This window comes from Antedon mediterranea, chromosome 10 (assembly GCF_964355755.1).
Source record: "Antedon mediterranea chromosome 10, ecAntMedi1.1, whole genome shotgun sequence".
Classification (NCBI taxonomy): Eukaryota; Metazoa; Echinodermata; class Crinoidea; order Comatulida; family Antedonidae; genus Antedon; species Antedon mediterranea.
In genome coordinates, this window is record NC_092679.1 from 10,381,539 (window position 1) to 10,525,717 (window position 144,179).

General features: G+C 33.1%; 3 protein-coding genes and 1 long non-coding RNA gene across 7 annotated transcripts in view; 2 read left to right on the forward strand and 2 right to left on the reverse strand.

Moving 5' to 3' along the window:
- LOC140060157 (uncharacterized) overlaps positions 1–5,935 on the forward strand; it is a 10,170-nt gene extending 4,235 nt beyond the window's left edge. Inside the window, exons 3-13 of the mRNA XM_072106251.1 lie at positions 277–415; positions 871–972; positions 1,314–1,357; positions 1,691–2,129; positions 2,275–2,410; positions 2,522–2,617; positions 2,891–3,070; positions 3,326–3,969; positions 4,163–4,246; positions 4,708–4,830; positions 5,083–5,935. Of these exons, the coding sequence (XP_071962352.1) occupies positions 939–972; positions 1,314–1,357; positions 1,691–2,129; positions 2,275–2,410; positions 2,522–2,617; positions 2,891–3,070; positions 3,326–3,969; positions 4,163–4,246; positions 4,708–4,830; positions 5,083–5,270 (1,968 nt within the window). The 5' untranslated portion in view covers positions 277–415; positions 871–938 and the 3' untranslated portion in view covers positions 5,271–5,935. The remainder of the gene's footprint in view (positions 1–276; positions 416–870; positions 973–1,313; positions 1,358–1,690; positions 2,130–2,274; positions 2,411–2,521; positions 2,618–2,890; positions 3,071–3,325; positions 3,970–4,162; positions 4,247–4,707; positions 4,831–5,082) is intronic.
- Positions 5,936–13,870: 7,935 nt separating this feature from the next.
- LOC140060357 (uncharacterized) lies at positions 13,871–30,592 on the reverse strand. 2 transcript variants are annotated; one of them, XM_072106529.1, is made up of 23 exons: positions 30,176–30,592; positions 28,988–29,057; positions 27,039–27,131; positions 26,788–26,924; positions 26,083–26,181; positions 25,463–25,536; positions 25,234–25,287; positions 24,909–24,962; positions 24,579–24,632; positions 24,254–24,307; positions 23,777–23,812; positions 23,381–23,520; positions 23,020–23,203; positions 22,456–22,642; positions 21,306–21,497; positions 20,909–21,158; positions 20,671–20,808; positions 20,080–20,238; positions 19,850–19,895; positions 16,038–16,181; positions 15,639–15,710; positions 15,135–15,227; positions 13,871–14,793 (listed from the first exon to the last, which is right to left on the reverse strand). In XM_072106529.1, the coding sequence occupies exons 4-23, from the start codon at positions 26,912–26,914 to the stop codon at positions 14,776–14,778; spliced, it is 2,175 nt and encodes a 724-aa protein (XP_071962630.1). In that variant the 5' UTR covers positions 26,915–26,924; positions 27,039–27,131; positions 28,988–29,057; positions 30,176–30,592; the 3' UTR covers positions 13,871–14,775. The 2 variants fall into 2 exon arrangements, with proteins under 2 accessions (XP_071962630.1, XP_071962631.1); XM_072106530.1 differs by lacking the exons at positions 23,777–23,812; positions 24,254–24,307; positions 24,579–24,632.
- A 14-nt stretch (positions 30,593–30,606) lies between these two features.
- Positions 30,607–85,419, forward strand: LOC140060358 (mitochondrial import inner membrane translocase subunit TIM50-like). The gene is made up of 9 exons (XM_072106531.1): positions 30,607–31,105; positions 50,989–51,020; positions 52,299–52,379; positions 52,700–52,819; positions 52,980–53,087; positions 58,516–58,614; positions 61,101–61,257; positions 70,899–71,002; positions 84,799–85,419. Exons 1-9 carry the CDS (start codon positions 30,622–30,624, stop codon positions 84,895–84,897), a joined length of 1,284 nt encoding a protein of 427 aa, XP_071962632.1. The 5' UTR covers positions 30,607–30,621; the 3' UTR covers positions 84,898–85,419.
- Positions 85,420–117,156: 31,737 nt separating this feature from the next.
- Positions 117,157–120,226, reverse strand: LOC140060868 (uncharacterized). 3 transcript variants are annotated; one of them, XR_011847378.1, is made up of 4 exons: positions 120,140–120,226; positions 119,200–119,301; positions 118,617–118,729; positions 117,157–117,400 (listed from the first exon to the last, which is right to left on the reverse strand). It is a non-coding gene; the product is annotated as an uncharacterized lncRNA (long non-coding RNA). The 3 variants fall into 3 exon arrangements; XR_011847377.1 differs by lacking the exon at positions 117,157–117,400 and adding an exon at positions 118,257–118,277; XR_011847376.1 differs by lacking the exon at positions 117,157–117,400 and having other exon boundaries at positions 118,236–118,729.
- Positions 120,227–144,179: the final 23,953 nt, after the last annotated feature.

Consider the following 144,179-nt stretch of genomic DNA (forward strand, 5'->3'; position numbering starts at 1 on the left):
TGTGTACTGCATGATAAATGTGAACTGAAGGCAGAGGAGGCGTTCCATAGTTATTTACTTGAAAGCCATAGTGGTGTAATGGTTTGGGCATCTTTAATTAAATTATACTTAGTAGAGATTTCAACAATCTTCTTAAGAAATTATATTGTTTTCCTTATCTCTTTTTTTGTACAAGATGTATTTTTTTAAGATAATTATAGCTTTGAAGTGTTTTTATAGTTATTTAATTATTATTACAGGGTATTATATTATTTTATCGTCTTTGTCTTTCTCCAGAATTATAGCCACGTTATTATTACAAGGCGTTCTATACGCTTTATTAATGGATGTAGATGGGTGTATACCTGCTCTTGTAATAAAAGTCATTGTCAATTTGTTGATGCTTTGAATAACAAAGTAGATCAAACATTTTTTGGTATGTATGAATTATATGCATTTCATAAGTAGGAATAATCTTTAGAACAATTATACATGCTTGAATAAGGAAATAATTAATAGACAATAAGCTAATGTTTGCTTATTTTTTATGACATAAACGACTGAGAAGCTTCTGTTCATATTCTCGACAGATATTTGTCCTTTTAAGATCATTGTTTGTCAGACTTGATAGTGACGTTATACAGCATACGTGCTTGCCGATGTAGGGGTATAACTAATTAATTTTTCAGACCACACTGTGGTCGAGAAAATGTTTAACAGGTAATTAACAGACAGACACCCCCTTTGTAACCCAGTTTTGTTCTAATATCCTCATGATGGAATAAATTATACAAGGTGATCAACCATCACAGCACTTTACTTACAATTTGTAATTACTAGTTACAATTCATATTTGAAGATAATATTTTTAAAAATTGTATTTTATTTCAGAATTTAAACAACCTAAAGAATGCATTCACTTGGCAATAGCTAAAGAATATATCACTCAATTAGATGTTATGAATAACGTTTCTCCAGAAGATGATTTTTTTGGTATATTTGTTTTTTTTTAAATTGATCAATTTATTAATCTCATAAATAGATACTTGCTTATTATTGGTCAAATAGACATCATGACAAGCGTTTAGTCAGTATCATAGGTTTTTTTTTTCTAGATAGGAATTTATAAACAAAATATTTTAATAAATATTTACCACAAATTTATCATAAATTCTAGGAACAAATTATATTTTTTTTGTAAATTGATAATACAATAAGTGTGTTATTGTAAATCTAAAATTTAGTAATTTTTTTCACAAATATTTAAATATAGGATATATACGTGCTCCTAACAATTAACTATCTAACTTTAATTGTAATACTATATTTTCAAGATCCTGAAGTCAATGGCGATCATAACTATGCTTCAATATCAGAGGTAACATTGGATATATTATATTATACATTTATAATAATTAGTTCCCATTACAATGTAAACAAGCTTGATACTGTACCATATCAAAATAATGGACATGTAGAAACATCATGGCAACCAACTGAAAATTAACATATCCCTTAAACAGTATAACAGAATGGCAACAATGTCTTACTGCACTGAAACCAAAAGTAATATTGAAATTGAAATATGGCTCAATTTTACACTTATGTTTTGCATACCATTTCTTATTGATCTTGTTATATTGTTGGTTCATGTTTTGTGGAAAAAAGCCATTTTGATGTGTTTTAACTTAAACAAGTTTACTTTTTAAAGGAAGTTGAAATTCAGCAGATTCAAGATAGATGTGTTTGCATTTTCGACAAGACTACAGCAACATATGGAATTATAATGGTTATGAGCAACAGTTTCCGGTGTTCTGTGTGTAATTCAAGTGTGTGTAGTCACATAAGAATGGTAAATAGTTACAAAGAAACCCCATTCCATGACTTGCCAGATGAACTGTGTGACATTTTTACAGATTTCAAAACTACAAGCAATCAGTTTTTAGTACAAAAGTCTACGCTTAAAATACCATTTAGGAGAAGTACAACATTGACACATACATTATTAAGTCTTCATGATAAGATCCAGAAAATAACTGTGCTTCAACCAACTTCACAGTGCAGGAAATGCTCTTCTGACTCGGGAGAATATCAAACCGTTAACGAAAGATGTCCCATTACTGCTTCTCAAAACATCTACTTTGTAATATGTAAGTAGATTTTTTTAATGGTTTAATGTTTAAGGTCTACACCAAATACAATCTGGATTGATAGGTCAATTGAGAGTTTGCAATTCTGTTGTACATAAAATAAGTATTTTCATTGGGCATATTTTTTTTTTCTTATGTACTGTAGTAAACATGTGGATATGTCACCAGTGCCATGAAAAGAATGTGTACGAGGGCCTAGATGATGGACTACTGAATATGGGAAGTTATATTGTGACACATGAACTGTTAAGGAGCTACCTACATGGATTTCTACATGGGAAGTAGGTTCCTTACAAATATTTACCATGATTGTTAACTTACCATATATTTTTTAGTAAATTCATCAGCAATTTTAGCTTTAATAAAAGTTTATTTATTAATTATTTTTTCAGGTGTACATTGTTTGCATTTTACACACACTTAAAAGAAGTGCACCTAGACTTTGGATTGTCCAACTTCTTAACATACAACAAGCTGAAGAATGCATGGTAAATTGCAGTGAAATTATTATCATTTTTCTCTTTGTAGCACACAATTGTCATTGCATTTGCTTCTAATTTAGCTGTTTTATGGGGATGATTCTGATGAATATGAGTTTTGTCCTATTATTCTTTCTAGAAATGTATTTGTATGTTTCATTTCTCTAGATCATTAATTTCTTTCTGAATTTTATATATTAACATATGTGGAATTAATCAAACTCATTTGATCAATTTTTACCAATGCAACTGCACTGATTGATTGAATTTTGTTTGTGATAGGTATTGTTATGTCAGTTTACTAGACGTTGACTATCGACATGGATTCTGTTGCAATATTTGTGGTGAGAACCCAAGAACAATCATCTGTGATGGTACATCCCTGTCTTTCAGAAAGAAAATGTTATTGCAACCTGGTAATATCAAGGCACAGATTGATGATGAAAAGTTGCTTTATGGAAGATAAGTATTTCTCACTATTCCAAATGATTTAAAATTACTGTAATGCTCCTTAATAAAAGTTAAATTAGAAAATAAAATGGATATTTATTTTTATTTAATGCAGTAGGTAGGTAGGTATAATTATAATTATGTAAGTTAAGTTGTAAGAAGTTGTAACTATATATGTAGTTTTTTTTAAATACGTTTTTTATAGAATAGCTGGAATTAGATTAAATAATTACAAAGATAAAGTAATTTTCCTTTTATATTTTTTACTTCTTTCAAGGAAATGGTTTTTGTCGCAAATGCAACAACTCGTAAGATGTTAAAAAGATACTCAAAACTTACTTCTGTTTCTAGCATGTCAAATGAAGAATTTACAAGTATGATTTCTGCTTTAGAAAAGGAAATACCTGAGCTTGCAAACTTCATAAATGATATTGAAGATGGCATTCATTGCCCTCCTACTAAATATAAATCATTAATTGCTTCCCTTTCATCCAGTTCACCTGTTTGTGTTTTAATACCAAATAACAAAGGTCTACATGATGCCTTGCAGAAACTGTGTGATGGCGATGACATTCAATGTAATCCGGACCTCATAAGATCTCTTCAGGAACAGTCGCCTCTTCTTTTTGATATCTATAAAGGTTGCCGTCCAATATCAACATGCATGAAAGAACTACTGAAAATATTAAGCAAGAAGGCAGAACAACCTTTTGTAACCAAGGAAAACCACACTGTGGAAAAGACTTTAGAAAATCCTGAACTGGCATGTTTTCCTTCGCTTCCAATATTACGGGAGAGAGGAATGTATTATTCAGATAAGACAGTCTTCAAGAAAAAAGAGAAGTGTAAAAAAGTTTTTTCAGGGCATCCAACACTACTGCCAGGAATATTTACCATATTTTGCAGTCATGGTAATTTACCATTTATTTATTTTCAAATGTCATTGCTACAGAAAGTACTATGGGAAGGGTAAACATTTGTTTTGTATAATAAACTATGTGAAAAACTTTTGTTTCAAACAAGTTTGAATTTACATCTGTTTGTATGGTTTATTGATTTTCTGTTCGTGTGAGTAGATAATATATATAGTGAAATTTTTTTAAGGAATATGCTATGGATATCAGGTGATGAGGAATCATGAATCTGCTAATATTCCCTTTACAATCTTTCGTACCCGGTTTCCTACAGGTAAATTGTTTTCTTAAATAAAGTTTCTATTTTATAAAATTAATAACTCATTTTTAAAAACATAATGTATATTGCAATATAAATTAAATTCAAAACCATTACTATCATACAAGTGGAAAATCAACTTTTCCATGACCTAACAAAAGTAGAAGATGAATTTATATTGTTTAAAAAATAAGGTTAAATATTTATTTATGAATATTTGTTACAGAGAATCATATGCATAACTTCAGTTGTGGTATAACTGTGAACAAATGAGGTTCAGAAAGCATCAAAAAGTTATCATTACCTATTCATTTTTATTGGTATTAGCAATTGATAATTTTGATTAGTCAAATACTACAGGGGTTAATTTAATTATTTATTATTAAAATTTGGTCAACAACGGAAGAGGTATATGAATATGAACGTACTGCTCTATTGTCTTTTGTCTGATTTTTTTTCTTTTGTACTTGAAACAGCTCCAGATATGGTAATATATGATTTCGCATGCTCACTTCACAGTTACTGTCTAAGAAGAGATCCCCTGTTTTTTAGAGATACTAAGTTTTTTGTTGATCGCTTCCACTGGTATAACCACAAAGGTATCAGCAAATTTAAAATGCTTTTTATTATAATTCTTGATACTTTTTCAAGGTAGTACTAATAAGCATATGTTTCATTTATTGTGATAGTTATGTTGTCCTGAACATTGAATTTGAGAGTTTGAATTTACCTTAAACAATATTTTTTGTTGGTATTAAGATTTAAAACCTTGAACTGTCCTCATTCTCGTTTTTATTTACTGATATTACTTATATCTCCTGGTTCATAATAATTTTTTTTTTCATTTACAGCATGTTCTCGTGGATATAACTTGAATTTATACCTACAGCACAACACCCTGAATTCTCAAGTCAATGAACAAGGAAATGCTGGTCTGAAAAGAATTAAAGATCAATTGTCTTATATGACACAGCAAAATTTCATGACACACTGCCGGTTGTTCCTGTACAATAAAAACATTAACAAAATCAATGGATGAATTTTTGTTGTATTTATTATTAAACTTATTCTTGAAAATTAAATTTTTAATATATTAACTTTACAATACTTAGTATTGTATATTCTGGTACAGCCGCTCCATAATCTCTTTGCTTTTCTTCCTTATATCTATATTTTTTAATTTATACACTACTAACAAATATCTTTTTTATTAATATAATAATAATAATATATCAAAAATTTATTAAATAATATTCATCGCATAATATGCAATCTACGATAATTTAATTAATTGATATAACAAATTTATTAAATACATAACATCATTGGAATAAAAAGAACAAATCACATATCTACACATAATCATAACATCGTATACTCTATCTCTAACAATTTATTCAATCTTCTATCGACTAAAGCCGAAGTATAGTCGTTATCTCGGGACCGTTCTATGGCCACCACCAGGTAGGCTTACTTCATTAAGGCTTCTATGAATGGATGTACTGGTTGGGAGCAGGAACGCCAGTAGACCAAACCCAGTACCGTTTTGATTACGATCAATCGGGAAATTACCTCATGACGTTTATTATAAATCTATGTCATATATTTAAGGTTGTTATATATAATGTATAAAATTCTATGTATTGTGCATGATGAATGATAAATAAATTATACAAACAAGAAACTAGTTTTCTGTGAAAAGAATGAAATTAGACTCAAATGCAATTAATATTTGTCTCTTAGCGACTTACAAATTTGGCCATAATATTAAGGTATCATTTTATCCATATACCCAAAATGATACTCCAGGAACACAATGCTTTAACATATCAAAACGGCCTCATTGCTTATTACAGTGGTTTATTCATCATAATGCTTTAACATAGCAAAACGGCCTCATTGCTTATTACAGTGGTTTATTCATTAATGCATTGTGTTCCATATAGGCCTACCCATAATGATACCCCAGGAACACAATGCTTTAACATAGCAAAACGGGCCTCATTGCTTATTACAGTGGATTATTCATTAATGCATTGTGTTCCATATACCCAAAATGATACCCCAGGAACACAATGCTTTAACATAGCAAAACGGCCTCATTGCTTATTACAGTGGTTTATTCATCATATATAATGCATTGTGTTCCATATACCCAAAATGATACCCCAGGAACACAAAACTTTAACATATCAAAACGGCCTCATTGCTTATTACAGTGGTTTATTGATCATATATAGGCCTAATGCATTGTGTTCCATATACCCAAAATGATACCCCAGGAACACAATGCTTTAACATAGGAAAACGGCCTCATTGCTTATTACAGTGGTTTATTCATCATATATACCGGCCTAATGCATTGTGTTCCATATACCCAAAATGATACCCCAGGAACACAATACTTTAACATACGAAAACGGCCTCATTGCTTATTACAGTGGTTTATTCATCATATAATTATAATGCATTGTGTTCCATATACCCAAAATGATACCCCAGGAACACAATGCTTTAACATAGGAAAACGGCCTCATTGCTTATTACAGTGGTTTATTCATTAATGCATTGTGTTTCATATACCCATAATGATACCCCAGGAACACAATGCTTTAACATAGGAAAGCGGCCTCATTGCTTATTACAGTGGTTTATTCATCATATATAATGCATTGTGTTCCATATACCCAAAATGATACCCCAGGAACACAATGCTTTAACATAGCAAAACGGCCTCATTGCTTATTACAGTGGTTTATTCATCATATATAATGCATTGTGTTCCATATACCCAAAATGATACCCCAGGAACACAATGCTTTAACATAGCAAAACGGCCTCATTGCTTATTACAGTGGTTTATTCATTAATGCATTGTGTTCCATATACCCAAAATGATACCCCAAGAACACAATGCTTTAACATAGGAAAACGGCCTCATTGCTTATTACAGAGGTTTATTCATTAATGCATTGTGTTCCATATACCCAAAATGATAACCCAGGAACACAATGCTTTAACATAGCAAAACGGCCTCATGGCTTATAATTACAGTGGTTTATTCATCATATATAACGCATTGTGTTCCATATACCCAAAATGATACCCCAGGAACACAATACTTTAACATAGGAAAACGGCCTCATTGCTTATTACAGTGGTTTATTCATTAATGCATTGTGTTCCATATACCCCAAAATGATACCCCAGGAACACAATGCTTTAACATAGCAAAACGGCCTCATTGCTTATTACAGTGGTTTATTCATCATATATAGGCCTAATGCATTGTGTTCCATATACCCAAAATGATACCCCAGGAAAACAATACTTTACCATAGGAAAACGGCCTCATTGCTTATTACAGTGGTTTATTCATCATATATAATGCATTGTGTTCCATATACCCAAAATGATACCCCAGGAACACAATGCTTTAACATAGCAAAACGGCCTCATTGCTTATTACAGTGGTTTATTCATCATATATAGGCCTAATGCATTGTGTTCCATATACCCAAAATGATACCCCAGGAACACAATACTTTAACATAGGAAAACGGCCTCATTGCTTATTACAGTGGTTTATTCATCATATATAATGCATTATGTTCCATATACCCAAAATGATACCCCAGGAACACGATACTTTAACATAGGAAAACGGCCTCATTGCTTATTACAGTGGTTTATTCATCATATATAATGCATTGTGTTCCATATACCCAAAATGATACCCCAGGAACACAATGCTTTAACATAGCAAAACGGCCTCATTGCTTATTACAGTGGTTTATTCATCATATATAATGCATTGTGTTCCATATACCCAAAATGATACCCCAGGAACACAATGCTTTAACATAGGAAAACGGCCTCATTGCTTATTACAGTGGCTTATTCATTAATGCATTGTGTTCCATATACCTAAAATGATACCCCAGGAACACAATGCTTTAACATAGCAAAACGGCCTCATTGCTTATTACAGTGGTGTATTCATTAATGCATTGTGTTCCATACCCAAAATGATACCCCAGGAACACAATGCTTTAACATAGGAAAACGGCCTCATTGCTTATTACAGAGGTTTATTCATTAAATGCATTGTGTTCCATATACCCAAAATGATACCCCAGGAACACAATGCTTTAACATAGCAAAACGGCCTCATGGCTTATTACAGTGGTTTATTCATCATAGGCTATATAGGCCTAATGCATTGTGTTCCATATACCCAAAATGATACCCCAGGAACACAATGCTTTAACATAGGAAAACGGCCTCATGGCTTATTACAGTGGTTTATTCATCATAGGCTATATAGGCCTAATGCATTGTGTTCCATATACCCAAAATGATACCCCAGGAACACAATGCTTTAACATAGCAAAACGGCCTCATGGCTTATTACAGTGGTTTATTCATCATATATAGGCCTAATGCATTGTGTTCCATATACCCAAAATGATACCACAGGAACACAATGCTTTAACATAGCAAAACGGCCTCATTGCTTATTACAGTGGTTTATTCATTATATATAATGCATTGTGTTCCATATACCCAAAATGATACCCCAGGAACACAATGCTTTAACATAGGAAAACGGCCTCATGGCTTATTACAGTGGTTTATTCATCATAGGCTATATAGGCCTAATGCATTGTGTTCCATATACCCAAAATGATAACCCAGGAACACAATGCTTTAACATAGGAAAACGGCCTCATGGCTTATTACAGTGGTTTATTCATCATAGGCTATATAGGCCTAATGCATTGTGTTCCATATACCCAAAATGATACCCCAGGAACACAATGCTTTAACATAGCAAAACGGCCTCATGGCTTATTACAGTGGTTTATTCATCATAGGCTATATAGGCCTAATGCATTGTGTTCCATATACCCAAAATGATACCCCAGGAACACATACTTTAACATAGGAAAACGGCCTCATTGCTTACGGTATTACAGTGGTTTATTCATCATATATAATGCATTGTGTTCCATATACCCAAAATGATACCCCAGGAACACGATACTTTAACATAGGAAAACGGCCTCATTGCTTATTACAGTGGTTTATTCATCATATATAGGCCTAATGCATTGTGTTCCATTTACCCAAAATGATACCACAGGAACACAATGCTTTAACATAGCAAAACGGCCTCATTGCTTATTACAGTGGTTTATTCATTATATATAATGCATTGTGTTCCATATACCCAAAATGATACCCCAGGAACACAATGCTTTAACATAGCAAAACGGCCTCTCATTGCTTATTACAGTGGTTTATTCATTATATATAATGCATTGTGTTCCATATACCCAAAATGATACCCCAGGAACACAATGCTTTAACATAGCAAAACGGCCTCATTGCTTATTACAGTGGTTTATTCATCATATATAATGCATTGTGTTCCATATACCCAAAATGATACCCCATGAACACAATGCTTTAACATAGCAAAACGGCCTCATTGCTTATTACAGTGGTTTATTCATCATATATAATGCATTGTGTTCCATATACCCATAATGATACCCCAGGAACACAATGCTTTAACATAGCAAAACGGCCTCATTGCTTATTACAGTGGTTTATTCATCATATATAATGCATTGTGTTCCATATACCCAAAATGATACCCCAGGAACACAATACTTTACCATAGGAAACGGCCTCATTGCTTATAGTGGTTTATTCATCATATATAATGCATTGTGTTCCATATACCCAAAATGATACCCCATGAACACAATGCTTTAACATAGCAAAACGGCCTCATTGCTTATTACAGTGGTTTATTCATCATATAGGCCTAATGCATTGTGTTCCATTTCCATTTACCCAAAATGATACCCCAGGAACACAATGCTTTAACATAGCAAAACGGCCTCATTGCTTATTACAGTGGTTTATTCATCATATATAATGCATTGTGTTCCATATACCCAAAATGATAACCCATGAACACAATGCTTTAACATAGCAAAACGGCCTCATTGCTCATTACAGTGGTTTATTCATCATATATAATGCATTGTGTTCCATATACCCAAAATGATACCCCAGGAACACAATGCTTTAACATAGCAAAACGGCCTCATTGCATATTACAGTGGTTTATTCATCATATATAATGCATTGTGTTCCATATACCCAAAAAGATACCCCAGGAACACAATACTTTAACATAGCAAAACGGCCTCATTGCTTATTACAGTGGTTTATTCATCATATATAATGCATTGTGTTCCATATACCCAAAATGATACCCCAGGAACACAATGCTTTAACATAGCAAAACGGCCTCATTGCTTATAGTGGTTTATTCATCATATATAATGCATTGTGTTCCATATACCCAAAATGATACCCCAGGAACACAATGCTTTAACATAGCAAAACGGCCTCATTGCTCATTACAGTGGTTTATTCATCATATATAATGCATTGTGTTCCATATACCCAAAATGATACCCCAGGAACACAATGCTTTAACATAGCAAAACGGCCTCATTGCATATTACAGTGGTTTATTCATCATATATAATGCATTGTGTTCCATATACCCAAAATGATACCCCAGGAACACAATATACTGTAACATAGGAAAACGCCTTATTGCTAATTTTAGTAGTTCATAATGCATTGTGTTCTAGGCTATGTGGATGATTTTTCATTAAGTCGAACTGCAAACTTGGACTACTTCTTTTATGAATCGAATTTGTAATAAATAAATAATAATAAAACTAATAGCTCGAACTAGAACTTTTTCAAGTCGAACTTCGAACTATGACTAAAGTTTGGTTTAAGAATACGGGCGTAAGTGTTTAAAATCGTGTCCCGATACATTGGTGGGTTACAAAAATAAATATATGGACTTATATTATAATCAACATTATTGTAAAAATAAATAATTACATAAACCAAAGATAATATATGTTTCAGACAACCCTCTAAACATCATGTCCCGATCCTACATTGCCTTTATTCATTCATAAGTGTCAACATTAAACTCAATTTAAAATATATATAAAAATACTTAATTAAAAATTGCGTATGATACATTACTGTGAAAATATGTAAACAAGTATGATTTAGAAGAGATTGCAAAACCTATTAGACAAGACTAAACTTGATAGACTTTTCAAGCTACAGAAACACTTCGATCGAGTACTTTTAATCCATCGCTTCCTTTATTTTCATCTGCATTTACCTTTTTATTTATTTATCGTAAGCCCGTTTAATGTACTTGTATCACTCAGATAAACTACCTTTGACTTTTAATTCATACTTTCGGATAATGAGTGATATGTCCTTATTCCAATTTTCTATATAATTTACTGTTAATGTGTACCTTATTATAATTGAAATTATCGAAAGATAAAAAACATGATGTTTTTGGTGAATTTTTATTGTGTGAACATGTTTTTATTTGCTACCAGTAACATTCACAAAAATATGCACTTTTTACCATAAAATAGCTTTATTTTAGTGTTTGAAAAAAATTCTTCTGATATGATTCAATTCAGTTTATAATCATTACAGACTGACTTTTAAGATGTTTGCAATAAGGTTGTAATTGTTTGTGATAAGTTTTTAATTTCTACTAGTAAAATTCACAAAAATTTGTACTTTTTACCTCAAAATAGCTTTATTTTAATGTTTTTAGTGACATTTTAATAAAATTAACTTCTGATATGATCCAATTCAGTTTATAATCATTACAGACTGACTTTGACGATGTTTGCAATAAGGTTGTAATTGTTTGTGATAAGTTTTTTAGTTGCTAACAGTAAAATTCACAAAAATATGCACTTTTTACCTCAAAATAGCTTTATTTTAGTGTTTTGTTTTTTTTCTCTCTTTTGTGGTTAACCACCACCTTTATTCATTCTTTCATACAAATTTCGTTCACATTTCATTTTCATACATTAAATTTCTGTTTTCTACTTTTTTCGTTATTTTCTGATTTTTACTCTTTTAACCTTTATACATATAGTGGTTTGATTATATGCATACAAAAACTGTACATTTTAAAATACAAAAATGGATGCCACTTATAAGTTACAACATGCCTAGTGTATTCATATCTTTTAAAATATATTTAAACTGAATCCAGGGATTCTGGCATACAGGTTTTTTAAGTTCAGTTTTAATTTTAATTATGTATATGACGTACACAGCTATTGAATACAATTGGTTTTTTAATTGACATTTACTTCCTAACAGGAGTTCTTTGAACGAGCTACTGCTGTTATCTAGCTTTTTAAATATATTGTCAATTTTTCCCACATTATTTGATTACGTCTACAATAATAAAACATATGTTTTTCGTCTTCAATGACTCCACAATTGTTACATATGTTATTATTTTTCAGTTTCCAGTTATACAGTTTTAGATTTGTAGGTACAACTCTATTTAGTAATTTGTAATTCAATTGGGCAAATTTCTTAATTTTTTTGTTTTTCACTTTTAGTGTTTTTTGTAAAATAAAAAAAAAAAGAAACTTCTGATATGGTCCAATTCAGTTTATAATCATTACAAACTGGATTGGAAGATGTTTGAAATAAGGTTGTAATTGTTTGTGATAAGTTTTTCCAGTTACATTCTAGTGGGAACCAAGCTTAAATATGGATAGAGATTATCTTGTACGTCTCTACTTTAATTTAGGGTTTAGCCAAATGAAAGAGGTAAAATTAAATATCACGTACGTACGTAATAATAATAATACGTACGTACGTGTTATTTAATACGTACGTACGTGTTGAGCTTGGTTCCCACTAGAACGTAACGCAAGGACGTAAATGCAACGCAAGCGTTTTAACCAATGACAAGCAAAGTTATAGACAGTTAGCAATCACAAGCGAATAAGCCATCGCTTGTGATTGGTTAAAACGCTTGCGTTGCGTTTACGTCCTTGCGTTACGTTCTAGTGGGAACCAAGCTTAATTGGTCAATTCACTTGCGTTGCGTACGTCCTTGTGTTGCGTCGCTAGTGGGAACCACGCTTTAATATCACGTACGTACGTAATAATAATGCGTACGTACGTATTATTATTACGTAAGTACGTACTATTAACACGTATGTACGTATTAAATAAATATTACGTACGTACGTAATAATAATACGTAAGTACGTGTTATTTAATACGCACGTACGTGTTAATATCACTTACATACGTGTTAGTATTACGTACGTACGTGTTGATTATTACGTACGTACGTACGTAATATTAACACGTACGTACGTATTAAATAACATGTACGTACGTGATATTAATTTTTTTAAATTATTATTATTATGTCCCCTCTAGGGCTTCGTAATTATTGTATATTATTATTGATGTAATATTCTTTATCAACGTTTCAAAGGTTTCACAATCTGGTACCAGTGACCACTCCATAATATACGCTATATTGGGAAAATAAATAAATCATGACACGGTAAATAAATAGAAACACAAGTACAAATTTGTTCGAAATTTTTAAAAGATTTATTGAAAATGATTATATCATATATTTATAAAAATAGCGGCTTAAACGATTTCCCCAATTATTACGCATATTATACATTCGTTTACTACATGCTGTTTTCCTACAAATTAGAAATACATATTTAAATATTAATAACCTAATATATGTAAATCAATCTGGTTTTCGTCTATCATACTCTACATCTACAGCACTTGCCAACATTACAGAAAATTAGTACAGTGAAATCGATGAGGGTAGGATGGTCGATTTATGCATGCTTGATTTAAAAAAAGTACGGTAAACCATCACATATTATTGAGTAAATTAAGATTATATGGATTTAGTATACAATACAGTGGTTTAAAAGCTACCTTTCTGAAAGCTCCCAATTCACAAATGTCAATGATATGTTATCTCAACGTACGGTCATCAAATGCGGGGTGCCCTAGGGTTCAATCGCTGGCCCTTTGGCTTTCCAAATGATATCCCACATGTTGTTAACAAGTGTAAACTTAGTATGCATGCAGACGGCACTATTGTATATTATGCATCAGAAAATGAAAATGAAATTTATCACATCAAATTTGAACACATTTATGATTGGCTGAAGAATAACAAACTAAGTCTTAACATCTTAAAATCAGAATTTATGCTAATAGGATCAAGTCAGAAACTCCCCAAAATTGAAAACAAAGAACGTTCTGTCCACATAAATAATGTTTAAGTTCCTAGAGTATGCTACAGTAAACATCATGGTGTAAACATTGATGAAACGCTAAGCTGGAAATACCATATTGAATATACTTAAATATATATTAAAAGGTTAGGTATGCTTAAACGATGTAGACACATTTGTCAAAATAATATATTAAGAAATATTGCAAATTCTATTATTATTCCACATTTAACTTATTGTAGTGTAATCTGGGGTAATTGTGGATCAAGATTTCTAAAAAGAGTATAAACTGTACAAAATCAGCCCGAATCATATTTGGCCTATCTTTGAACACACCAAGTAAAGATGCACTTCAGCAGGTAGTATTTCTTATATTGTGGTTACAACCTGGAATAAACATAATATTAATATCAACAAGATGCCACAATCTCTGAACGTATTTAAAAAAGAAATTGCAAACATCTTTAAACAGGAAGCCTAATGCTGTATTATTTTATAAATTCTTTCTTTTAATGTTTTTCTATAAATGTGTATACACTGTATTATTTGTATATATTGCATTACCTATCACGAACTTGTGGAAGAACACTTATTTATAGTGAACAAGTTTTGTATTTTGTACCTTTGTATTTTCGTGATTAAATAAAGATTTTTATTAATTGTATCATTTGCCTTGTAACCATTATTGAATAAATGTTAAAGAAAAAAGAAAGAAGAATTTACTACACCTCTGACATTCTGTTGTGAAGTAATCCACGAATGTATCGCCTCATTTCAAGGCTACTACGGCTTATGTTAATTTTCTTTATGATCATGCCTTCCTGAAATCATGAGAATAAGAAAGAAAAGGTTTTTAATTTCACTAAAAAACAATAACAACTGCCAAAATACAACAAATTCAACATTTAACTAAAAGTATGTAGTAGGCAAAACGGAGAGCTAATTTTTATTTAAATGTTTAGTATTGGATAGCAGTAACATGCAGTATGTGACTGTCCAAAATAATCTGATTATCTCCCTTCCAGAGAACTATTCTTTCACACAAATGTAAACTGTTAAAGGAATTTAATGTTGGCCTACAAATGTATCAAGTATGTACTTTACAACAAAGTTTGTATATAGGAATTTTAAAAATTACTTTTAACATTGATTTAATCCTGTTACTTAATATATTAACTAATCAAAACATGGACATTTCTTAATGTCAATGACATGTTGCGAATTACACATACCATTTTCACAAGTTCTTCAATATTTTGCAGCATAAAAAGGCCGCAGTCAGGACCAGGTCCTTGCTGTTCTACCTAGAATATTGATCAAAGTTAAATGAAATTTATTTAGAATTTTTATGTAAATTTTATTTTAAATGTAAATTCATAATTTAGAATAAACAGTTATTGTTTTTTAAATATTAAAGAATAAACATTGGAAGCCTTGCCAAAAAACTTATTATAACATAAAAAGTTACTTCGTAACAATTTAATAGGAAAAAACTGTGAATTTCAGGTTATTATTTTTTTTTAAGTTGGTAGGACTTATTAAGGAAGTTGTTGTTTTGAATAAAATCTGTATAGATAGGTTTGTATAACAAATTACTAAAAATCCAACTTTGAAATATTAAGAATCTTTACCTCACACTTCTGTTCTTTGAGTGGGTTGGTCAATTTAAGGTTTTGGTCCTTACTCACTGCCCATAGGGTGCACAAAAACTCCCAAAAACACTCAACATCAACTGTTGAATGATGTAGTGAGTTTACTACGAAGTAATAAGTTCTGAAAGAAAAAGGTAAAAGTCGTAACATTTTAGACAGTTTTATAATTTATAATTTTTAACTTATTAAAATTACAAATATATGTGTTTTGTTATAACAATTAATTGTTGACAAATTCATCAATCATAATCGACTTCAGGATGTGTAGGTGTGTTGTTTGCTTAAGTTTAGATTGAATTACTAAATAATATAGTAGATATAGGGTTCTTACAACACATGACTCATTAAAGCCTAACATAAATAAGCAAAATAATAACTTTGATGACAGTTATTCAAAATTCTAATAATTTAAACTGAATTGTATATAAATAACTGTATAAATCTTAGTCAAAACCTTCCAGTTTCATCTGTTTCTCTTTCCGAGTCTCCCTCACTATTTCAATTTTGCACATGTTTATATATTTAGGTTTTTTTTTGTTTCTATTTTCATATTTTCTTACACCAGTGTTATATATGTTGAAGTCTAGTTTAATAAACAAATAACACAATTAAAAAAAGTCACCTTATTTTATTTTATTTTCAATCTTTCTACATAGCAAAAAAACAAACATATAAGTATAACAGGAGAGTAGCGGAAAAGCAAAAGTATAAAACTGTCATCTTGTGATGTGCTTGACCAGCCCCTGTCAACTTGAACGATACAATAAAACCGACATTTAACAAATTTAGAAAAATACATAGAAAAATAAGGTATAATAAAATGTTAACAAAAGTGTTATAAAAATGCAATTGCTATCTGAACAATCTGATTGTGTAAAAGTTAAAAATTCTGATTGTATAAAAGTTAAAAATTCTGATTGAATAAAAGTTAAAAATTATGAATGTATAAAAGTTAAAAATTCTGATTGTATAAAAGTTAAATTCTGATTGTATAAAAGTTAAAAATTCTGATTGTATAAAAGTTAAAAATTCTGATTGTATAAAAGTTAAAAAGTTAAAAAATTCAAAGTAGGTACAATCATGTTAATAAAAATATGAAAAGTTAAAAATCTATAAAATGTTGCTTTAAACTGTGTTTAAACTTAAAAAACGACTCTTCAATAAGATTGTTTCTGATCGTAGCACCAAGTTCTGAAAACATTTTAGGAAACCGTACTATGCCTGAGTATTTAAAAGCATCAGTACGAGCTCTACCATGATGAAAGGTGAGTATATCTAGGTGTCGATTATTAACTAAAAAAGAATCAACATATTCACTCATAAAATCAGATCGTGGAGAAATTATTATATTGGCAATGAATGTCATGTTTAAGAAATCACGCCTATTCTCTACTGACATTAGACCTAGCTCCTTTCTTCTATCTATATAATGTTGATCTAAATAACCTTTCTTCAAGATCATGCAGGTAGCTCTCCTCTGAACGGATTCTAGCATATTTATATGTTTTTTACGGTACACCCACCACACCGGAGAACAATAATATAAGCATGGCAGCACAAGTGTCTTATAAAGATGGAGAGCTACACTACTAGGGGCATTAGATGTGATTAACCGTATAAGACCAATAAGACGGTTACAATTTGATACTGCATCCTGAACTTGATTGTCCCATGACAAGTTACTTTGTATTGAGCAGCCTAAAATGTTTAATGAATCATTACAATCTAAAAGTGTATCAGAAATGCTGTATATAGGTTTGGGATATCCTCTTCTCCAAGTAAGTCGCATAGATTTGCATTTATTGGGATTCAGTTTGAGGCAATTTTTTTTTGCCCAAGAATCAATAGACGTTAGATCTTTTTGAATATTTGGGTCTGAATCCCTAGTGCAAACATTGCGAAAAATGAACACATCATCAGCGTATTGTATAATACTAGATGTAATGTATAGATGAAGGTCATTAGCATACATGACAAAAAGCAACGGACCCAAAACAGACCCTTGCGGCACGCCTGATTTAACAGGCAACCAGTCTGAAGATTTGCCTTTATATACAACACGCTGTACACGATTTGATAAAAAAGAAGTTATCCAGCTTAACGCAGTGTCATTGATATTGAATGTCAACAATAGCTTGCGGAGAAGAATATCGTGGGATATGGTATCAAACGCACGGCTGAAATCCAAAGTAATAAGGTCAACGGCTGGCGTTTTCGAATCAAGTGCACGTAACCAGTCAGTGGTTGCCGACACCAAGGCTGTGGTACAGGATCGACCAGGAAGAAAGCCGTGTTGATGACTCGCCAACAGGCTGTTACTTTGGCAGTGGTTAAGAATTTGTTGGAAAACAAGTTTTTCCAACATCTTGCACATCACCGACGTAAGAGACACTGGACGATAATTAAGTAAGTTACTTTTGTCACCCTTTTTGAATATAGGAACAACATTTGCACGCTTCCACAAAGTAGGAATTTTACCACATAACAGCGATTGATTAAAAAAGTGTGTGATAGCCGGAATAATTACCGGACAAGCGAGTTTAAGCATCCGAACAGTCACACCATCAGGACCAGAAGCTTTATTAGCTGCGAAGTTTTTGATAACAGATTCCACCTGACAACGTGAAAGATGAAAACCGGCAAGAGATGGAATGTCCAAAGTTGGTGAAGTGAGGCTCACATAATTAGGGGAGTCACTAAAAAAACTCACAAACAACTTGTTAAACTCGTTGGCGATTTGAGTAGGTTGTCTTATGGTATTGCCGTTAACCACAAAGGAGTCAATGAGTTGAGATGACTTTCGCTTGCTTTTTATAAAAGACCAAAATGACTTCCGGTTATCTTTCTTTCTAAACAGATTGGTAATGAAGTCACTGTATGCTTTCTTAGACGCGTTGCGTACTTTATTTCGTATACATTTGTATTTATTCCAAGCCAAAGTACTGCTTACTCTACGAGCTTTTTTAAACAGAGCCCGTTTCTCAAGAATAAGTCTATAAACCACAGGCGATATCCAGGGTTTGGCTTTTTTACGGGATCGACGAACTGGAATACTATCATTGACACAAGCTAGAAGGAAATCCGAAAACTGATCCCATGCCACATTGATGTCAGTGAAATCAATTAACTCCCATGGAGTCAACAAAATTAGGCTCTGATAATGTTCAACGTCTGCTTTATGATACTGATAACTTTCACGGACCACGTTGGGAAGTTTTCCAGGAGATCCGCGAATTCTAAACGTTACCATGTGATGGTCAGAATTGGCAAGACCTGCATCAATTTTTACTTCACACAATCGATCAGGACGGGAAGTAAATATAAGATCAATTATTGTATTAGAACTAAAATCATTTGATGATCTAGTTACGTCAAGAACTAGTTGATCAATACACATAGCATCTGCTAAAGACTTTAGGTTAGTTTTTAAGGGAGTATTGACATTATGCGAATAATCAATGTTAAAATCTCCCTGCAAGATGACGCCTGCATAGGAATCCAAATCCAGATTAACCAGAATATCCTCTAATTTGTCGATACTCCCAATCTCAGTAGGAGGTCTGTAATATGCTCCACAAATCCATTTTTCTGATCCTACAATCATTTGAACAAATATAATTTCAGTTGTTACATTTTGCGGAAGCTCAATAATAGAAGGAGAAAGATTATTTGCAACCGCTAACATCACACCACCTCCATGGCGATTTCTGTCCTTTCTAAATATCGTGTAACAATCAGTATCCAAGATTAATGAAGATGGTAAAGTAGAGTCTAGCCATGTTTCAGTAACATGTTTTCTCAACACAAAAATATAATGCGCTCCAATGCCATGCATCTCTGTAAAGATATAGAAATATTGTCTGAAGCAATCAATTTATTACATACACAGTATGGAAAGGAACATCAAAGGAATGAGAGAATTTTGAATTGATAATGTACAAATTGCAAAATATACAGTAAAAGTAAGTTAGTAACATTCAGTGTTTAGAAAACAAACATTGAATACATGATATAAATTTACCTTTCACGAATTGGAAATATCAGATATTTCTTGTCTGCAATGTCACCAGGAAGTGACTTTTTCAGATAACTTTTCATTGTCAATTTGTTTTGGATAAACTGTGAATCTACAGCTGTAAATATGTGAGTATCAGCACATGGATACTCGTGTTGTAGGTGCCTGTTAGTATAAAATGTGGGTAAAAGTTGAGTGTTAACAAAGTACAGATAAAAATAACCAAATGGTTTTTCACTTTTGGTGATGAGTAAGCTTGATGCAATTATGAAATCATGGTCAAATAAGCACATTTCAATCATTTGACAGTATTATTATATACAATTTACACAGTGCTACACAACACATTTATTACATTTTACAAAACAATTCAAACCGTTGCAAACCAAGTTAGAATTTATTCTCCACTGATTGTTAGGGCGTTTGTTGTATGGGAGAATCTATGATGATACTGTCTTTGGTTATGCAGTCTAACAGTACACTTGCCCTGTAAGTGAGAGGTCGCAGGTCCGAATTCTGCCAGACACGTTTTTTATACAATAACAAAAAACTTTCAGTAACATGAGATCATGTTTTCGAAAATGAGCACTTCCCTACCTTACATAAAAATCCACAATGGCACTGCTTATTCCAGCATTAAGGTTGGTTGAATTGATGTCTGTCATTTTTATATTTACAGATTTGGTTCTGGCAGTTGACTCTTTCCTTTTTGAAATAGGAGGCCATTGTAACAAGCTGAAAACAAATGTAAAATAATATTTTTAAGGAAATAAGAATTTAAAATCATACATAAATTACTGAAAGGAAAGAATAACCAAATATAATTTAAACCTACTCAAAATCTTTGTCCACTATACAACATACAAAATCCTCATCTTCCTTGAAAACATTGCTGGCCACACCAGCACACACACAGTGGTACCATGCCTGGCACTTTCCACAGCAAATCATCTCTTTATTGGTAGATGTGTGTCCTGTATCAATGACACAAAGGCCCAACTTCTTTGCAACACACTGACTACCCAGGACATCTTGGAACCAAGTTGTCTTTGCAGCAGGTCTTCTCTTTTTTCGAGTCTTTATATCTGTAATTACCAATAATATTGTCATGTCTGTTAACAGATTAAAAAAAAGGAAACAATTGTCGTATTTAATTGGGAACTTTCGTGTCCAACAGAAAATTCATTGAGCACTTTTTGCATAATTACTCAACCACTGACAGAAAAATTTACCAGCAATGGGTAGTAATGGTACTACATGGTTGATGAGTCTGGACTCTGATAAAAATCGACACCAAAGAATTCCTATAACAGGGCGTTCCTCAAATTGGCAACAAGGATAGATGTATTGCTTGCTTCCATCCTCAATTAAATTTTGTATTTCACATCCAGTTGCAATTGAAATGAATTGAACTTGTAACATTCCTTGAATAAGAAAGAAAATTATCAAATTATAACTTGAAAAACATAATTATTAGCAAAGTCATCCACACCCCGAACACCATCAAATTACAAACTATCAATAATTTTATTGTTCAAAACAGTTCAATTGAGCATTACAGAAGAGATAGAATTTGCTATGGTTACTTAATTTTACTTAATCTTTATTAATACAAATATATTTATTGATTTCCAAAGTGGTTCACTAAAGTTCTACAAAACTACAAAATGAAAGTGATACACATTAATAAAACACAAATTCAAGAAATTTGTCTACACTTCATACAAAAGAAAACTTTTAGAGGAAATCATGGAAGTGAATTGGATTAACGCATCTACTTTGCAGAAAAATAATACTGTAACTGAATTGATAATTATAATAATAATGTATACAGTGTGCTGTGGTCAATGTTTTATGGAAAAGGTAAGGTAAAAGTGAGTCCCGTGTTCTCTGAACGTAGGGGAATGGGCTGTTAGGAGCTCATTGTACTAAACCTCGGCATTATGTGGTAGGATGGCCAGTTCCTTTCCACGCCGCCTTTTTTCTCCCTAGTATTTTCAACCAGGTACTCGTTTACAGCTGAGTGGACTGGGAGTTGTCGGGAATTGAACCCGGGTCTATCTGTATGACAGTCAAGTGTCCTAACCACTCAGCTATCAACAACTCTTTTTTATGGAACCTTCCTAAAATTAATTACAATTTTGATCTTTTCTTTTTTATCGCTATTGTTTTAAAGCGGAGTGTGTCTAGTCAAAAAATAAGTATAGATTGATACATTTATTAATATTAATAATGTGATATCGACTTTGCAAAAAAATAATTTTTCCAGACAAAATATCTAAAACTAGAGTGTGCATTTCATACAAGGTCTCAGTCTTCATATTCATAATAATTATTATTTTTTGCAGCAGTAATCAATTTGCTAAAATATATGAAACACACCTGAATATGCAAAGTTTTTTGCCAGACAAAACAATTCTGCTTGGATGATGTAGTCTAGCAGCATATCAATTGTAGGATTTTCCTTAGGCCTCATGTCAAAAATTTCAACTGAGGCAGATACAGCTGCTAAAAAGGCTACCACCATAGCTATGTCAGCTTCACCATTAGTTGACAAGCCAGTAAGTATCTATTTCAACCAATGAGATAAAATAATTCAAACTTTACTATAAAACACTATCAATTACAAAGAAAAAAAAACATGTTTCCACTTACTTATCTTATTTTTAATTAGATTGATTGCACAACTTAATGATTGATATTTTGTTTTACTCAATGGATTACATATGAAACAAGATAAATTTATTCTTTATTCATACTTTAAAAAACTAAACATTCCAAGTAATTTTATGGTATGATGGTATATTTGGCAAACAAATATTAAGATACAAGTACTGTACATACACAAAATAAAAAATCTTTTATTAATTATAAAAATATAATTAAAAAAACAAATATGTAAAATAATTTTTTTGGTCACCAAAATAGTAAATTATCAAGACTTACATGTTGCTTTAGGTGGTTGTAATGTTCTACAGTCCTCTTAATTGCCATAAGGCGTAGTTGACATGGCTTGCCTTGCTTTCCAAACAAAATACGGGATATTGAATGATAAAGACAATTACCATCCCCTCGGCTTTTTACTGCAACGCAGGACTTTCCATTTACAGAAAAAAACTTATTTTGAAATCTGTAGGGTAAGAGTGGAACAAACATTTAGTGTTATAAACATGTACGACAGGCAATTTCTCAGAAAAAGGCTTTGCACACATCATGACTTTGGTTTGCTCTTTTGTTGTGGAACTTTTTGTATTTTATGATACAAAAAACCTACAAAGTCTAGATATATTTTAGTGATAAGACTCACCTTTCAAATAGCGCTTCATTTGTTTTATGGGTGATAAGTGAATAACATGGAAGCGTGCCTGGCACCTTTAATGCTATGTCTTTAAATTCTTGAAAGGAATTAACCTGGCAAAGTTCATTCAAAAGTTTTTCTGCTCTTTTCTGCACATAAATAAAAATTAAATACAAATTTCAATTAGAAAAAAGATATTACACATTATCATATTAAAATCCACATAATTATGATGATAAAATATCATAAATAGAAACAATAAAAAATGTAATACATTTAAAGATTTATTTGATTTATAGATTGAATATCATTGATTGCTTTAAAAGTAAAAAAAGAAAAATTTAACAACATTAAAATTTCTGCTACCTACAAAAATTAAGAACAAAAAAAAACATATTTACTTACCTCATCTAAAATCTCATCATTGTCTCCTTCTTCATGCTGTTTTTAGACAAAATAATTATTTAAAAAATAATGGACGAGAAAAAAACTATTTTTACCCTGAAATTTGGGGTAAAAATGTCAACATAACTGAATATTGTTTGACGGTTTGCAAGGGGAAGAATATGTATTAAATATTGTTTGCGGTAGCACCACGTATTAGTTCAATTAAGAACTTATGTGTTAATTGAACTAATACGTGGTGCTACCGCAAAAAATTATTTTAATAACATAACTGAAGTCATATATTCTTTAATATTTTAATTAATTAATTAATAATAAAGTAATAAAAAGTGTGTACAGTAATTAACCACAAACATTTTACTCCCACAGTTTATCATTTAAGATCAAATAATTAGATTTGGATTTGATCTTGGAATGGCACAGGAAGTGTAAATAGGGTGTGGTCTCTAACCTACAAACAATAAAAGAATTGTTTACCTCTTCATCTTCATCATTCTCTGTTTCTACATCTTCGTTGACTTCTTCTTTATGCTATTCAAGTTAAAATGTAAATAAATTCATAAAAAACCATAACATATCTACTACAATGTTTCAGTTGCTTAATATTCCAAATTTAATATTTTAATTAATCGATGAATAATAAAGTTATAAAAAGTGTGTACAGTAATTAACCACAAACATTTTACTCCCACAGTTTATCTTTTAAGATCAAATAATTAGATTTGGACTTGATACTGGAATGGCAGAGGAAGTGTAAATAGGGTGTGGTCTCTAACCTACAAACAATAAAAGAATTGTTTACCTCTTCATCTTCATCATTCTCTGTTTCTAAATCTTCGTTGACTTCTTCTTTATGCTATTTAAGTTAAAATGTAAATAAATTCATAAAAAAACCATAATATATCTACAGTACTACAATGTTTCAGTTGCTTAATATTCCAATTTAATATTTTAATTAATCAATGAATAATAAAGTTATAAAAAGTGTGTACAGTAATTAACCACAAACATTTTACTCCCACAGTTTATCGTTTAAGATCAAATAATTAGATTTGGACTTGATACTGGAATGGCACAGGAACTATAAATAGGGTGTGGTCTCTAACCTACAAACAATAAAAGAATTGTTTACCTCTTCATCTTCATCATACTCTGTTTCTAAATCTTCGTTGACTTCTTCTTTATGCTATTTAAGTTAAAATGTAAATAAATTCATAAAAAAACCATAATATATCTACTACAATGTTTCAGTTCCTTAATATTCCAATTTAATATTTTAATTAATCAATGAATAATAAAGTTATAAAAAGTGTGTACAGTAATTAACCACAAACATTTTACTCCCACAGTTTATCGTTTAAGATCAAATAATTAGATTTGGATTTGATCCTGGAATGGCACAGGAAGTGTAAATAGGGTGTGGTCTCTAACCTACAAACAATAAAAGAATTGTTTACCTCTTCATCTTCATCATTCTCTGTTTCTAAATCTTCTTTGATATCTTCTTTATGCTATTCAAGTTAAAATGTAAAAAATTTCATTAAAAAAACCATAATATATCTACTACAATGTTTCAGTTGCTTAATATTCCAAGTCCTTATCTATTACAGTTAATAAAATTTTCATATTTATGAGAGCTTCAATACAAACACATGACAAATTATAGTAATTAATTTATTCACTTACCCTTTTATATGCCTCACTATTTTTGTAGCTGTCTACAATGCGAATCAAGTCTCTTTTTGTTAACATACTTCCATCTATAAACATTTATTCTGTTACTTACAATTTATACAATAATCAAGTTTTTGATTCAAGAAGAGAGTGATGGATTTGCTTTGTTATATTGAGATAGCAGAAATGTTCTAGTTGAATAGCCTTAATAGAGTGGTGGATAGCTAGCCAAAAAACTGTCATATAGATATCAACAAGATTTCTTGAAGATGATACTATGTGAGAAAACATTAAAAATTAACCCAAAAAATAACATTTTTACACCCTAATCTGTTAATTTTTTTATTAGAATTTTTAATCAGTAGTTTTACTAAAACTTAAAATGGCAATGGCCATAATGTCATCACATTGTTTGTTTTTTTCATAGTATGTGCGAAAAATGTCAGCCCATATCAATTTTGCATAAAAAGTATTACCATACTTATTTGAGTGTTGTTTAATCAAATAAATATATGGTTATCAAATTTGCATTCCTTTATGATGAATTAGTTCAAAGTGATTTGCAAGTTAAAAATCATTGAATATTTATTTAGTTTAAGCAAAATAAAAATATTAAATATACAGTACAATACCTTCTGCTTTGTGAGTGGGTGAGATAAATTTTATGTTTTCAGGCCACCAATCTGGCTTATTATTAGCTAAATATACAGATTCACCTACCAGTGAGGGACCTAAACATCAAAATTAAAACAATATATATACAATATTAAAGAATTTCAGGCATATGGGATAACCCATGAAAAAGGAGGATATATACTGCAAAATAAAATAAAATTAAACGTTAACAGTAGAGAAAATCCGAACTTGATTGAAAAAATAGATTAAGAGACAACTAGAAGATATTTCGAATATCTGCAGACGGTACCGTTTCGACCTTTCGGGTCTCATCAGTGCAGAGCAGGATAGAAATATTGTAATGGATTGAAAAAATAGATTAAGAGCCAACTGGATGGAAGATATTTTGAATATCTGCAGACGGTACCGTTTCGACCTTTCAGGTCTCATCAGTGCAGAGCAGGATAGAAAATCAATGCATGTCCACTAGACTAGCTTAAGCAGGGCCTAGACCAGCCCATGCAGTGTACATTGTAATGATGTGTGTGGCCAAATCAGGACACTTTATATACATCACTCAGGTGGATGCGAATTAATTATATTTGTTATATTAATTAATTATAATTTTAATTATACAATATTATATAGCTCGTAGTGAAATTAAATATGAAGTCAACTTAGTTCACCTCATTATTGTTTTATTTTTGCAATAAAAAGCTTACCTATTTCAGTCACTAGCCTCACAACTATCCCCCTTAAACGCATTACGGAGAGTCCAATAGTTTCTTCCTTCAATAAATTATTTAATGTTTTGTACTCACAATGCACAGCTTTTTCCTTCTTTCTCATCTCAAATACATAATCTCCTGTTGTGAAAAATGATGAAATCTACTTAAAAACATTTGATAAAGAGCAGCAAATTAAGGTAACAGCTATATATTGGTTCTTTAAAGAGTAATGTCACACTTTAACCTACCATGATTTTTACCATCAAGTAGGGCATTATGAACCCCTACTTCAATACTACTTCTAACCTTTTGGAACACATCACAAATCTCGTTTGAACCTGCAGTAAATGAAATATAATAAATAGAATAAAATAAATCTGTGTTCCAATGAAATATAAAGTTGAGAAATGTCTTCCAGAATAGTGTGGACTTTATCATACAATTCATCTTTTTTTTTAAAAGTAACATACACACTGTACTATAATACATATATAATATAGTACTTTATAAGACTGCATGACTAGTATTAGACTAACCATCATATTTCACTATAATGTAATAAAGCTATCCCCATAAGGTTTATCGCAAATACCATTCAATCAAGAGGGTGCTGCATGGTTTTTTTATTTATTTTTTAAAATTTTATTTCATCTTCATCCAACAGCGACCAAAGTCGCCCATAATCAATAAATATAATTTATATAGATAATTAATTAAAGCCCCATTCCCTACGTTTTTTAGATCTAATTTAAGATCACAAACTATATTTAATGTAAAAATAATACTATATGGTCCTATTGCGATAACTTTTTTCGTGTTTAAACGGTTAAAAATGTGAAAAATAAGTCGATTCTAATAATTATAGCGGCCCGCTATAAATCCCAAAATGCATTGCGCGCGGATTGATATTTTTGTTTTTCACCTGTAATTCGCCCACTTTTCGATCGATCGTGAGGCCAAAACAAATGGAAGACTCCTAACTTTTCAGCGAAAATACCGGGTTTTCCTCAATTTGTATCAACGGAGTCTGGCAAAAATAGAAAGACAATTAATGCAGCAACTATACAACGTCAGGCTAGGTATATAGCTAGCGTACGATGTTCGTACGTTACCGATGTTTACCAGCTAGGCCTACAAAACTAAGCCTAGCTAGGCTAGGCCTAAGACCGTCCACGAGAGGTCGATCACCGCGAGCTACTTAGGTAGTGCATTGTTTTTCACTTTTTATCATAATTTACCATAAAACGTACATTTAAGACAAGGAATGACATGGTTTAATGTTTTTAAAGTGATATATATGTATTATTTTCCAAAAAACGTCCAAAATTGCAGGGAAGGGGTCTTTAAACAACACAATTAGCTAAAATTACAGGTAAATCAATACGATAGCAAATTATCATAAAGAAAGTAATTAAGTAGATGTAATAGCAACAGTAATCTTACAACGAAAACAATAAATAGTATCACAAAAAATATCAATAAACAGATTACAATAGCAAACAGAATTAAATAATCTAGGAAGACGACAGATCCAACCATCCCTAGTTACATTAACCCTTCCCGGTGGAACAAAAAATAACCCAGGATTTCTTAATCTATAAACAGGAAAGTTTAAAATAAGAAATAAAGTTACCATCAACAACAGAGTTCATACATTTATACAAGAAAATTAAATCCAATATATTCCTTCTATCTTTAAGTAAAGCTAACTCAGGATTTTGACCAAATTTACGGAAATAAAATCTACAAAACTTATTTTGAACACGTTGTAACCTAATAGACTAGAAGAAGAAATTGAATTAAAAATAACAGAGCAAAACTCAAGATTAGACCGAACTAAAGATTTATTTTATCAATGGTGGGATTGATTTGGGGGAAAATCAACCCGAAAGCCATGCTGTTTATGAAGGGAAACAATGTAAGAATCAGTGGACAATGCAATGTAAATGACAATTAACGGTCACCACCACCTAAGATTATGATATATTTAGACTTCCAGGCCTAGAGGGGCCTAGTTCTAGTACTAGGCTAGTCTAATAATGCTACTGCACTATCACTTACACGAAAAATAAAACAGTTTGATGATGCGATCAAGCCAATATCTCTTCATTGATGAAAGGTTTTTGGCCCCAAAACCTTTCAATCACCGTACATCGTACTCTTATTTGCAATATACCTTGTTGTTTATACTTACCAGAAAATTGCAACTTTCCATCTAGAAATGCAACTGTTGCAATAGGAAGGTTCTTTGAAATACTATTTGTCTGGAAACAAATAGAAATTGTTACATTTGTCAAATTGTTAACACATAGTTTATCTTTCTTATACTTACTAATTAGTAATATTATATAGGACCTACTGTACTAACAACAGATAGTCCTTAGGCCTAGACTATTGTCATTTGTAAAAAGTGCTTTTTTTGGAGGATGATGAGGCCCCTATTTACTGTAAAAAACCTTTAAAATGATTATTTTAGGCCTGAAATTAATTCTATATAATAATATATGGCAATGTATATAATAAAGTTACAGAGCAAAAAATAAATAAAATGGATGGCCTAAGTCATGTAAACATTATTCTACTGCAGTTACTGCAGTAATGACAATTTTCACTTTAAATTACCTATTTAGGCCTAGGTCTATTCAATTATTTCCATAAAACTATATCGTCCAAAACTTAAAGGAAATCTGATGTGCAGGGTCTTTTTTTACCATCAGAGCCATACATCACTGGAATTCTCTGGTCTGCCTAATTAATTATTTAATTAATATAATACAAGCCTCTTCAGTCAGTGAACATCTTTAGGTCTAGAATTGACAACTATTTTCAGCTAGAAATGGAAACTAAACTATTTCCATCAAACATTAAGTTAAGTTAAGTTAAGCCTTTTTTTGGATAAATAGGCTAGGCCTACTAACTAGGCTAGGCTTCGGCCTAATTTTAATGCATTGTTTTTTAATAATATTCTGCCTAATAAATGTCTGCATTTAAACATTGCAATCATACTTTATTGCAGTAAATATAAACGGTACTGCAGTAACTGCAGTAGAATAATTTTGAATAAGTACGTAGGGTCTAATTTATTAATTAAGACTCGCTTATTAGAGTAGGCAGGCCTACTCTAGTCTAGGTTTCTAGTTCCAGGCCTCTTAGTAGGGATAGATAGGGGCTATGCCAAGCCTACATCATATATAGGCCTAGGCCTAGCTAGTACCCAAGCTACGCGTAGCCTAGGTAGCCTAGGCCTCCTAGGCCTACTAGGCTAGGCTAGGCATAGCCCTGCTGGGCTAGGCTAGGCCTAATATTAAATAATTATATTTCATTATTTGGGACCATTTTAATTCAAGGCAAAATTAATATTATATAATTAAATTATACATACTCTTTTTTGTAACCGTTTTAAGGAGACACGTAGATATTTCTTCCTTAATTTTACTGCCTGTGACTGTGACTTTTTTTTTGCCATTTTTGTTAATATAACAGATCACACAGGGCCTAGGAGGAACGCTAAAAAAAGGTTCTGTGTTCCGCTCTCCATCCTCTACTACTCTAAAAGTTTAAACCAATCACAGAATAGACAAAGTAAACCCCCTAAGTTGTTAAAATTGATAGACTTATAAACTAACAAATCATAAAATGTAATTGTATATTAATTTATATTAATCTAAGCACAGCTGTAATTTATGGTAATATATCTTTAATTGCTTTGGTGGCATCTTTTATTTAAAAACAAACCAACAAACACGTAATGAATATCCACCATGAGCATGTTCATGTCTTCATTTTGACGGTCCGAATATAGCTCAATACAGACAAGCATATTTTAAAATGGCGGCCCTTTACGGCAGCATGTGTTTGCGACTGAAAACTGTTAAAACAATAAATAATTTTGTGAAACCTGAACGAATTCGTGTGAATAAATCTTCCAGAAGATACCAAATAAATATGTATCCATATGACGTACAACATACTCAATATATTGCCCAAATTTCAGTGTTTTCTACTGCTTTAGTGCACAATCTGCACCAAGGGCCAGGCTGCGGCAACAACACTGCTCGCAAACAACAGAAGCAGCAGAATGATACTCATGTATCCCCGAAGGCGGGGCCGTCATTTGATGGAGCAAAGCCTAGTTCTAGTACACTACCTATTGCAGAATTACTTAAAGAAGCTGAGGAGAATCAAAAGAAGCGCCAACAAGATGAGGCAAAAACTAAAGGGAAAAGGGGAATGGGAAAAGCTCAAAAGATAGCATTTGGATTTTTTGCAGTTGGAAGTATTGGGGCTGCATTACTCTCGTTTTATGAACTTGGTAAGACCTCTACTACGCGGATCTCTACTACTACTACTACTACTACTACCACCTACTAGCCTAGAGTCTAGGCCTAGGTTAGCTAGTATTATTAAGGCGAGGCGGCTAGGCTAGCTAGGTAGGCCTAGAACCTAGATGTTTTTGAATTTTTCGTGTATATTAGGCCGGTGTCAGATGAAATCGGTCGCGTTTGAAATCGGTCGCGATAAAATCAACTTCCGGTATTTTGTATGGCGCGCCGCTAGAACTATACGTTTAATGAAAACGGTCGCGCTATTTTGCATGGGACGCACTAGATACATTTTTAATGAAAACACTAATTATGTTTTAGTTAATTTTGAATATAGAATTTCTAATTTTACCTCGATCGTTATTATTTTTTTAGTACAGTAAATATAAATATTTATCTCATTATTTATAAATAATTTGTGTTTTCATTTTATCTTACAGGTGTCAATGAATAATTGTAATGTGTTCGTTTAGAAAATCGTTTTTAAAAGTGTTATTGAATAAGTTTTTGAAAAGATTAGCATGCCACTGTTTAAAGTTTTTAAAATGTTGAAATAATTCAACTGGATACCAGCTCAATGAGGTTTATGCAATAAAGGAAGATGATGTATGACGATGATTTTTAAGTTCGATATCCGCCACTCTTACGTGAGCATGGTTTTAGGATAATACTAATAAAATAATATTAGTCCAAGAGCATTATGCACTTGTCAATTGTATGACCCACTATACGACCCCCGGGAGAGGTGCGTCATTTACAAATAATTATTGACGCAGGGGTGCGTCAAAAAGCCTAGATGGTACGTCACATCAATGAACAAGGTGTGTCAATGTCCGTCACTTTACCACCCACCATATCATAAACAACATGGCCACAGTGCGTCAAAATGGGTGCGTCATGGTCACCTAAAGGTAAGTCACCTTTTTGACGCACGGGTGCGTCATGGTATTCAAACGTATGACGCACATCTGACAAATGACGCACCTCTCCCGGGGGTCGTATAGTGGGTCATGCAATTGACAAGTGCATTAGTTCATAAGTATAGGCATACCCGGACATTTTTGGTAACAAGCTAATTTTTTCAGGAAAGGTCCAGAACTATGATTGGAACATCATACTAAAAGTCCTGAAAATTCCTCTTTGTGCTCTCCGAGAAATCCAAGATGGCGTCCAAAATGGCTGCCATTTTAATTAGTCTATAACTTTGTAACCGCTTGTCATAGAGTAATGGTTTTGGTGTCAAATAGTTCACAGTATATACATTCCTATTTGCTCTAACAGAAAATTTTGTCAAAAAATGGCCGCTACAACAGTTTCTGGTAGTTTGACCTTTGACCTGGTCTTATCATATTTCGGTAATGGCTTGTCATAGAGAATTGAGATTAGGCCCAAATTGTTCAGAACTTGCATATTTTTATTTGGTGTAATGAAATATTTTATCCCAAAATGACCGGAAGTGAGGTTATTGACCTCTTATTGACCTATTCATATATCTTTTACCGTATCTCAAGAAATATTTATCGTATAGCGTTACTTTTGGTGTCAAATTGTTTGGAACATATACATTACTATTTAGTCTAATACAACAGTTTGCCCTAAAATGCTCGGAAGTAAGTTAAAATATTGAAAATTTAAAAAATCAAAGAGCTGCATAGGCAGAGTATATGAATACTGTAGATAAAATCAAACTTTTAACTTTTAAAAAATGCCTTAAAACATGTTTTGGGCATAGCACATCATCAGGTAAAGTGAATTGTTACGAAAAGAAAATCAATAAATTACAAAGAACAACTGTCAGTGGCTAATCAAAGTTGGTTAAAGTAAACAAAAGACAATATATATATATATATATATATGGCATATACCATGGCACATATCCGGATTGTCAAAAACAAATGTCAAAGACCCTTCTGCAATTTTTAGATTAGATTTTTAAACGTGACTTTATAGCTCACGATGTCGGTCGGTAAACACTAACTCATATTCATATTTTTTCGTTATTTGGACACAGGATATTAATACTTGGAGGCAAATATAAATGTTTTTAAACATTTTTTAACATTTTCAGCAATTTCGGTCGGTTGGTCGGTCAGTAAACATTAAACTCATATTCATATTTTTTCGTTATTTTGACAGTCAATATTAATACTTGGAGGCAATTATACATGTTTTTAAAAATTCAAAAAATCAACATTTTCAGCAATTTCGGTCGGTAAGTCGGTCGGTAGGTCAGTAAACAATAATTCAAATTTGCGCAAGCGCATGCAGCCATGTATATGGCCTTGTTGACTTATTAAAAATAACGCATTTTGAAACATTACTTGTTTTAAATGTTCGTTATATGGTTTATTTATGATAAAAAGAGAATGTACCCATATTTAACTGTTCTAAGATGAAAAAAATTATCGCCATACAGTATGCCCTATATAGGATTTATTATATATTGAAAATATGCAAAATCACTGTAACATTGATCAGCAGCATTCTGTTACAGTCATTCTTCATCTGATGTTGCATCTTCAACATCTTGGTGTTTGTTGCTTTTTTCATATCATTACCATCATGTTCATCTGTATGGATGTTGTTTCATGTTTGCCAAAAACAGTTATGACATTAATTTGTTTTCATCTTTAAACAGTTAAAAAGTTAGAGTCTAGGCTTGCCAGTTAGAGAACATCAAGAGTGCATTCTCTTTTAAAACAAGGAATGACCTGGTTTCATGTTTCAAAATGCATTATTTTTACAAATAAAATGGTCTTTACATTCGTTTTTTGACAATCCTGAGTAAATATATGCCATGTACATACTGTAGTGTTTGCCATTTGGGTATTTTCATGTGAAATGTATATGACCTGAAAATTTCATTTTCACAGTATCATAACGTCTACCGGTATACATTTCCTAAATTCAGGGAAAATTTTCATTAAAAAATTTTGTTTAGCAATATTGCTAATCAAACTGATTTTTAAGTCGAGAAACATAGTTTTGTATTGTATTTTTTGCTACACAATTTTCAAAATGTGTAGCAATAAGGTTGTTTTGTATAGCTTTTTGCTACGCTACACTGGCGAAAATGTTCTCTGAAATTACATAAAAGTTATACTTCTATGAACAAAAATAAATATCGTAATTTGTATATAAATAAAATAATAAAAATAATGACGTTATTTCAACAAAGCACTAATTCGCGTATGTAACGCGAGTTAAAGACAAATAAAGCATTTAAAATGTATTCATGACAATTGACATCTACATGGGTGACATTTTGTAGCAATAACATTTCAACCATAACTAGTATGAGAATTTAAGTTTCCCTGTGTTTTGGTCATGTCCATTTTTTGTAACAAGTGTTATGCTTGGTTCCCACTAGCGACGCAACACAAGGACGTAACGCAATGCAAGTGAATTGACCAATCACAAGCGATGGCGTATTCGCTTGTGATTGCTAACTGTCTATAACTTCGCTTGTCATTGGTTAAAACGCTTGCGTTGCGTTTACGTCCTTGCGTTACGTTCTAGTGGGAACCAAGCTTTACCGATATTCTTTGTTCTATCGCAGCAAAATTTACCCTCAAGGTTATTGTTCAAAACAACAAAACACTATTCAACTACCCAATAAAATGTAACGCTTGTTGTGGAATAACCCATTTTTTTGTTTAATTAACCAACTTTGATTAGTAACAATTCACTTTACCTGATGATGTGCTATGCCCAAAACATGTTTTAAGGCATTTTTTTTAAAGTTAAAAGTTTTATTTTATCTACAGTATTCATATACTCTGCCTATGCAGCTCTTTGATTTTAAAAATTTTCAATATTTTAACTTACTTCCGAGCATTTTAGGGGAAACTGTTGTATTAGACTAAATAGAAATGTATATGTTTCAAACAATTTGACACCAAAAGTAACGCTATACGATAAATATTTCTTGAGATACGGTAAAAGATATGAATAGGTCAATAAGAGGTCAATAACCTCACTTCCGGTCATTTTGGGATAAAATATTTCATTACACCAAATAAAAATATGCATGTTCTGAACAATTTGGGCCTAATCTCAATTCTCTATGACAAGCCGTTACTGAGATATGATAAGACCAGGTCAAAGGTCAAACTACCAGAAACTGTAGTAACAGTCATTTTTTGATAAAATTTTCTGTTAGAGCAAATAAGAATGTATATACTGTGAACTATTTGACACCAAAACCAATACTCTATGACAAGCGGTTACAAAGTTATAGACTAATTAAAATGGCAGCCATTTTGGACGCCATCTTGGATTTCTCGGAGAGCACAAGGAGGAATTTTCAGGACTTTTAGTATGATGTTCCAATCATAGTTCTGGACCTTTCCTGCAAAAATTAGCTTGTTACCAGAAATGTCCGGGGCAAACCCTAATGCTCTTGGACTATATGCCGTTATAAATCAATCTACCGGGCCTATACAGTAGGACTATGCAGTATGCTGTACAATGATAGGCCTAGATGTGAGAATAATAATGGATGGATAATAAAGGTGGGCACGATTCTCAAAGAGGTAATCTTGCTTGCACTGATATTTAAACATTTAGATTTACGAACGGCGTACTGATGTGAGACACTGAGTGGTACTTAATTATTTACATAAAGTGATTATTATAAATGAAGAAATAAAAGATATTCAAATTAAAAACTATAGTATCGCTGACGTATACGTAAATTATATACATCGTTTCACCATGGAACTATGTTTCACAAAAACACGTGCAGGCCTATGTTTCAAACGTATGGTTATTAGTAATAGGCCTATACGTCATCTTTACATGGCCATGGACAAACGATCGTACGTGTTTTGTCCATGATTTGACACACTAGTGCGTGTTTTTTTTTTTAAAGGGAATCCCCGTCAGCAAAATAACGTGCAGTTAACGTCTGCACGATCATAGAAGGCGCATCCACGATATGGCCTATTTCGGGGTTTATTTATTTTATTTTTATAGTAATTCGCCTTTTAACGATCCGCATATAATAATCATTTTTACTAGAAACTATTTTAGGCCTAAACATTAGAAATAAAAATATACCGTGCAACAATAATCATTATAGGCCTATACTTAATATTATCCTACATAACGTACGGACATAAATAAAATAGAAATTGAAATAAGGTGTTCCAATAGTAAGTTTTTAACGACATGGATATGATATATCTGCCACAGTATGCATAAGTATAAAAATGGATACGCTGGCTTTACGGGCTATACATTGTAACAATTATTGTTTTTAAATAAATTGTTCTCTTTTACGTAATTGTTTGCATAATATTAATAAAAGACAGACGTATATTCTCTATACAGTATAATATATTAATTACAGTCAGTGGCGTATCCAGGATTTTGAAGTTGGGGGGGGCCGGGAATTGCCAATTTGCCGACAAAATTGGTGTCATTATCTGTACATACACGACATCTCTGATCAATATGTGTTCTAGGATTCATATTGTCAGTCATATTGTCTTATATGGGATAACGATGCAAAATTAAAACCAAACCAACATTATCTGTTAGTATGTTGTATTCATATTACAGTAAAGAAAGAATTAGGAAAATCTGATTGGTAGTTTTTGAAATATAGGGTCTAAAACATCGCCGAAAATGATCGTTTTTAGCCACGAAAGAAGTAAAACCATTTGCGGCCTCAGTCGACAATTCTATTAACTACGCCATTTTTGGTTAAAATAATTACATATAATTACGTTTTTTAGTAATTTATTTTATATATCACCATTGAAAATATCAATAAAACATGTTATTAAAGACCCCTTCCCTGCAATTTTGGACGTTTTTTGGAAAATAATACATATATATCACTTTAAAAACATTAAACCATGTCATTCCTTGTCTTAAATGTACGTTTTATGGTAAATTATGATAAAAAGTGAGAAACAATGCACTACCTAAGTAGCTCGCGGCGATCGACCTCTCGTGGACGGTCTTAGGCCTAGCCTAGCTAGGCTTAGTTTTGTAGGCCTAGCTGGTAAACATCGGTAACGTACGAACATCGTACGCTACCTATATACCTAGCCTGACGTTGTATAGTTGCTGCATTAATTGTCTTTTTATTTTTGCCAGACTCCGTTGATACAAATTGGGGAAAACCCGGTATTTTCGCTGAAAAGTTAGGAGTCTTCCATTTGTTTTGGCCTCACGATCGATCGAAAAGTGGGCGAATTACAGGTGAAAAACAAAAATATCAATCCGCGCGCAATGCATTTTGGGATTTATAGCGGGCCGCTATAATTATTAGAATCGACTTATTTTTCACATTTTTAACCGTTTAAAGACGAAAAAAGTTATCGCAATAGGATCATATAGTATTATTTTTACATTAAATATAGTTTGTGATCTTAAATTAGATCTAAAAAACGTAGGGAATGGGGCTTTAAATGCTTATAAAATATATAAAGTTGTTTGGAATTCGGACAAATTCATTGCTCTAACTTTGTGTAGTAACGATCAGAGAGATTCATGGTACACGCGCGAGAGAAAACATTCCGCTGCGGGCAATTCGCATCCACCAATCAAATCAGCTAGAATCCTAAATCATTCAACCGTGAGCAATGCCAATCGCGAGAAAGCTCAGCTTTGATTGGCTTACAATGACATCATATCACAAAATGGTGGTTTTGTAGTTGAGCCTCACGGAATATTCTGTTCCAAAAATGAAATACATGGATATTTTTTATGGTATATGTGCTTTTTCTTTAAAAATTTTGAATAATAAAGGCCTCATATCGAGAAAAAAAACCGGGTTTTTGGCACTTATAATAAATATCTTAGACAAAAAAGCACATGGCATGTGGAACTATATAATCTCTTAGCGTAGGAAGACATACAAATCCCAGGTCATGAGAGGCTCAACTGCATGCAAAAACAAGGTTTTAGGGTAAGGTCAAAGACTTTTGAGTAAACAATCTACCGCGTAAGGCCGTACGTACATGCTACACATTTTTTACGTGTTTCGTTAGATGTAATGAAAATAAAAAATAGTTGATCTGAAGGGATCAATGATGATATGATATGTTAATAAACAAACACTCAAAAGAATTATGTTTACAGTTCAATTATTGTCAGAATAAATAGTTTATTTTTTTCCCCGGCACCTTTGTTTGCCGACGGCCGCGATGATGTGCCGACGGAAACGAAATCAGGGGGGCCCGGGCCCCCCGGCCCCCCTACTGGATACGCCACTGATTACAGTACATAATAAAATAGAGGTAAATTATTATATGCCTAATAAAATATTTTAGTGTCTAGAAATGGCCATTTTGAAAAGACACAGTCCTTCTCCGAGACCTGTGAAATAAAAAAAAAATGATTGATAATAAATATTTATTAACCGAAATAAAAAATATCCACATAAATAATCTGGTTCCTAAAAAATATCAATTAAATCTAGACTATATAAACGAAGAAAATGTAAATCCCGCTAGCATGCATCTCGATCACTCCATACAAAATAGCGCGACCGATTTCAAACGTATAGCTCTAGCGGCGCGCCATACAAAATACTGAAAGTTGATTTCATCGCGACCGATTTCATCGTAAACCATTAGGCCTAGCCTAGGCCATCAGGTGAAAATTCTAGTGTTCAATCCCGTTCCAATTTCTTAAGACTAAAAAAAATCCTCATGATAATTATTTGGCTTTGTTTTGTTTGTTTGTTTGTTTTATCTTTATACTGGGTGACCTCTTCAGTCAAAGACTGATCTCCCAGAGGGCCCAGTTGGTGATCAGTGGCTGTGATGTACTAATACACCGGGGTAACCCCCTACTCGTCTCGAAAGATGTACTAGGTTCTTTAAAGTGCACACGAGCAAGTTGTGTACACTGGACCTACGGTTTATAGTCCTTATCCGAGAAGACTCGTTCTACCACCAGAACCATGGAGTGAGTAAGCCTCGAACCCCTGCCGATGTTATGGCTACGTGATTACGGTTCCACTGTCTTAACCGCTCGGCCACTCACTCACTTCCGTTTCGCACCTGTCACTTATTTCGACTCAAAATTTGTTAAGTAACTTTATCGTGAGTACCACACCTTAGAATTAGGCCTCAAAAACACTTTTACGAAGGAGATCACACAAAAAGTACATTGTCGTTTACTTACAGAAACGAATAAATATTGTAAAATTAGCACCCTGGGATTTACAGTAGGCCTTGTCTTAAAAATGAGTCCAATTTTTTTATTTGAACTCATTTAAACAAACCCAATTTGTGTTTTGTATATACCATTAGAGTTGAGGGATGGGGAAGAGGATGGGAAGAACAATTTTTAAATATATTCTCTATTAGTCCGGTGGCAGGAGGGGGGAATCACCACCCAAAAGGGGACAAATTGCCATCCAACTTTTCTAGACCAGAATTTTCCGTAGATTACGAATATGGAAGGTAATCGATCAGGATAGGAAGCGTTTTCGAGATATAAGGGGTCAAAGTTCAAAATTGACCAATTACAACAATTTATTATGTATAATTATGTATTATAACAAATTTATTGAAGCACAATTTGGTCTTTTATTACATTTTTATGATTATAGGTATCTATTCAATCATCTTATGAAAAAAAATCCTTTGTGATTAAGGGTCAAATGTCAATATTGACCAATCATAGAACGTACCTATAAAACCAAATAAAAACTAATATTTAATAAAAATCGGATGTTTTCTCATCCTGTTAATCAATCATACGCAATGTAAAAGAGCGAATACATCATTTCATCAGTTGACATAAGGTCAATTTCATCAGTTGACATAAGGTCAAAGGTCAACATTTTAATACGCGTATTAGTTAACAAATAAATGCAAAGTTGTTATTGATGGTTTTACAAGTAATCAAATTATTGGATTAGTAAAGTTATGTTATTTCATTATAATACTGTATTTAATCAAATCAGACTTCGATCAGGATAGGAAGCGAATAGGAAGAGATAAGGGGTCAAAGTTCAAAATTGACCAATTATAACAATGTATTATATACATATGTATTATAACCAATTTATTAAAGTTCAATTTGGTCTTTTAATACATTTGTATGGTTATATGTATTGTATGGTGTTATTCAGTCGCCTTATAAAACAAATACTTTGCAATTAAAGGTCAAATGTCAATATTGACCAATCAACCAATTTTCATTTAAAACCAAATAAAAACTAACATTTAGGACAAAATGTTATGTTTTATCATTCTGTTAAGACATCTATCAATCATACACAATCAAAAGAGCACATTTATCATTACACAAGTTGACATGGGTCAAAGGTCAACATTTGAATAATGATATACTAAATAATGCAAAGTTATTCAAACTATGAGATCGATGTTCATAAATGTAATCACGTTATTTGATCAGTGAAGTTATGGTATTTTTATATTTTTTCTAGTGCGCATTATTTTAAATGTATTAATATACTGTAAAATAAATAATGAAATTAATATTATGACGATTAAAATGTTATGATGTTAAAATGTTGCGCTGACCTTCAATGATTTGCCACTATACAGTTGCATTTATTAGGGCTACGATATTCGTTTTTGGAAAATAAACTACTATTCATCAGAACCAGAGAATAGCATAGCCAAATCCAGGTGACCAAACTCAATCCACAACTCACTACACAGACAGACCACAATTTTTATATAGTTTGGCCCATACAGGAAAGAGTTTCCTGTATACAAAGGATTCTAAAATAACCTATATGGATTTGCCCGAATGAACCCTCTAAGGACCCTTTTGGGATCTCTATGTGGTGTGCTACATAAGGCCCTGTATTAGAAATTAGTATGGGGTAAATAATTCATAGATGAACTATGGAATAAAACTAAATGTGCACCCTCAATCTTTAAATAACATTTATGGATTTGCCCAAATGAACCCAAGGGCCGGTCGTTCTCCATGGATGGACATTAAGCCCCATAATGGAAATATAAATAAGGGGTGACACTGTGAGTTCATATAGACAGGCGCGGCCCATGAATTAAGCTGCCTGTGCACTCTCGATCCTTAAGAAAAATTTATGGATTTGCCCAAATTAACCCAAGGGCCGGTCCTCCATGGACATTAAGCCCCATAATGGAAATATAATGGGTGACACTGTGGGTTTATATAGACAGGCAGAACCATGGAATAAAGCTGCCTGTGCACTCTCGATCCTTAAGGAACACTTATGGATTTGCACAAATTAACCCAAGGGCCGATCCTCCATGGATGGACATTAAGCCCCATAATGGACATATAAGGGGTGACAATGTGGGTTCATAATAGACAGGCGGGGTCCATGGAATAAAGCTGCCTTGCACTCTCGATCCTTAAGGAACACTTATGGATTTGCCCAAATTAACCCAAGGGCTGGTCATCCATGGACATTAAACCTCATAATGGAAATATTATAAGGGGTGACAATGTGGGTTTATATAGACAGGCACATGGAATAAAGCTGCCTGTGCACTCTCAATCCTTAAGGAACCGATTTAGATTTTGCCTAAAATGAAACAACAGCAGGTCATCTATTTAGACCCTTCTGTGGTTCTCTATTGTATGTTCAGTTCTACATTTGGCTCCTGTATCGGATCAATGCATTTGGCTACATAAGTTACTGTGTTAGAAATATATCGGGTAACTAAAACTGTAGGTTCCAATATTAAGCCATGGGAAAAGCCTGTCTGTGCACCCTCAATCCTTTTAAAAGGAACCCATATGGATTTGCCAAAATGAACCAAGGGTAACTTCTGAATTCTCTATGAGCCGTACATTCCGTTTATTGGAGATACATGGATACCTGATTGAAATTGCTCAAAAGAAAGACATTGTACTGTATAGTAATAGTATTATTCCCCTTCCACACCTCTTTGAATTAAATCCGCCCTGATAGGCTCTTATGTACAGGATTTCAAGGCAATAATCACACTTGTATTTTTCAAACAGTATAATCTATTAGATTGAATAAAAATATCTATTATAAACAATTTGCCGTTAGAAATCTCTATGCCATATCGTTATTTAGATGAGAAAAACAGGTCAAAGGTTAAAATTACAGAAAAATAGGTGTTTCAGTCACTTTTTGAAAAAAATGTTGCATTATGGCAAGTATAAATATATATATTGTGAACAATTTAACACCAAAATTGGCTCCTTACGACAAATATTTATTAATTTATGTTTTTATAACCTTATTCAATTATGTCAAAGGTTAATAACTACACTTCCGGTCATTTTCAAGCAATATCATCTGTTATACTGAATATAAATGTATATCTTGGGAACAATTTGCTCCTATTTTTAATTCTCTCCGACCTGCCGTTACTTAGATATAGCAAAAAGAGGTCAAAGGTCAAAATTGCTAACAATGGGGTTTCCGGTCAATTTTCCAAAGAAAGTTCTGTTAGAGCTAATATAAACATATACATTGTGAACAATTTGACACCAAAATTATCTCACTACGTCCAGAATTACCAGAGATATAGCATGTTTTTATATTGGTCAATTTTGAACTTTGACCCTTTATATCTCGAAAACGCTTCCTATCCTGATCGATTACCTTCCATATTCGTAATCTACGGAAAATTCTGGTCTAGAAAAGTTGGATGGCAATTTGTCCCCTTTCGGGTGGTGATATCCCCCTCCTGCCACCGGACTATATCCACACAGTAACGAAATATTGTTTTATAAGCCTATCAATAATATACCACTAAACACGGTAAAACATTTACGATTTATAATACTTTTTTAAAACTGTCCCTGTTATAGTCGATTGAAATAGAAAAGTACATGTAACGATACACCAGGGAAAAATTTTATTTTAAAATTTTGTTTAGTAATATTGCTAATCAAACTGATTTTTAAGTTGAGAAACATATTTTTGTATTGTCTTTTTTGCTACAAAATTTTAGAAATGTGTAGCAATAAGGTTGTTTTGTATAGCTTTTTGCTATGCTACACTGGCGAAATTATTCCCTGTACACCACTACGACGTTTATATTTTTTATAATTAATTAATACAAACGTTGAGAAGCAACTGTCAGTAATCTACCCACAGTCACAGTAATAAATGTTCTTTGTATATTTTGTTTATATATCTAACTATGGAAGGCAATCGCCGCTAAAAATACAAAAGTAAAACAAACAACATACTTTCACAAACGAACAACGTACTTTCACAAACGAACAACCTACTTTCACAAACGAACGATCTAAATTAAACCAAAGAACGTACTTTCACAAACGAACAAACTAATGTAAAACCAAGAACGTACTTTAAAAAACGAACATCCTACTTTTTGCGAACAACATATTTTTTACAAACGGACAACGTACATTGATAAACGAACAACCTGCTTTACCAAACGATGTAGATTGCCGAATGAACGAAAGAAGGTTGTTCGTTTGTGAAAGTAGGTTCTTTGTTTTAGTTTATATCGTTCGTTTGTGAAATTACGTTGTTCGTTTGTGAAAGTACGTTGTTTGTTTTACTTTTGTATTTTTGGCGGCGATTGCCTTCCATATCTAACAGTAATCACAATCACAGTAAGACAGTTTCGATTCAAATGGAAACCAAAAATGGTTAATACGTACAGTATTTACAATATTGTCAAAGTATTGCAATACTATATATAAGTTTTATTCTCAAAGGGCCCATAAATTTACCTACTTGTGTTAAACCAAGGGCTCATAAATTTACCTACAAACTGTGATTCTGAGAGATTGGAATGTTCCATTCATCGCAAATCAATACATTTGAATAAACGTATATTAAATCTATCAAAGTAGTATTTTTAAAAGAAAATCTGCCTGTTTTCAACATTATGATACTGTACTTGAGCTGTTCAACCGGTTTTCAGCTGTTAAAAACAATTATTGTAGGAGGAGATAGGAAAATGCGAAGTATCCTCGTATTATTGTGTGCAGGTATTTTTCATGAGGACATCCATTAGACAGTGTATACCATGATCGAAAAACACCCCTATTTGGGGCAAATCGTTGAACCTAAATTCGTTTTAATTGTCAATAGCTAATTATCTAACTAAATTTAATTAGTAAACAGGGTTACATCAGGTGGTTAAGATCATTACCGAGATTCTAACCAACTCTCTATACCATCGAGTAAACATTCTAGAAATAACGCGCAATTTACCGAATTTTGCCCTTGCCTAGATTTATATATAGATACAGTATATTTCAATCTGTTATAGCTCCTCGGCATGAAAAGTGACAAACAAAATTAAAACTTATGGAAGCTGTTGAATGTAGATTTGAAATCATATAAAAATGTTGTCTATTTTATGTCATGACGTCATCATTATTATTATTTTATAAAGCGTCAATTCAAAGACCGAAGTACAACATTAATGGCGCTATGCATGTTAGTGGTCAAAAAAAGTTTTGAGCCATTTTTTGTAAAAATAAGGCAACAGAAGAGCAGTGTTTAATTTGTTGAATTAAAAAAGTAGGATTTTCATTTCTTTAGGTTCCAAAAATTCTTATGAATTTTTATAAATGTTTTATTTTGATGATGTTGTCATGTTAAAAATTGAAATATAAGATAGGTCTCGCAATTTCTTCTATGTACACTGTATATACTGTAATATATGGGGCATTCCACAGTATCTTTTTATTATGGATGGGACATTTTTGAGAATATAACTAGACATGTCTTAGAAATAAAAAAGAATACTGTACAAGATTCAAAGTAAAATAAATGTACACATATATGGCCAATGTTAATTAGTTTATGTCAAGTGAAAATATTAAAATTCATAAATATGAAATAATATTTATAAACTTAATTATTCGAAGAGTTATAAAGAGAAGCAATATGTTATCAAACTATTTATTTACACTAATTTATTACACAAAACTTCAAGCTATTAACACATTTAAGAAGAACCTTTACAAATTGGCGTTGGCGTCTGAATTTGTTAGTGGATCTAAGTTGCATCTCAAATTTTCTTCTATCCTTGCTTGGATTTAATATTACTGTAGGCCTACTTCTATTAAATTCAATCTTAACTAGACATGAAACTCGTCAATTTGACGAGTTAGTTATCTGCCCGACAAACGCCACGTGCATGTCATACATTGAAATATTGCACACAGAAAAAGATTATGACCTGATCTGAAGAATATGATATATTGTTAGTGCTGAATGCTGTATGTGTCATATTTACAGTATACATAGTATAATCTGTATGCATATTACATACAGTGTACAACAGGTGAAATTACCTGTCCCGCCATTTATTCCTATTTTTAACATGGTGACGGTATCAAAATGAAACACTAATATATCAATTTCGGAAGGAAATTATCTCAGCAACAACATATTAACGTGTAGAAGAAATTTGAATACGTAAAATATAGATGCGCGATCTTTTAAATTTGACGAACTATGACGCAAAAGATCAAAATACAACTTTTTTTTATTCAACTGGCCATATGATGTCACAACATCTGATTGGCAAAATGTTCACATGAATTCGTATCTACAATCTTCCAGAAAACGTTTATTCATGATTATCAGTTTTTATTCTGACGAGCTATAACAGATTGAAATTTACTGTAAAGATGAAAACAAGTGATCCACGTTATTTACATTTTTAGACATGATGACGTCATAAAAATTAAAATATTTTAAACTTAACGAATAAGCGAGATGCGCTCTATTGAATGTAATGAGCAATAACGAAACAGACAAAAATCCTATATTTTACATTCGTGTGGCCATACGATGGGTAAACATCCGAGAGGTAAAGATTCAGCATGAATTCATATCTACAACATATCTGCTTACATATTAATTAAATTGGGGGTCACCGTTGATTCTGAGGAGCTATAATAGATTCAAAATAGGCATAATTTTGACAATATTTTGTAACTTTTTCAACTAAAACGCGCGCAAATGGTATAAATCAACGTGTTCGTATGACGTCATTTTAATTGGAAATGATGTCAATCTTTTTGAAAATGACTAGGAAAGGCTGGAAAATCACAATTTAAAAGATAAAAACATGATTTTCGTACTCCGTGCGCATCATACGTGTAAATTTTTTCGAGCGCGTGGGAATTTTTGACATGCTTAAAATGTCATGATCATGCGTAGAAAGTTAATTTTGCACATTTTAAAACTTTAAATTGTGTGCGCGCGTAACTTCTTGTACAACATGCCATTTTTAATCCACAGAAAGTTTGCCCTTGATATGACTTAAATTGTCAAGTGTCAATACAAAATGACTTTTTGTTTATAATCTATGACCAATCATTGAAATTCATAAATCATGTTGCGCAACTCTTGACGTCTTTTAAAAATAGGAGGTGCACAACTTCAGGTAAATGTCCATATAACGATAAAGTTATACAAAATATATATTCACAAGGAATAGGGGATGTGCTGCTCACAAAAATCCGGGAAAGAAAGAAGAAAAGATGAAAAAAAACAACGAAAACAAATTTTTTTTTAAATAAAATACTTGATTATGAACAATTGGAGCTTACTGTGAAATAAAAAGTTAACTACAGTACTGTATATTTATGTGGAAAATGTTAACAAGATACCGTACATGGTTTTATAAAATGAAAAGGATTTAAATGTCCCGTCCTTAACAAAAATGTCTAACCCGTTCCAACAAAAAATGTCATCAATATATATTTTAAATATGATATTTTTACCAAAAATTTCCAAATATTTGTTTATAATGTATTGCATATAGTTTTTAAAAGGAGAAAACAAAATATTAAATTGTGGTATTAATACTTTTTACTGATGTAAAAAAACACCATAAAACTACAGTACTATTAAAATGTCGCGAATGGGACAATTATGAATTTTAAAATGTATTATATGAAATTTAATAAACAAAATGTGTTATAAAATGTTTGACTACAGTATGTACAATAGGATCATAGAGTAACTACATCTGGCAAAAAAATGTTTAAAGATTCATGATTTGTGAAATAATTATGATTTAAATGATAGGTCCCGTCCGTAACAAAAATGTCCCGTCCGTAACAATATATTTTTTAAATATATTTTCATCAAAATATACAATTTTCACAAAATGTGTCCATAATATAATGAGATTTACGCCCGTATTCTAAAACCGGACTTTAGTCGTAGTTCGAAGTTCGACTTGAAGAAGTTTTGCGCATTGATATCACTTTCCATTTTCTTACAACATAAAAAATTATTTTAATCGTTAATTATTAGAACAAGATCAGTATTAATTTAACAGTGAAGTACTTTTGATTAACAACAAACAAAATCTTCAAAATATATTTAAGAACCATGGCGGTACGGTAACTTTCACATTTTCTAGGCCTCCAACAAAGTATGATCGCGATGAACCACGCACTTCATAGCGTGACAAGAAAGCGCTAGGCCCCCTAAACATTCCATCGCGTGGTGAATTGCCGCATCTCCCATTGTCGCTATGGCGTGACGTAGTTCAAGTCGGACTTGCGCGAAGAAAATAATGTAATTTGTATACAGTTGTATATAAAGATGATTTTCATTATTATAACTTTAAATACCAATGTATATTTAATTAAGCTAATATAAATATTTATATTTCATTCTTCAATATCTGGCCAATATAACATCGTTTAAAAACCATTTAGTCGACCATTTAGCCTGCCCCCTCCAGGACTAAAAAAATTGATCAAAATCCGTCTCGATTTAGTCGAGGTTGGCCTGATTTAGTCGGTGATTTAGTTGAAGTTCTGTTTATGAATTAAAATGACGTCATTTTTTTAGTTTTAGCTCGAACTACGACTAAAGTCCGGTTTAAGAATACGGGCGATAGTCCTCAGGAGGAGAAAATGAAATATCAAGATTTATGCATCATGACTTTTTAAATAAATGTTGAAAATCCACCTAAAACGTCGCGGACAGGACATTTATGAATTTGAAATGCGTATGAAATTTATAAACAACAAAATAATAAATAAATATTTAAATTTTAAATAAGTATTTAAATTTTGAATAAATATTTAAATTTTAAATAATTACTTGATTATGTATTATTGAGACATAAAGTAACTATGAATATCTGTTGATAAAACAGTAATAAGATGCATAGTTTATGAAGTAAATAGGATTAAAAATTTCCCGTCCGTAGCGTAAAATATGATTTTTTTCATATTTAATATAAATATCAGACAAATTGTGAAGCAGTAATTTCTTTCTGAAACAAAACATATTTATATACATTTAGTCTAGGACCTGGGTCAGATTTGTATGCATTTAATTTAGGAGAGAATATCTCAACTGTTATAGGATAATTTGACACCAACGAACAACATGGAATGTGTGCCAAATTTGCTATCCGGGACGAACATGCCCAAAATCGGGTTCAAAGGTTAAAAATGTGTGGTTCTTATATCTCGAGAACCACTTGTCGTACAGATTTGCTTTTGGTGTCAAATTGTTTAGAATATACATATTTATATTCGGTCTAACACAACTTTTAGCGAAAAAATGACCGGAAATGCTTTTACTGACCTTTGACCCAAAAATGACCAAAAAAACACATTTTCAGTTTAAATTATTCTTTAAAATGTCAATGGACAAACTGTATGGTATCAAATGAAAGCATACACAATATGCTACCCATTGCTACCCGACTTCTATTGTACATTTTTATTTATGAAGCTAATTATATGAAAATGTGCATATTTTGATTAATTTTATACAAAAAATGAATATTTGGTAGTGTAATTGTTATGTTTATTTATATATATTAAATAATTTAAGTGTTTGGAAAAATGATTTGGTATCAAATGAAAGCCCATAAAATATTCTATCCATTGCTACCCAACTTGTATTCAAAATCAGTAATTATGATACTAATTTTGTTAAAAATGTGCATATTTTATCACTTTTTTACTAAAATGAGTATATTAAATAGTGTAAATTTATTTTGGTTTATTTATAATATTAAATAATTCAAGAGTTCTTTTTGTGTCAAATTGTTTAGAATATACAATGTATTTATATTCTGTCTAACACAACTTTTAGCGAAAAAATGACTGGAAATGCTTTTACTGACCTTTGACCCAAAAATGACCAAAAAACACATTTTCGGGTTAAATTATTCTTTAAAATGCCAATGGACAAACTGTATGGTATCAAATGAAAGCATACACAATATGCTACCCATTGCTACCCAAGTTGTATTGACAATTTTTTAATTATGAAGCTAATTGTATGGAAAATGTGCATATTTTCATTATTTTTATACCAAAAATGAATATTTGGTAGCGTAATTGTTATGTTTATTTATATAATATTAAATAATTTAAATGTTTGGAAAATGTGCATATTTTATTGATTTAAAATGTAACATATTGGACAAAGTAACATCCAATATGAATAATATTTTTAGTTAGGAGAGAATATCTCAACTGTTATAGGATAATTTGATCTAGATTTATATCTAAAAGTGATAAAACAGTAAATGTTCAAAATGCTTGGTAAATTTACCAAGATCTTCCAAACACTTGAATTATTTAATATTATAAATAAACCAAAATAAATTTACACTATTTAATATACTCATTTTTGTAAAAGATAATAAAATAATATAAAAATAAATAAAATAAAATAAACAAAATTAGCATCATAATTACAGATTTTTAATACAAGTTGGGTAGCAATGGATAGAATATTTTATGGGCTTTCATTTAATACCAAATAGTTTTTCCAAACACTTAAATTATTTAATATTATATAAATAAACATAACAATTACACCACCAAATATTCATTTTTTGTATAAAAATAATCAAAATATGCACATTTTCCATACAATTAGCTTCATAATTAAACATTTTCAATGTAAGTTGGATAGCAATAGGTAGCATATTGTGTATGCTTTCATTTGATACCATACAGTTTGTCCATTGGCATTTTAAAGAATAATTTAACCCAAAAATGTGATTTTTGGATCAAACGTCAGTAAAAGCATTTCAGGTCATTTTTTCGCTAAAAGTTGTGTTAGACCGAATATAAATATGTATATTCTAAACAATTTGACACCAAAAGCAAATCTGTATGACAAGTGGTTGTCGAGATATAAGAACACACATTTTTAACCTTTGACTTCGATTTTGGGCATGTTCGCCCGGTTAGTGAATTTGGCACACATTCCATGTTGTTCGTTGGGGTCAAATTATGTTATAACAGTTGAGATATTCTCTCCTAAATTAAATGCATACAAATCTGACCCAGGTCCTAGACTAATTATTGTATGTAAGATATTAATGGTTTTATAAAATACTGAAAATACTTTGCGCTGTTTCAAATTTCCTTGGAAAAGAAATCCTTGTGCAATTTAAAATTACACAAATCGTTCAAATTGCTCATAAAATCAACAAACAAAAATGGTAGAAAGAATAAAGAGGAAGAAAAGATTTTTTACAAACACAATAGGTGATCTGCCAAATGTGGATCACCTACTGTAATAAAGAAACAGATTCCTTCAATCACAGTACAAACAGATTCCTTCAATCACAGTACAAACAGATTCCTTCAATCACAGTACAAACATATTCCTTCAATCACAGTACAAACAGATTCCTTCAATCACAGTACAAACAGATTCCTTCAATCACAGTACAAACAGATTCCTTCAATCACAGTACAAACAGATTCCTTCAATCACAGTAAAAACAGATTCCTTCAATCACAGTAAAAACAGATTCCTTCAATCACAGTACAAACAGATTCCTTCAATCACAGTACAATAGATTCACCTACAGTATAGTAGTACTGATCACCAAAAAGATCATCAAAACTATACGTTCAGAAATAATTAAATATAATAATTGTTTGTTTTATCTGTCTCTAGGCCAGCCACCAATTGACGATAATGGCAATAGAGTAAGTATCTGACATGGACAATTTTTATTTTAGGTTTGTAATTTATTGAATTGATTATTGTTTAGGCTATCTGCATTAATGTGCGAATTGATGCTTAAAACCAACTAATAATAAAATTAGGATATCATTACAGCATGATAGTAATTGTTAATTTGATGATTGTAATGTGAATTTTGACATTAACATTTTTACCTTTCACCCACCGCTGCCCCCACTGCCAATGGGGAGGAGGAGCCGGTTTGATCCTCTCTCAATCCGTCTGGCCTCCACTTCGTACGGATGTGTGAAGTTTATGAGCCAATAAACGTCATCCATGACGATCCTTAGATTGAAGTCGTCTTCCAGAATTCAAAGTATTCTAAAGTTAAAGTATTTTTCCATTCAACTAAATATAACAGAGTGAGATGTTGGAGTGTGATGCAAGATTCGCGAGAAACGACATATTACCCAATTCTCCTTTTTTTAAGACGTGATACATTCTAATAAAAAAAATTTTGGTGGACAGTAGTCCTACAATGATTATTATGTGGATGGCGGCGGGTGAAAGGAGAAAATGAAAAATGTTGATAAGAATTAGACGAATCCGAAGCCAGCCCCTTTGATACGCTCTTAATTTTTGGAAAGTGAAAGTACTACAGGTATCATCTTTGGTATACGCGAAATGAATTATCATTAAATGATTGGTTCTTATACTCTAAGATTATAATCGCGAATGATAGTTCAAAATATGCAATGCATTGTGATATCTACGCAAGTAATGCTGTGAAAAAAAAGAATGTCCAGAATAAAACCAGAGAACTAGGAGATCATTACGCATCCGATAATCCATCATGATAATAGGTATATTAGAGACTGTAATGTGTTTAAATTATATAAAATCCCTTTTTTCCATGATAAAAAATAGAAATAAAATGAATTATAATATTCTGCCTCTTTCATTGAAAAAATGGCAATAACTAACAAACCACATCGGGTTTCTTTAATAATTATTAATACTTTATTATAACCATCCATACGCAAGTATTACAGGGAGTACAAGTGGGCGTATGACGTCATAACACTGCAAAAGCTTACCAACATTAAGACTGATTCTGTATGAAGATTAATTGACATACCAAAGTATGTTGTACACTACATGATCAATCACTTTTAAGTTGGTTTGATGGGCTTGGTTTGCTATGCTTTTTTTTAACCTCAATTTAATTACTAGAATCAGACCTATCTTGAATAATAAACAACTTTATATTATATTATTTTATATTTACTCAATTACTATAGATTCCAGATGAGTATGATGGTAAATTTATATTGTATGCATATTTTATGAGGGGAATTCAAGGATTCCAAAATTACAGAAAAGTGAGTATGATACAGTAGTTCTGATCGATTGAACTAATTAAGAGAAAAGAAAAGTGTGTATTTTGCTTGATGAGTTGCTGCAACCAAAATGTTTACATTTCTTGGTGTTTCAAATCAAATTACAACATTTTAAATGAGATTGGGGAAAAAATAAATAATAAATTTAGAGGAAAAAAAACACTCCCAGAGTGCATACTTCCACCTATTGTATAATTTTCCATTCCATTTCCAAAATTCTACTCCTCTCCCACTATTTACTCTGTTCATTGAGAATAACTTATTAACTTAATATTGGTTTTCTGTATTATTTGTGCTTGCAGATGATTGTTGAACCATCAGCAGAAAAGCTGCTTCCAGATCCATTAACTGAACCTTACTACCAACCACCTTACACACTTGTCTTAGAAATGACAAATGTACTTGTTCATCCAGAATGGACGGTAATTTTACCATTCTTTAACAAAATTCATTTGTATAAACAGTAGAATGTTCAAATATTCCCTATTTTCAACTCATAAACATTTGTTTGTTATGTCCCAAGGAATCTAAATTTGATACCATTGCATTCTCTCATCTCATTCTCTTAATCTTTTTAAAAAGTATTCTACAGGTTGGAGATTCAAAAAAAGGCCTGGTGTGGATTATTTTTTACAACAGGTTGGTCCACCAATCTTTGAAGTAGTAATATACACAAGAGAAATGGCATTTGTAAGTACTCACAACTCTTACCAGTTAGGCTGTTATTGTACACAATTTTAAAACTATACTTTTTTTTTATTACAAGGACGAATGTAAAAAATAATAATATAGAAATTAAATTTAAATACCTTTGACTGCCAGAGGTTTTTCCAGTTAGAAACTGCCACCGCCAGCGTTTTTAGCACAATTCGATGTTTTTATTAAAGCTGATTGAAACTATGTATGTGATCTGATTTTTATGTAATTTAGACTAAAATAATCATCAAGATTTTAGCTTTACAATGGTACCAAGAACGATTTTCAAATCGCAATATGTAAATCGTAATATTGAAATAAAAGTAACCCACTTTTCGAGTTTTTCGTAGTTTCGCGCAAGAAAGTCGAGATATTCGCGATTTTGTGCAAGACATCACAATATGAAAATATCGCCCGGTGAGATCAACAAACAACGAAAAAGTTACTTACACGGCACCGATAGGCCTATAAAAACAAGTTATCACTATCGAAAAATGTATTACATTTTATAATCATAAATCTTTCATCAATGTTTCGCCAAAATCCACATAGTAAAGACACCAGGCCTAGTTAACCAGGCCTAAAGTTGGTCCGGAACCGTTTTACGACTAGGCCTAAGGCTAGCCAAAGTACTACTAGCCTAGCTAGTAAACTGATGATCATATCCATACCATTCTAAACAAGTTTTTTGCGTGAAACTCGGTCACTTACAGTGAAACACCAAAACAATTAGGGTACTGTATACATACAATAATAAAATTAAAGACTTCATATTGAAAATGACTCCATTATTTTTTATTCAGATAACAAACAAACATGCCAATCCACAAAAACCTTTGTAATGCTTCGGCGGCATAGCTAGCGCGCGACCGATACACAATGCGCCAAGCCATCGCTCTACGCGCTACTGTGATTCGCGGTGTATGTTATTTCGACAGGTACCATTTTGACAGTCGTTCCTAACCAGATTAGTTACCTTCAAATAGTAAAATATTGACGGTCCAGACCGAATCTAGTGTCCATATTTGTAGTATATACCAATAAAACCTATCTACCGGATTTCGTAAAAAAACGCGAAACACGAAGATCTTCGTGTTTGGCAGTCAAGCGTTGTGTCCAAACACTTCCAGTCAAAGTTTTCAATCAAAACATATCTCATAATGCAATGCGCTTGTTTGGCTACTCTGTATGCATAATCATAAAACTTCCTCGCGATCTGTGTGAAAACACCTTCTCAACCGTGACGAGTTGTAAACAATCTTAATTAGCATCATGCATAATGCATACTCTTGGGAAAACAATTCCATTTGACGCACACGCACCCCTCTGATAAGAAATTTCACACGGGACGTCGTGTCGTGTACATACATCATCCACGCACGAAAGATCTAGAAGGATCGTTGGAAAAACAATTCCTTTTGACGTACACGCACCCTCTGATAAGAAAATACCATGTGCGTTCCTGCATGGTGCAGTCCATTATACGTCTAAAATTAGGGGTGTCCACTTTTAATAACAAAGTTAAACACGCACCTCAATCCGAAGATCGTTGGAAGTATATTATATTTATATTTTATCGCACCCACCTCAATAATCCAGCCAACAGATCATCGAAAAATCTTGTTTAACAACGTCGTACACTAAATTAACGAACGCGTTTTTACCGACCTCAAAGAAATGGTATAGTCCACAATACATGTGCAGAATTAATTCTAAATTAACAGAGAGAGAGGGGTCGGCGTCCGTCCGTGTTTTGAATTTTATATTAAAAAAAAGCTTTAAAAATCGAAACTCGGAAAATAACTATAATTTATATTCTACTACATAATGTCATTGGCTTGAATTTTACCGTGGTTGAAACCCTGTGTATGAATAGTTGTACTGTGTATGAATAGTTGTACTATGCCTACAAACAAATTGTTTTGGTATCATTTTCTCCGTTAGTATCAGAGTAGTTTAAGTAGGACTAGGCCTAGGCCTAGTAGAGTACTAGCCTACTGTAGTCGTATTCGGCCAACCTAGCTAGGCCTAAAAAACCGTGCTATTCTGTACTATGATCTCATCTATTTATTAGGCCGCTACCCGCGGAACTCGCGATATGTGGGCGGCAACATTTTGATTGTTGATATGAATATTCATCAATTGCGTTCCGCGAGCATTCCGAATGAATATTTTTGTATCGCACGTTCCGCGGAAACGAGGTTCAATGAACTATGAAGGTAAAATCGCGGAACTCGCGGAAAATTAGTTTTTGGACGGCCCCTTACTTTTATTCAATAAATTATACCTGTAAGAACCTGATTCGGGAGTTATCTCTCTCTCGAAGTGCCGTATCATGAGACTTTGGCGATCATATTGTGCCACAATTCTCTGTCTATTGCCATGTTCAGCAACTCCACTTCTTTGGTATTCTCACCCCTATTCCGAATCCAGCTATGCTGGCCAACCAAGTGACTCTTTTTCTTCCCCTGCTCCTTCTTCCTTCTATCTTTCTAGTTATTGCCAAGTTCTCCAGACCTCCCTTCCTCAACACATGTAATATGAATTTCATCTGTCTAATCCTATTATCCTTCAGTAGTTTCCTGCACATTCCAGCTCTTATCAACACATCTTCATTACTAACTCTATCTGTCCATGGAATTCTCAACATTCTCCTTAGAAACCACATCTCACAGCTTTCCAATCTTTTTCTGAGATCAGTTGTTATTGACCAGGCTTCACTTCCATACATCAGCACAGGATAGATGTAGCAGTTTAATACATGCAACCTGGTTTCCATACTCATCGCACAGTTCTTCAAGATATTCTCCATTTCTCTATTTCTCCAAATGCGAATTTCGCAAGGACTATCCTTCTCTTTATCTCCGTTACACACCTGGCATCATCTGTTATTTTGCTCCCAAGATAGTTAAAAGAGGACACCTGCTGAATTATCTGGTCTCCTGCTCTAAGGTTAAATGTTGGACTCTTCTTTTTTGACACTACTAAACACTCTGTCTTGCTACAATTTCAGACCCATCTTTTCACTCTCTACTACAACTACGTCCAGCAACCTTTTGAGATCTTCAGCTGAGTCTGCCAGTAGAACTGTGTCATCTGCATATGTGATGTTTGTTATATTTCTACCACATACTTTCAAACCCTTCTCATTCTCTAGCTCTCTCAAGATCAACTCGCTATAGTAGTTAAACAAGTCTGGTGACATTACACACCCCTGTCTCACTCCTCTTCTAATACTTGTGTAGTCACTGCACTCCCCATCTACCCTCATGCATGCAGTCCGATTCCAGTACAAATTTTGCAACAATCAAAGATCCTTTCCATGTAGGTCAAGCTTGCTAAGTTCTTGAAATAGCTGCTCATGCCTTACTTTGTCAAATGCCTTAGTGTAGTCTATGAAACACATGTATACATATTTCTGCATCTCCACTGCCCTTTCAGTTATCATTCTTATCACAAAGATGGCATTCCTGGTGCCTGAATCCTTTACAAAAGTAAAACCAAACTGCTCACTCCCAATCTCTGGTTTTAAGTAGTATCCTCAGAATGATCTTGGTGACATGACTCATGAGGCTGATTGTACAATTTTCACACTCTACAGCACCTGGTTTCTTTGGAAGGGCAATAAAAATGGACTTACTCAAGTCCTCAGGGAAGCTTCCATCATTTCCGTTAACTTTCCCACTCCATACTCTTCTAATGCCTCGATCATCTCAATGACTACACCATCTGGTCCTGCCGCCTTATTTTTTCTCAACATCTTGATTGCTGTTCGTACTTCTGCTTTCAAGATCTTAGGTCCTTCTTCTGAGTTAGGAAAGCTTGGCATTGCTTGTCTAACATCAAAAAACAGCTCCCCGGTATACTCATCTTTTCAAAATAGCACTCTTTTCAACAAGCATCCATTCTTTGCCTTAATGCATCCAGAGTTTGAGCAGCCAGACTTCCTTCCAGTGATCTCATTAAGTCTCTGATAAATCTTGTGGTTGTTGTTCTCTAGTCCACTCTCAATCTCCTCACACTGGGTGTTGAGCCACTTTTCTTTTGCCTCACTACACTTCTGCTTAATTTCTCTATCTAGATCTTTATATTCTTTACTTGATCTACTACTAATCTTCTGTCTATCCCTCATCATTGATAGTATCTCTTCCGACACCCATTTGTTCTTCCTTCTTCTCTCTTTCTTGTTTAAGGATTCTTGGGCTGTCTGCTTATTTAAATCACCACAGAAGTTGCTAAATTGACGTGTAAATGGGGAATAGCCTGACTTGCCTACTGGGCTGAATTGCGCACAGGTGTGGATGACACATACCACAACTTTTTAGTGTGACTGGCAAGCATGGCCTGTAAACCCCAACGGCATCCTGCACCTGCAGAATTAGCGACTATGTTCTTGGTACCATTTTGATGAATACTACCCCCATCTAATCCGGATTTACTCTATAAAGGGAGAACATGGGAAGACCAAGATCCTAAGTCCAGAAAGCAGAAGAAGCGTTAATTGCCTGCTATAAAATTGTCTGCTATCATTTCTGGCGAATCCGGATCACCCAAAGAATCTTGATCGGGGTGTGATCTACTGCAACCAGCAAGCATTGTTTGTGCTGAGTTCAAGCTTGAACAAGGAATAAAAACCCTGAAATGATAAAATTTTGGAAAAATCTCTGAAAATTCCTATCCGGCCCCAGGTGATTTTGTTATTCTTTTACACGACTGTTGACTCGTTGAAGTCAACAAACTTATTCTATGGCTTGTTCTCCCATGAAATTCGAATCTCACAGTCACGATTGTACTACAGACGCCTCGTGCGAGAGTCACTGCTATCATGGCAGATGCGGAGTTCAGGCTCAGTATGCCGCACAAACCAGCTAAAGCACATGGATATTTCCATGGCCACAAATAGTGGCCAGACAATCTGGTCTGTGGACTTCTTAAAGTCTACAGACTTATTTTATGACTTGTTCTTGCATTCAAAGCTAAAAATCTTATATTATATCTGGGAGTTGTAAGCTTGACAAACATAACAAGATGATACTCCTGAAAGCCCAACTAGACAACCAATCACAATTCGGTATCAAGTACACACCTTTCTGTGGAAGGCAGTACTAGCTAATATTCTTCAATAATGAGGCTCCGCCTACTTCCGCACTACAACAGCCTGGGGTTCAGTGACTTTTTAAAGTTATGTTGGCCAATCAAGGTATACCTTTGACATAGATTCATTAATCGATATAGATCATTAAGCCCTGTCTATTTATCACAACATGGTACACTGACTAAAAAAGGTGTTGCCGATTGTCCCGATTTCGAGGGCTGTGATGTTTTTAAAATAACTACATCAAATTTTAGATATTAGATTTTTTGTTTTTGGTATATACTATAATGGAAAATATCAAATCAATTATTCACGTTTGTATTTCAGACTGCATACCCTTTGTTAGATTCACTTGATCCTCAGGGATACATCATGTATAGGCTTTTCAGAGATGCAACCAAATATGCTAATGGAACACACATAAAGGTAAAAGTATAACTACATTTTTCTTAGAAAGGAGTGTTTTTTAAATGATTTCTCTAGGTCTATAGACCTAAAGCATCTTGAACCTTCTAACACCATCAATATTCCTTGGTCCTCCTCGTACTTGCAACATGTTCAGGGATCCTGTGAAATGCACATAAACATTCCATTATCAAATTTTGAAAATTTTGTTCATAAATAAAATGTTTTTATGTAAAATCGATTTTTTTGAATTTCCGAGTGGTCAATACTACAAAGACCTAGAAATCCAAATAAATGGTATTCTGACTTACTATATAGGGGGAATAACGTTTACAAACACTTAATTATCTATGCGACTATATTCGGGTAATAAGTGTGTTTCTAGAAAACTAACTTTGAAAATTGATGTCAGATTTAAAACACTTTCTCCTCGATATTTCCTATTAGTAAATAAAATTATGTTTTAAAATTACAAATCACAAATTATAACTCTTGCCTCTTGTACAAAAATGAAGTATTTTGGACAAGTAGTTCTCGAAAATGCAATTTCAGTTTATTAAGACTGCTCGCCGGCTTTTGAAAAATTCTGTACTATCTTTTAACACTAGCAGGTCTGAAAAGTATACTCAAAAGTGGTCCAGAATTGGGACCATGGTCCCAAATAGTCCCAAAATGTAATGGAATGGTCCTTGACCACATATCTCTGTATATTCATTTTGATAAAGATCTTGTAATTACTTTTTGAGTAATCCTGCTAACAAACAAACAAACAAACACACGCTACCGATTACATATACCTCCTTGGCGGAGGTAAATGATACACATGTTACTTATTGTGAGGGCGTGTGGCGCAGGGTGTTGGACGTACAACTACTGATCGTGAGATCGAGGTTCAAATCCAACTCTCGCCGCATTGCTTGTATCCTTAGGCAAGATATTTTACTTGCCTCTCTCCACCGATGTGTATAAAATGGGTACAGATCAAGACACAACTTTGCGCTGATTACTAGCTGCATTCTGGGAGTATGTTTCCTTGCGTGTTTGATCCAAAAAAATGACTGGGGTAATAATATTCAGGGCATTCACTAGGTTCGTTTGCACTTGAACCATTTGAGCAGTGCCCACAGCACACCCCATATGCAGAAACAACGACAATCCTGCCTTAATACAGCTGCATTTCAGTCCTTTGCCTATCGCCTTCTTTGCAGTTGCAGCATATTCCTTTTAGAAGAGCATCTGGTGCGATACTCCATGTAATTGTTTCCACCTTAGATTTCCGTTACTATCCAGATCCCATCCTCTTCCAATAGGCTCAAGAAGGGATTTGTTCAGATGTTTCCAGAATACAACTTGTAGATGAACCCGAAAAGAGTGCTGTGTAGCTGCATTTTCTGTTGGTGGTCCAACCATACTTAAACAGAAACTCTTCCTTGTCACCTATAACTATTTAGATATATCATAGAGGCCATCAGCCGTCATCTTCTGCTTGATGCACACAGATATTGTGATGCATGCTCAGTAGTTATCATCTTTGTTTGGGAGATTTGTTACCTATTTCCTACTTTTGTAATTAAAAACATTTTAATGATAAAATATAAATAAGTTAAGTTATAAAATTAAGTATTGTAATATAAAATGGACTTTAAAATCAACGCAAAATGTGCACTCCCTGTACTCGAAATTAGATGATGCGCTTGGACACAAACTTTTATATCTAATATTTTGTGGAAACACGACTTTGGAATCATTTTGTGTGTGTGTATGCTTTTTTGTTTTTTTTCCTTTTTCATTTACATTTTTTTAAATTTTAATGGTTATTTATATTGCGCAATTTTTTGACCGTGATTTACAAAATACATTCTGTTCCCAGGATAGGTGTAATTAAAAATGACGCGATCAGTCGATACTAAACACCGTTTTAATTTGGCAGCTCGGCATGGTGTTTGTAGATCAGGCCATTGCGGTACACAACGGAGAAGGTTGCATAGTTGATACATGATGTAACAACTCGCAAAACATGGTCAAATTATTGCTATTTTTGGACCTTTTTAGTGTTTATCCTTTAAATTCAGGAAAGTGACATAGCCTATCATGTGCGGCCCCTGAATAAACATCAGTGTGCAAAATGTGAGCACGTACCGTTCAGTGGTTTTGGAGGAGATACGTAAAATATGAAAAAATTTAGTAGCATTAATTTATAGATAATTGGGAGAGGGTGAGGATGATAAGTCAGTCACTGTAAGCCCACCTTGATGATCTTGGAATATCATCTGATAAACCAGTTATTGATCGACAGCATTGATATCTGTTCACAATTCTTTACGTTAAATCAGTAATAAATATGTACGTGTGCGACATTTCAACTTGTCAACAAATATTATTTGGTAATGACTAGATGTTGTTGCTAGGAGTAACTGTGCTAGTGGTAGAGCAGCGCCCCTATTAGAAACTTGGTCTGTGATTTTCAGGTGAAATGAGTGAACATTGCTATATTTATTCTATTGTAGGATCTTTCATGTTTGAACAGAGATCTGTCCAAAGTCATAATGATTGATTGCAATGTAAATGCATTTCAAATACAACCACGTAATGGTGTTGCTCTCAAGAAATGGGATGGAGATGACAGTGACCGTACCCTCTTTGACCTAGCTGTGTTTCTAAGAAGTAAGAATCATTCTTTTATTTTACATACAATCACAATATCATCAATATCTATTTCATACTTAATAATACTTTTTGGTTTGTCTGAACTTTATTTAAATTTCGTCACATTATACATTATTTTGACTTGACTACTCTTTGCCTGACAGTCTCATCATCTGCCACTCTCGTTTTCAAATGTCTAAACAATTTGACACACATAGGCATGCATAACAAACCTATTCACGCCACTTTCAAAAACTAGTGAAACAAGACGGTCCACTGTTATGAAACTTAAGGTCCCTTTTGCACAAAAAAAAGAGTTATCTCACAAGTTTTTGTGTTGGTAGAAAAAATATGGAACAATTTGCCCGTTGATTTGAGAACTGAGACTTCTGTAAGGGTCTTAAAATCAAAATTGTTTGATGTATTTTTTTATTAACTAAGTCTCTGCTGAGTTTTTAATGTATAATGTATACCCTGGTTAATAAAATGTAATAATAATAATAATAATCTGCATCCTGACCATTTTTCAAGTTAAACTCTATGGATTTAAGATACCATGCACCTTCAAAAAATGTAAAAAACACATCTAAAACAATTACTGCTGAACCGGAAATGCATGTATGTAAAATACATATAAACATACAGGCTTCATCTACTAGGCCAGGCCTAGGCCTATAGAGGCCTAGTTTCTTCGTTGAAATTACATTGGTGAAGATGAATTGATCTACTACTATTCTTCAGAAAACAAGACGCAAACATTAGTAGTAAAGCAATAATACAATTGTTTTGATACATATTAAAAATACCGTTATTTTATGCTTTTTTTGATAAAGTTCGATAGGCCTAGTGTAAATGACAACGGTTAATAATATTAACGTTTTAAGACAGTTGGTAGCGCACATGAGCGGATATGACGTAAATGTATCGAAATCGTATCATCGAGCACTCTTCCGCAAGAGCAAGTGTAAACACTCTTCCGCAAGAGCAAGTGTAAACACAATAGTAGGGGCCCGAGGCCGGCTTTTTGGGTAAGTGTGAACACATTGCGGGCTAAAAAGAAAGCTGACTTTGCTTCGTGCCGGCTAATAAATCGTCGAAGTATAAATAGGGTCATTGACACATAGACATGTGATCATGTTGGGTGCACTTTATGGTTGGCGAATCGATGCTGATTGGTGTTTTTAATCTCATATACGCAGCAGAAAGCATGAAATATAGGAGACATTGTTATGTTAAAGAAAATTGTGAATAAGGTACAGTTACAACAAATAAAATAGGGATAACATGTCGTATTGATTATATTGATTTTACGTTCCCTGAATTTTACGTCGATGACGTCATCATTTTCTTACATTGAGGGCGCAAATTTAAAATCAAAGCACAAAGACAACTTAGCCATGGCTGTGTACTCTGCTGTGTGTGAGACAAGCTACACATGTGCATTCCCCCTACAGCAGCGACTGTTTTTATTGATAGAAAATACAAGAACATTGATACTTTATTTAAACATCAAACAGCCTGTATATACTGTAATTTTCTAGTTAGGCATCGCATCCTGCTAGGCCTGCTAGCCTGGTCTAGATTATTCTAGGCAAGGCCTAGCTAGTGATCACCTGCATGCTGTACAGTAAAGTAGGCAAACATATATGGGGGTCAATTTAAGGTCAACCATGATTTTACGAATCCCATGTTTTACGTTTTCCTTTTGGACCCGTACTGTACGTAAAATGAAGGTTCTACTGTATTTACAATTTCGTCAGAAGTTATTTTTCAAACATTATAATCCATTAGAGTGAATATAAGTATGACCTGTTATTATAAACAATGTGCGCCTATTTTCAACTCTCTACGCCAAGAAAGCGGGTCAAATGCTAATACACGAAGAAAATGCATGTTCCGTTCACTTTTGGAAAAAAATGTTTCACTATGACAAGTATAAACATATATATTGCAAACAATTAGACACCAAAATTGGCTCCCTATGACAAATATTTTTTAAATATGGAATAAACTTCTGATTAAATTATGTCAAAGGTCAATAACCACACTTCCGGTCATTTTCAAGCAATATTATCTGTTAAACTGAATATAAATGTATATCTTGGGAACAATTTACTCCTAGTTTTAATTCTCTCCGACCTGCCGTTACTTAGATATAGCGAAAAGAGGTCAAAGGCCAAAATTGCTAAAAATGTGGTTTCCGGTCAATTTTACCAAAAAAAATTCTGTAAGAGCTAATATAAACATATACATTGTGAACAATTTTACACCAAAATTTGCTCACTACGTCCAGTATTTCCAGAGATAAAAGCATGTTTTATGAAAATATCGGCCATTTTGTTTATGCTAATTATGCAAAGTGCTGACAGCTGTCCAGTAAAAAAATTCTTCATCCTGATGGTATCGAGAATCAAAATCCATAAAAAAAAACTATAGAAAAGAGAGCGAGCAAACCCACTAGTTATTAAGAGAGCCAGTCACTAAAAATCAAACATTAGGTGGCAAGGGTCAAAATTTCGAATTGGCTCATATTTTTCACATTGGTAGACCTTGATGTAAGTAAACCTGATGTGTAGATTGTTTGGTAAAATATCGCTTAGTTTTCGAGAAAATCGAAAAATAACGATTTTCGGCCAATTTTGTTAATTTTTTGTGTATAATTTACATTAATTTTAACAGCCTCTGGAAGCCAAACGTAGCAACCTAGCGTTTTAATATTTTACACTTACGTTAACTAGCATGACAATAATTTGGTAAAGTTTCAAAAAATTTTATGAAATTTTAAGATTTTGACTAATTAATTACTAATTAGCATATATAAAACTCTTAAAAAGTAGGGTAAAAACAAACGCGTTTTTTTTCATGTGCGACGAATTTTTTTAAAATAAAAAAGTCATCAATCTAAAGTTTAGATACTAATATTTATGAATCAAGTAAAAAAAAATTGGGGAAACTATTTTCCGCTCCGCGCCAGAGCCACAAAGTTGTAAGAAATTCAAAGATTTTATCTGTCGGCAAGATCAATCAGATGTACCTATTGTTCTCTATTTAGCAATCCAAGTGGCTTTAAGCCAAACTTTTATTACGAGAAACAAACTTGAAAGATAAATTTTGAATTAAGTTGTAATTTAAACACAAACTAAAAATACGTTTCTGGTAAAATTACTAATCAATATATGAAATTAAGCAATTAACTAAAAATCACTCGCTTATTCTTTGTCAAACCACATTATTATAAATTATTCCATCCTCTCATAGTTTATAGGATAAAACTGAAAAACAAATTTCTTTTAACTTGTTATCGTTTTCCTGTTTGTCGAACCTGGTCGAACTTACTCAACGAGAATGTTTCAAAACATTAACCACAGTAGACAAAACACTTTACTGCGTATATTCGATAGATAACGATATCTTCATTGACGTTGACAACGGAACTGATTTGTTATCCATTTTAGTTTATGTCTTACAATGTAAAGACGTGTTGAAAATAATTCTTATATATAAAAAAACAAACAAAATGGAGATTTCATGTTCTTTTAAATCGGTTGTCGGCGGAGCTTGTGGATTCGATAGAAAAGACCGCAAACAGAGCATCACTGAAGTCCTACCTTTACAAGCATGCCAGAAGGAAATCGCTGCACACAGATACATGTTTAGGTTTACGGGCATCGATAGTGAGTGGTACTATTTGTGCAGCAGGAAAATGGAAAGGCGTGAGTCACATCAACAACATAGAGTATGGAAGCAGGTCCATGAAGGTGTGGATGGCGTGTATGGTATTGGTGCAGTACAAAATCTACTTTTGAGTAAATACTGTGTGCCCTTGAAGCTACCCAATTGAATTCATAACCAAGATACAACGTCTGATCAAAATAAATCAAGTATCATTTATTGCAGTAAAAGCAAGAATATAAGCCAAGACATCTCATGAAGAACAAGCTGATATAAATGACGACGACCAAATAGAAAGTGAAGAAAGTCCTGGTACCCCCAGCAAACTGTTCTTTTGTCGCGAACAAGGTTGCATTAGGTCATATCAGAGGTACTCTTCCCTAGAGAAACACTTAGATTATGAAAATCACAAGAACGCACTAGAACATGAAACACTTTATGACAGGGCAATGAAATTATACGCAACACAACTAGGAGAGAGGGTACTTCTAAAAATCCAGAACCAACAAGAACCAACGATTTGCCACGGTTTGACATTGGCCCCAAACTGCAAATGGGCTGGGCGTTAAAGTCCTCTGCAAAAAACCGACCCGATTTTCTGTACCACAGAAAACCTACCTTATTGATGTTTCTGACGCTGGAGAGCAGATGGGACAGAAAGCTGATCCATGTGATGTCTCACGAGAGATGAGATCGGCCAGGCACAGCGATGGTTCACATCTAGACTGAATTTTTAACAGCACAGCAAGTTTTTCTCACACTTGGCTAAAAAAAGGAGGACAGATGCAGTCGTTCATGATGATGATGATGACGAAGATGATGATTACGATAGTAATGAAGATGGTGACAAAGTCGAAGAAAATGGAGATGATTCAAAAACGGAAAAGGAAAGAGAAATTCAACTTTTGTCGCAAACCGTAGTACTGGACACAATAGGCTTGCAGCATCCAATAATGTTTGAAATGCATAATATTTGTGAACTGAAAGCTCAAGAAAAACTCTCCAGATTCTCTTTGCCAATGTTGCAAGAAATGTGTAGTTCTCTTGAACTTGATACCACAGATATAACCATAAAGCGCAAGAAGCCATACATTGATTTGCTGGGAAAGCTGGTTTCCGTGTGCAGTTGCTCGATTGATTAAGGTAGCAATGAATTCTTTAAAATAACAATTTAATATGTGGGACGATTCTGTTGTCTAAATTGTTAGTATTTAAAGTCGCGTTCTGTAATTTTTTTAATAAAGCGAAGGGATGAAACAATGGTTTACAAGTTTACAAACAATAATTTATTGTTTAGGCTACGAATTATTAGGAAATTTCGCACGAGCACATGAACGTTATCGGATGTGTCACCATTCTACTCATTTGCATAACAACAGAGTTCAGTGAACATTTGCATTAACGTACTTGCTCGTTTTGAATTCCCGCTTCGACGGGAAGTGTAGAACGCAAAGCATGTGTAGCGCACGCAATATACGCCACACGTATTAAAACAAATCATGGAATACCTTGGGTTTATAGAGACTAAGCCTAGCCAGGCATGTTTAATCATGTTTTGGTTAACATTTTCATTTACGCTATTTTTCAGAAATAAGGTTCTCGACGCACGTAACTAAAGTTTTTCGTAATGCTTGCGCACGCACAGCAAGTTGTTTACAAAGTGGGCGGAGCTTGGAAAATAGCGTTAACGTGATCGTGCGAATACTCTCTATATGAGAAGATAAGAACATTATGTTATATAGCCTGTTTTCCACTAGGCGAAATTATTCGCGCAAATCAAACATTTTCGCGTATACGCACACGTCAAATGGAACACTTTGTTGATAAAAATAAACTGCGCATGCGCGCGTATAGTGCAAAAAATAATAATATTATTATTATTATATTATAATAATAATAAGAATAAATTCACCTAGTGGAAAACATAACAGGTGATGAAGCTAAGCGCGTTATAATGTTGAGCTTAGATAGTAATTGCTTAATTTCATGGGTTAGTCGTTTAAATTTGACTAGAAATTTATTTTTAGATGTTTTTATATTAAAACGTAATTCCAAATTATTCAGGACCTTTCAGTTTACCTTTAAAGTTTGTTTCTCGTAGTAAAATTTACCTTAAATCTGTAAATAGAGAACAATAGGTACATCTGATTGATCTTGCCGACAGATGAAATCTTAGAATTTCTTACAACTTTGTGGCTCTGGCGCGGAGCGGAAAATAGTTTCCCCAAATTTTTTTTACTTGATTCATAAATATTAGTATCTAAACAGTAGATTGACTATTTTTTTATTAAAAAAAAATTCGTCGCACATGAAAAAAAAAGCGTTTGTTTTTACTCTACTTTTTAAGAGTTTTATATATGCTAATTAGTAATTAATTAGTCAAAATCTTAAAATTACATCAAATTTTTTGAAACTTTACTAAATTATTGTCAAGATGCTAGTTAACGTAAGTGTAAAATATTAAAACGCTAGGTTGCTACATTTGGCTTCCAGAGGCTGTTAAACTTAATGTAAATTATACACCAAAAATTAACAAAATTGGCCGAAAATCGTTATTTTTCGATTTTCTCGAAAACTAAGCGATATTTTACCAAACAAACTACACATCAGGTTTACTTACATCAAGGTCTACCAATGTGCAAAATATGAGCCAATTCGAAATTTTGACCCTTGCCACTAAATTACGAATATGTCTGATTTTTGGTGACAAGCACTCTTAAATAAAAGAAAAAAAGGGTTTTTTTTGTATAAGTAGTTTAATTTCTTTTGTAACCAAGGACTTTTTGGGTTTCCGGATTTCCTTGGACCTGATGGGATGCTATATCTTACTGCACTGTCCAACACATCTAAGAATTCATTTCAAGAATCGTTAATGTCACTGGTATTTAAGAAAACTGACCATGGAACCAAATGTAGTAAATTGTTTAGGTAAACCAAAATCACCGTTTGCATATTTTAGAAAGGATCTAGTGGGGTGTCACGAAAGCTCAGACCACGAAAGCTCAGACCCCCTAAGACCTAAGATTACAAATACTAAGATATACTACAGCTTAAAAACAATACTTGTTTATCCATACATAATTTTAAACACAGTAGGTTTCATTTATTACCATAAATATAATTTAATACTACCGCAAAACATAGATAAACTCACATTATTTTCGCCCGTTGAGTAAATGTATATTTTTTCTTTACAACAAACAAACTTGACGGGTTGTTTGTTGGTATATATTTACTCCATTGTGTTGCTTCAGAGGATGTTTTTCTTACGCACCTGCCTTTCTTGTATTTTGACTCCAAATTTGTTGACTAACTTTATCCTGAACACCACACTTTAAAATTAGGACTTATAAGTACTTTCAGAAGGAGAAACACATAATAACAAATAAATAAATCCTTTAAATTGATGATTTTACAGATGTGTTTCTTTGTATACTGTAATGTAACTCCTCGAGCTCCCCATGCTCAATGTTTTTGTTTCTATGGAGCGCCAAAAGAGCAACAATAATAGTACAAGTATAAAAACAGAAAGAAAACGAAACAAAAACACTTATCATGATTTTTAAATTAAAATTTATTTGCCAGTATTTATTTCTTCGTACTTGCATGATTATACTATTATCATTACAATTTTAATTTTACATTGTTCCATCCACACTGTAGATGGACTCCACAGAGTTTTCAGCCCTCTTTATAATTTTTGCTCTTTTGACGTTCCATAGAAACAAAAACATTGAACATGGCCCATGGGGGTAGGCCTACTGTACTGTAGGCTAGTCATTTTGTGTGCGAGAAAAACGTCTGTAAAATCATCAATTTAAAAATGTATTTGTTACTTTTTATGTGATTCTTTTTCATGAAAGTGCCAATTCTAAGGTGTGGTATTCAGAATAAATGTTGGGAGTTAAAATACAAGGCAGGTGCGAAAGATAAATATTTGTAATCTTAGGTGTTGGGTCTTAGCTTTCGTGATCTTAGGTCTTAGGGGGTCTGAGCTTTCGTGGTCTGAGCTTTCGTGACACCCGGATCTAGTGTGATGATCACTTTCAACTGGATTTTCGCAATTTAGAATTTAAAAAAAATTAGGTCAACTAGAGGTTGAGCTCGCGTCACTCTCTCCCCCTCTACGAAGTGTAGACAATGGTTCTAGGAATGATAATGACTCTGCTAAAAGGGTTTTATTAGAAGGATTCTGGCCTGGATGTTTGCGGTCGGTTACCATTATTGAAATCATTCCTAAAACTAATCCTACTACTAACCTGTGCCTTAGATGATTAAGAACATTTTTAGGTAAAGTGTTTATTGTTTTGTAGGGTCCTTATAGGGTGGAAGTAGGGAGGCGGAGTTAATTTGAGAAAAGTGCTTATTAGAGGGATATGTTTAATTTTTTAGTTTTAATAATATTGTAACATTTATAATCAAATAAAATCCTCTAGTAGATAATGAAAAGTGATAATATACAAATAATGAATGTTTATGAGTGTAATGGTACAAATAATGGCACAAGGTGAATGATGAAAGGTTATATTTCAACGAGGCGATGAGCCGAGTTGAAATATAACCTTTCATCATTCACCAAGTGCCATTATTTGTACCATTACACGAATACAAAACATTCATTATTTGTTTTATATAACATCTAAATAAATTCTTGTCATTTGAATCAAATAAAATGTAGCCCTAGCCAAAGCCTACTACATTTCATTCACATTGATTAAAAACAGTAACATTTGGTTTTTAATAATTTTATATTAAATGTTATATTTATATGGATTTCGTAAACACACCTACTTTTGTGTTAATTATGTCAACAAACGACCAAACAATCCTAGGCCTAGCAAGGCTAAAACGCCTAGGCTAGGCCTAGCCTAATACTAGCATGGCCTAGGCTAGACCTAGTAGCCTAGTACTAGCTTGGCTGAAAGGCAAAACTTCGACAGACAATTGGAACTTATCTAAGCTAATTATGGTTTTTCCAATAATTCCATGTCTTGTAGGGATGTCCCCATTAATTAATCAAAATCCTAAAAACGATCTAAAGCTAATTTAAATGCCTTTTTGAATGAAATTAGTACATAATGTCCAAATCATACACAAATATCTGCTGCTGTTGCGTATCTCGCTGTGGTGTTTACAAATGAAACTGAGACCAGACGACGGGTGGCGCTGTTGTATTTCACAGTACAGAGCCATATCATAGGGTAATTTGTGTACTAGATTTTTTTTCATCCGCGAAATGTTTTTTTTTTCGTACACAATGTTTAAAAGAAAAACGAAACTGAGGCCAGACGACAGGTGGCGCTGTTGTATTTCACAGTACAGAGCCATATCATAGGATAATTTGTGTACTAGATTTTTTTTCATCCGCGAGACGGTTTTTTTTTCGTACACAAAAATGTTTCAAAAAGTACTATTAAACGATCGTGATCGTTTAATAGTGCGTACTATTGCACGCCATGTGACCCACAATCGTCCAATCAAATGACAGGAATTTATTTAGGTGTTATATAAAAAAGAATAACAAATGCTTGGTAAATTGTAGATATAACAGTCCGATGAAATCTACTAAAAATAGTATAATTGTGTCATAAATATAATACAATATTTTACAGAATACAGAATTTTATTTGACAAACTCAAACTATTATAAATACTAAAAGTCATGAATACAAAAATACAAGTGTGATAAAAAGATCTTATAAAAATATGAATAAACATTGAACATGTTTGGTCTTTCCTTGCCTTTTATATTTGTTTTGTCTTCTTTGTATTGTATATGGCAGAAAATTGAATAAATAAAAAATAACGGCTGTTTTGCGAACGCACACAAAGAAATCATAAATCTTGTTTATTGTTCTGAAATCATATGTACATACTTAATGCATAAAAAATATGGTTACCGGTAAAACTGTCCTTAAATAGCTGTAAAGTTCACATTGTTAAACTGCGTATCTAATGCATTTTTCATTTGTTTTTCTACACTTTAGCTATAGCAACAAGTGGAGTTGATGATGTTAGACCAGTCTTAGATTTCTATAATAAAGAAGATGATCCAATTGAAACATTTAGAAGGAACCAGGCTAGGTTACAGGTAAAATAAGTTTTCAAGATGTCAGTTGTAAATATTCTGTTTTTAATGTAGCTAAAGTAAAAAATGCCAGTTAATGTCATAAATAACTGTTAATGTAGAACAATCCACTGCTAATATAGTAAAACCTCCAGCTTATGTAGAAAGACAAAAACCCTAAGCCTGTTTTTCTGTCGACATAACGTTAAGGCATCAATTAAATTTGTTTTATTTTATAATTTAGTTTGACTTACGGTACACTCGATACAACTCGCATTTGGCCAACAAACCATAATGTAAAATAAACAGAGAATTGGTCAGGGACTGCTAAAGTAAACAATATGTAGTCAAATAAAGAAATTAATTTTCTTTAAGGTTGTATTTTTTACCTCTCTGGTGCATTATGCACTAAAACCATTTAGCTACCCTTTTTGACATGGCTTATGGCTTATAACAAGCTCAAAAAACAACAACAAAAAACTGTAATTGTATATTTTAACATTCAAATATGTATTTGTTGATTTTTTTGTTGTTCTATATTATTTTTATTGCTAAGGGTCCGGTTATGTCTACTGTAATATACCTACAATCTGAAAAGCTAAACATTTTACATGTTTCTAAGTGTTTTTTATTACCTCAAAATGTGTACTGGACAAGTCTTTTATTTCTATAGATTTGTTGACTTTTTTGTTCTATGTTTTCTTAAAAAAGAAAGTATACACAGTACCTGTACTACTCATTGAGATTCAAAAGTGTAAAAATACATGAAAAAAACACTAGACCTACGGGTTTTTTTTTACCTATTTTAAGGTTACACACTACATTTTATAACTACTATGGACCTATGGTGATATTTGTTTCCGTCTTTAAAAGGTTATAATTGTGAAAGATGATTTTAATAATTTTAGCGGCCGGCTATAAATCCCAACATGCATCGCACACAGATTGATATTTTCATATTTTGATGTGATGCAGCAAAAATACCAGATCGTGAGGGGGTGTGACGCAGGGTGTTGGACGTTGGACTACTGATCGTGAGACCGAGGTTCGAATCCAACTCTCGCTGCATTGCTTGTATCCTTAGGCAAGATACTTTACTTACGTTTGCCTCTCTCCACCCAGGTGTATAAATGGGTACCTGGTTAGATCAAGACACAACTTTGCGCTGATTACTAGCTGCATTATGGGAGTATGTTTCCATACGTGTTTGATGCAAAAAAATGACTGGGGTAATAATGTTCAGCGCATTGAGAGCTTGCTTATATGCGCTATATAAGAATGAACTATTATTATTATTATTATTATCCCCAATTTGTATTAATGGATTCTTCCAAAAAAGGAAAGACAATGTCAAGCTAGGCCTATAGCTAGCATATGATGTTCGTATGTTTGCTCTTTACCAGCTAGGCCTACAAAAATAAGCCTAACTAAGCTAGGCCTAGAAATGAGAGAACTATCGATGCGCTCTACTTAGGTAGTGCATTGTTTTTTATCATGATTAACCTTAGAACGCATATTTATTATTTTTACAAAACATCAAAAGTTGCAGTTCTAGTGTCTTCAAAATACTACAATACAACATTGAAGAAGCCTACTACAGTGTAAATGCTTTACTCATTTTTTTGGCTCTGATTTGTTGCAGCATCTTTCAATGGTCCACGTTTTAAGCTTTTATTGCCTTTCTGCAAACATAAATCGCACATTGGTAGGACCATTTTGAAACGCTTCAACATTTCCTTATTCTTTGTTGCCCCTGTTTGGCCACAGTGGGCACAGATACCCTTATTGCCATTTACTTTTGTGGCACAATAGTAGGCTCATTCAATGGGTCTTGAACATGTTAATTCCAGACGTGCAAACACTTGTCTAGCAAGTGCACTGCCTTCTGACGTTATCATGCATCCACAGGTTTAGTCGTATTTTTGCTCAATTGATTGGAGTTTATTTATTTATTCATAGGAATCACCTTTATATTGGTGGCACACATTATCAGTTAATGGTGCTTCCATTTTTCAGACAAAATACAAATAACATAAGCTACAAAGTTCTAAATACTAACACATAACATCAGAACAAATTGTAAACTAATTAATTAATTAGATCTATGAAAATACATAATACGTAAACTGTACAATATATATAACTACAAAAATAAAAACAGAACAAAAAAAATACAGGATAATTAATAAAAATAAATAAATAAAATGAAACTTACAGATACATCCTCATAGAGATGTCTGTAGCTTGTTTACTATATTAATCAATTAGTTGAGAGAGGTAATGCTGATAAAATTGTAGATCTAGTAACCCATGCTTTCATTAAATATTTTTTACAATAAAAATCAAAGATTTCTCCTAATGTTTCATTTTCAGTGAATAAATTGTCTAGCATAAAGTGGTTTTTTAATTCTTGAGATCCACAATTAACATTATCCCAGTACATACTTAAATTATTGTCTATGAGGTTGTTCTTAAGATCCAAGTATACATCATTTCTAACAGAGTTTAAAGGACATTTAAATAAAAAATGGTTTACTGTTTCTTTTTCATTGCCGCTGCTCTCTAGGAGTTAATTGTTGTGAAGAATAGATACATCGTGGCTTTCCACAGTCACTACACTTAACGGTGTCTCTAACGTTTTGTGCAGTTGTTTTTGATGTACAGCCCTGAAAAAGAATACTACAGAATATTTCTGTATATACATTAAAATATACCTGTTCTGTTCTACAGACACTTTCTTTACATCATCAAGTTTTGATGGCATGTGTCTTCACTAGTCACCATATACTTCCTCAAAACTCTTGTAATGTCCAGGGTTTGATGGATCTGGCATAGGGTAAAGACCAATTTACACAGACGAGCGGCAACGGTAAGCGGTAATTGTAAGCGAAAAACCGTGTGGCTTTTCCCATTTACACAGCTTGCGGAATTCGCGAACGGAGTGTTGGAAAGTAGGTGCGTGTAGGCCTTGAAGCTAATGCATGTTACAGTCACTGCTGGCCTGGATGTAACTGACTGTCAGTTGGCCTAGCACATACAGACCTAAGTTTTAGAGGGACTTGTTGCCTAACAACGTACTAAAATGTATATTTTCTTTTCACTATCCTTATACGAACATTAGTCACGTCGTAGGTGTTTGAATAAAAAGAAGTTGCAAAACTAGGCTAGGCTTACTACGGCACTCGTATTTATTGTCGTCTTTTACTCGACGGACGCAAAAAAAGGTTTTGATAGATGACGTCATTTCAATCATGTCGTTGGTTGGCCAGAATCCATAATTACCGCGCGGTATTTTCACAAAATCGCATCTGTTTCTATCCTAGCGGATAGCGGATAACCGCTTGTCCGCTCCGCGTTTTGTGTAAATGGTCACACGCGATCGTAGAGAGAAAATGGGGGAAGCCCAGAAAAAAATGCATTTTATGATGTTCGAGATCACTAACGCAGTCTGATTCGATCATCTGTAAAGGGTCTTGCACACCTGTTCACAGTTCCGAACTTCAGGGTGGCGAAAGTATTTTTCCCAAAGACTTTCTCTGAAAATCCGAGAGAGGGCGTCCTATTTCGTCCCATTGTGTAGGGGGGAGCATTATGCATCTCTCTGCCCTCGCCTTTTGAATGAACATTTTAATATGCTGCGCTTTCCGAATGAATTGCCGATTCTTACAAAGGGAGGATATCGCCTTGTTGTAACTACGTATACGCCTTTTTCACGAAACAGAAGACATCTTCGATCGATGACAAACAATGCCGTGCAACGAAGCGTAACCAACAGAAATAACATAACGTTTTCAGGGGATTTCAGGACACCATGTTAATTAAAAAATCGTAACTCTTCAACGGAGGATCGTATGAGAAAAAAAATTACTGTAAAATGTTCTTAAAAGATTTTCCTATATCACTGTGTGATTTTTTCACTGCTTAAAATCTATCGAAAAAAACACCACAGTGTATAAGCATAGGCTGAAAACGCTATGTTATTTCTGTTGGTTAAGCTTTGTTGCACGGCATTGTTTGTCATCGATCGAAGATGTCTTCCGTTTTGTGAAAAAGGCGTATTGGTCCCTGGATGTAGCATGACTCAGATATCAATGCCCGCGGCGGCGTGAGCTGGGCCAACTTCTAAAAATAGAAGAATTGTAACTTTAATTAATTCGTACAAAGGGACACCACCCGGGTAGTGCGTAACTGTACACGCTTTGGCCCTTGTAACTTTATACAGTCTAGATATCGACGCTTGGACCGCAATGAAAATAAGTTTGAATCGTTCACCTTTGTTCCCGGCCTCAAACCCCTCCCCCGCTCATTGCGCACGCGCCTATTTCTCCTCTACTACTAGGCCTAGTACTAGTACCAGATAGAGAGTACTACTACCCTATACTATTCATATCAGTTATCCGTGGGTCTCTTATTTTATAGCAAAAATATCGCAGTATAGCCTAAATACAGTATTATTATTATTATACAGTACCGGTAATAGGTTAAATGATGTTGCACCTTCTTTTTTTTTGGACATGATGAATAGTGTGTGTCACGACGGTGGAGGCAGCAAGCAAATCAAACTTGTTTACACGCATATTAACCGATAGTTCGCACATGCGCGCGCTGTTGGATGTATCATATCTGTACAACAACAGCACGTGCGCTTTGTTTTGTCTAGACAATTCCAAATCGTGTTTCGGTAATAAAACAGACTGATAGAAGAAGTTACCCAGTTTCTAATCTAAAAACTTTTTTTTTTACTTTTTCATTTACAATTTTTTTTTTTCGTGTTGATGACGGGGGCGCACGTGCCCCCCCCCCCCCCCTTCCCCCCCTTAAATCCGCGCCTGAATATACTCCGATGTTTTGTGACGTATATTTGATTTGATCTTTATTAATTTGCTGTACAATTTTTATTTTGCTAACTACTGTACCTTCACATGCGCGGTCCAAAAATAAACAAAAAACTAAAATGGCTATCGCCACCAACGACCAACTTAATAGTTGAACCCAGGAAGTTGCAAGAAGGTGAACCTGTGAACTCACTGTGAACCCAGAAATTACTTCAACCGCGTACAGTTGAAAGTCAACCGATGAAATCAGAAATTTTGTTTTAAAACCCTTTATAATATCTTCCTAAGATAGAAATATAGAACAATATCGTAATAGTGAGAAATAATGATCGACGTTTCGCGGTACATCTTGAGATAGATCTGGTAGGTATCCAAGACGGAGATTTGTCGCGAAGTTTTTCCATTGTGCTCGCCTATGTCAGAATTGACCATTATTTATTTATAGATAATAAAGAAGAAAGGCCCAAGTATGAAGCCTTAAGGGACTAAAACATTTATTGATTTGGGTACAGATAAAGAGGATTTGATCTTTACAACTTGCGATCTATTAATAAAATTGTTGGCAAGAGAATTGCCAATAGATGTAAAATAACTATTAAATTGATTGGCTGTTTCTTTGTCAGAAGTTGTGAAACCACTTCCAGTTTTAACAGAATGGACAGAGGTTTTATTTTTAGGGATTATTTTTTTTATGATATTCCATAGTTTTTTGAAATTGTTTGTGTTTAATAATATAATGCTATATATATTATTATTATTTGCAATTGAGGAGTTATTTCATTATATGATGATCTTAACTAAAATTTGTAGTAGAGCTGTAGCTTGCTTGCCTTCCAATCCCAAGGTCCATGGTTCAATCCTGACATAGAGCCCGTTCGGACTTCACAATTTACACATGTAATGTGGTGTAAATTTTGAGATAAACCGGCTGTTTCAGAAACCCAACTCATGAGGTGAATTTTTCAATTACACCTTAAACTGCAAATAAATTTATAATAAACAATATATTTAGACGTGTATATTAGTCAGGGTCCTCGTGTATTTCCGTAGGATTTTAATGCCCAAAGTGAGATTTCACTTGATTTCACTTTATTATGGTGCTAGGATACCAAAAGTGCTAGGATACCAAAAATGCTAGGTAACAAATTTTCACGATCCCGTAACCATGGTAACAGCCCCAAATTCAAAATGGCGACCAAATGGCCATATCTCCATAACCCTTTGGTCTATTGACAAGATATTGCAGGGATGTCACCACGCTGGTCGGCCCCGACCAGCACTCAACATTTCCGACCACCACTATTATTTATTAATCATTTACGATATTTATATTAGGCCTAGGCCTAACTAAAATTCGTACTAAAACATTTTACCTAGCACATCGTTAATAACAGACAAGCTAGCCTCATATAGATAAGACAAAAGACTACAGCAAATGTTTCCGTGGTTACGTACGTTACTTTATTTGTAACACAATACCAGGCCTACCCTGCCCTGGTATTCATTGTTACAGCTTGTGAGTCATGGCGAACAACGTGCTACACAGCACAGTGTACAACTACAAGTTTAAAGTTCACATAGCGACCATTCAAGCGTTTTATTTTGCACAGATTAAAAATACAAATAAACAAAACAAGTACACAGTAATTAAAAATGTACAACTACATAGACCCAAACAAAATCATTTTTAATTGCTGAATGTTTTGTCACCCTGCTTTAATTATATTAATATTAATGTTACTAGTTTTACATTTTTGTACTCTACGAACTATTAAAAAAAATAAAAAAACATGCGCATGGTTCAGTGAGACCGGGCAAGTTCGTTCGTTTATGATCGCCGAGCATGGTACAATAATTACACGTCCCTGGGATAACTTCAGGTTGCTGAACTTCAGTTAACCCATAAACACGTGTCTGTTCTTGCCGGCCATGCACTACATGCTTGCCGCACAGTTGTGAAACAAAAAATCCGGAATTCGCGAATACGCTAAAAAACTCTCGCGCAAAAGAACACGAACATTATATCGAGCAACAAGTAGTAAGGTCTAGGCTAATAATTTATCTACAGTATTTGATTAGGGATTAGGCCTAAATAAAGAAGCGCCTGTTTTTGTGGAATTCAGATTTTGGGGCATCTATCTAAGCCTTGGCTAGGCCTAGTGATCGTAGTGTCTACAAGGCTAGGCCTAAGCCTGACGCGATCTATTGCTATTCATTTCGTAAGCGTTTTTTTGTTTTCGCGAATAATAACGGCGACTCCATGGTGGTACAAGGTTAGGCCTAGACCTGACGCAATTTGTTGTTATTTATTTTCATAATTCTTTATGTTTCGCTAAAATAACGACAAACCCGGGAAATTTTCCGACCGGCACTCCAAAAAGCTGGTGACATCCCTGTATTGGTATCAAAATACTCGGAATATATATATTTATATTCGTTGTAATAGAACATTTTTACTAATTGTAACCGGAAATGCTATTTTTCTGTACCATTGACCCTTGACCTTGACTCGTACTGTATCTTAAAAACGGCTGGTCATAGAAATTTAAAAATTGTCTCAAATTGCTCAAACCTTATATATTTATATTTATTGTAATGCAATATTTTGTTAAAAAATGTCCGGAAGCAAAGTTATTGACCTTTGACATAGAGAATAGCTTACAAGAATTTTTATTCAGTAGTCTATGGTCATATCTCCATAACCCTTTGGTCTATTGACAAGATATTGATATCAAAATACTCGGAATAAATATATTTATATTCGTTGTAATAGAACATTTTTACTAATTGTAACCGGAAATGCTATTTTTCTGTACCATTGACCCTTGACCTTGACTCGTACTGTATCTTAAAAACGGCTGGTCATAGAAATTTAAAAATTGTCTCAAATTGCTCAGACCTTATATATTTATATTTATTGTAATGCAATATTTTGTTAAAAAATGTCCGGAAGCAAAGTTATTGACCTTTGACATAGAGAATAGCTTACAAGAATTTTTATTCAGTAGTCTATGGTCATATTATCTTCATAACCCTTTGGTCTATTGACAAGATATTGGTATCAAAATACTCGGAATCAACATATTTATATTCGTTGTAATAGAACATTTTTACTAAATGTAACCGGAAATGTTATTTTTCTGCACTATTGACCATTGACCTTGACTCGCACTGTATCTAAAAAAACTGCTGATTATAGAAATTTATAAATGGTCTCAAATTGCTCAGACCATACATATTTATATTTATTTTAATTTAACATTTTGTTTAGAAAATGACCGGAAGTAAAGTTATTGACCATTGACCTAATAAACATCAACTCTATGTATAAGCATTTATCTATTTGAGCATAATCGGCATTTGTTTGTGGTAGGGATTAAAAAATGAGTTTATACGTATTATTATTTAATTTCTAATTCACATATTTAGTTTTATATATTTTTTAAATAGTAGGCCTATATACTTTATAGTGTAAGTAAGCACATTTATCTATGTAACTTTGGACAATAGTAAAAATTACAGCAGAAATTCATTGCACTGTATTCATTTTCCTCCCATCCACTTCACTAAAATGACGTAGTCAAATTGATTCTTCCTGCATTTTTCCTGAAATATTAATTGCTATACTTTTACATTTTTCCTGATAAGAAACTGGAGCTCCAAAATTTGATTAAAACATCTTTAATTACATCAATACCAAGCATTTATTGTGTGAGCATCCTCGTTGCCACTAAGACAGTCAAGGAGTGAGAGTGGTTGATTCTTCAACTTTTGTACCTTTAATGCTTGTTCTTCTTGAAATATTTTCATAAATGGAGGTTTCTCATACATTGAACTGCTGCCGGCCATACATTATTACGTGGTTAGACGTTCCTTGGACATTGACTGCCATTTTGTGAGTCATTATCACCAAGCCAAGGAACCAATTTAAGGAGTGAGATTGTTAAAAGTGACCAAGAGGTTTTTGATGTTTACAGCATCTTATGATTTTATCTCCTTCAAGCTACTAAATGTTTTTAGTTTCATTTTCTTTTCAGGGAGTCAACCAGACTTTGTTCACAAACTTCAAAAAGCTTGACAACTCATTTTTTTTTATTATATCTGTTTAAGATATATTTCTTGACTTCTTTTGCAATTATTAAGACAATGTTAAAAAAGGTGTTTATTTTGTTATGAATGTATTTTGATGAAATCTTGAACTATTTACCGGTATGTGTTTTGTGTTGAAGAGTGAGTTCGATGGTATATCTAGTTCGATTTCCTCATCTTAAGTAATGCCAACAAGACCACCATCCCATTTAAACTGTTTTCCTTCTGTTCTAGAGCCTGATCCGGGAAGAGAGCACTATTTAAATACAGATTTTTTTTCTTTACATTTTAAATTAATTACAATCTTTTATTCACTGTTATTGGGTCATCTACATCAAACCAAGCTGGTTCATTTGTGTTTAGATGGCAATAAGACGAGCATATAAATGAAAACCAGTAATGGGCAAAACAAATCTGCAAGATACCTTCCTAATAATATAGGTTATAATTACTATCAAATCTCAAATCTCACTTTGGCATATACTTTTAGACAAATCAGAAATCTTCAATTAATACATTTATAGAGGTTCAAAGTGGCAATTGAAAACAATATTTGAAAATGTGAGTTTAGAAAAGAACTGAATGCATAACATAATTATCCTAGTGAACGCCAGCTAGTGACCTGGAGGTTGTTGGAGTTCCACATTACTTAAGTATTAATGATGTATTCTTAGTAAAAGTGAAAATTACGTCAGAGTAGGGCCAAAACATCTGACCAATATTTATCCATCCTTGTAATGTAAAGCTATCCTCTATGTCTATGGTGAATAACTTTACTTCAGGCCATTTTCTCACAAAATATTACATTACAATAAATATAAATATGTATGGTCTGAGCAATTTGAGACCATTTTTAAATTTCTATGACAAGCCGTTTTTAAGATACAGTACGAGTCAAGGTCAAGGGTCAATAGTAAAGAAAAAAAGCATTTCCGGTTGCATTTAGTAAAAATGTTCTATTACAACGAATATAAATATATCTATTCCGAGTATTTTGATACCAATATCTTGTCATTAGACCAAAGGGTTATGGAGATATGGCCATTTGATCGCCATTTTGAATTTGGGGCTGTTACCATGGTTACGGGATCGTGAAAATTTGTTACCTAGCATTTTTGGTATCCTAGCACCATAATAAAGTAAAATCAAGTGAAATCCCACTTTGGGCATTAAAATCCTACGGAACCCCTATTTTCATACATGAGGAACCTGACTATATGTAAAAAATAAAGAAAACAAACATTATATACAAAATACATGAAAAGCATAAACATACATAGGTTACATTATTGGATAAAGGATAATTTTATTAGGGTTCATTTTGGAAATATCCTATAGAAAATATATACTTAAATTTAAACTTATAATGATAACTAGACATGAAACTCGTCACTTTGACGAGTTAGTTATCCGCACCACGACAAACGCCACGTGCACGTCATACGTTGGAATATTGCACACAGATAAAGTTTATGTCATTATGACAAGAACTGAAGAATATGATATGCTGTTAGTGCTGAATTCTGTCAATTTTGTGTCATATAGTATATACATGCAAACACTACAGTATAATCTGTATACATATTACATACAGTGTAGAATAGGTGAAATTACGGGACCCGCCATTTATTCCAATTTTTAACATGGCGACGGTATCAAAATGAAACACTTAGATAGCAATTTCAGAAGGAAATTATCTTAGGAACAACATATTAACGTGTAGAAGAAATTTGAATACGTAAAATATAGATGCGCACCCTTTTAAATGTGATGAACTATTACGCAAAATATGAAAATACAACTTTTTTTATTCAACTGGCCATATGATGACGTCACAACATCCGATTGGCAAAATGTTTACATGAATTCGTATCTACAATCCAATAGCTTCCAGAAAACGTTTTAATCGTGATTATCACATTTTATTCTTACGAGCTATTACAGAATAAAATTTACTGTAAAGATGAAATTAATGACCCACGTAATTGAAATTTTTAGGCATGATGACGTCATAAAAATTAAAATATTTTTATCTCATGCTAAAGAAAGTTGATTGACCTACACAATATATAAATGTAGGAGAAAAAGGAATACAGATAAGCGTGATGCGCTCCATTGAATGTGATGAGCAATAACGAAAGAGACAAAAATCCTATATTTTACATTCGTGTGGCCATACGATGACGTCACAATGTTTTTTTAGCCTTATCGATGCATGATCCGTTATCTACAACTCATCAACTTCAAGATTTTGTAATAAAAATAAACGGTTCACGGTTTACTTTAGAAACTATGACTGTTTAAAAAAAGACAAAATGTTGACGATTTTTAAAGCTTTTTCATAAAAAACGCGCATGAAATGTTTAATTCAACGTGTTCGTATGGCGTTATTTAAATTGGAAAAGGTCTAAATTGTTTTCAAAATTACTAGGAAAGGCTTGAAAAATATAATTCAAGAGAAAAAAATATGTTTTTAACGCTACGTGCGCACCGCGTACGTAAAAAATTGCGCGCCCGTGGGAATTTTTGACATGCTCAAAATGACAAGAAACGCATAAAAAGTTGATTGGAAATTAATTTTGCGCATTTTGAAATTTTAAATGCGCGTGCGCGCGTAACTTCTTGTGAAACATGCCATTTTTAATCCGTAGAAAGTTTGCCCCTGATATGACTTAAATTTTGTCAAAGTGTCAATACTAAATGACTTTTGGTTTTTAATCTATGATCAATCATTGAAATTCATAAAATTGCGCGTAAGTCACGTTGCGCAACTATGACGTCATTCAAAAATAGGAGGTGCACAACTTCACGTAAATGCCCATATGTTGTCAAAGTAATGAAATGTTATGTTTACACATTTTAGAGAAACGCGATCCACAAAAAGGAAGGATGGAAAGAAGAACTAGACATGAAACTCGTCACTTTGACGAGTTAGTTATCCGCTCGACAAACGCCACGTGCACGTCATACGTTAGAATATTGCACACAGAGAAATATTAAGGCATTATGACCTGAACTGAAGAATATGATATGTTGTTATTTCTGAATTCTGTTATTTTGTGTCATATAGTATACACAGTACAATCTGTATACATATCACAAACAGTGTAAAATAGGTGAAATTACGGGACCCGTATTTTATTTCAGAATGAAATTATCTCAGCAACAAAATATTAACGTGTAGAAGAAATTTGAATACGTGAAATATTGATGCGCGCTCTTTTAAATGTAATGAAATATAACGCAAAAGATGAAAATACGACTTTTTGTATTTAACTGGCCATATGATGACGTCACAACATTCGATTGGCACAATTTTCACATGATTTTGTATCTACAATACAATAGCTTCCTGAAAACGTTTTAATCCTGATTATACGAGCTATAACAGATTAAAATTTACTGTAAAGATGAAATTAATGACCAACGTAATTTAAATTTTTAGGCATGATGACGATAAAAAAATTAAAAAATGTTTAATTCATGCAAAAGATAGTTGATTGACCTAGAATATATTAAAATCAGGGTGAAAATCGACTACGAATAAGTGGAGATGCGCTCTATTAAATGTGATGAGCTATGACGAAAGAGACAAAAATCCTATATTTTATATTCGCGTGGCCATAAGATGACGTCACAATGTCCGGTTAGCCATATTAATGCATGATTCAATATCTACAACTCATCAACTTCCAGAATATGTAATTAAAAAAAAGTTCTCCATGTAGTTTAGAATCTATGACTGTTTAAAAATAGGCATAATTTTGACGAATTTTTGAACTTTTTCACCAGAAACGCGTGCAAATTATTTAATTCGACGTGCTCGTATGACGTAATTTTAAGTCGAAATTGTTTAAAGGTTGGTGACATTACTATAAAAGGCTGAAAAAACATGAATCACGCGAAAAAAATATGTTTTTAACTCTAAGTGTGCACCGCGTGCGTAAAACGTTTCGCGCGCGTGGGAATTTTTGACATGCTCAAAATGACATGAAACGCATAGAAAGTTGATTAGAAGTTGATTTTTCGCACTCTAAAATTTTAAACGCGCGTGCGCGCGTAACTTTTTGTGAAACATGCTATTTTTAATCCATAGGAAGTTTGCGCTTGATGTGACTTAAATTTTCACAAAGTGTCAAAACAAAATTATGTTTCGTTTTTAGTCTATGATCAATCATTGAAATTCATAAAATCGCGCGTAAGTCACGTTGCGCAACTCTGACGTCATTCAAAAATAGGAGGTGCACAAGTTCACGTAAATGTCGATATGTTGACAAAGTTACGATATGTTCTGTTTACACGTTTTAGAGAAACGCGACGCACAAAAATGACAGAAGGAAAGAAGTATAATACAGAAAAAAAAAAAAAAAAAGATGATGAAACAGGACGATTACAAGGAGTTATCCGCTACTAAGCGGATAACTAATAATACAGAAAAAAACTGTTGATCTCATACAATAACAAGGAGTTATCCGCTTGGTATACCAAGCGGATAACTAATTATAAAAGAATATTTATTGTACCGTATACCATAACAGAGATAAAGAACATAGTACACATAATAATATTTACATTAAACTCATTTTTAATCATTTTTTGATCAATCATAGTTCCTCTACAGTTTCTTTTTCTTAAGAAATCTTACCATTTCTTTATTTTTGTAAAATTCAAAGTTATTAAAATTATTATTTTTATTTTCTCAACTTTACAAAATGTTTCAAGGTGAATTGAATATTTTACCTTTGACTCAATGAAAACAAATTGTTAGCCTTTTGTGACAACAAAATACAGATGTAATTAATCTGACAATATCTGGCTAATGCTGATGGCAGTGTCAATGGTGTGCAGAAATATAACATTTTTTTTTATTGTTAAAAATATCTGTTTTGATTTTAGGAGGAGCAAGAACAGTTAGTGAGATACAATGCAGAGAAAATAGAAAAACCTGCAATAGCAAGTAGCTGGAAGCCTGCATTCTTTGGATCTCGAAGATAGACAAAGAACTAGACAATAATATATTCTGGCATACATTCTGTATTCATATAAATTGAATATTCTATTTCAAACCAAAACTCAATCCACTATTCTGCAGTTCTTGTGATTGTAAGCAAGAAGTAATTAAAGACGTATTGTCCTTTGAAACACAACAAATAAAGGTAAAAATATTCTAAATTTACATTGGCCATATCAAAGTTATATTAAAGTTAATTCAATTTAAGTCGAAAATTTGAGCCAAAAACAACAAGTTTACGTGATTAACAGGGAAATTAATTTGATTACGTCTGGAAAATCGCTGTGAGCGAAAGTAAACAAAAATTTCAAACCATGAGTATGCATTATGCATGATGCTAATTAGGATTGTTTACAACTCATCACGGTTGAGAAGGTTTTTTCACACCGATCGCAAGGAAGTTTATGATTATGCATACAGAGTAGCCAAACCAGCATGTTGCATTATGAGATATGTTTTGATCGAAAACTTTGAACAATAAAACGTCTGTATTTCAGTTAAATAAATTATTTTTTTAAGTAATTTTTTGTGAAAGTTAATAACTATTATGATACTTTAAAATTACCCACTTTTTTTCGACATTTTTTTTTTTTTTTTTTTTTGGGGAATTAGTCAAATGGACAATACATCTTTAAAATATGCTTGATCAATGACATTGTGTAATGTATAGATTTTAAATATTCTGTCATGATCCAGGATCAAACAACAGAAAGAGCATAGATTTGTGCTGTGCTCAAGAGGCCTGTTATCAACAACTTTAAAAATGGAAGTGCAAATAATATCAAAGAATAAAGTTCAGGTATACATTGTATATAAACAGTTTTTGTCACGCTGTATGTACATTAAAATTGTGGTCCCTATTTTGGACACAACTAGCACTTCCACATTCTGGACAGAAATTTCCCCATTTTGGACAAATCGGATTTCTCTATATTGGACAGCTTCCCTATTTTGGAGACAGCACTTCCCCATTCTGGACAGAAATTTTCACATTTTGGACAAATCGGATTTCTCTATATTGGACAGCTTCCCCATTCTGGACAGAAATTTCCCCAATTTGGACAAATCAGATTTCTCTATATTGGACAGCTTCTCTATTTTGGACACATCACTTCCCCATTCTGGACAGAAATGTCTCCATTTTAAACAAATGGGATTTTTCTATATTGGACAGCTTCCCTATTTTGGACAGCACTTCCCCATTCAGGACAGAAATTTTCCAATTGTGGACAAAATTCACCAACCCCTCTCCAACTTAGCCCCCCCCCCCCCCCCCAACACATGGTTGAGCCTGTGGCAAAACGAATTATTATGTTATGACACCCCTAATTTTTGCCACCGAGCTGAATGGTTTGATACGAATGTCTCCTCATGGCTTTGTGTAGGTTTTGCTAGTAAAATGTCGGTCAACTTCAAGTCTGCTGGAGACTGCCAAAATCCTTTTACGTGGAGCCAAAAAGCAGTTAAATGCGATGAATGCCAAGGATGGACTCACACTAGCTGCATGGGCATGAACACTGTTAATTATAAGTTCTTGCTAATTTGAACATTTCATGAATTGTTGCAATTGTGGAATGCCCAATAAAAATAGCCAAGTTGTGCACTTTATTACCAAAGCATGAAACTTTCCACAAAGTTTCTTTGATGTATATAGATTCAAAATATCGGGGGGGGGGGGGTTGCCAAGTTTCCAACGTTCGGTATGGCGGCCATCTTGATTTCAAAATGGCCACCATAAAAACAAAAAGTGTTCATATCTTGACAACTATAAACAGTAGAGACTTGATTCTAGTGTTAAATGGTTCACAACCCACATATTTCTATTTGCTCTAATGAAAAGTTTCGTCCAAAAATGACTGGAAATGACGTTTCTTCCAGTTTGACCTTTAACCTCTTATCTGTATATCTCAGTAACTACTGATCATTTTCAATCGATTTTGGTGTAATTGTAATTTTGTTCAGAATATAGACATTTATATTTGTAGTAATGAAACATTTTCACATAAAATGACTGGAAATACAATTTATAACCTTTGACATATATAATTATGTGAACATACTGTATGTGGTTTACATTGGTATAAATGCACCTAATTTTTTTACCGAAATAAATGACACTTAACGCAAAAATTACCAGGAATTATTATTCTGAATTTTTTACTTTTGATGTGATAGGATAGGCATAAAGTATGACAGATCACTGAGCTCATCTATGCCGACTTGTTTGCTAAACTGTGATGTGTCAATCGTTAGATAAAAGTTTTGGTCCTCTCTCCTTCATCTTTTCTTTTTTTTTTGTAATGTATTATACCATATGGACAATTGTCTGAAATAAAAGTTGAATTGAATTGTTAGATGCCATTTGGAAAAATTTTTGATGTAAAGTAGCATTCTTTCGTTGGCCTCTTTGATGTTGCATATGAGACAAGTTCGGAAAGTTCTCATTTTCATGAGTTAAGAGAAGAGAACACCGTCTTTCAAAGTACTTACTACAAACTTATCCTGCATTTGTGCAGTAGACCTACTTTCATTAGTCAGAATCTCAGATAATTCTTGTTCATTTTCGTTGCATCTAAAAAATGGGCCTTTGCTGTAAACCTTTCATCTGAATCCTTTTCCTCGATTTTCTCTAGTCATTGATTTTGTAGCAAAATCCGAACCAAATCAATTCGTAAAAGACATCTCAATATAATTATTCAAGTAATCCTCAAATTAGTGACATGGACCAACAATATACTGTTCTGTACAAGACCTTTTTAGGCATCCACCTGTGGACTTTCACTTTGAAGGTCTTGGTCTCCTAATCATACAAGAAACAATGTCTGATTTAATCAATCAAAGTAGTGGGTCCAGACAAAGAAGGGGGTGTAACACCATCCACATACAAAGAAGGGGGTATAAGACCATCCACAGACAAAGAAGGGGTATAAGACCATCCACAGACCAAGAAGGCGGTGTAGGACCATCTACTGACAAAGAAACAGGTATAGGACCACTTACAGACAAAGAAGGGGGTATAAGACCATCCACAGACAACGAAGGGGGTGTAGGACCATCCACAGACAAAAAAGGGGGTGTAGGACCATCCACAGACAAAGACGGGTGTGTAGGACCATTCACAGACAAAGAAGGGGTGTAAGACCATCTACAGACAAAGAAAGGGGTGTAAGACCATCCACACACAAAGAAGGGGGTATAAGACCATCCACAGACAAAGAAGGGGTATAAGACCATCCACAGACCAAGAAGGCGGTGTAGGACCATCTACTGACAAAGAAACAGGTATAGGACCACTTACAGACAAAGAAGGGGGTATAAGACCATCCACAGACAACGAAGGGGGTGTAGGACCATCCACAGACAAAAAAGGGGGTGTAGGACCATCCACAGACAAAGACGGGTGTGTAGGACCATTCACAGACAAAGAAGGGGTGTAAGACCATCTACAGACAAAGAAAGGGGTGTAAGACCATCCACACACAAAGAAAGGGGTGTAATACCATCAACAGACACAGAAGGGGGTATAAGACCATCCACAGACAAAGAATGGGGTATAAGACCATCTACAGACAAAGAAGGAGGGTTAGGACCATATTAACCGAGGAAGCATACAAAAAGGAGATGCAATCAAAATAGGCCTACCACTTGGAAAACAATAAATTGTAGAATAACTGAGGCTTAATTGTTGAAATATAAAGGGTTCTTTGTAAGGTCATTAATAATATATTGATATAAACACGATCATCATACTATTCATTTGACATTCAAATACAGTCTATCTCGAAAAGAAGCTCATACTATCACCTTTTAGAGGTTTTACGGTATTCCATAACATGTATGTTATTTCCTCTGTCAAAATATTAAAACTTTTAGCGAATCAGAAGGTGCCAACATCGTTGAACTAATGGTACCACCAAGCACAAAGTTTACCAATTTTATGTACTATATACAATTTAAGTCCATTAATCATTTAATATAATTAAAAGTCAAAATTCAAAATTAGGTGCATTTAAGACCAACAAACACCACATACAGTATATTCACATAATTAAAAATCAATAAATAAATGTCAAAGGTCATAAATTGTATTTCCGGTCATTTTATTTGAAAATGTTTCATTACTACAAATATAAATGTATTTATTCTGAACAAAATGACACAAAAAACGGTTGAAAATGACCAGTAGTTACAGAGATATACAAATACGAGGTCAAAGGTCAAACTTTAAGAAACGTCATTTCCGGTCATTTTTGGACGAAACTTTTCATTAGAGCAAATAGAAATATATAGTTTGTGAACAATTTGAGACCAGAACTAAGTCTCTAATGTGTATAGTTGCCAAGATATGAACATGTTTTGTTTTTATGGTGGCCATTTTGAAATCAAGATGGCCACCATACCGGACGTTGGACACTTGGCACCCCCCGATATTTTGAATCTATATACATTAAAGAAACTTTGTGCCAAGTTTCATGCTTTGGTAATAAAATGCACAGCTCATGTCATTAACTGCTCTACTATAACTTCAGATTTCAACTTGGAGCAGCAGGTTATGTATCCTACTCGACAGAATAGGATTTTGAATTTATTCTTCACAAATAACTCTACCCTAGTCAGTAGTTCCAATGTAATACCGGGATCTAGTGATCACGACGGAATTGCAGTAATCACCATGAACTTGAAACAAACACTAAATGTCAGAAACCGCACAAAGTTTATTTGCAAACATGATCGAACTCGAACAGGACATGAAAAACTTCAGTAACAATTTTGTAGAAACTATCACCCAGCAAAATTACACCAGGAGTGATGTTATTTGTGTGGAGGATTCGTAGAAACAATTTAAAACCAAGTTTGAATTGATGGACAAACATATACCAACTAAAATGTCTGGGAACAACAAACAAACTACCGTGGATAAACAATAAAATTAAGAGAATGTTACGGCTCAAACAGAAAGCCTACAACAAAGCCAGAAAATGTAGCAGACTGGTACAAATTTAAAAATATACGGACACACACCTTTAAAATAACAAGATCTGCTCACAGGAGACATATCCGTGAATTTTGCTTGGGATCAAAAAAACAGTTTTGGTCTTTTGTAAAAAGTTTAAAGAAAGACTCCTCTGGCATATCCAGCACTTAAAGATCAAGGATCGGTAATATCGGATAACATCGCAAAAGCGGAAATACTAAATGCCCAGTTCACATCTGTTTTTACTAGGGAGGATTTAACATCTATCCCCAAGTTGAGCCCTGTAAACACACACCTATTCCTGATATTACTGTTGGCACGGCATTGAAAATATACTCAAAGGACTCGCACCAAATAAAGCTCCAGGTCCTGATGGAATACACCCACATATTTTAAAGGAATTAGCCACTGATCTGGCCCCTATTTTAACAATAATCTACCAATGCTGGAAATTAGCATAAACATCACCCTAATTTTCAAAAAGGGGGAGAGACCTAAACCAAGCAATTATTGGCCAGTATCGCTTACTTCGGTGTGCTGTAAGTTGCTTGAACACATGGTCCACATTATGGACTATTTTGATAAACACCATACTCTCACCGATCAACAACATGGATTTAAGAGCAAGCATTCGTGTGAAACGCAACTTATCCAAACTGTACATGATCTCACCTTTGCACAAAATAGCCAACACCAGACCGATGTTGTAGTGATGGACTTGTAGTAGCACATCAGCGTTTACTTATGAAATTATCACATTATGGAATCTAACTTCATAATTGGATTTCTGCATTTCTTGTAAACCGATCACAGCGAGTAATTGCACTCCAAATGGGCGCGGCCAATGTTTTGTCTGGAGTAGGCCTACCACAAGGGGCGGTTTTAGGTCCGCTTTTGTTCCTCATTTATATAAACGATCAACCAAATGGAATAAACTGTACCACCCGTTTATTCACGGACGACTGCGTCTTGTATAACAAAAATCAAAATTACTGCAGCAAGATCTCGACACTCTGTTAATATGACAGAGAAAATGGCAGATGTCGTTTAATGTAAACAAATGCTTTCTCCTCAGAATTGCGGTATCAAAAAATCCAATTGCCGAACAATACAGTCAGGAAATTCCATCTTGTAAGAAACTCACACCCACACCTATTTAGGTGTTGACATTGCTCACAATCTGAAATGGAACACACACATTTACAGAATAGTTAGCACAGCCAATAAAACTCGGTTTTGCTCGCCGAAACCTAAGTTTCTGTAATAAGGACACTCAAGCAACTGCATACACTTCATTTGTAAGGCCAACCTTAGAATATTGTTCTGGGGTCTGGGACCCCTTCAACACTGAACTCGGACAAAAAATTGGTAAAATTCAACGGCGAGCAGCCAGAATGGTCCATAACAATTATGACTGGCAACAGAGTGTAACAGAACCAATAAAAGATCTGAATTGGGAACCACTTTCCATAAGGCGAAAAACATCATGTCTTGTTATACTTTACATAAAGCCACGGGGGCCATCTGGCTCTGCCACTCCATTCTTAGGCCAAAGGAAAAAAAATAGTTTGTTTGCTGTCATCCGCCGCCCCTAATTTGGCAAAAAATTTGGGGCGGAGATAAGAAAAAGTTGTTTTTTTACGTTGAGGGCGCTTTTAAAAAAAAAGTTTTTTTATGATTTTTTTTGGCCAAAAAGGTGTAAAAATCGAGTGTGCGAGGATGAAACAATAAAAATAATAACGTAGCGTATATTTCGGTGTATAATCGCACTTTTGACACGCAAATTTAACCTCTAAATTAAGGGTGCGTCTTATACACCGAACATAAATGCCTCAACACACAGATATCGGCGCTAGTTCCGTTTCGCACCTGTTTTTATTTCGACTTCCTTCCAGTCAAAATTACCATCTTGGCTTGATGAGGCAATATTATTAGTTAGTTATTTTGCCACCAGTGCTATCAGGAGAGTCTTTTATAGCGATATTTTTTGCTTTTTGACAATCCGCCAGGATAGTGTTCTGCGCTTTTTCTCTGCTTGTTGTTGTTCTTTGTAATTTTTGCTTTTTGTATTGTTTTTGCTTTATATTTTTTCTGGATAATAAATGAATATGAATATGAATAATATAACACATCCAGCTCATAACACTATACAACAAAATCTTTGAAACCAGAAGAAATGAAGAGAAGCAATGATAATTATACTTTAATCAACAAAAACATGACAAAACTGACATCAACCATTACCGACCAAACGAACATTATCACATGTACACAAATAATTTACAAAAGTAATCAAAAAACAAAATCAAAGACCGACTAGAAGTAAATAAACCATGGCTTTGTAGGACCATCTTATACAGTTTGTCAATCAACTAAAATAAAAAGGAAATGAATATCACCAAATCTTTGATTTAGAGATTATCAGAAAGCATTTGAGGGAAATATTATACCTCAACAAATATTGATTACGATCGTTCAAAGAGAAGTTAAGGAAGATTAGTAAGACAAGGCGACACTTAAGATCTTCACTGCATTGGAAGAGGTGTTTAATCAAAGAGCTAATCTAAAAAATAGAGTAAATATCACTTTAAAGACAAAATAAACAGTTAATTTAACCAAAATCACATTGACTTCCAGCCTATTTTTTGTTTTGAATTACAGTTTTTTTGGGTATGCACTATATCATTTTTTTCAATCCAATTTTTGGTGAAACTATTATGTGTGACATTAAAATTGCATATTCAACAAAAATATTTGTCAAAATTACTTTTGTCAGGGGGAAAATAAGTATATCTTTAATAGCATGTGATATTATTAGCAAATATTTCGTAGTTTTAAAACTTTCCCATTACAAACAATTGCCATAATTCTGATAACATTACAATACACCCATCCTCTGGGACTTATTTTCAAATGTAGCTAAAAACTTTCCAGTACAATTCCGGCCATTTAGATGTGTATAGATGCATGCAGTAGCATTGGAAAAGCGAGAGAGGGGGAGGTGGTTGGGGTGATGGAGAGACACATATTTTTTACATGTTTGTCTACACTATAAACTAGTTTAACAAAAAAGGTGTGATGTGCCCAAATATGGTAGTGATATGTTATTCATCGTGTCCATATATGGGCACATCACATTTTTTTGTCGCATAAAAATGTTATAGTGCAGACAGAGTTTAACATTTGTGTAACATGTAAAAAAAATATGTGTCTCTCCATCCACCCCAACCCCCTCCCCTCTATCGATCTCTTTTTATAGATTATTAATTGCTAAATATATGCAAAACGGATGGGTCATAGCTCAAAATGACATTTCCAATTGAATTCTGACAAAATATTTTGTTAGAGCAAATATAAATGTGTATATTCTAAACAATTTGACACCAAATTGAACTTTTTAGGACAAATAGTTACCGAGATATTGACATATTCAAACATTATATGATGATATGATATGATATGACCACTCTCGCATCCAGACGAGAGACGTTGATTCAAAAATTTGGAGAAAGGCTCTTGAAATCGGAATTGTACAGAACTATTTTGCCCGACTACCGCATTATTAATAGAGAGCTTAGATCAACCACGGTAGATAAACCCCCCTAATTAATATACCTGTTTGCAGAACTAACCGTCTTAAGACTTCGCCTGCCCTTACCATAAGTAGAATCCTTAATTCAAACAGTACCTGATCACGCTGAAGATGGCTATGTTATAAATATTTACATATATTGGCCTATGCATTTGTATATAAATTTTGTAATCTTTTTAACATAACATAATTTTATTTTTTTAACTGATTTTTTCAAATTTTTTAATGTTTTGTATAAATTTTTGTATTTTTTTTAATGTTTCTGTTTCCATATATTTATATATATATTTTTGTAAATCAACAATTTCAGCCTTCGGGCTGCATGTTTTTTATTGTATAAACCTGAATAAATAAAAAAAAAAAAAATAAATTAGAGGTCAAGGGTCAAAAAAGCTTAATTTATGGTAATTTTTTTGAAAAAAGTTTTTATTAGACTAAATATTAGATTTATTTTCTTAACATTTTGAACCCATTCTCAAATCTCTGAGATTGCGTGTTATTGAGATATTAGGCAATCAAGTTCAAAGGTCAAACTGAAAAATAAAGCCTTTGCGGACATTTTTGTATAATTTTTTTCATTATAGCGAATATAAATATATATCTTCCAAGCATTTTGAAAAAAAATTAATGTAAAATGTCCATGCGTTGTCAAGATATGGCGATTTTTAGTTATATAATAGAAAAATTGAGGTCAGAGGTCACAGAGGTCAAATCAGATTTCCAGTAACTTTGTTTTGGCATCTCCACACTATACTCTACCAAACTGCTATATTGAAAAATTTGTATCCAGTCTGGTAACATCCCACCCCTTTTTCTCCCCTTAGGGACTGGACTCTGCATGAATAACAAGTTAGAAAGAACTGACGGAATGGGGGACTTCCCTTCTTGTTGAGGCTGGGCGCGGCCGTCTTATACATCGACGATATACAAAATACCGATATTTTACTCTCAGTTAGAGGGTGCGACTTATACACCGAAATATACGGTAAACTTCTAAAATATTTAATTAGGCCTGCTAACAACGACCTACTGTGTAGTAAGCCTAGCCTAGGCTAGTTTAGACACGGGGCCTAACGCGCCCAAAACAGAATTAAAGTGTGAAACAAATTATGATGTTTGAGCTCGTTGTTTTATTCAGTGTGTTTTGTTACTCTCAAATTCGCGTACAATTAGGCCTAACAGAGAAATTAACATTAAAAAAAAAAAAACTTTTTTCCACCCGCCCCCCTTACCAAAAAAAAAAAACTTGACAGCAAACAAACAATTTTTTTTTTAAGCCTTATCTGTCGCCGGCTCAAAGGCAAACCCGTCGATCTTCAACCAGTAAATCATTCGTCCAACACCAAACACGCACTAATAAAAGTTCTCATATGTGCCGAGAACAACTAGGGACGGGAACGAACTACCTCAAAATATACAGAACATTGAAAAAATTGAATCTTTCAAGGAAGCATTAAAGGAACGCTTAAACAAGAAATATTTCTTACAAAAAACGCTGCTCGCTTATTGAAAAATATTTTTTATTTCAAATGTTTTTGAATGTCATTTTATTGTCACATACTGTAATAGTTATTTTACCTGAAAAAAATGTAATTTAAAGCAACAAATATTTAAATTGTCTGTCAGACAATGGTTTTTGGGTTTCTTTTCTTTTTTTATATGTGAATAAATATTATTTTTTTGTTACAGAAGTGAATACTCAATTTCTGTCACTTTAGTTAATTTTATTGCTAAGGTCAAATCTGGGGGTCACTTCATCACCCTAGATATTTCAATTGTGAAGTATCCTATTACAAACACAAACTTTAATGGACTGTTTCGATAATAATTCAATGAATATCTGACAGTGAATATACCAGAAATGCTTAGGGATTTGTAATTTTAGCATGACATGTTCTAATAGACTCTTTCCCAGGCGTTTTTTGGGTCTACTGTAGCAGCTGGAATCAATAAATCATAGTGGAGTTTCCATTTTCACAAAACTGTCTGTCCTTAGAACTATAACTGCTGCTTGCTTTAGCTTCTGATTGAGTAGTCCTAATGGGACGTAGCGGGCTAGAGCAGCAGCGTGAAAACATATCAACTGAAATCAGAGACTAAATATCAAAGACCTCGCATGCGCACAAACCCTGCTTTTTTTTATCCTTAAGGATCGTTAAGCAGTATTCCAAGTAAGAAGATGGTTGGAAATGGTACTCCTCGCGACGTTAAAATCATGATAAATAGCACCTTTAGTTGGCAAAAAATTATGCCTTCTAATAATTTCATTTGTAACTAAAATGTACTTTTTTTAACACATTTAAAAACTGTAATTTTACCTTGCACACTCAATATATTAATGATACATTTGGAAAGGCTCTCGTATTTTGGAAAAATGTTTGCCGCCCTCAAGTTGACATATTTTAGAAAATTACTAGCGGTCCCAAATTGACGTATTTGAGGTATATTCAGAGCGTCATTCTGACGACTGGAGTATTCTCTACTTCTACGAAGCGCCATTTATGCCTTTATTAACGTCCGAAAAAATACTACGGTAACCGGTCCAGTGGACCAAATTTGGCACCGGTGGAGCACAGTCATATAAAATAGAAAGAAGTCACTAATTTTAAAATATCTTCGTATGTTAATACACTGTGCTTCAGTGGACCCAATTTGGCACCGGCAGAGCACAATGATGGGCTATAAAATAGAAATAAGTCACTAAATTTGAATATCTTTTCGTATTTTAATACACTGTGCTCAAGTGGACTCAATTTTGCCCCAGTGGAGCACAGTGATATAAAATAGAAATAAGTCACTAATTAATGTTAATATAGTTTCGTATTTTAATACACTGTGCTCAAGTGGACGTAATTTGGAGCCAGGAAAGCACAGTGATATAAAATAGGAATAAGTCACTGAATTTTAATATCTTTTCGTATGTTAATACACTGTTCTCAAGTGGACTCAATTTGGAGCCAGAGGAGCACAGTGATATAAAATAGAAATAAGTCACTGAATTTTAATATCTTTTCGTATGTTAATACACTGTGCTCAAGTCGACCCAATTTGAAATAATAATTGTACGCATCTCCTCCGAAACAACTGAACGGTACGTGCTCACATTTGGCACACTGATATTTATTGAGGGACCGCACACGATAGGCTACAGTATGTCACTTTCCTGAATTTTAAGGATAAACACTAAAAAAGGCAAAAATAACAGTAAAAATACAGTTACTGTATAAACTACGCATCTTCCTCTGTTGTGTAACGCCATGGCCTGGTCTACAAATACCATGCCGGGCTGCCAAATTAAAACAGTGTTTAGCCGGTCAACTGTATCGAATGATCGCGTTGTTGAAGTGTTAATTAATTACACCTATCCTTTGAACAGAATGATTTTCGTAAATCACGGTTTGGCTCAGTGAGTAAAAAGTATAATAATTACAAGTGCAAAGTATAAAAAACCATTTAAATAAAAAAATTGTAAATGAACAAAAAGAAAACCCCAAAATATGAAAAGTCACCATTATCTAATTTCGACTACCACCATGTGTGTTGATTTCAAAGTGTGTATAAAGCAGCTGTAGTTTTATTATTGCAATAATTCTATAACTTACCAATTCATATTTTATCATTAAAATGTATTAACCTGTCGACTTCAACGTGCATAAGAGGCACGTTATTACTTTCTGATGCGCACCCTAGACTTAATATTCACACAGCACAAAGTACTGTATTGCTTTCATTTTGTAGCTTACAGATTATTTCAAAGTAAATGAATACTTTGTTTATAACAAAATCAATGGCCGTAAATAGTTCGGAATTTTATTCTTGGCAATTTGTTTTTTATATATTATATAATTTGTCAGAGGCACACGGGTTACTGCTGGACCACAAGTAAATTATAAAAGTAGCAAATAGGTAACAAATCTCCCACACACAAAAAATTGCAAAATATCAAAACCATTGAAATAAAAAAAAAATGTAAATAAATAAAAATGAACACACACAACAAAAAGATTTCAAATGGTTTGATTGTTGCACGTTAAAACAACTTTACAATTCGTGTTTTACTGATTTATCTCCACTTTTTTATTTTATCTATATGTATCAAATAATTAATACACCACGAAAAACACCCAAAATAATGTAGTTTGGAATGTTATACTTTCAATAGTGTTTATGTGCATCATCTAATTCCAACAGTTGAATTTTTCTTTAGTCTTTAGTCTTTTATTTTCGTAAAGTATGAACAGTCAAAATTAAAGTCTAAAGTTCCATATCCAGAGTATTGCTTTCATTTTTTAGCCTGAATTATTTCAAAGTGAAGGAATAGTGTATAACAAAACCAATGGCTGTAAATAATTTTATTCTTGATACAATTTGTTTTTATTTTAATAATTTTTTTATATTAAGGCGGAAAAAGACCGTGCAGATAACAGGTTACTGCTATTTACAGTTAAATAGTGTTAACATATTAATCATTTTAACGATGTTTAGGCCTATTTTTTAAAACATCCTTCTTTGGAACCTGTAAAATAAATTTAAAATTACAAAGTATTTAAATTCTAATTATAAATAACAATTTATTGACCAAATAAAAAATATCCATGGAAAATAATTAAATCAAGCTCCTAAAAACATCACTTGAAATATATTATAGACAACGAAAATGTACATGTCGCACCATACAAAATAGCGTGTTTCAAACGCGACCGATACCATCAAAATTATAACTCTAGTGGCGCACCATACAACATTCCAAAAAATTTTATCGCGTCCAAAATTAAACGTGACCGATATCATCATAACCCCATAATCCTGCCGCCACCACTGTTCTTACGGCTGCTGCCGATAACGGTGCGTACAGTTATTTTGCCGCAAATGTAGCTTCGTACCCAAAATTACTCAAAATTGTTTCAATACATCATCCAACCTACTCATGGGTTTTCTACAATATCATGTACCGTATAAGCACACAATTGTAAAAAATCGATATTTTTTTTATTTAAAAGTATTTTTAATCAATTAATAATTGTGCACCCTTCAGAAATCCATCGCCAGCTTAGCTTTGTGAAAAATCATTACTACGGGAAGAACAATATGATTTTTGATTATCTCATTATTCCATCAGATGTCTTTTTTTGTGGTGGTTTTAATATCCACATTGATAAAAATGAGAATATCGCTGCAAATAAATTTAATCGTCTATTGCAGTCTTTCAATCTTATACAGCATGTAAATGAACCTACGCATAATGGTGGTCATTGTTTTGATCTCATTATTACTAGAGATGTTTCTCTGATCTCGGGGATCACTGTAAAACCGGGTATCTCTGATCATTTTTCTATACTTTGTAGTCTCGATTTCAAGAAACCACCTCTTCCTAAATCTAAAATTAAAATCCGAAATATAAACAGTATTGATACAACAAAGTTTTCAAATGACATACAAGCTCGGTTGTCTGATAGGCATGATGGTACTTTGCAAAAAAATATTGAAAGATACTGTTCTTTAAGAGAAGTTATGGATAAACACGCACCATTAAAAAAAAATGTACCAAACTAAATTCTTCAAAACCGTGGTAGGCCTATACTGATGAAATTAGATCTGCGAGAAAACTCCGTCGCGTATTTGAGAGAAAATGGATGAAATCCAAAAATACCTTAGATAGACAGAAATATTGTCATCAGCGGTGTATTGTTAATATGCTTGTTGAAAGTGCTAAGAAACGATATTATTTTGATCTGGTCGAAGATTGCTCAGGTGATCAGAAGAAGCTGTTTAAAGTTGTAAACAATCTTTTACACCGTTCCAAATCGTCGGTGCTTCCATTTTCTCACTCAGATGAGTTGCTTGCAGAAAGATTTTCCGTATTTTTTAAAAATAAAATTGTTAATATTCCTAAACTTCTTTTATTGTCCCTCCCTTTGTAAATTTGAACCTGCAAGTGAAAAAGAAATTTCTGAAATTGTCAAAAACTCGCCTGCTAAATCTTGCAGTCTTGATCCAGTTCCTACTCTGTTAATTAAGAGAAATGCTGTTGGTTTTGTTCCACTAATTACACGTGTCGTTAATATGTCTTTGGAAACTGGGGTTTTCCCAGATATTTGTAAAATCTCGCACATACGTCCTCAATTAAAGATATCGGGTCTTGATCCTGAAAAGCTATCCAATTACAGACCAGTATCAAATCTGTGTTTTCTTGGAAAAGTAATTGAAAAAGTGGTATCTAAACGTATACTATCACACGTAAAGGATAATTCTTTACTTGATCCGTTTCAATCAGCGTATAAAGCACATCACAGTACTGAAACTGCACTGCTGCGCGTTAGCAATGATATACTTCGTGCGATGGATGTTGGAGAAGTAACTGCTTTAATTTTACTTGATTTGAGTGCTGCGTTTGATAAGGTAGATCATAGTATTCTGATTAAGAGGTTGCATGCTTCTATTGGTGTTGAGGGATGTGCACTAAGATTGTGTCAATCATACTTGGCGGACAGACCTCAACACATTTGTATTAGAGAGGCAATCTCTCAACCTACCACTTTTAATTTCTCTGTTCCGCAAGGATCTGTTTTAGGTCCACAATTGTTTACAATTTATGTATATCCTATTCGTGATATCATTAAGAAATATAATCTTAGCTATCATGTTTACGCTGATGACACTCAGATATATATATATATCGTTTAAACCTACCATGACACAGAGTGAATTATCAATTGATTTGCTTGAAAAATGTATCTCTGAAATTCGTGTCTGGATGGCCAAAAACGGAGTACATTCTATGTGGTTCGCAACAACAATTAGAGAAAATTCCATCTAGGAGGGTTTCCATTGGTAATTTTTGTACTAAAAATACTATGACAATGACGGCTCATATTTCTAAAATTACGTCTGCATCGTCATATCATTTAAGAAATATTCGAGGCATCAGAAAATAATTAAATCGTGCAGTTGCTCATGCATTTGTTAGTTCGCGTCTCGGTATGTGTAACTCATTGTTATTTGGTCTCCCACATAAACAACTGCATATAGGCTTCAGCTCGTACAAAATGCGTCTGCATGAGTTGTAACTAACTTGCCCAAATTTTCGCATATTACAGGCACCTTAAAAGAGTTACATTGGCTGCCTATTAAACATAGAATTGTTTTGAAAAATATTGTTAATTGTTTTCAAAGTTATTAATGGAACTGCTCCAGAGTATGTGACTGATATGCTGGACTTATACTCTCCTAATTTACGATCCAATAATAAGTTGCTTTTATTTCAACCGAAATCTCATCACTCGTTTCGAGATCTATTAATGCTCCGCGTCTGTGGAATGACATGCCTGAATGGATTAGGCATTGCCACAAAATTAATTCTTTTAAAAAATCATTAAAATCATACCTTTTTGCTGAGGCATATAGTATTAATGAAGCATAAACAAACAGTGTTGTGATTAGCGCCTTGAGGACTTTTAGTGGATATGTGCGCTATTTAAATTATTATATTATTATTATTATTATTATTATTATTAATGGCTGCCGGCAAAGAACATTGGTCAAGGACCTGGGTCAGATTTGTATGCATTTAATTTAGGAGAGAATATCTCAACTGTTATAGGATAATTTGACACCAACAAACATCATGGAATGTGTGCCAAATTCACTATCCGGGCCAACATGCCCAAAATCGGAGTCAAAGGTTAAAAATGTGTGGTTCTTATATCTCGACAACCACTTGTTGAATAGATTTGCTTTTGGTGTCAAATTGTTCAGAATATACATATTTATATTCGGTCTAAGACAACTTTTAGCCAAAAAAAATGACCAGATATGCTTTTACTGACATTTGACCCAAAAACACATTTTCGGGTTAAATTATTCTTTAAAATGCCAATGGACAAACTGTATGATACCAATGAAAGCATACACAATATGCTACCCATTGCTACCAAACTTGTATTGAACATTTTTAATTATGAAGCTAATTGTATGGAAAATGTGCATATTTTGATTATTTTATTCAAAAAATGAATATTTGGTAGCGTAATTGTTATAGTCCGGTGGCAGGAGGGGGGGGGGGGGATTATAGGTGTCTATTCAATTACCTTATAAAAAGAAAAATCCATTGTGATTAGAGGTCAAATGTCAATATTGACCAATCATAGAAAATACCTATAAAACCAAATGAAAACTAATATTTAACAAAATTGGATGTTTCTCATCCTGTTTATCAATCATACGCAATGTAAAAGCGCGAATACATCAGTACATTAGTTGACATAAGGTCAATTTCATCAGTTGACATAAGGTCAACAAGGTCAACATTTTAATATGCATATTATTTACCAAATAAATGCAAAGTTGTCAAAACTATGATATCGATGGTTTTACAAGTAATACAATTATTTGATCAGTCAAGTTATGTTAATTCATTATAATTTTGATTAATATAATCATAATACTGTAATAAATCAAATCAGACTTCAGGATAAGAAGCAAGCGTTTTCGAGATATAAGGGGTCAAAGTTAAAAATTGACCAAATATAACAATGTGTTATATATATAAACACATTAGGCAATGAACATTAATTCGAAACCGCCCGGTGATATACTGAAATTTAATTAATTAATTTGAAACGAAATGTGTTTTATATATATATATAACTTTTTATTTTTGTATCTCCATTGAGATCCAGCCACTGATACCCACAGCATTGTCATTTTTTTCAGTAATTTGCCTTTGGATTTATATATATATATATATATATATATATCGTTTCAAATTAATTAATTAAATTTAGTATATCATCGGGCGGTTTAGAATTAATGTTCTTTGCCTGTTGTGTTTATATATATAAAAGTATCTCTTCGGAGATCCCGCCTCGTGAATAAAAATACTGAAAGATGAGGGCGTATCAATTTGATCTCTGTTGCGCGTGCGTACAACTGAGGACTAGTGCTGTTCCGCCGTACCACGCCGAGAATGTTAAAGAGTCGCTATCCAATCGAGTTCGAACAATACCATGAAAGCCCCAGTGGTCTAATGGTTAGGACATCTGCATATCAAGCAGGCGGTCCGAGTTCGAGTCTCGGTTGGGACGACTTTTTCTCATTCTCACAGATTTCCTCATCTTTATCGTTTCAAATTAATTAAATTTAGTATATCATCGGGTGGTTTAGAATTAATGTTCTTTGCCTGTTGTGTTTATATATATATATATATATATATGTATTATAACCAATTTATTTAGTTAAATTTGGTCTTTGAATACATTTGTATGGTTATAGGTATCTATTAAGTCACCTTATAAAACAAATACTTTGCAATTAAAGGTCAAATATCTATTTTGACCAGTCAAAAAATTTGCCTATAAAACCAAATAAAAATTAACATTTAAGACAAAACCATACACAATCAAAAGAGCACATTCATCGTTACACCAGTTGACATAGGTCAAAGGTCAACATTTTAGCAAGTGATATACGGTACTAAATAATGCAAAGTTATTTAAACTATGGTTTGGTCATAAATGTAATCACATTATTTGATCAATAAAGTTATGGTATTTTTGATATTTTTTTTATTGCGCATTATTTTAAATGTATTATAATACTGTAAAATAAATAATAAAAATAATATTATGACTGTTAAAATGTTATGATGTTAAAATGTTAACTTCACCATTTCAATTCACAATTTCTAGGACTCTGGCCATTCACTGGTCCCCATCTATTTCTATTTAATGATCTTGAATTCATCGTTATGTGTTTGTCTTTTAATTGTTAAGTTCTGCAAATACTGTATGTTTTAATGATTACCTTTCATAAGAGACCACCAGGATTTCTTTCATTTTTGAAAATATTAAGAGAATATTGCCTGTTTCACTAGTTGACGACACATTTACTCAGATCCATAAACTTTACAAAGCTACCAAATCTAGACAAAAACCACATAATTGTATTTTGTTTACCAGTTAAGGTGCACAGACTGGCTATTCTCAGTTATCTGAGTACTGTACCTAGACAAATAAAAACCAAAATTATGTATTGCCAACATAAAGAAGCAGATCAAATCAGTTTATTCCCTCAAAATGAATATTGTTCTGACCAATCTTTGCAAAATTATTTTTTATAAGTTGTGCTTTAAACATTTATTTTATTCAAGGTCAGCGTTACATTTTAAGTCTGATTTGATTAATTACAGTATTATAATTATATTGATTAAAATTATAATGAAATAACATAACTTTACTGATCAAATAATTTGATTACTTGTAAAACCATCGATATTATAGTTTGCATTTATGACCTTATGTCATCTGATGAAATTGACCTTATGTCAACTGATGAAATGATGTATTCGTTCTTTTGACATTGCGTATGATTGATTAACAGAGTGAGAAAACATCCGATTTTTGTTAAATATTAGTTTTTATAGGATTGCATTTATTTGGTAAATAACTAATATGCATATTAAAATATTGACCTTTGATCTTATGTCAACTGATGAAATGATGAATTCGCGCTTTTACATTGCGTATGATTGATTAACAGGATGAGAAAACATCAAATTTTTGTTAAACATTAGTTTTTATTTGGTTTTATAGGTACGTTCTATGATTGGTCAATATTGACATTTGACCCTTAATCACAAAAGGATTTTTTTTCATAAGTTGATTGAATAGACACCTATAATCATAAAAATATACCGGTATTAAAAAGAAAATTGTGTTATAATACATAATACATTGTTGTAATTGGTCAGTTTTGAAATTTGACTCCTTATATCTCGAAAACGCTTCCTATCCTGATCGATTACCTTCCAGATTCGTAATCTACGGAAAATTCTGGTCTAGAAAAGTTGAATGGCAATTTGTCCCCTTTTGGGTGGTGATATATCCCCCTCCTGCCACCGGACTAATTGTTAATCAACAGAAGAATTTATTCGGGATATTTTTCTGGTTGTTTTACTTTATCAATTTGATTTAGCTTTTTCCTTATTTTGTTTTGTATCTCCATTGAGATCCAGCCACCCATTTTTCAGTATTTTGCCTTTGTATAAATTTATTTGATTAATTAAGATTAATTTGACTTTTTGAAATAGTGTTCATTGTTCCAAAAGAGAGAGAGAGAGAATAACTAGTTACTTTTTTGTGTATGTTTTTTGAAATCTTTATACAGTAATTGCTTTGTTAGTGGACCCTGGACGTCCAGGGTATGTATTAAAGTTATTCATTCCTGGCCTCATTAAATCTTCCTAATGTCTATCTCATGATCTTTTCATGGCATTTGCTTAGCTTTAAGGAGCATTTTCTTTCAACTTTGCAAGCATCAATAAAAACGCAATTACTTGATACCAATAATACCATCTGCTTCAGTTTCATAAAATGACACATTTGTTGGATATTACAACAGATTATAATATTTAATCAAATGTTATTTTGCAATACCAATCTAGAATTATGGACGATTATACCCTCGAAAAAATCTCATTGTAGATGATAATTTAACCGAAAAGTATTGCTACTAAAACCATATTACTTATCATGTACTTCTTACTTCAAATCTTGCGTATGGTATATTAATATGGGGCTCGGGAAATAACAAATATTGGTCAAAAATGTTTTCTTTTGGGGATCAAAGCTGTGGAATACATTTCCAGAAGAGATTAAAAATTGTCGAACTATTTATTCTTTTAAATGTAAATCACATGAGAGGTACATGAGTGGATACAGAAATGAGAGATAACAAGATGTACTAATAACTGTTTAATTTGTAATAATGTTTTATTAACCACTTAAATACTCTTAATCTATAAATTATAATTTGTTGTTAATTATTTTTCACAGAAATATTTTTTCTCATGGCTCTGCAAATAAAAGCTTCCTAATTCTCAGAGTTCATTTTTCACTGACTACAATGATCAATTGTACTTTCATTTTAATTTATAATTACTAGATTTTAATAGATAATTACTCGCTTCGCTCGCGTACCATCTAGGTCGTGCCCACAGATGGTTCTCGAATACACAGTAATTTCAGCGTAAAAAACGAAAGAGAGAATTGTCACAAAATAAGTCCAATTTTTTTATTTGGACTCCTGTAACATTAGGGTTGAGGGACGGGGAAGAGTATGGGTACAAAGAGGAATAAATTGTAAATATATTCTTTAAACAATCAGTAACGAAATATTGTTTCCATGTTTTATAGGCCTATAAATAATATATCACTAAACACAGTAAAACAATTGCTATTTAATATTAAAGTACATACAAACTTTTTAATGTTAAAGATAATATTCAGGTAGTAGAAGTGAAAAAATATGATTTATATGGCAAAAACGCTTCAGTAAAAACATTTTACAAAGGATTTTTAATAAACTAGAGGGTTCGCTCGCGCACCTTAGTGGGTGTACCCGAATGGCCCCCGAAAACATGACCAACGCCTCTGGAAACTGAACTTGACAGCAATCGGTCGTTATAGGAACGTAAAGGGGGAAAGTTACTCAATAGATTTATTTATTTGTAAACTAAATGTGCATTAATTAGTAATTTTCCTGTAATGATGTAAAAACTTTACAACAATTGGTAAAGTAAAATGGGAAGCAGAGTTTTTAAATAAGACTATGGTATGGAACAAAATATGGAATAACAAAGTCAAAGATATGAAACATATGGTAAAAGTTGCGCAATTCAATTTTAAACTTTTACATCGCATACTTGTTTGTAATAAAAGATTACATATTTGGAAATTGTCTAAAACTAATATTTGCGATAGATGTAAGAATGTGATAGAAAACGAAGAACATATGTTACTTAAGTGTAAAGTGATTAAGCCAGTTTGGAGGAAATTCAATAATCTTATTGTTGAATGTTTTCCCAATGAAACGCCAATACATTGGTTTGATATAGTTACTGGTTCCAAAGATAAACTTGTAAATGAGCTAACATCTATCTTTACGTTTTGTATATACAAATCCCGCATAAGGCTTAGTTTATTAGATAACATGATGGGTAACGAATCAAAAAGTATCTTGAATATGTTTAAGTTTGAATTAAAAAATCTTATAGAAAATGAATACGCATGTAATCAGTATAAAGCAGTTATAAAATGGAATGATGTTAAAATTAAATTATTAGAATTCATAAAATAAGAAAAATATAAAACTAGTACAAGCTGTAGTGTAAAACTAACACCTAGACTTATACTAAAACTAATACATGATAGAAATAAATGTATTAGGGTAAAACATAGACTGAAACACACGGTCAAGCATATAAGTAAACAAACTGGTAAATGTAAAGGGCCAACATAGTAAGAAAAGAACTTTAAAGGAATAGAAATAGTGGAATGAAACAAATGTTATACAAGGCCAAAACATAAAAAGTAGCATATAATGTGTTTATAATAACTATATTAAACTGATTCGTAAATGTAAATAGGTATATTAATGTGTGTATGTGTGTATATAATTATTTGTAACGGATGTAATATAAGGTCAAAAGAAATAAAGAAACAAATTGTGAGTACTGATTTAAGATATAATAAAAGAAACAGCTACTTTTTAATACATTTCTTAATATAAAGTAAATTTAAATGATAAATAGTTGTACTTTTACTATAACTTGCAATAAACATAAAATGTACGTTTTTAAAGCATACTTTTACTCCATCGATTTTATGTACATGTATAGATATAGTGCCTTTTTAGCTGTTATATTGCATTTTATTGTTCTTTATTTTATAAAAATGTATGTATGTTATGTAATATATATTTGTAAAAGGAATGAATAAATGTGGGTGACCCCCACGAAAGAGAAAAAAAAACAATTGGTATTAATCTGTAAGTGACCGAGTTTCACGCAACAAACTTGTTTAGAAATGGTATGGATATTATCATCCGGTTTACTAGGCTAGTAGTAATAGTAGGCCAGCCTAGGCCTAGTCGTAAAACGGTTTCGGACCAACTTTAGGCCTGGTTAACTAGGCCTGGTGTCTTTACTATGTGGATTTTGGCGAAACTTTGATGTAAGATTTATGAATTATAAAATGTAATACATTTGTCGATAGTGATAACTTGTTTTTATAGGCCTATCGGTGCTGTGTAAGTAACTTTTTCGTTGTTTGTTGATCTCACCGGGCGATATTATCATTGTGATGTGTCTTGCACAAAATCGCGAATATCTCGACTTTCTTGCGCGAAACTACGAAAAACTCAAAAAGTGGGTTACTTTTATTTTACTATTACGATTTACATATTGCGATTTGAAAATCGTTCTTGGTACCATTGTAAAGCTAAAATATTTATGATTATTTTAGTCTAAATTAGTTTTACATATAAATCAGATCACATACATAGTTTTTAAGTTTCTATCAGCTTTAATAAAAACATCAATTGGGCTAAAAACGCTGGCGGTGGCAGTTTCTAACTGGAAAAACCTACTGACAGTCAAAGTGTAAGAGGTGGTCATTTACGAGAGGTGTGGTCGTTAAAAGAGGTGGTCGCTTATGAGAAGCGGTCCCTTATGAGAGGAGGTGATCCCTTACGAGAGGTGGTCGATTATGAGAAGCAGTCCCTTAACAGAGATGGTTGCTTACGATCTGTGGTCGTTTTGCTTACAATTAAGAGGAGGTGGAAAGACTGATTTGCATTTGCACATGATTTTAGACATTTTTGTAAAAAAAAATATATAGCATTTTCTACATTAGCTGCAGGTGATAGTAACTACATAAGTTGGGAGGCAAATTTCGTTACTACATAAGCTGTTGACCGTTTTTACATTAGCTGGAGGTTTCACTACATTAGCGGTGGATTGTTCTACATTAACGGTTATTTCGACATTAGCTGGCGTTTTCTACATTAGCGGTTGTAACACGGCTCTTTCGGAAATCAAAAATTATTCGAACCACCGGGAAATAGCCACAATTGTACAACTCTCAATAATATGTAAAAGTAAATGCAATAATAACGTTTGGCAAAACAATTCTTTTCTTCCTAAATCCCCCAAAAAATCCCTGACAAAAAAAAAACACCCAATTCTCAAGCAATAATCAACCCTTAACAGTATCCCTATTCCCAACACAATTTCTATAACTCCACAAACTTCCCAATCCTTCCAGACAAAGTATCAACAATTTTCTTATTATCAAACAACTCACAGAAACCCCCTACAAATACATTTACATTAATACCCCATAATGAATAATTAAACACGTAATCAAAGTCCACAATATCGTTACTTCTTGTCCTCTTCTGTCTCCGATGCTGGCATATAAATAAATTACAAAAGATAAAAGTTAAAATGTTTCTGCAACTGTTGAACAGCTACAATGCCTCTGTTCCCGTTCTGCTGTTATCACCAATAATTAATATTTCCAAATTCTCGATACTTTAGTTAAGATCACCGTGGATGACTAATGGCATACAAAAATCTATCCTAACAAAACAAAAATTATATTATGAAATATATAAGTAAATTAGATAAAATAAGTCATGTGGTCATGATGATATAATGATAAAATATATTGTAAGTAATTATGATTTACTTTCAAAACCAATTTCTCATATTGTTAACAAATCACTTGAGAGTGGTTTATTTCCAGATCAAAGCAAAAACTGTGCCTGTGTATAAAAAGGGTAATAAAGATGAGGTTAGCAATTACAGATCGATATCTACCTTACCATGTCTATCTAAGATCTATGAGAGAGAAGTATACGATCAGACAATGTCATTTTTACTTACTCGAAGGATGTAAATCAGATTACAGATATAATACACGGAGTGCCCCATGGCTCGATATTGGGACCGTTATTGTTTCTATTGTATGTTAAGGATATGCCTGGTATATGTACGCAAACAGAAACAATAATGTTCGCAGAATGGTATTGATACTGCATTTAATATAATCGTCTAAGTATGTGGTTCAAAGCAAACATACTTTCTGTAAATTAAATATAAAACGAAATATATATTGTTTAAAGGCAAAACTAAACCAATTGATATTGGCTTAAATAAGCTCAAAATAAACGATGATGTACTAGAACGTGTAGAAAGCATACGATTTCTTGGTATTGAACTGGACCAGTTCCTGACGTTCTCCTATCACGTAAATGACATTGCCACCAACATTTCTATTACAATTGGTTCCCTCAATAAACTATAAAAAAAATCCTTCCCTATAAAATCTTATTAACTATATACAACCCACTGATCTTACCAAATATATCATATTGTATAACAGTCTGGGGCACTACTGATGCCAAAAACATGAAACGTATCCATGTACTTCAAAAAAGGCTTTAAGAATTATATGTAAAACAAACTACTACCATCCATCAATACCACTATTTATTAAAACTAATTCCCTTACCGTTTATGAAAATTTATTTCACCTTTTATGTTTAAATACAATAAAAATCAACTTCCATCAAATTTTAATTCCTTTTTGTTTGAAAAACAGTTATATTTTTTTAATTTACACGTGCGTAGCCTGTCACTTTTGACGTGCTCGTATAACGTAATTTCGAGTTGAAAAGTAAGACAAGAAAACAGAAATCGGGCAAAAAGAGTGCGCAATATCATTTAACGTGCAGTGGGCGCGCAAAAATCTGCGCGCTCATGGCAATTTTGTAAACGCTTAAAATTGCCTGAAACGTACTCTTATTTCATCGAAAATAAATTTTGAAATTTTTAAGCGCGCGTACGCATGCGATACATGCGCTACGCACGTAATTGTATTGCCATATGATGATTTATGCCCTGAAATGTATGAGTACCAAATTTTATTTAATTGTGATTCATGGTTGTGAAGATATGATTACAAACGTGATTTCGTTAAATCGTCCGTAGACCGCGTAATTTTTTATTGCGCACCGTGAAAACATAACCACATCGATTCCTGGCCATAAGGAATATACTGTGAAAAATTGACTTAGCTAGATTAAACTGATATCAAGATAAGGTCAGAAAGCGATAAAACGCATAGTGATACCGGACCGACCGACCGACCGACATAGTGAACTATAGAGTCGCTTCCACGCGACTAAAAATGTTTATATCACCAAAAAGAACACAAACATGGGACAAAGGGGAATATCTTATGAAGAGCCAAGAATATGGAACAATATTAGTAACGAAATTAGAATGAGTAATAATTTGTAAAATTTCAAAAGGAAAATTAACAGTTTATATATTATTGAATACAGGAACAATGTAAATAGGTGTTTATGTGAAAACTGTATTATTTGTAATCAAATATAACTGAATTATCAATTGTTGTTTTTAATATCAATATTTTTGTTAATGTTTAAGTTGTTGACTATTGAGAGGGGCGCCCAACTTAAAGCTTGCTTGCTGTGGCGTCCCTTTTCCACTTACCAACTTCTTTTCTTGCATTATATTATTTATGTTCATTATCGGTTGTAATTTTGTTATGCTACTCTGTATTTTGCTTTATTATTTGTGGAAATAAATATTGTTATTATTATTATTATTATTATTATTATTATTATTATTATTATTATTATTATACTTCAAGTGAGAAGCAACTACTCTCCTATTTGTAACAGTTATTCCTTTCTTTAATTTCCATATACAAATTACAATTAGTCACCAATAATCTCAATAATTAAAAGTTCTCAATAATTTCAAGTACAGCCTTATAGTATTACTTCCAACTCATTATTTCACCAATCAGCAACTCGCACCCTGACTGAACTCTTATACTTATACACCAATCAGAGACCTCCGCACCACTGGCTTCACACAATAGCTTCCTAAAACAAAGAAAGGTTCAAATAGTGAAAACAAAGGGAAAGTGAAAATAGACTTATGTCACTTGTGACAGGGGAATCCTTGACGGAGGCCTCTTTTCAAATAAAGAAAAAGGAAGTTCATTTCACTTAATCAAAGGCCTTTTCGAAATTAAAGGAAAAAAAAAATAAATTTGACTTGTTATACAATTCCGCATGTTCTATTACTAATCGTATGTTTTCTCCAATATATATATACCTTCAAGGAACCCAGTCTGTTCTGCCTGGTTATTGCTCAATCCCAATTCTACCATTAAAGAGCATAGCCAAGTTAGATTGCATTGCGAACTCTTGCTATTTTCTAACTCTAATTCCACTCTAGTAATAGTGGTTTATTTACTACGTAAATACTGAATAACCCCTGTTTCCAGTAAAAGACATTCCTCTATCGGTTAGAAATGAAGAAATAATAGCATCTTAAAAAAAACTAGGTTGCAACATTATAGAAGGCATACAGAAAATTAAGAATAAACGGGCGTTTTTTTAATAGAGACCGGGTTGTTCTAGTCGAGCCTTTTCAAGATACGTTAAAATAAACAGCTTTAACGCCAGAGTCTTTCACAGAGATCAGAAACATGAAATAAAATGTTTTGAATGTGGTCTAACCGGGCATAAATAAATTATAAATGAATGCCCAACAAAGTTAGGTCTATGCAAAAGAAAAACTGTGACAAGCTTGAACAGTGATATTACCACATCTGAAAGAGAACATCTTGTTCTACAATTCCGCATTCAATTATACAATTGTATAATTGTTATACCATTCCGCATGTTATATTACTAATCGTATGTTTTCTTCAATATATATATACCTTCAAGGAACCCAGTCTGTTCTGCCTGGTTATTGCTCAATCCCAATTCTACCATTAAAGAGCATAGCCAAGTTGGATTGCATTGCGAACTCTTGCTATTTTCTAACTCTAATTCTACTCTAGTAATAGTGGTTTATTTACTACGTAAATACTGAATAACCCCTGTTTCCAGTAAAAGACATTCCTCTATCGGTTAGAAATGAAGAAATAATAGCATCTTAAAAAAAACTAGGTTGCAAAATTATAGAAGGCATACGGAAAATTAAGAATAAACGGGCGTTTTTTTTAATAGAGACCGGGTTGTTCTAGTCGAGCCTTTTCAAGATACGTTAAAATAAACAGCTTTAACGCCAGAGTCTTTCACAGAGATCAGAAAAATGAAATAAAATGTTTTGAATGTGGTCTAACCGGGCATAAATAAATTATAAATGAATGCCCAACAAAGTTAGGTCTATGCAAAAGAAAAACTGTGACAAGCTTGAACAGTGATATTACCACATCTGAAAGAGAACATCTTGATCAAATAATAGAAATTGAAGAAGACAATGAAACAGCAGACGATGAACAGCATGCATCTATTGATTGACACAATACGAACAACGTCATAGATGTCCTTCAAGAAACCAGTTAATCCGAAAAACACTGTAGATTCTATGGAATTAGACGAAAAAGTTCAAATGATAATGCAAGAAGTAATTGAAGAACGAAAATTGTCAGCCAACAGACAACACAAGAGACCAAAGAATTCAAGATTACTACAACCGAGAAAAAGAAACAGAAGCAACGAGAAAAGAAAAAAAGACACTGAAAACAAGAACACTGAAAAAGCAGTTAAAAATACCGAATGAATGCGCCCCATTTTACTATGATTACGTCTCAGAAACCAGAAAATCTAGAAAATTGTGACCAAGCTGCAATCGCTAGGCAAACATTTGCGGCTGCAAAAAGAAAGAAACTAACAGAAAGTGGAGAAAAATGCTGAAAAGAAAGGGAAAAATCTGATTCCGTAAGTTAAAATATCACTTAGATAAACTCAATATAGAGTATTGTCAAAAGTAAATGTTTTTTTTAATCACAAATGTAAAAAAAAAATACATATATGACAAACGTAAATTTAAAAAAAATTCTCTATATTTAATATCTTGATGTAATGTTGTTCTGATAAAGCGCTATACAATCAAAAGATTGTCCCAAAGCGCTGAGAGAAAACAGAAAAAATACAAAGAAAAAAGATGGGTTTTTAAGAGTGATTTCTTTTTTTAGGATCAGGAAGATTGTTCCGCAGTTTAGGAGCTACAAAGGCTCGATCAACATAGGTCGGTTGGGTCGAACAAAAGATGGATTAGTTGGTCGACCTAAGAGATTAATTAATTATAAATTAAATTGGAAATATATGATGGGGATTTGTCGTGAAGAGATTATATGTAATTAACATAGGTTTTAAAATAATTCGTTGTTTAAGTGACGTGTATATAATATTGGTGTAATATGAGCAAATCTTGAAGTGCCGGATACAACTCGTGCAGTATTTAAAATAAGTTGTAGTTTATTAAGTTCTTTATTTGGTAGACCAAACAAAATGGCATTGCAGTAGTCTAACCGTGATGTTATGAGTGCGTGGACAAGTTTAATAAGCGAGGAGTGGGTTAAGGATTTGCGAATTGATCTTATGTTACTAATGATGTTGATATGTCTGAACATAGTCAAATACAACTCCGATATTTCTAACCTCCAACGATGTGTGATTGAGGTGTTGCCAATGCTGATGTTTCTAGCAATGGGCAAATTATTGGAGTGTTTTGAATTAAGAAATAAGACTTCTCTTTTACCAGGGTTAAAACAGAGCATGTTTTTAGTTAGCCAATCCTGAACATCAACAACACAAGCTGCGATAACCGACTTCGCCTCATTAAACTCTGCTGGTTGTTGCGTGTCATCTGCGTACACATGATATTGGACACCATCTTTTCTTTTAAGAAGTTAGTTCATAATGCAGAACAATCGACGTTGGTCTGATCCACAGCCATCAATTAAATGTACGAGGTCTGAGAGGTTAGTTTAAGAAAAGAAAGTTTTTAAATGGTTTGAAGACCAAAAACGATATTATATTTCTACAGGAAACACATCTTGACAAAAAAAACTACTAGTTGTAAAGCAAAACTGTGGAAAGGTACATCATATCACAGTTATGGTACAACAAATAGTAGAGGTGTTTCTATCTTATTTAAATCAAATTTTGATACGAAATACATTGATAGTGAAGGCAGAATGATTATTCTTAGTATAAAATATAAGACAAAAACAATTATGGTAATTTAATAAATGTGTATTCCCCGAATAACTACAAAGAAAGAGCCTTGTTCATCAAAGAAGCTGAAAAAAGATTGACACTCTTTCTACGGACGAATACATCATTTTCGGTGGTGATATGAACTGTATTCTAGATTGAAAGATAGATCAGAAAAATAGTTGTAATAGTTATGATAACTCACCATTAGTTCTGAACACATATTGTCAGACATATTGAGACAATGTCATTAAAGAAAATCTCAGTTCACTTGGTGTCGCAAAGACACCTACAGACTATTAGACTTTTGGTGTATTACAAAAGCCATGTATAAGAACGGAATTGTAAAAGTCATCAGATATAAGAAGATCTTCCCCTTTTTCCGACCACCAAGCCATTTCACTTAAACTGGTAAATGAAGACAATGATCGGGGACCTGGTATTTGGAAATTAAATAACAGCGTCATAAAATTAAGAAATATACAGTATTGCCATAAGAAAAATAATCGAAAATGTTTTAAAAAATAAAATAATCTCAACCCAGAATTGTTATGGGAATATCTAAAAATAAAAGAATTCTCTATCAAATATTGCATAAAAAAACAAAAATGCTCTGAAAGACAATCTGAATAAAGAGATCCAAATATTAATTGTTAACTTAGAAAACAGCTATAATGAAGAACTAGATAAATAAAAATAAAAGATCTTGAAATTATTTATTAAGCTGAAGCACAAGGTGCCAAGATCAGATCTAGAATAGAGTGGTTCGAAAACGGCGAACAGAACACAACATTTTTTTTACGGTTAGAAAAAAATAATGCAAAAAGAAAACATATTACGTTGCTAAAAAAAGAAAAATGGTAAAATAAACACTTAATTTATATTTCTGGAACAGCTGTGGTAAACATTTGAGAATGAACGAGAAATAACAATGCCTAAATACAAATAACAATGCCTAAAAATGTATTTATTTATAATTATCAGTTTCCGATATGTACTCATTTCCTATTTTCTATTTCTTATATTTATTAATTCTTTGTCCAGTTATAAAGAATAGTTGACTTGATTGAAACATAATTTAAATTTGTCTGAAAAATCGCTGGCTGCCTTAAGTAACAACTTAGGATCATTTTCGTTGTCTCCAATGAGTACCATCGTCTGCCCAAAATAGACTACGTAGCTTTCTGTCAAGAACAATTTTTTTTTTAAATTGTAAAGAGTATTGGGAAGAGGGAACAGCCTTGTTTGACATCTTCATTGACAGTAAACAATTCAGATTCGATGCCATTAAACAATACTTTACATTTAACATTTGTGTAAAGACCTTTGATAATGTTATAGAGGTTACCTTTTATCCCAATTTCTCTAATTGCAAATAGAAGTCTCTCCAGAATGTGTCAAACGCTTTTTGGAAGTCTAAACAAGACTGCTTGTCGGGTGGCAATAATACTTTTTAATACAAATATGTGGTCTTCGCAGTGCCGGTCCTTCCTAAATCCACCCTGAACCTCTGTTAACGGATCATGTTCTTCAATAAAGTTTGACACAGTCTGTGATAATTCTATTTTATATTTTTGATACACACGAGTTTAATGTGATGCCTCTATAATTGTTCAAGTCTCTGTGATCTCCTTTTTTAAATATTGGTATTATAGTTCCTATATTCCATTAGGTATTTTCTCTAATAATTTAAAAGAAAAGTTTACATCCGGGTATGAAGCTTCTCGCATACACACAGAGCCAAAATACTATTTTGGACTTGCACAGTGTATGGACTCTAACCTTACGGTTTAAATTAAATAGATCATTCCATGCTATCCATTCTAAATATCTTATTTTCAAACTTTTGCATATTTCTTACTCGTCTTATCCATTTTTGTCTTGGTGAAAAAGGGAGGGTATTTTATATTCCTCCCCTGAGTTTATAGCCTCTCTACCCGAACACGAACATTATAGAATAATGAAAACTGTCAAAAGTACGTTTTTAATCAATTTTTATCGTCTTTTTATTGCCATTTTGTTACTTATTTTATATATTTAAATTAATTGTTTTTTTAATTTAATTTTGTTTAAATGTAAAATAAAGAATGCAAAAATGGTTTTAAAAACATCAAAATCAATCATTTTATACACTGCCATCAAATGTTTTTATTACAACTACTTTTAACGTAATATTTTCAATGATAAACTAAGTTGGGGAGACATCAGCAAAAAAATTAAATCCCAGAATGTATTGTATGTGAACTTTATCTAAATTTAACTCCGGTAATCTGATGTTACTTTCGTTCTATAAATCCGTAATATGTAGTGTTTGGACGTACTGCCTCTCCTGTTGGGCTGGTAATGCTACCGGAGGGAATAAAGGACGCCTTAAAACTTTCATCCGTCGGGCTGGTAAAATGATTGGTCTAGAACTGCCTTCCATTACCGATGTGCACCAAGAACACCTCCAGAAAGATTTCGAACGCATTCAGTCGGATTACTCTCATCCTCTCCACAAAGTAATCATAGACCAACTTAATCCAAGTGGTAGATTGAGGCTCCCCAGTGTGAAAACAAATCGATATGCCAAATCCTTTATCCCCTCCGGTATCACCCAGTACAACAGGAAGTCAAGAAGATAATAACTTAACTTATTTTGTATTTTTTAGATGTTTTTATATGAATGGTTGTTCTATCCTAACAACCTGTTAGTGACGGTTTCATCGCTGTTGGTTGACAACTGAATAAAATTAAAATGAAAAATGAAAAATAATTGTATTTATTGTGGTTTTTTTTATGACGAGCAATGAATTTCTTTTTTGAGGATCAATAAATGTTATCTTAAGTGTTTTTTTATATGCGACTCTACTGCATCAATAAAAATTGTACAGTTTAATTTTACTTATTTCAACAATTATAAACCCAACTGAAACCACCAATGATTTCTCATCGTCAGTGTCCTTGTTGGTTCCTAGCTTGATTTGCTTGTACTGAGTACTCCATTTCTTATGTAACTACTACACAATTCTGTGCAGTCGCCTGATGACTAATGATAAAGTTAAAAGAAAGTGCATTCAAATTAGCAAGATTTGCAACTGAGAATGGTCATAATTGGTTAATTTGTTTGTAATGAGCAATTGATTGAACTGCATTACTGAAAGTCTTGTACTAATGAAGTTAAAAACCATTAAAAATTGCAAAAGTAACCAATTTGAATGGATGATAAATCAAATATCGCAATATCATTATTACCTTCACAAAAAAGGAGGTTATGTTTTCAAATCGCGCATAACCCCTACCCTATTAAAAGCCTAGGCTGGCTAGCTTGCTTTGCCTATGTAGTATTGCATGCTTAATTATTTTTCTTTGTTTTTATTTACAGGAATTAATATATTTATATACTGCCTGACCAAGTTGCTGAGAATTTATGAAACGCCAAACAAAGTAGCCTATGCATACACATAGGCCTAGGCCTATTATTAGCGACATTATTTACAAATAAATAATGTAATGTTAAATTATATAGGCTAGGCTTAATATATACTGTATATTAAAAATTGTGTAGGCTACTACTGTTACTTATTTATATTATTTTAATATAGGCCCTATCCCAAATAAACGGATTCATAAGTGGAATATTCAATTTTTTCCAAGAACTAGACTACTACACACTAAATAAAATTATTTTTAAATGTCTAAATTTAAAATTGGACTAATTTTGTTTATGAATTATGTTTGTGTTCCTGTGTGCAAATGTTGTATAAATCATTTGTTTAAAATTAAATTGTCTCATGTATAGGTCTAATACAATGATCTAGTTCAAATGTTTTCTAACATCAAATAATAATAATCTAAATCTGATAAGTTTGTTTTTTGTTTTAATGTAAATCAATTTTTTATGGCAATCTTGTACACTGGTGGGTCTGGAATAACAAAATTAAAATAGTAAATTAATGTAATATATTATTGCATGAACATTCATTTTTGGTGGTACAAACTCTGAATTGGTAATTAAAAAGCAATCAAAGTAGGCTGAAGTAATTTTTTGCTGTATTTGCAATAATCCAGGCAGTAATTGTTTTATCAACTTGAATTTGTAATTAAAAACAATATCAGCATTTTGAAGCAAATTTAGATTTATTCTTGTGTTTAAAAGAGTCTGTTGTATGGTATTAGTTTAGGTGTCGTTGCCACTTTTGCCTTGTACTATTATTTATTATTTTGAAGAATTGTAGGTAAAACTTAATCATGATGACGTTTACCATGCAGCCGATAGCCAAGAAGAAACAACTCCACCCATGTGATAAAGTCAATCTCCACATTCAACCATCCGCTTTAACGTGCAACCACTAAATTTCAATCTTCTTATCTGTATCTATATAAACATACATCTTTTGATAAATCAACAATTTTGTTTTTATTTCATTTAGATATTGGATATGATCAGGTGTTGGCCTACATATAATTAGAGATGTTAATTCAATATATTTTTTTTTTTTAACTTTATTTCTTCACTTTGTTTATTTAATCACAAATAGCAACATAATTGAATTTAAAAAAATCTTACTAAAATATCACAAACAACAACTCAAAACAATTTTAGTCTGTTGCAAAACATTAATAAAACATAAAACAAGTCAAATTAGGTGACATGTTTTAGAAGTAGCATTTGAAATAATAAATAGAACATTGTGTTAGAGGTGATGTAATGCATTTTTCTGATGTTGGGAAAGAATGAAACATATTTTGACATAATGGATAGCAATTTTTGTATCAATTTTGTTTACATTTATTAGTATAGTTAGTAGTTTTGACAAATGCACTAATAAAAACATATTCAGTTACCAGTATTCACTTCTTGTTCACTGCATGCATGCATAACTTGTTTCCATTGATGAAAAACAGTGTTACTAAAGAAATTGCTGGATAAACTACATAAGAATAAAACTAGAAAAAAAAAACTTTTGATAAAGTTCATCTGGTTTATATTTTGTATGATGATTATGGTTTTTTTTTTAATAGTCAAAAAAAAATCTTATTTAAAAGTAAATATTCTCAATACAATACATTTAAAATTACTATACTATATTCTGGTATTGTTTCTGAATAGGCATCAATTTATCTGGAAGACAAGAAATGAAGTTTAGGGAGATATTACTAATACTAGGCCTGGTATATTGGATAATTAAAAAACATGGTCGGAATACACTCAACCAGCCTGAATGTCTAAATAATAAATATTAACAAAAAAACACTACCTACAGTGATATAATAATAAATCATTTGCTTTATAAATAGCATTGTGTAAGAATTAGGATTGTGGGTATAGGCCTAGTTTGATAAGCATACCAATGTCCAAGTACAAACTCTAGGCATAGGCCTAGCCTAGCTAGGAGGTAGGCCTATGCCTAGCCTAAATAAAAGCAGAATTGTTTAGGTAGAGTAGGCCTCTAAGGCCTAGGCCCTTTCTATTTACAAACAAGTGAAAAAGTACATAATATGTTATTATAGACATACATATTATGTATGTCTATAATAATAATATGGTCTGAAAGTAAACAACAATTATGGTAGGCCTAACCTAGACCGGCTTGGGAATAAACTACTCTCCTTGTGTACTGGCATTTTAGGCATAACTAAGGTCTAGCCTAGGTAGGTAGGCTTAGCCTAGCCTTTATTTAGGGCCTGGTCTACTAGGCCTAGTTTATAAGGTCTATCAGCCTAAAATTAAACCTTACGAACTAATATCCATAAAGAAAACAACAACTAATGTCTTAACACTTACTTTAGATTAATTTTGGTAAGGTTTATTACGAAATAAACCATTAGTAAACCAAGTATTCATTTAAAAACTTCCGTTTTGTTTTTTAATTTGTCCCGATTTTGGGTCAGGCTAAGCCTAGCCCTAACTTAACATTTAAACATGTTTACTGTGTAATTAATGTATGAAGATCAGTAAAATATTATTATAATTATTTTTTAACAAATAAAACTATTTGTTTTATTGTTGAAAAGTGTAATTAAAGTGATGTTTTTTTACCGTAAAAAACTCTTTTTGTCGAGGTAACAAAAAAAACCGCCCTCAACAACAAAATATCAAGAAAAGTAGAGCTAGCGCCTTATATATGGAAAATTTAAACTTATCATAAATAATTAAAAAATAAACTAACAATTTTGATATTAATACCATATAATCAAAATAATAAACTGACAACATTCCGTGAGTTTCAGCTGGTTTAACAAATTATAGCCAAAGTTACGAGTTATGCTATATCTGGACTTAAGCAGGTTTCGGCCATCTACCAAAGGTTGATTTGCTTATATCTCAAAGACAAAATATCAAAACGTATCAAAACTTCACCATTATAACTACACACATATATATATACCTACTGGCAAAAAATTTTAAAGTTAAGTATTTCGGCGACCATCGCCAAATGTACTATTTCCAAGCAGGTAAATGCCATATTTTTTGGCCAAAAAAATACCAAAGAAAGAAAATTAATTTTGACCATTTATAATAATCGTACGTTCATGAAACTTCCCAGACTTCTTCTGTATATGTTATTTTATCGTATAAAAAAAGAAAATTTAATTTCCATTGTTTAAAAAAAAATGGCGATAATAAAACGAAAAACATCATTTGTCGTCAAATACGGTCGATGAAAAACATTACCCGATAAGAAGGCCAAGTTCAGAAACGGATTTCTTAAAAAGTGGTTAACAAAGGCTGGGTGAGTGATATGACCAAAAGGAACATTTTATCTATATTTATGTGAAAATCCGATCAAAATTAGTTATCTAAAAGAAAAGATATAGCAAAACACTATCTATGGTTTTGTGAGAAATTATGGAATTTTCCTGCTATATACGAACAGTGCATTAACATAGGAAATCCGTATCTCGTTACACTGTAAACGCAAGCAGGAAAATGCCAATAGATCTAGCGACGATATATATCGATGGGTCCAAGCAGGTAAATGCCATGTGATCTATATATATATATATATATATTCTAAACCGGGTGGTTTAGAATTAATGTTCTTTGCCTCTTGTGTTTATATATATATATATATATATATATATTAATCCAAAGGCAAATTACTGAAAAAATGACAATGCTGTGGGTATCAGTGGCTGGATCTCAATGGAGATACAAAATAAAAGCGAAAAGCTAAATCAAAATGAGTAAAGTAAAACAGCCAGAAAAGTTAGCAGAGCTTTCGGGCAACACTAGCTCTTCATCGGTGCAAGTGAAGGAATTTGGATAACGTCATAGTATAAAGCTGGCAAGTGCTGCCTGGGTGGACAGGAATAAAAGAAATATAACAAAGGGAGCCAGGGTGGTGGGTGGAGTCTGAATAAGAGTAGAAAACAAAGAAGGTAGCTTGGTAGAGATATAAACAATTTAGGAATGAGATTAAAAAAACAGCTTAAATGGTGGTTAATATTGAAACTTAAATTTTGGTAGTCAATGGAATAATTTTACCAATCTGGGAGTATGTTCCTAATGTTAAGTCCAAAAGGTTTTGTGGTTTTAAGTTGTAATTCCCAGTGGTTTTCCTTGTCTTTGCAAGTTTTGTCGCTCCATTTGACATCGTGGTCTATTGCAATAACTCTGAAATTTGCAATCGAGTGACCAGCTGAATTAAAATGTTCGGCTACAGGTTGATCAAGCTTTAATGTTTTGATAGCTGATCTGTGTTGTGTCATTCTCATACGGAGAGTGTTTTTTGTTTCTCCGACGTACTGTTTGCCACAAATATTACAGTATATGAGATAAATGACGTTTTTGGTTAGACAATTAATTGATTGTCTTATTCGAAAAATGCGGCCAGTTTGGTTACTCTTAAATTTTTCAGTAGAATCAACCAATGAACAAGTTTTGCAAGATTTGCCGCAAAGGTGACTGCCCAAATTTTGGCTGTCATAAGAGTTAATTTCACTCTTAAATTTAGATCTGACTAATATATCACGAAGGTTGGGAGGTCTACGAAATGCAATAATGGGTGGTTCCGGAAAAACAGTCATGAGACGTTCTGTGGACTGTAGAATGGACATATGTTTCTCAATAATAGCCCGTAATGGGGGAAACCTTGGGTGATAGGTTGTGACCATTGGCACTCTAGTCGATTTTTTTTAAAAGGCCATATACATTGCTGCAGTCGCGTGCTCAAGTTAGTGTTTACCGACCGACCGACCGACATAGTTAGCTGTAGAGTCGCGTTGAACGCGACTAAAAATTTGATTCGGGGGGGGGGGGGGGGATTCTATGTAGGGGACTTATACTGTACGCGGAGGTAGCAACTTTTATAGCAAAATTATGCGAATTTTAGCAACAAACATCCATGGCACTCCCATAGTGCCTTTAATAGCACCATGGCTTGATGGTGAATTAATGCAACTTATGCGACAACGTGATTGCACACATAAAAAGGCTAAAAAAATCGGAATCGGATTGGAACACCTACAAAACGTTACGGAATAACGTTACTGATAAAATCCGGACCAAAAAAAGGGAATATTTTAAATCAACCATCGAAAAGAACAAATGTGATTCGTCAATGCTATGGAAAAAACTAAAAGAGGTCCTTCCAAGCAATAAAAAATCAGCCCCAAATTGTATTATTTCCAAAAATGGAAGAAGTACTATCAACAATCCTGACGACATTGCTGATATTTTGAATGAACATTTCTCCACAATCGGTGAACGTATGGCGAATGCTACAACCAGTAGTACATCTGAATCAAACCAAAACGTTTTTGAGTCAAATTCACTCGAACAATGTATATTGCCAGATATCACAGAAGAATTTGTTCAAAGTCAAATATTAGTAATGTCTGCTGGTAAAGCAACAGGTCCAGACGACGTCAGTGTAAAAATGCTAAAACTAGCTTACCCACACGTGACAAAGTCATTCCCCATGTCCTAAACCTATCTATACGATGCGGACATTACACTACAGAGTGGGAAATGGCCTCTGTTACACCTATTCACAAAGGAGGAGACAAAAGTAACACTAATAATTATAGGCCAATTTCCATCCTACCAATTGTTTCAAAAATTTTAGAAAGGTGGGTACATTCGGCCGTCTAATAGTACCTTAATGTGAATAAACTGATCCCATCTTGTCAATCAGGGTTTAGACACTCAACTGAAACAACGCTACATGACTTAACCAACGAGTGTTTACATGCCATAGAACAGGGTAAAATGACTGGTACTGTTTTCATAGACCTGAGAAAGGCTTTTGACTCAGTTAATCATGAAATTGTGTTAGAAAAACTCAAATGTATGTGCATGTCACCATCCGTAATGGAGTGGTTTAAATCATATTTAAGTGATCGCAGTCAATATGTAAACATTGGTGGCACAAAATCGAAGACGCGGCCACTAAACATTGGTGTGCCACAGGGTTCGATTTTGGGGCCATTGCTTTTTATCATTTACACAAGTGATTTACAAAATTGTATTCCTAAAAACTGTAAGTTGTTCATGTACGCTGACGATTCAACCCTGACATGTAGTTTACCAATTATTGACGAAATAGAAACAAATTTAAATATGGTATTAGATATAGTACACAATTGGGCAAACAGAAACAAACTATAAATGCAAACAAAACTAAATCAATGCTCATCGGATCGAAAAAGAAAACATCTACTAACGACCTTAATCTAAAAATTGCAAATAATTCAGTTGAAAAAGGTAAACTCTTTTAAATGCTTAGGTGTCATAATTGACGAAACATTAGGTTGGTCACCGCATGTTGAGTACGTGAACAAAACAGTTTCTTCTAAACTAGGCATGCTAAATCGGATTCGCGACTGTATTCCACAAGGCTGCATGAACACACTTTTCACTAGTCTAGTAAGGCCGTCATTATACTATTGTTGTACAGTATGGGGTGGTAGGTATGCATCCCATAATAAAACACTTAATAAGTGTTTAAAACGAGCTGCAATGCTTATTTTAAAATGTCAATATCTGACTCCTTCAGTAGACATGTTCTCAGACCTAGGCTGGCTTTAATTTTCGGACAGAGTTTCATTTAAAAGGACTGTCCTTGTATTTAAATGCATAAATAAAATGACTCCCGAATATATGACTAATATATTTACACCCTTATCCTAGTCACGTGTAACGAGGCAGTCCACATTGTTGAAGTTAAAGATTCCTTTTGCGAGAACAGAATGTTTCTCCACAAGTTTTAGTCTTGTTGGTGCAACCCTGTGGAATAGCGTCGAAGAGGAGTTAAGAACCATCACATCCTTAGGGTTATTTACATCAGAACTTCATAGGAAGTATATTCAGCAAAACGCTATTATGTAAATGGTTTTTAACTCAATGCAGGGCCCCAATGGAAATCAGTCTTTAACTGTTTGGGCTTACCCTGGGTAAACAAAGTAATAATAATAATAATCTATATATAAATTTACGTAAGGGAAAAATTCGGTAAATCGCGCGTTATTTCTAGAATGTTTACTCGATGGTATATAAAGTTGGTTCGTACTTTCCGTACTGATTTTAATCACCTGATGTAACCCTGTTTACTAATTAAATTGAGTTCGATAATTAGTTATTGACGATTAAAACGAATTTAGGTTCAACGATTTGCCCCAAATAGGGGTGTTTTTCGATGGTGGTATACACTGTCTAATGGATGTCCGCCTTGAAAAATACCCGCAGACAATAATACGAGGATGCTTCGCATTTTCCTATCTCCTCCTACGATAATTGTTTTTAATGGCTGAAAACCGGTTGAACAGCTCGAGTATAGCATCATAATGTTGAAGACAGGCCGATTTTCTTTAAAAAATACTATTTTGATAGATTTAATATACGTTTATACAAATGTATTGATTTGCGATGAATGGAACATTCCAATCTCTGTTCCACAAGTGTCTATTCCCTCAGGCGTCGTAAAGGCAAGTACAGGTACTGTATACTCATAACAGAAATTCGATCCATTTTTTTTTCAATCTGTGCTGCAGAGGTTGGATATAAATTTTTTTTAAACGGATAATGAGCTAGCGTTTTCACTCGCCGTATATTATGTACACATCTTTATTATTGCAGTTAAACCACCCATATCATCACCCTTCCCTCACTGGCATGAGTAGCGTTGTAAAACCAGTAGAGGATAGGCCTACGGTACATCACATGCCCTAAACGCAACTTTGGTGGGTAGGGGGTGGGTAGGGTAGGAACCAACTTAAGTATGAATTTGCTCTAAGAAACAATTGAAAACCATTAGGCCTACTAATTAAGTTGAGTTAGATAATTTAATATTTATTGACGATTAAATCGAATTTATGATTTTCGCCGAATAGAGGTGGTTTTCACAAATTGTTTTACATTATATAAACATGTCGTAGTGATGTATCGTTACATGTACTGTACTATTTCAATCGACTATGACGGTGATAGTTTCAACAAAGTATTAAATCGCAATGTTTTACTGTGTTTAGTGGTATATTATTTGTAAAACATGAAAACAATTAATATTTCGTTAATAAATGGGTAAAGAATATATTTAAAAATTGTTCCTCTTTGCACCCATCCTCTTCCCCATCCCTCAACCCAAATGTTACATACAAAACACATTTTAAGTTTATTTAAATTTGACTTAAACAATTGGTCTCATTTTGTGACAAGTTTCTCTTTCGGAAGTAATTCTCAGGGTACTAATTTTACAGTACATAAATCACAGTGTCTATTTATTCGTTCCTGTAAACGACATGTATTATTGTCCTGCGGTACGTATACATTTGAAATCGCCAGTTTTTTTAACGCTGAAATTATTATGTATTCGAGAACCATCTAGTAATAATAATAATAATAATAATAGGAGAACAATTTTTTTCTGAATGCATTACTTTAAATATTAATAACTTTTATTCAACTAAATACAACAAATACAAATGCTAGGCCTAGACTACCAGGTTATTAGTGTAGAATTAACTATCTGCCCTTCGCACCTGCCCTTCGCACTTGAAGAATTACTGCAGAAATGCGTCAAGCTCGGGTGCTGTAAATTTCAATAATATTAGACCTTACCTCACACACAATGCAAAATCGATAGTGTGTAATAAATAAATAAATTGCACACATAATTTGGAAAGTAAGAATTTGTAGAATGTAAGCTGTCTGCGAGTACATAATATAAAGAATTGTCAACGTTTTTGTTGCAGGAGTGAATCATTTAAAAGTTTATTTTTATGGGGCAGTGTCACAACCGCCGGCTAATGTAGAAAACGCCCTAATGTCGAAACAACCGTTAATGTAGAACAATTCATCGCTAATGTAGTAAAACCTCCAGCTAATGTACTGTAGAAACACCAACAGCTTATGTAGTAAATAAAAAATCAACACCAGCTAATGTAGAACTGCCAGAGGTTTGATTTAGTAGATAAACTTTTTGGACAATTTTGTTTAACAATGTTCCTATATTTACAATACATCTCTCAACAGTGATTATAATTCCTATCCAGTTGATATTTTTTAAGCTATTTGTCCCGTTCTTTAATGTCAGACAAGATTTCAACTGACATCCAGGGTTCTGTTGTCTTATCCTTACTTTCCTTATTGGTGCAACAAAATCTATTATGAAATGTACACCACTTATCGTCGACTTCATTTTTTCCTACACAACATTAAAATGATCTGAGTTATAGTTTTTTGTTGATCGTATTAAGACTTCATTATGTTTATTACATTTTATGTGTTTCTTTTTCCTATATTCTATATTACCACTCTAACTGATAATACCTGGCTTATTACACAATATTAATATTATTACACGAGTATGTATCTATCATTTGCACAAGGCCAAAGGTCTTTAGAAATTTCTGGTATTTTGTGTGTTTGAGATGATCAACAAAGATGAGATTCCCTACGATATAGATTTCATTATTCATGACATCTTCAAAGTTATCCAAAAGAAACCGTAACCAGTTTTCTGAGACCTGTAGCTACAGGCAATAATGATAGGCTTTGTGTGAGGAAGAGTTACTTCTAACCAAGCAATCTCAAGTTGTGGTAATTCCAAATCTATCCGAGTAGTCCAAGTCAAATTAGAGTTAACATAGATACAGGAACCACCACCACCATGCCTATCGCGATCCTTAGGATGTAGATAGTATCCAGGGATTTCCACTTATTTGTTGCTGATCGTGGCGTCGAACCATGTTTCTGTGTCTGCTATTATAATCGGACTGCATTGTTTTGCTATTAATCGCAGTTAGGGTAGTTTGGAAGATACTGATAAGGAGTGAGCATTTAAGTGAAGCGTGTAGACAACTAAATACAGATTCTGCGTTGATGATGAATCTGGAAATGGTGGAAACCATTCTGTATCTTAACTCAAAGGCTGATATATTAAATAGTTCGTTTAAGGCCTAGGATCTTGCGTGAATTATCTCTTGAGTTTAGTGAACCCCTAGCTGATATATTAAATAGTTCGTTTAAGGAATGTAAACTTTCATTGCAGTGGATTGGATTGCAGGATTAGTCAAAGGTGGGGGGCGGTGGTGTTTTTACCAGACCCGAGAGATTGAGTACATGAGCCAACTTCTCCTAGATGGTCGGATACTCTTGCACATCAGATTAATTAATTAATGTAGAGCACGCTAGGGATCAGAAAAACGAACATACTCTTAGGCCTAAGCGTTCTATATTTTATAATTGATGCTGAAATTTGTTTCATAATTATGATTTTCCAAATGAATTAAAATTAAAAAGAATGCTAGAAATAAATAAAACATATTATTATTGTATATTTCTTTTTCAATTTTTTTTAAATTTTTTAAAAGCTATTCTTGACTAGGCTAATCAGAATCTATTGTGAATGATAGCAGAGGAAGTGCCGATGGATGCTGTTATAAACAAGGCAACTTGCATTACTACACCTGTCTTCTAACAAGCAAATCTGCTGCACATTTAATTTACCAATTAACCAGGAAAACATTTAAATACAACCACATCTTTGTTGTTGTGTAAATCAATAAATTCAAGTTGTTTTCTCCAATCTTCTTTATAAAACTAAAACAAATCCATACTTATTAGAAAATTTGACCAGGAAGAAGTCAATAGATAAAGTTTAAAAACACCTGTTTTAAAACCGTGAGAAATATTCTGAGAATCCACTATTGTCATACTCACAATTTAACATTAACTTTCAGCCATGTCTAGTAGATGCTTACTAAATTCAGATTTAAGTTGTTTGTAGGCCTGACAAACTTAACACCTTCACAGACTGTCTGACAAATTATAGGTGTTATATTGATTTTTGTTTATGAACAAGCATGTGAAACTTTAATAATCGTGTTTAAAAAAATAAATATAATTTAATGCAAATTTGTGCAAAAATATTCCTATGGCCGGTTACCCCCATTTTTAGTCGCGTGGACGCGACTCTATAGTTCACTATGTCGGTCTGTCGGTCTGTTGGTCTGTCTGTCGGTCCGGTATCACTATGCGTGTTAGCACGCGACTTATGGCTGTTGGCCTTGTTTAAAATTAATTATGGAAGCTGATGTAAAATTTGTACCTACCAGTAGTTCTGACGTCATCATATGGCCACTCAAGTTTTATTGAATTTTTTTAACCAATAGGCCTAAAGTGTGCATGATCAGTCATTACCAAACAACTAGATGCCCAATCACAATGCAACAGTTTGTCCTTCAGCTCATAGGTTAAGAATTATCGCATTTATCAAATAATTATCCGATTTGGTAAATGAGATAATTATCGGTTAATTTTTCTCGAGTGGAATCGGTTAAACCACAGGTAGTTTATCGGTTAATGTTTGGATGCGGAGCACGGCCATATATAATGTTCATTTGAGATAATATACTCTATATAGACTGTTTTTAAAAATTTCACATAATCAATACTAGGCCTACAGCAAATATATATTAGATTTTAGGTTTTGTCAACGAAAATGATAAAAAAAAAAAACAATCAACAAACCATTCTATCACAAAGAACATCAATTGATGCTCCTTATTTGCCATGATGTACTTTTTATGAAATAGTTTATCTTAAAAAAACATCCATGGAAGGTAATCATTTATGTTAATAGGTGAATTGCAAGCAGAGTCTGTAAACCTTTTATCAATGTTGCTAAATGAACTGCCCTTGCATTCACATAGGAGACCTTTAAATTGTAAATAAGAGAAAATAATTGTAGTACTGTACAGTCACATATGTAAGGACAAGCCATTTTGAAATTCAAAATGTCGACTGAAGGGATAGTTAAAACAAATGGCACCTAACTGTTGTCATCCATGGTATCATCGGAAAGGGAATTAGTAGAGGAGGAAATGGGGATTCCCATGAAACCTCTGAGGTATATTTTTAATGTGGTTTTTTTATAATTCCAAGTACCGTTGTCTATAGTAACCAGTTGTTAACATTTTCAAATCGTGTCCCATAGGGGTTTTTTTACCCAAATAGTCGGCCATGTTGGTTTTGACAAAGTAACAATGTTTTCGCATTTCTCAGGAACCAGAGGTCGTATGAATATAATTTTGATACCAAAGTACTCAGAATATGTATGTTTGTATATGCTCTTATGAAAGTTTTTCGTATAAAATTATGGAAGTAGGATTTTTTACATATGACCTTGTTTTTATATGTAGTCCATATCTCAAAAACCGGTTGTCATAGAAACTTTATTTTAGTCTCAAATTATGCAGAAAACCAACATTTATATTTATGGTAAGGCAAAAATTACCAAAAATGATATTTATGGCCTTTGAAATAATTTCATTAGGCCTAAACTGACCGGAAGTAGGACCTTTGACCTATGACCTCACTTTTAAATAATGTCATCTCAAAAACCGGTTGTCATAGAAACCGTGCTCCGCGCGTGTTTTCTGCCTTAATATGTGGTTATATACTAATTCGCATAGGAGGTGTAGGTATAATAAAAGCGGGCGCTTCCCTGAGAAAATTATTCTGACAAATTATTTTTTTTTAAATTGTTCAAATTCATTCCTCTTAATTTCTCTACGATTAGATGTGGCTGTAACGTATTGAACGCGCTACTAAAGTCTACGAAAAGAGAAAGTGCTCATCAAGATACATAATGGAGAAATGTGCTCACTGCATCATCAAGCCCACGTCCTCCCCTGTATACAAACTGGAGAGGGTTGGACAATATAATCTTCCTTCGAAAGATACGCTTTAATCTTTCCAGACATTTCATTACTGTTGAAGTGAGGGCCACCGGTCTATAATCATTTAGGGTACTGATAGTCTTACCCTTCGGTAGAGGGATAACGTGAGCTCTTTTCCATAACTGTGGAATGGCCCCCGTGTATATCGATGTCTGAAAAATCGTGGTAAATACGGGTTAGTTAATCAGAACGAACAGAGTTTAATTACTCCCCAGTGGGCACAGAACATAATTTCAATATTGAATCAACGTTAATATTTAGTTGTGTTGAAATGATTTTAACAGCGTATTCTAAACGTTGATTCAACGTTGAAATAACATTGTCTTTCTAACTAACCTTTTACGTTTATTTATCAATGTTAATTTGAAATAATGTTACAATTTAGTTGAAATTTTTGTTTAAGATAACAACACGTTTTCAACGTTGACAAAAAGGTTGAAGTTATGTAGTGTTTTTAACCAACTAATATGTTAGTTTATCAGTGTTATTTTAACGTTAATTTAACGTTGAAATCCAGTTGACAATTTTGGTTAAAATGACAATAATTGTTCAGCGTTTAAAAAAGTTTGAAATTATGTAGTGTTTTTAACCAATCATTACGTTTGTTCATCAATCTTTTTTTAACTTTAATTTAACGTTGACAATTTTTATAAAAATGGCAACATGTTTTCAACATTGAAAAACAGTTGAAATTATGTTGTTGTTTCAACAAATGATTATGTTTGTTTATCAATGTTATTTCAACGTTAATTTAACGTTGAAACCTTGTTGACAAGTTTGGTTAAAATGACAATATTTTTTCAACATTGAAAAAAGGTTGAAATTATGTAGTGTTTTTTACCAATCTTTACGTTTGTTTATCAATCTTATTTTACAGTTGACAATTTTGGTAAAAATGGCAACATGTTTTCAACATTGAAAAACAGTTGAAATTATGTTGTGGTTTTAACAAATGATTAGGTTTGTTTATCAGCCTTATTTCAACGTTAATTTAACCTTAAAATCCAGTTGACATTTTTGGTTAAAATGACGACATGTTGTCAACATTGAATAATGGTTGAAATTAATACGTTTTTTTGTCAATGTTATCTCAACATTAATTTAAAGTAATTTAATTTAAATTTAGTTAACATGACAATATGTTTTTATCATTAAATAAACGTTGAAATTATGTTGAAATTATGTAGAGCTTTTAACCAATCATTATGTTTGTTTAACAATGTTCTTTCAATGTTAATTTAACGTTAACAATTCTGGTTAAAATTACAACATGTTTTCAACATTGTAAAACATTTGAAATTATATTTTTCCTTCAACCAATTAATTCGGTTAAAATTACAACATGTTTTTATCATTAAATAAAATTTGAAATTATGCAGTGCTTTTAACCAATTATTATTTTTGTTTATCAATATTATTTCAATGTTAATTTAACGTTGAAATGCAGTTGACAATTTTGGTTAAAATGAAAGCATGTTTTCAACATTATAAAACAGTTGAAATTATGTTGTAGTTTTAACAAATTATTAGTATTAATATTAGGTTTGTTTATCATTTTTATTCCTACGTTAATTTAACATTAAAATCCAGTTGGCATTTTTTATTTAAACGGCAACATGTTTTCAACATTGAATAACGGTTGAAATTGTGTTTTAAACTAATTATTACGTTTTTTTATTAACATTATTTCAACGTTAAATTAACGTTAAAATCCAGTAAAAAGCATCAAGAATTCATGTTATATGCACGCCCTCTATAGTGTATGCCTTAACCTGATGGGGGAAAATAATGCGATCGGCGGCAATATCCATTTTTATGACGTTGTAAATAGTGACATTAAAAAGAATTACCTCTACCCCAAAATTGTCAAATATATGAAATTAAATGGGTTTTAAAAATGCGTTAAAAACCACCTCGCAAATGAGGATATTAAATGTTAACATCCATTTTTCAGTCTCACCGGATATACAGGTAAGTCATGTCAAATTCTTTAATTTATCCCACGCAATTTCAAACAACAGGGCTGAATAATATATATACATAGTAGGCCTAATCATTAAAAACAGAAACAATCAAATCACATTTAACTATGATTATTATGTACTTTTAGAATAAGATTGGCAACCGATATAAACGTTTAACTCTTTTTTGAAACCCATATTTTAAGTAGGCCTATATTACTATTCACTTCAGTCATCAAGTAATGCATTTCTATCATCAGGTAATGTTTTATTTTGTACCGGTAATTATTAACGGCTGAAATAAAGCACCCAACCGAGAATAATAATATAATTTTAGATATTTGTCCAAACAATTTTAATTAGAATCGTTAATAACTAATTTAAGATAATTACTTCACGTGTAAATATTGCCTACATGAAACTGATGATATTGTATTTTTTCGCTGTGTGATACCCATTATACACTTTAAATCATACCGCTCAACCTTTGGTACACCCACGGTTTGCAACATTTAATATTTCATATTTAGTACTATTAACGAACCCTGGTTAACCACAATAAAAACCTTGCAGGCTTTTAAAAAATAAATTTAGAACAGCCTAAAATAGGCCAATCTTCCGGTGTAACATGCTGAGGTCTACATCAATATAACATGTGCGCAGCAGAAATACAAAACCGTATAGCAATTAATTTCTGTGGCGATCACAGAACTCTGTGCCCAATAAACCCCAACAAAATACTGCGGAAACAATAAGAAGGTCTATCAGTTATTCTCCATGAATAGACTGTTATTTAAAATTATTCCAAACAATTAACTGGCAAAATTAATTGCAAATACCGGTAACAGTTTAATAATTATTATGTAAAAGAACATATATATTTCTCTTGCATAAACCATCATCTAATATAAATTTACGCAAGGAAAAAATTCGGTAAATCGCGCGTTACTTCCTTACTGGTATATAAAGTTGGTTCGTACTTTCGGTACTGATTTTAACCACCTGATGTAACCCTGTTTACTAATAAAATTGAGTTAGAAAATTAGTTATTGACAATTAAAGCGAATTTAGGTTCTATTTTAGGTTCCCCTATTTTCCCCAACTAGTGGTGTTTTCCGATCGCGGTATACACTGTCTAATAGATGTCCATCTTGAAAAATACCCGCACACAATAATACGAGGATGCTTCGCATTTACCTCTCCTTCTACGATCATTGTTTTTATTAGCTGAAAACTGGTTGAACAGCTCGAATACAGCATCATAATGTTGAAGACGATTTTCTTTTTAAAGAAAATACTCTTTTGATTTAGGATTTAATATACGTTTATACAAATGTATTGATTTGCGATGAATGGAACATTCCAATATAACTTTATTACTGACAATTCCACTTTGTATCCATCCTCTTCCCCCATCCCCCAACCCTAATGTTACATGCAAAACACAAATTAGGTTTGTTTAAATGAGTCCAAATCAAAAATGTGGCCTCATTTTGTGACAAGTTTTTTATCATTTAATTTAATTAATGGACTAGAAACGTGAATTTGAGTACAATTTTACTTTGAAGTAAACACCATACCCTACACTCTCTTAAATATAAAAATAAATCCATATCAGGTGCTTTTGATTGATTGATTGTTATTCGTTGGTTAGTCTGGGCCAAATTTTGACTTAAAATAATGGAAAAAGAAGAAGAAGTCATTATTAATATATTTATAAGGACAATAAAATTTAGGCCTAAACGTATAATTCCAATGTTGTCGATAAACTGCGGAAATCTGCAGTTTCTTGTCTCCTTTCTCAACGCCTTTTCCCTTTTGGCAAGCTGCTTGTTTATTTTTTGTTTTTGTAATATGTATAATTGTGAAAGAGATAATTTAGAGGGTTAGGCTTAATATTTTTTTATGTGTTTTTTACATTTAAGTGACATTTATGGGCCTGGTTTCGCCTAGAGACAACAAATAGTCGGCAGTTTATTGTCTTTATTGTATAGTAGTGCGAGATAATATTCTGCATAAATGCAGTTTCGTATATGAAAATTAGGTCCATTAATCACGTTGAAATGTTAAGTTCGTTTTTGGTCTATATTTAAACAAATCGGATTTCTCCTATTGGACATTTTTTTTTGGCACAGCACTTCTCTATTCGGGAGAAAGTTTCTCCATTCTGGATAAATCGTAGGTTTCTTTATATTGGACAGTTTTTATATTTTGGACACTACACTTTTCCCTATTTTGGACAAATCGGATTTCTCTATATTGGACACAGCACTTCTCTATATTCTTGACAAAAATTTCGTCATTTTGGACAAATCGGATTTCTCTATATTGAACAGTTTCTCTATTTTGGACACTGCACTTCTCTATTTTGGACAGAAATGTCCCAATTTTGGAAATCGGATTTCTCTATATTGGACAGCTTCTCTATTTTGGACACTGCACTTCTCTATTCTGGACAGAAATGTCCCCAGTTAGATCAAGACACAACTTTGCGCTGAGCTGCATTATTATTATGAGTATGTTTCCATGCGTGATCCAAAAAACGACTGGGGTAATAATGTACAGCGCATTGAGAGGTTGCTTATATGCACTATATAATAATGAACTACAGTATTATTATTATTATTAGTGTTATTATTATTATTATTGTTGTTATTATTATTATTATTATTTTGGACAAATCGGATTATTGGACAGTTTTGGACACAGCACTTCTCTATTCTGGACAGAAATTTCCCTATTCTGGACAAATCGGATTTCTTTATAGATGTATGGACACTTCTCTATTTTAAACACGATATAGCGCCATCTATCGCTTTTGTCGTTATTCTGGACAAAAAAATCCCTATTTTGGACACAAATTCCTCTATTTTGGACAAAATTCACCAACCCCTCTCCCTTTATGCATCCCGCTATGCATGCATGCATGAATTCAGGGATCATCTAACATTCCAACCGTGATGATAAATATCTCCTTATTTGAGACGACCCTGAACAGACGTGAACACACAATTTATGTCTTATAAAATTTTTTATTTCTTTCAATAGGCCAATTTTTTACACAAAATATGAATGTAGTTTCTTTACAGTATGGTCTACTAATTTTAATTGATGTGAATTTCTAGCTCACCTTGGTCCTGTTTCTGCTGCGAAAAATTACCGTGTGAATAAATTAATCACAATTTCTTGGCAGCAGAAACAGGACAAATTTTCAATACAGTTAGGCCTAAATGGCAGTCTGAAAATAACAGTTAAAACACCCAATTAGTTCCGGGTTTAAACGCCATTTAACCGCTTATCGCTCAATTTGAGACTTGTCAATAATTCGATATACTTAAACTTTACAGTAAAGCGTATGTATTTCCTCCATGGTTATATTGCGGAACTGTTCCATTTATTTACCTAAACAATGTATAAAATTACACCGATCATTCCGGTCGATAAGGTTAGGAAAAATAAACATTAATTGTAGGCCTATCATAATAATGTGAGAGGGAAAAGGCAGAAAAACTACATGACAGTGCAGTATTTACAATCGTCGTGTTACCTTTTGTCCTTCCAATTTTGTATGGGTAGAGGAAATGGATAATTTTAACTGCATTCCTGCAGTGATTTAAGAATTCCTGTGTTTACAGCGTTGGTATTTATTAACGATCCCATTGGCGTCAGCCTCACTTGTGTCGCGTGGCCATGTGTCACTCATCAGTTATATCATCACACACGCGCATTCGTTTCTCTGTACATTGCACTTTGTTTACACTCTTGTCTAGTGTATATATGCTTAGCATCATGTTGACAATACAATTTACGATCTACCAGTGTCTACTGCTTAGCTCATTAAATGGATGATTTGTCTGAAATTATATAGTAACTGAAAATGTAGTAAAATATTGCAACATACCTTTAAAAATGTATCTTTTATATCGAGGTTGTTGTTTTAGTCTCTGAAACATTTGCTTTACAAACACACACACAGCCACCATTGACTATATTGATTATATGTATAACCACCTATGTTCAATTAAAAAATCCAAGCGCATTGAGATAACTTGATGTCATTTAATAAAGCGATGTGTCAATGAGTCGACCGAATAATCGTATTTTTGGGGTTAATACTCCATGGTTAAATTATATCACATTTGAATGCCGTAATATGTCAGCAATTATGATACAAATTACGGCATACCAAGCAGGACGCGGTGTATCATATTTGGATGATTAAATCACAAAGGGATGCGATGTTTGTGACGATGGTTAAACATATCACACACTTCTGGCGTTCATGGGTATAATTGTATGGACCGTCTGCAAAATACATTTATCTAAAATGGTCAAAGGTACCGGTATTAATTATTATAATTAAATAATTCACTAAAACTGAGAGTACATTACGGTACATTTTGCATATCCGATCCATCTGACAATGCTATTACCGGTATACAATGAAGTAATGAATGTGTTTTGGAGTACGCGGTGAAAGGGGGTGTTTTATTTGACAATGCGGAGTACCAGTCCGTATATTTAAAAAAAGTATTTAAAAAAGACGTATAGGCCTAGTTGGTTAGTTGAGTTTTCTGATTACTCGATTTTTGTAATGAAAAACACGATGGAATAATTAGGAAGTAAACTTTAAAGCTCAGGTACAGGCATGAATTTTAAATATAATATTTGGTTAATTGTACATAAATCAAATATTTGTAACAGAAATCAAGACGAAAAAACATGAATTTCCCATAATATGGCCAAATACAAAATTTGGCTAAACTCTTCCATAACAACAGCCATTAAGTCGCGTGCTACAATGCATAGTGATACCGGACCGACAGACCGACCGACAGACAGACAGACCGACAGACCGACCGACCAACCTACCAACTGACCGAAATTACTGAACATGTTTAAAAATGTTGAAATGTTTAAAAACATTTATATTTTTTAAATGTACACGTGCGTAGCCTGTCACTTTGCTCGTATAACGTAATTTCGAGTTGAAAAGTAAGTCAAGAAGCAAAAATCTGCGCACTCATGGCAATTTTGTAAACGCTTAAAATTGCCTGAAACGTACTCTTATTTCATCGAAAACAAATTTTGAAAATTTTAAGCGCGCGTACGCATGCGTTACATGCGCTACGCACGTAATTGTATTGCCATATGATGATTTATGCCCTGAAATTTATGAGTACCAAATTTTATTTAATTGTGATTCATGGTTGTGAAGATATGATTACAAACGTGATTTCGTTAAATCGTGCGTATACCGCGTAATTTTTTATTGCGCACCGTGAAAACATAACCACATCGATTCCTGGCCATAAGGAATATACTGTGAAAAATTGACTTAGCTAGATTAAACTGATATCAAGATAAGGTCAGAAAGCGATAAAACGCATAGTGATACCGGACCGACAGACAGACCGACCGACAGACCGACCGACATAGTGAACTATAGAGTCGCGTCCACGCGACTAAAAACCAGGAAGACTTTTTTTAGTAGTTAGGTAGTTAACCTAATGTAATACCATGTCTGGTGACTCCCTAGACGGTGAAAAAAGATGGTGGATATATGGTGGATAATTTTTGCTATAGCATGAAAATAAAAATCTGAAGTTGAATAAAAATATCAGAAATGTAATATTCAAGTTATATTACCTATATTTAGTCATCTGATAACATTTTTTACCACACCGTTTATTTTTCATACCGGTAGCTTTTAAAATGCCTCTCTATTTACAAAATTTGTGTACAAAAGAATACAGATTTTACTGTGTAATTTGAACTATCCCCCACTGATAAGAAAGTGCTTATTTTCAACAAGCTTGTGTAACACAAATAAAATCTAAAAAATTATGAAACATAGGGGAAACTATAGATCGATAATTATTGGAATGTATGATCAATAGAAATTTTTAATATGATTATTGTGTTACACATTGTGATGTGGGGTGTGGAATTCCACCACACCAACATTATTATTAATGATTAACACAAACAAGAGTTTGTGTTAATCATTTAATTTTAGGATTCTTAAATGCGACCATATAGTATTTTGAATATACCGGTAGGCAATGCTTTTCTTAAATAATGAAAACAGTTCAATCAAATTCAACATGATAGGGTAAACGTGATAACAAGTAACCTCAAAGGTATTTATTTTTCTTCCATTTTTCTTCTTGTGAATAATAAATTAGTAATGATAACATTAACTACTGAACTTGTATTTCGTTTATAGTGTCTTAGTAGGTCTGTAGTATTTTATATTTACCTTGATTTACCTTGATCTTGGACATCTAAAGCAATGCTTGTGTGTCCCTCCGGTATATTCTATTACATGTTCTATCATATGGGGAAAACTTTAGTGGGTGGGTGTTTCCAAAACTTTTCTAGTCGATTTTTAAATTGATTAACATTTGCAGCTTCTATTACATCCTGAGGCAAGTTGTTCCATGAGTTTGTAAAAAATGTCTGCCGTATCCTTAAGTGAGTACGAGGTTTACTAATTTTCAAAAAGTGTCCTCTGATTCTAGATTCAGTGGTTAATCTAAAAAATCCTCATCGTTACATTTAGTGAAACCGTAGAACATTTTGAATACTTGAATCATTGCGGATCTCAATCTTCTGTATTCTAGAGTAGGAAGGTGCATTTTGGAAAGCCGTAAATCTGCTATCATTCTTGATGCACGATGATGAACCTATATGTACGTCCATCATGAGGCCTGTCATCAACCTATACACGATTTATAAGAACAAGAAAACAAGTCGAAGATCCTCGGGCAACCAACCCCACTAAAATGAATTAAAGGAAAATGGTATTTAAAACAGAAACAATCTAGGCCTAATCATAGATAGACGAGAACAATTAGTTATTGTTATTCTTTGCACGTTGTTGTGGCACTCAGTGAGGCTTTTTCTTGTCAAATAACAAAGCAAGAAACTCCAGAAGTCAACTGTGTTTATTTGGTGGGGGTTCAGATATCGCCATTGGAAATGATTTACATTTTGTTAATGTTAGGCCTATGGTGTAGGCCTATACGTCCATTTCATTTCCCACAGTCCACCAAGATATCGCCATTGGAAATTATTAAAAATCACACAACATAATAACAAAAATACATATGTAACTTGATGAAACATTAGTTTAGAGCAGATGTTTGGGTTAACTACTGATGTGCTATATGCTGCAACATTAATCTTTGTTTTGGATGGAGCAGTAGGCCTATGCATAAACATAAACATGAAGATTAATTGACTAGATTGAATAGACATCTCGCATTTTTAATAGAAAAAAACATAAACGGGTAAATTAAATTCATTTTTTGTTTCAAATTTCAGTTTTTTTAAAGTAGGCCTAAATAATTTTTTCTGTTAGGCCTATCCAATTTTTGGTCAAACTGAGTGATTATTAGCCCTATGTGACATTAAAATGGCATATTCAACAACAAAAATGTTGGCCTAAACTTATTTTTTCAGGAGGACAATATATCTATATAGGCCTATATAAATAAATAAATATCACTTTAAGATTAACTTATCGGCACGTAGGTGAATGTACACTAGTTTTATGTGACTCGACGATCAGCGAAGTAATGTTTCAAGCGTTTAAAAATAAATATATCAAATCCCGGGTATCAATATGAACAATTTAGAAAAATTTTACTAATCGTATGATTTTAAATAATAACTAGACTTGAATAATAAGTTTTTGATGAATCAGTCACTACAGTATAGTGAAAGGTGCATCTAATATGACAATATCAACGCTCTTATCTTGTTTTAATGTTATGTTTCCTTAAATAGTCAGGTACTGAAGGCTAGGCTAAATGATAAATGTTCCTTCATCATATCGGTTGCTTGCACTATGTGATATGCGTACAGTAGGAAAGGGCATGGTCAACGAAGTACTGCATGTTAATACAGTAATATAGGTCTATATAAAATATAATAAATAATAATATATTAAAAGTTAAAATTATCTAAAAAATCCATCCATGCTCTAATACATCATAACTATGCCACATTAGGCTGGATCCGCCGTAGTTTTTGTTTGTGCAACTCCCTGGTGCTAACATGTCCTTCTGCTCGCAGCATTCACTTGTAATTTGCAATTTCTAGAATTGTATTTAGTATTATATTTATTTGGGCTTCGTTTTGTTGTTCCACTAGAATTCTTTGCGTGGACTCACATTCCAATGAATGGCAATCTTTTGCCTCCCTTGTATCAATCGGTTTGCCATTAAACACGATTTGTTGATTCTTGACATGACACGCTAGTAAAACATGTTGCCCCTCCTCTCTGTGCAGCGGCACGCGACGTTACGTAAGTGAACAATAATACATAAAGAGGTATTTATATATTTGAAAGCCTTCGACACAAAACGGTCTTTAATCCGGTATTTTACTTAAGTAAATACTAACACCCATAAAAGCTGGCATATGGACAAAGCTTTGGAAAGCATCTGTCGCGTTCGATACCAATCTGTAGAACCTGTTCGCGTGCCTTTACACTCATCTATTGTCATAATCTAGCGTACCCCTGACGGGAGAACACAAACACACTCCCATTGTACACGTAATAAGGCAGGTGTTTTCTAGGCCATTTTATAATCCATTTTTGTTTTCTTTTGCGTAAACTCGGCAGAGTAACTGGTTTCCATTCACGCTAATCGGACAAAGACAATCATCTTTTATCTCAAAACTATTTTGTTTTAAAACTAGACAACGGTCAACGCTTCACAATCCTGACCCTAAATACTATAGGCCTACAAAACTACTTACGTGGAGTGTCATTTAGTTATAGACTACAAAATACAATTTTTGTTTAAAAGTACAAAATTAACTTTAGGCCTAGGCCTACAGGCTAATTATTTATGTAGAATATTTTCTTAAATAAAATAGATCAAATCTTAATTACAATTATACCGGTACTTTATTTAGTTGACAAAATTTCGAGATATGACTTAGGCCTACATTTAATTATGCCGGTCTCTTACTAATTTTGAACGATGAGAGAATGAGCATTTGCACATGGCTAGTATTATTATTGCATTGCCGTTTTTAGAGCAACTAAGTAATTACGATTTTCTTCATTCCTAACGTAAGTTATTGATTTGAGAAACAAAAAGAGGGGATACGTTTAGTCATACAGCTTTGATTATCATGCTCGCTAAATAAAAAATGTAAAATTGTGCTATAATATTCACCACATTAAACCATGACATCCGAAAATGTTTCTCCTGCAGAATCTGTGGAGGCATGTATTTATTATGGATGTTGATATCTAGGTCTATTTAAAGAAAGTATGTAGGTACATATTTAAATTTTTTTTTATTCAGACAAAATGCATGGGCAAAATATAAGCAGGTAAAATCGAATGTTTCAGTTGATTAAATTCAGTTTATTAACAAATCACACATTAAATTTGTATTGAATGAATTAAGTGAAATACTTATTATTTAAGGGAAATGTTTAATAACTTTAGTGTGATTGATGAATACGGCCCCTGCAGTGTATGTAATCCATGCATAATTGTACTTAAAACATGTCTCTTGGTTCTTCTCCAGTGATACTATATTTGACAGGAGTGACAAATATTGGTAATGATACAGTCATGTTTGTTTAAAACAATTGAAATAAACATATATAATATATACGGCAGCTGGTTATTAATCCTATGTTGCAATTTCAAGTAAGCTGATAATCGTGTCTAATAAAGGATTAGTCCCTATTGTTTTGAGGCTAATCTTAACTGAGGGTTTTAAACTGCAGATGCCTTCATGCCTTGTTACCAGGTGCTGAGACTTATCAAGGCTGCAGTGTAAATACCTCGTACCTATCTGCATATAGGCCTACAAAAAAAGCGTCCCCTAAGATAGGGGTGTCCCAAATGAGGGGTTCTAATTGTTGCGTTGACCCAACAAAGCGTCCCCTAAGATAGGGGTGTCCCAATGAGGGGTTCTAATTGTTGCGTTGACCCAACAAAGCGTCCCCTAAGATAGGGGTGTCCCAATGAGGGGTTCTATTGTTGCGTTGACCCAACAAAGCGTCCCCTAAGATAGGGGTGTCCCAAATGAGGGGTTCTAATTGTTGCGTTGACCCAACAAAGCGTCCCCTAAGATAGGGGTGTCCCAATGAGGGGTTCTAATTGTTGCGTTGACCCAACAAAGCGTCCCCTAAGATAGGGGTGTCCCAATGAGGGGTTCTAATTGTTGCGTTGACCCAACAAAGCGTCCCCTAAGATAGGGGTGTCCAAATGAGGGGTTCTAATTGTTGCGTTGACCCAACAAAGCGTCCCCTAAGATAGGGGTGTCCCAATGAGGGGTTCTAATTGTTGCGTTTACCCAACAAAGCGTCCCCTAAGATAGGGGTGTCCAAATGAGGGGTTCTAATTGTTGCGTTGACCCAACAAAGCGTTCCCTAAGATAGGGGTGTCCCAATGAGGGGTTCTAATTGTTGCGTTGACCCAACAAAGCGTCCCCTAAGATAGGGGTGTCCCCAACAAAGCGTCCCCAACGATAAGGGTGTCCCCAAGAAAGCGTCCCCTAAGATAGGGGTGTCCCAATGAGGGGTTCTAATTGTTGCGTTGACCCAACAAAGCGTCCCCTAAGATAGGGGTGTCCCCAACAAAGCGTCCCCTAAGATAGGGGTGTCCCAATGAGGGGTTCTAATTGTTGCGTTGACCCAACAAAGGGTCCCCTAAGATAGGGGTGTCCCAATGAGGGGTTCTAATGTATGTGTATTTTCATACAAATAAAAAATACGGAACTTTCGCAAATGAGCTATGCTCGACGCGATTATGAGATCATGTGTTCTGAATATGAGCACTGTTTCTATAATTTACAGTATGATTTATATTATATAATTTACACAGTACTACGCAACACAGTTGATTTATATATATATAGCATAGCTCATTTGCGAAAGTTCCGTATTTTTTATTTGTATGAAAATACACATACATTAGAACCCCTCATTGGGACACCAATACACCAGAAAATATTCTACATAAATAATTAGCCTGTAGGCCTAGGCCTAAAGTTATATATATATATATATATATATATATATATATATATATTACTTATATATATATAAATAATTAGCCTGTAGGCCTAGGCCTAAAGTTATATATATATATATATAATATCTCCATTGAGATCCAGCCACTGTAGCTTTTCGCTTTTTATTTTTGTATCTCCATTGAGATCCAGCCACTGATACCCACAGCATTGTCATTTTTTTCAGTAATTTGCCTTTGGATTTATATATATATAATATATATATATATATAAATCATAGGCCTACTGTAAGTTATAGAAACAGTGTTCATATTCGGAACATGATCTCTCTGCTCGACCACTACACTTATGAGCTGATTTGTGGACAATTTTATAAAGAGTTGTTGAACACCATTTCCATTTATTAAGTTGTGTCAAAGCAAAAATGTTTTTTACGCATCGGAATTAAGGTATTTCCGGTTTTAAGAAGGGTAATTTGATTTAATACAAGTATTGATATCCAAGTATCTACTCTTGAATATTAAATTATTCATGTAATTATGGCCTTTGTATCTCTCTGTTCTATGTAGCGATAATCTACACACAAGCATAAATGCATTTTGATACAAGCGTGTATAACAACACAATACGGAAAGGCCTACAAACAACATTCATTCACAAATAGTTA

What these genes read in the sequence shown, in the direction of transcription:
- LOC140060357 (XM_072106529.1), bottom strand. Translation starts at nt 26,914, where the DNA reads ATGAGAAAGAAGGAAAAAGCTGTGCATTGTGAGTACAAAACATTAAAT. An exon ending in AGAATGATGAAGATGAAGAG is followed by an intron (nt 23,813 to 24,253) that starts GTAAACAATTCT and finishes GTCTAAAAACAG; the next exon opens with CATGAAGAAGGAGACAATGA. An exon ending in ACAACCACCTAAAGCAACAT is followed by an intron (nt 22,643 to 23,019) that starts GTAAGTCTTGAT and finishes TGGTTGAAATAG; the next exon opens with ATACTTACTGGCTTGTCAAC.
- LOC140060358 (XM_072106531.1), top strand. Translation starts at nt 30,622, where the DNA reads ATGGCGGCCCTTTACGGCAGCATGTGTTTGCGACTGAAAACTGTTAAA. An exon ending in TTGTTCATCCAGAATGGACG is followed by an intron (nt 52,820 to 52,979) that starts GTAATTTTACCA and finishes CTTTTTAAAAAG; the next exon opens with TATTCTACAGGTTGGAGATT. An exon ending in CCTAGCTGTGTTTCTAAGAA is followed by an intron (nt 61,258 to 70,898) that starts GTAAGAATCATT and finishes TCTACACTTTAG; the next exon opens with CTATAGCAACAAGTGGAGTT.